This window comes from Lissotriton helveticus, chromosome 1_1, assembly GCF_964261635.1.
Source record: "Lissotriton helveticus chromosome 1_1, aLisHel1.1, whole genome shotgun sequence".
NCBI lineage: Eukaryota > Metazoa > Chordata > Amphibia > Caudata > Salamandridae > Lissotriton > Lissotriton helveticus.
The window spans coordinates 1,354,805,947-1,354,950,125 of NC_136057.1; the positions used below are offsets into that span (position 1 = coordinate 1,354,805,947).

General features: G+C 47.5%; 1 protein-coding gene across 1 annotated transcript; it reads right to left on the reverse strand.

Moving 5' to 3' along the window:
- Window positions 1-48,124: 48,124 nt before the first annotated feature.
- Window positions 48,125-112,421, reverse strand: LOC144772897 (uncharacterized). Its single transcript, XM_078657573.1, has 4 exons — window positions 112,294-112,421; window positions 88,282-88,724; window positions 84,456-85,054; window positions 48,125-50,000 (listed from the first exon to the last, which is right to left on the reverse strand). Exons 2-4 carry the CDS (start codon window positions 88,712-88,714, stop codon window positions 49,137-49,139), a joined length of 1,896 nt encoding a protein of 631 aa, XP_078513699.1. The 5' UTR covers window positions 88,715-88,724; window positions 112,294-112,421; the 3' UTR covers window positions 48,125-49,136.
- Between the last annotated feature and the right edge of the window lie 31,758 nt (window positions 112,422-144,179).

Here is a 144,179-nt window from a genome sequence, read left to right on the forward strand (position 1 = left end):
TTTTACCCATTCGGTGATTTGAGGGTTGTCTTCCTTGTTCGAGATGAGGAGTGTCTCAGTTTTGTCTGGATTCAGTTTCAAGTGATTGTTTGTCAGCCATTGTTGAACATCTTTCAGGACATCATTTAGTCTATGTATGTCAGTGAGAGAGGAAGTTTCCAGATAGATTTGTGTATCGTCCGCGTAGAGGTGAAAGCGGATGTTGGCTTTTCTGAGTAGCTTGGAGAGTGGTTTCATATAGATGTTAAAAAGCTGTGGCGAGAGCACCGAACCTTGGGGACGCCCTTATTGACCTGTTGGATTTCGGAGGTGAAATTCTTGATTTTTATTATTTGTGTTCGGTTGTGTATGAATGAGGAGAACCATTTGAGAACTACTTCGCCGAGGCCAGCTCTTTCTTGAAGAGCCTTGGTGAGGAGTTTGTGATCCACCGTATGGAATGCTGCAGAAAGGTCAAGGAGAATGAGGAGGCAGCATTTGTCTGAATCCAGAGATCCGTGGATATCGTCTATGATGTTCAGCATCGCTGTTTCTGTGCTGCATCCTTGTCTGAAGCCAGACTGGAGGGGGTCTAGGAGATTGATGTTGTCCAGATGATGAGTCAGTTGCAGGAGTACACAGCGTTCCAATGTTTTGGCTAGTAGAGGGAGGTTAGATATTAGTCAGAAGTTGTTCAGGTCTGTTGAGTCAAGACCTGTTTTTTTCAGCAGGGGGGTAACTTGCCCAATTTTTAGGCAGTCAGGGACCACTCCGTTTTTTAGGGAGCTGTTTATGATGTTGCGCCATATAGGTGCAAGAGAGTGTTTCATTTTCATGATTAGTGAGGGAGGGATGGGGTCAGAGATATGAGCTGATGGTTTGGAGGACGAGATCAGCGAAATTATCTCTGCGTCTGGGACGGGGCGGAAGCTAAGCCAGGGGGTGCTCAATGAGCCAGGAGAGAGAGCCTGAGGAGCAGCCGAACTGGTCTTCTTGGGGTGTGAATTGTTGGGGTCAAGTGAAAGTTCAATTTTTGTGATCTTTTCGTTGAAGAAGTGGACGAAACTGTCGCAAAGATCTTTGGACGCTAGCACAGAAGAAGACAGTGGTTTGGACGTTTGTTGCCTGATGATGCTGTAAAGTTCCTTCGGTCTATGTTTGGCTTTGTCCAGTGCCTCGCGGAAGAAGCTGGATTTTTTGTTTTTGATGTGGTTGTTGTATTTCCTTCGGGCTGCTTTCAGTTGATCACGAAGGATGGCCGTTGGGTTGTTTCTCCACTTTCTTTCCTTGGCTCTTAAAGTTCTCCTTTCTGCGTTGAGGTCAGCGTTGAACCACGTTCTGGAAGGGATAACTCTGCTTCTTTTGAGCTTTAGTGGCGCAAGTTTGTCGAGTATGGACACTAGCTCGGAGTTGTAGCAGTCGATGAGCTCATTGGTGGAAAGGTGCGCTTTGTTGGTCGGAAGAAGAGAGCTTAACTGATCATCCAGGATATCCAGGGGTATTTGAGAGAGGTTTCTTGTCAATTTGGGGAGGTCTTGGGGGGGTTTATGTGAGGTAATGGGGTGATTGATATGAAAGAGGATCATGTGGTGGTCTGACCAGTCGACGGGAAGAATGTGGTTGATCGTGATTGATTTCTTTTGTGAGATGATAGCATCCAGTGTGGCTCCTTTGTAATGAGTCTCCTCTGTGCAATGTTGTTGCAGGTTGTTATCATGAAGGAGGCTGGATAGCGATTGGATTAGGGGATTGTGTGTCTCATTCCAGCGAAGATTCAGATCCCCAAGAATTAGGTTATAGGAGTCACTGAGTGCGCCTTGTGCAATCAGGTCGGAAAGTTGTTCTCCAAAAGGGTTGTTTTTACCTGGGGGGGGTGGTAGTGCAGGTGACACCGTAGAGAGTCTTTGTCATTGGTCTTGATGATGGTGGATAGGCATTTGAATGAATCGTAGTCAAAAGAGGTGGTTTCCGAGATGTCCAGGCTGTCCTTGTGGATGATAGCTACCCCTCCTCCCCAATGCTCTATCCTGTCTTTGGTAATGAGGGAGAAGCCAGGTGGTACCAGCAAGTCAAGGCAGGGAGGGGATATCTTATTTAGCCAGGTCTCTGTGAGGAACGCAATGTCAATCTCGTGAGTGAGGATGGCTTCAGCTAGTTCTGTTGCGTGCAGTGAGGCCGATCTACAGTTAATTAGCAAGCAATTGGAGAATTGCTCCTGATTGCTGGCCGATTTATCTTTGATCTCCCTGGGTATGGCGGTGAGGACCGGGTATCTCTGAGGTTTAGTGCTGGGAGGGACTTTCCGTGACCTGTGATTACTTGGATTTTGGATTTGGGAGAATCTAAGGCGGGGGTGTTGTATGTGGCGGCTAGTAGGGCTGCTTCGCTGTCTGACATAGGTGCTGCTGATCTTAAAGGCCTTGAAGTCAAGTGTTTTGTGTCTGATAGGGGGTTTGGAGGAGTGTGGGAAGGAGTATGAGTCTTGGACCTAGGGAAGGGGTCTCCGGTTTTTGCAGTCTGCTGTAGGCAGGATTCCGAGATCTTGAGGAGGGGATAGTGAAGCTGGGTACTAGAGGTTTCTGTGGGCCTAGGAGAGCTGTTAGCGTTGCCGGAGTGAGCCGTCAGCAGGGGGCATTTGGAGGGTCTGCGGGCTATACCTAGGTTAGAAAGGATCTCCAGTAGGCCCTGGGTGATTGTGACAATCTGGTTTTCGAGAGCCGCGAGGCGTTGTGACATAGAGTTGAGGGAGGGGATGGGGGTATCTGGGGTAGCGCCAGGTGTGTTGTGGTTCGGGTTGGGGGGTTGAGGGGTCCGGGGAGAGGACGGGGGAAGGGGAGGGGAAGGTGCAGGGGAGGACTTTGAGTGACTGTGAGCTGGGATGGGACTCGAGGGGAGGGGGGTTCCTGAAGGCGGAGGAAGGGGAGGAAGGGACAGGGGGAGGCTTTGAATGACTGTGAGCTGGGATGAGGCTCATGGGATCAGGTTGAGGGATCAGGGTGCGGTTGATGGGATCAGGTTGAGGGATCAGGGGAGAAGGCGGGGGAAGGGGAGGGAAAAGACAGGGGAGGGCTTTGAGTGACTGTGAGCAGGGATGAGACTCGAGGGGAGGGGGGTTACTGAAGACGGAGGACGGGGAGGGGAAGGGACAGGGGGAGGCTTTGAGTGACTGTGAGTTGGGATGAAGTTCGTGGGGCGTGAGGTTCCTGGAGGCGAGGAAGTATTGTCAGTAGGGGGATGAGGGAGGCGGTAACTGGGGGAGGTGTGGCTGTTGGAAGAGGGGATTGAAGGAGGGGTTGGAGTTTCCTGTTGTGGCTGATTGGTAGTAAATGCCCGTTGTGAGACAACGGGGCGAGGGGGGGCGTAGCAGGCAGGAAAGATATCACGGAGGAGAGGATCATAGTCTTCTCTGTTAGTAGTGAGGGAGGGCGGAGAGGGGGTTGCGGCGTGGTGAGGTAGGGTTGGGGAGGTTGATCTTAATGTGGGGAAAAAGACGTCGAAGGCTTCAAGGTTCTCGTTATTGGCCTGGATAAGGACCGTGCCGTTGGTGTAGATGGTCACCGTAGTGTAGCCTCTACCGACCGATCTAAAAGGGAGTATAGTGGTAAGTTTGCAACTATGGGGAGTGGATGTGGTTTTGGCGATAAATAGTTGCGTTCTGATCACGGAGATCCAGTAATCAGGTCTCTCAGTATGGAATATAAGGTCCATCTTAGTCGGACCATTTGCAGACGAGTGGTAGATGTCTGTGATTACGGTTTCCCTATGTTGACGGATAAGTTTCTCTTTGAAAGAGCTTCTCGATTTAGTAGAGAGGAGGGGGGGGGAAGATGATGGTGAAGGAGTTACGGCTGTGGGGTTTCAGGTGGGTAGATAATACTTGAGGGGAAGGGGAAGGTCGGTCTCGAGCCATCCTGAAGGTAGTGAAGGGCGTGAGAGTACCTAGTTTAGTTACGGTGTTGCGCTAGGTGACGCGACTCACCAAGGTTGTATCTGGTGTCCGCGAGCCGGAGAGTCCTTGAAGACAGCCAAATTGTAGACGATCCAGCATCAACTAGAGGATTGCGGGGAGGGCGATGTTGACGGCTGAAGGTGGCTCCGGTACCTGTAAGTTTCGCTCTGGAGGTGTCCTGGGGTCACGGGAAGGCAGGGGAGCGTCGATCACGTTAACATGTGATCGGGCGGACAGTCCCTGCTTTCCGATAGCGTGAGTCAGGCTGCACTTCCTTGCTTAGAGGTGATAGAAACATTACCTCCACGAACCTAGAATAGTCCTATGCTGTTCAGATGGGTAAAAAAAAATGAAATGATAGTTCCTGCCAGAAATGTGGCAATGATGACATCTTCACAGGCATATGTATTCTTTACATCGACTCTTGCGTACCTGACATGAGCTGAGCACTTCTTCCACCATGTCATCCAGGAAAGTGAACCATATCTTTTGTTAGAGGAGTTGTCTGGTGACAACAATGCCATAGTGACCTTCATGTGCATGTGCAAGGCTGAGGGTTCTGATCCTGAGGGACTTCCGAGTGACCACTTGAGTGCCTCTTAGAATAAATACCTTTCTGTGACAAGCGATTTCTGACAAGAGCTATCTGAATGCCCTCAGCTCCCTGAAGCGTGTGAGGTTTCTGGACTTTCTCCATGACCTTCCAATGCTGAGTAAGGTTCTCGTCGGTCACCACAATCTGATTGAGAGAAGCAGCGTTGATGACCTCTTATTCATGGCTGTGGTATGGGCTTGCTTCAAGTATTGAACATATTTATCAGCAGGGGATGGTTGTGGCTTTGTGGCTAGCAGAGTAATCCTGCAAAAGAAATCAGTCCAGTTTTGTTTTTTTCCCAGGCGTTTACTTTCCATCTAAAGAGGCTTTTTTATATTTGGCTGTCATTTATTCAATAAAAAAGTGTTGGAAATATGCACTCAGCAGTGAGTGTCTCCTTATCAGTCTGTGAGCAGGCTTTCTCATGCTTCATTAGGCTCTCACTGGCATATGCAATGATGCAATATGGTGACTAAGGGTCGGATACATTTTGAGCCAGGATAGCGTTCAGGCCCTAAGCACTTACATCAACAACCACCTCAGAATGCAACTCAGGATCAAAGTGTGCCATACGGTTTGCTGTTGCAATGTGGGATTTCCTTCCATCAAAACTTTCTTGACAATTTTATCCCACCCATAGTCCTTTCTATTCAATGCCCTTGAAAAAGTGAAGAGCTGATACATGCAGGAGTTGGGGGCAAGCGTGACAGCCTCAGTTTTGTGTGGCTCTGGTCACGTGCTTGCCTGCTAGAAGATGTGTCAACTTAAGCACCAGTAGCCAGAAGTCACATTTTGCCGCTGATTCGCCTCTGCGAGTGTGCCGCGCTCATTGACAAGTGTGACATCATGCTCCAGTCTTGTCACTTTAGTTGAGACAATCAGGAACATTTTGAATTATCTTCTCTATTTTCTCCTTAAAGACTTGAACTGCTGACAATACAATAAAACTGAGTTGTTTCTGAAAATGTCCAAGTGTGGCAAATTTGGTTATATACTTAGCCAACTCTTTCAGCTAATTATGATCAAAGTTGGAGAAAACTGTGCATCATTCAGCTGATGTTTGTTGCCCTGGCTAACCGGGCCTAGATGGGTCTCTCTAGATAGGGCTTTCTCATGTCCCCTTGGATACTTAACCTACTGGACGTACACTGGACACAGCCTATCTGGGATACCTAGGGAATGTGTCCTACCACTGGCTCAGTAATGTCTTACTGTGGCTGTTAGACCTGTCAGCCCTACGGTGGTCTTACCCCGCATTTTTTTCCCTTTGCGCCTCATTTTTGCCACCATCTTTTTGTTGGACTTAGGCCTTTGGGCGCCTTACCACTGCCAAACAATGCTGAGGTGCAGGTGCTCTCTCCTAATGATATGGCTGCCACAGGCCCCTGCTACTTCAGAGTGGCCATTGAACATACACACACCAGTAGTTAGGAGCAGGCTGGGACATACTGATACTGTATCTTTGCTGTTACGCCTTTTTATCCCATAGACCAACATGTAGAAGCTCCTGGAACCTTCCACCCCAGGGAGGAGTTATGCTATGCCGCCTTTACAGGAGGGTCACCTGACCTACGGGTACAAGAGGAAAGGAGGGAAACCTGACTAGTCAGTTGGGGCACCACTGGACCTGGGGGAACCTCTGCCAGAGTATAGGCGGTTGGGCCTAGGGGGGAACCTACACTACTGAGACTGACTGAGCTTATGCCCTGCTGTACCCAAGATAACTGAGGGACTCTGCCTGCCTGCTGACCTTGCCCAGTGAGGGGGGAAACCCAGGGGACCAACTCCTGTGTGCTACAGGGAACCATCCTGCCTTTTATGCCTGCCAACTCAACCCCTACCTGTCCCCCAAGATACTGCAATCCAAGAACCTGTAACTAAGTCCTGCCAACAACTAATGCTGGGGACCCTGCGAGAACTGCTGCTGCTGGGTGATCACCAGGTAAAGCGCTATACTGCCAGAACTGTGCCCCCCTGTGCTGTGGAGAAGTAACCTGCCTATGCTGCCCAGCACTCTGCCATTTGAGCGCTATTGGTCCCCCAGATCACCACCGCAGCCCAGGACTTGGCCGAACTGTCGCTGTGCCCCTGCATGCTGTGACACTCAAGCGCTGTGGGAAAACGCGCTGCAGGCCCCCAATCACTGCCGCAGCCCAGGTAACTGCCTTTCAGCGCTGTGTCAGGAAGCACGCAATCTGTAGGAGTCACTGTTGCGGCTCAGGCGCCGCAAAGTCCCAAAGCGCTACATGTGCTTCGAGCGTGTGTGTGTCTTCAGTGGGGCTCTACTGTTAGATACGCCTTGGGGCCCAGAAATCACTGCCCCGGCCCGGCGCCTCGTGGGATGAATCAGCCTGTGCTCACAAATCACCGCCGCGGCCCCCCTGCGCTGCTAGAGAAGAAGGGCTGAGACCGATATTGCCGCAGCAGCCCCTGATGTGAAGAGAGGGCCGCTGCGGAGGCTGTGTCAGGCCTTTGGAGCGGCCGAGAAGCGTTGCGGGGCAACCGGGGTGCCGGCGACGTCATAGGCTGCGCCCCCGGTGAGCCGCCCTGCCGTTGGTCAATGCGGCTGTGCCCCCAGGAAGCCGAACACCCACTGGTTTCCGGGCCGGGGAAGGAGCTTAGAAGCCCGGAGCCCGACAAGGCCTCAGAGCGGGGGCTCCGAGGAGCGCGGGAGCCCCGGGACATTGAACACCCGCAGCACCAAGGTAACACCCCTGGGGGAGGGCGGAAACACCGATGGGGATAGCGGGGCTGCCGAGGAGCCACATCAAATCAGAGTGGCAGCCCTGTGACCGCCCCTACCCTCAGGAGACTGGAACCGGGCCACGAAGGCCCCATTAACCCCTTCTGGTGGGAACTGCTAGGGGCTGGGCCTACATTACACCCCAGAACTGCCTTATCCAGCCTGAGCGTTGGTATTAGCCCTATGCCACACGAGACCGGATGTTGTTGCTATCCCGGTACCTCTCTTACTAACCTGCATAGGAAATGCTGTGCCTGTTACTTCTCATCCAGGAGATACTCATCAATAGTCATAATCTATGAATAATCCCCGCCCTCGTGCGGGATCCCGGAGCATATAGAAAATACATATATATATATACATATATATGCATATGTGAAAACATATACATGCAGCCTAAAATACTTCCAAACTGGCAAAGAAGCTGAAAATTACATGGGTTTGCATAACCACAGCTGTACTCTCCCAACCCCTAAGGAAGAAAGAGAGCAGTAAACATTGGTATACAACAATGCTTTATTGCCATAGGCTGCAGTAGAGTATAAAGAAACAAAAGAAAGACTGACACCTTGCCTTTAAGGCATTAGAGTAGGAGTAACATGCCTTTAAGACCTGAAGGTGAGCCCCTGCTCCCATGATGCACAACAGGTGGCAGTTGGGCCAGTTCTTTTTTCCGGCTCCTTCTGAGAGGATCCTGGAGCTTGAGCTCTTCAGTTTTTGACTGAAACTGTTTGGTTAAGTGATTTTTTCTTTAAAAATTCGACATTTTCTGGTTTATTAAGGCTTCTGCTTTGTTTTTTTGTGGAATTCCACTCAAATTTCCTGTCAGAATGCCTGCTTTATTCCGGAAGTGTCCTTCTTGTGACAAGAAGATGGCTCTGGCAGACCCACACTCGGTGTGTATTGTGTGCCTTCCATCTGCACACAACCCTGACCAGTGCTACCACAATAATCTTGCGCAAGACGAGGGTTTCGAGAGGAGCAGGGAGGCCGTACAGCGCGGATTAGATCTGGAGGAATTACTGACCCCATATCCAATTAAGACGGATGAGTCATTGATCATTGAAGTACACTGCAATCTGTAACGCTGTTGTCAAGAGCATCCACCTAGATGTTGCTTCATTTCTCTTTATCTAAGGAGGAATCATCTTAAACTTCCAAAAGAAAACGGTGGCTCCCTCAACCCTCAGATGTAAGAATAGTTCCATAAACAAAAGAATCCCCTTGACACTGAACTAATGCCAGTGTGAGGATGAATGGCTTAAGAAAAATCACCTCGAATTGATAAAAGAGGACCTCTAGCTATCCTTTTGGAAAATATAAGAACTTTGTCCTGATGAAGGTGTAAAAATAAAACCGAAACGCTGCGTCGACATTTGTGCAACAACTATTGCTGTTTTTAATATTTTTGTTCTTCTTGTTTTATTTTAATCCTGCTAGCACTGAAAGTGTTAATGAATATATGTAATTTTTAATAAATTGTACAACCGTTTTTAATTTAAATCAACATTGTGTTTGTTTGATTCAGCCAATTGACAATATCTGTTATCTACATTGTGGTTTCGTAAAGTCTAGGGTTTGTGTGTTCCTTAAAGAGGGGTACTAGCATAATTCTCCCAAAGTTGTGGAATATAGGGACTCCCGTCTTTTGCAATTTGATTTGCCTGCCACGACGACCGCCACTACGACACCAGCACTCTGCACGCTCTCAACTCCGGACGGAGCCACACCTGCTTCAAGGCCACCCCGAAATGCACACATGGCCCCTTCACCTGCTGGAATTGCAGCTACACCAGCCTCAGAGCCGACGAACCACCCGCCAAAAAAGACCCCATCCACCTCCGATGCATACTACTGAACACACGCTCCGCACACAAGCATGCCGTCGAGCTCAGGGACCTGCTCGACACAACATCCCGGACGTCGCCTTCCTGACAGAGACCTGGTTTAACGAATCCTCCGCACCCGACATCGCCATAGCCATCCCAGATGGCTACAATATCACCCGCAGAGACCGCACCAACGGAGTCGGAGGAGGAATCGCCATCATCCACAAGAACAGCATCAGGGTCTCGACTAGCACCGACGGCACGCTCAGCACCGCCGAACACATGCATTTCCAGATCCACACAGACCCTAACTCCACCCTCAGAGGCACCCTCGTCTACCAACCCCCAGGACCCTGCCCCCAGTTCAGCGACTCCATCGCCGACTTGATCAGCACGCACACCCTGACCTCCACCGACTACATCCTCCTTGGAGACCTGAACTTTCACCTTGAGAACAACGACAACAACTCCACAACCCTGATCGATAACCTCGCTAACCTCGGACTGAAGCAACTCGTCACATCGCCCACCCACTCCGCCGGCCACACGCTTGACCCCGTCTTCTCCTCAAACCTGCACGTCTCTGTCAGCCACACCACCGAACTCCTCTGGACCGACCACCGCTGCATCCACTTCGCCTTCCAGACACCCACCACACACCACCGCACCCAACAGATCCCCACCCCTGCTGGAGCAAAATCACCGAAGACCAACTACACACAAACCTCTCTCTCAGCCCACCCACCGAACCCTCCAACACCGACGACGCTGCCCATAGCCTCAGACACTGGATTGAGGACTGCGCCAACACCCTCGCCCCGCTGATGAAACCCCCCCACAGAGACACCAGCAAGAGGGCCAGCTGGTTCACCCCAGAACTCCTAGCCTCCAAGCAAGCCTGCCGGAAACTAGAGAAGAAATGGCACAGTGAACAAACTCCGGACAACCAAGCAGCACACAAGGACGCCATCCGCAACCACCACCACCTCATCAGGGCGGCCAAGAGGACCTCCTTCAAAGACCGCCTCGACAACAACGCACACAATAGCAAGGAGCTCTTCAACATCATGAAGGAACTCCCAGCTCCAACACCAACGACATCCCACCGTCGAAAGCCCTGTGCGACTCCCTCGCCACCTTCTTCCACCGCAAGATAGCAGACATCCAAGACAGCTTCAACATCCAGACAGCCCCAACAGACAGCAACACAACAGACCCTCTGCACACCATCGACCACGGCCCCCTGCTAGCCTGGGCCAGCGTGAGCATCGACGACACCATCAAGACCATGCGCACAGTCCACTCCGACTCTCTGTCAGACCCATTCCCGTACCACGTCTTCAACAGAGCAAGCAGCTCCATCGCACCCCACCTACGCAACATCATCAATCTCTCCCTCAAGACCGAGACCGTCCTAGAGATCTGGAAACACGCCGAGATCAACACCCTACTCAAAAACCCTAAGGCGGACCCAAGAGACCTCAAAAACTTCCGGCCCATCTCTCTGCTCCCCTTCCCGGCCAAGGTCATTGAGAAAACCGTCAACAGACAGCTAACCCGATACCTCGAAGAAAACAGAATCTTGGACCCTTCCCAGTCAGGGTTCCGCAGCAACCACAGCACCGAAACTGCCCTCATCGCCGCCACCAAAGACATCAGGACCCTGCTGGACAATGGCGAGACCGCAGCACTCGTCCTCCTAGACCTCTCTGTCGCCTTCGACACCGTCTGCCACCGCACATTATGCGCACACCTCCACGCCGCAGGGATCCAAGACAAGGTTCTGGATTGGACCACCTCCTTCCTCTCTGGCAGAACCCAGAGCGTCCGCCTCCCTCTATTCCGTTCCAAAGCCTCCGAGATCATCTGCGGCGTAACCCAGGGATCCTCCCTCAACCCGCCGCTGTTTAACATTTACATGGCCCCGCTCGCACACGTAGCCCGTCAGCACAACCTCAACATAATCTCCTATGCCAACGACACTCAGCTGATCCTCTCCCTCACCAAGGACCCCTTCACCGCCAAAGCCAACCTCCACGAAGGAATAAAGGCCGTTGCCGACTGGATGAAGACCAGCCGTCTGAAGCTGAACTCGGCCAAGACGGAGGTCCTCATCTTCGGCTCCAACCCTTCAGCCTGGGACGACTCCTGGTGGCCGACGGCACTGGGGGCAGCCCCGACACCCACCGACCACCCACGCAACCTGGGAATCATCCACGACTCAACGGTCTCAATGACCAAGCAAGTCAACGCCGTCTCCTCCTCCTGCTTCAACACCCTCCACATGCTCCGCAAGATCTACAGATGGATCCCGACAGATACAAGAAAGACAGTCACCCAGGCCCTCGTCAGCAGCAGACTCGACTACGGAAATGCTCTCTATGCAGGAGCCCCGACCAAGCTCATCAAACGCCTACAACGCATCCAAAACACCTCGGCACGACTGATCCTCGACGTACCACGCCACGGCCACATCCCCCCCACCTGAGAAACCTGCACTGGCTCCCCGTCAACAAGAGGATATCCTTCAAGCTCCTCACCCACGCACACAAGGCACACCACAAGACCAGCCCAGTCTACCTCAACAGATGGCTCTCCTTGTACATCCCCAACCGCCAGCTACGCTCCGCCGACCTCTCACTCGCCACCGTCCCGCGCATCCGAAGAACAACCACCGGTGGGAGATCCTTCTCCCACCTCGCCGCTAAGACATGGAACATCCTCCCATTGAACCTACGACAGACCCAAGACCTGCTGACCTTCAGGAGGATACTCAAGACCTGGCTGTTCGATCAGTAGCGCCGATCCCCCCCCTCCCCCCCAGCGCCTTGAGACCCTCGCAGGTATGTAGTGCGCTTTACAAATGATTGATTGATTGATGGAGTAGATTCTTCCCTGAGAAGCTTCAGGCAGTTTGAAGGATCAGGATTAATATGAGGCATTTCAGTATTTAGTGATCTTCCGTGCTTGCCGCCTCTGCTTTCAAGTGTGCTTTTGACGACTTGAGCCACGCTCTTCGAATCTTGGTGATAGTGTACAGACGGGACATTCTAAGCCACTGATCTAAGATCGACTGCACATTGGTTAAAAAATGTTGTTACTCCCACATCCATTGCATATCTCATCCTGAGCTTAGCAGTCACCTTACTGAGCGGCACACATTTCCAGCTTTTTTTTAGGGGAAGATACGTGCAAGTGGAGAACACAACAGATGGACCTATGAAAGTATTTCAGGCATTTGGAATTATAAGTTGTGGCAGCCTGAAGGTGTGGACTATGGTGTGTCTGCACCATGCTTAGAATGTTTTCAACTTCCTTGTTTTTTTAAAGAAGGATATTTCACATCAAGTGATGACTTGAAACTTCAGCCCCTACTTATATACACTTTAGTTGAAGCTTCAGTGCTTTACTTGTGCTTTCAGACGTGTGACAAAAAAGTGTGTAATTTTCTTTTGTCACGTTGGGTGAAACACACTTCTCACAGTCTGTTTTCAGGGATTAAAAGTAGGTCCTGCAACTGTCTTTCAAGCCTTGTAAAGTGTCAGCTCCTGAATGTCCATATGTGATGTTATATACATCTGGACCATTGCAGTGTATCAAGAGGCCCCTCTTCCGCAACTCATCATTTATGCCCTTGCAACAATGAAAATGTTGAAGTCTTTGATCCAACAGATTTTCTTTGACTCGCCTGTCTCAAACTGAGACGGTTCACCTAGCGCTAACACTTCTGATGAGGCAACATGCACCACTACACTGCCATTGGGCTAGGACAGTGGTTCCCAAACTGTGCTCCTTGGCTCCCTGGGGAGCCGTCAAGGCCAGCCAGGGGAGCCGTTCACCCAGCACTTTAATGCATTTAATGTTGAAGGGTCTGTTGGCTTCAGCTAAATTAATTAGACTTAAAAGCATGATGTTGATGATTTGTTAGTGACATGCCTAAAGCTGTAAGCGTAGTGCTTTTAATTGATGGCATGTCGAGGGAGATGACTTCCATATTTCACTGGATCCCCATGTTCCAACACTCCCAAAGGAAGTGGAAGATGCCTAATTTAACTTGTTACACTCGTTAATAGTTTAGTTTTTTTCCTTATGCATTTTACACCAATACAAGTTATCAAGAAAGTACAGTTGTCCTGTCTTTTACACACTAAGGGGCTGATTAGGATGTAGGGCGGATCCGCCCTACAACACACCCCACCCGCCACCCATTTCCCCCCGCCATATTAATACGACGGGTGGGGACCCCGGCAGATGGAAAGACCGTCCGCCAGTTTTTTCGCCGGTCACACAGGTGACCGGGCAGAAAAGGAGCCTGATATGGTGGCAGTGTCTGATAGACACCGCCATCCATATTAGGAAGGCAGAGGGGAGCAGCCTTTCCGCATGCCACGGAAAGGCATGCATATTGTGCTTACGGGGGCCTGTTGCGGGCTCCCAGGGTACTGGGGTTATAGGGGGTGCAGGTACCCCCCTACATTGTCTAAGGGGCTGATTAGGATGGCGGGCGGACTTTAGTCTACCCATCACCCTAGCGGTGCTGGGACCGGCCCCCAGTGGTGCGGCGGTCCCGCACCTGTATTTAGGATGTCACTGCCACCGTGGCGCTGGCATCCTCCAATTCCAGCATTGTGGCGGGCGGTGCTCACAGCACTGCCCGCCACAATGATGGGAATGCACTGTATGCACTGTATGCATTGTCATGCACAAGGTGACAGGCACAGAGCGGTGCCTGCCACCTTGTCCATGACAATGTAGGGGGGTACCATAGGTACCCCCCATGTGCACCCCATCCCCCCAATACTCTGGGGGCCCACAACGGGCTCCTGTAAGCACAATCCTCATGGCTTTCCATGGCGGCAACGCTGCCACGGAAAGCTGCTCCCTGCTGCCTTCCTAATATGAATGGCGGTGTCTATCAGACACGCCACCATATCAGGTTCCTTTTCCGCCCGGTCACCTGTGTGACCGGCGGAAAACCGGCTGACGGTCTTTCCGTCCGCCGCGGTCCCCCCGCCATACTAATATGGCGGGGGGAAATGGGTGGCGGGCGGGTGTGTTGTAGGGCAGATCGCCACCACCATGCGGGCGGTGGCGATCCGCCCTACATCCTAATCAGTCCCTAAGTATTGACATTTGCACTTGAACCATAGGTACTTCAAATACACATTTCTTTCAAAACACACACATTTCCAGACAGGCCTGCTCTCTCCTTGAGCACAGGGAAGTAAAACACCATATACGGCATGATGCCAACATTTGGAAGCAAGAGAGACGGACGTTGGAAAAAAAAATCTGAGGAGTTTATTTGGCTTGCATTGATTTGGAGGCAATTTTAGGGAGGAGACAGCAAAAATAAAGGTTTATGTGGCAAATATTCTTCAAGGGCAGAAACACTTTGGCAATGAGGCCTACATGCATAGGGGTGCTATCTATCACTGTAAGTATATAAAAATGTTTTGAAAGGGTACTCTAAAAAGGCATGGGCAAAGCAGTGTAACTAGGAATATTTTATTAGAGGCGCTGCTTTAGTAACACAAAACACCCTGCCTATATGATTTTAATACCTTCATCAGCTTCATCAGAGTTATATTCGGGGAGAAAAATGCAAGTACTCCTGAGGCTGGGCTTGCATCCCCCCTCCCTCCCAAAAAAGTAACCGTGGGGAGCCACGGGTAATGGCCAATGGGTCAAGGGAGCCACGGGTTGAAAAAGTTTGGAAACCACTGGGCTAGGAGATCTCAAGCCTTGATCTAGCCACCACAGGATCACTGTCTGGCATGGACACAGTAGCCACAGTCAGAAGTACTAAGACACAAAAGACAGAGTCCACGTGTGAATAAACAACCATCTCATCCACTCTATCCATACTGCGACATTAACATCACTAACAACCATTAACTCTTTTCCTGTGAGATAATGGGAGCTATGTTAGATATTTAGGAGCCAAGTGAAGGTGTCCAGTTGGTGCTGTGGTCTCTGTTTGTATGTGCTTGTGGTCTCGCACAGACTTCCAGTCTCACTTGTATGCATCAAAATCTGTATGACCATTGATACATGAAAAATGCCTTGCACTGTAACAACAGAAAGGAAGCCAACACATTAGAAAAACAGTCAAAACGAATACCTGTGCACTACATTTGTGCCTCCTAACTTTTCACACTTCTCCATCTTTGGGTTTTAGCAATATGTCAAGTAGTTTTATAATTGTAAGAAAAGAAGGCTTTATCTTTGTCTCCAGAGTTGGGCGTCTGTTTGCTGGACTTAAGGCAAGGATCTGCAATGCTGGTCTAGTATCAGATTCCATCTACATTCTCTGCGGTACCCGGCAGGGGTGCTCTCTCCCCAGCTATTTGCATTATACGTAGAACCTTTTATCCAATCTCTTAAAAATGTTTTATAATTTTCATATTCCAAAGAATCACTTTTTTTTTTTTAGTTTTTCAAAAACCTTTATTTGAGAAAAAGAGGGCACAGTACAATTACATAATTCCACCTTTGTGAGAGGTTAGGCACACCAGTACATTATTAGCATAGCGAAAATAATTACACATTCAAAGGACCTTAAAGACAACGCCATAAAGGAGCATCACGACCTCAATGAAGGGGGGCAGGAATAAACGGTCAGGGGGAAGCACCAATCAGAAAGGGGACAGACAGGGAGAGTAGGAAGACCGTGGATAAAGAGGGAACAGCTTAAAGAGCGCCACCTGCAGCTGCCGCGGGTGGGGAGCGCGGGAGGGGTAGCTGACTGTTGCGGGTCACGACTAGAGAGATAACTAACAAGGGGTCCCCATATATCAGGTGAACGGGGCTTGGCTGGAAGGAGATCCGAAAATTCAGACAGGAGGGTTAGGTAGCGGGAAGTGTCCTCCAGCCAGAGAGGCACTTTGTGTGCGGTCCGTCTGCCCCAGCACATGGAGACCTTGCGCTGCACCAGAACCAACAGCATGGCGGTCAGGCAGCGGAAGGCGTCTGGGCTGAATTTGACAAAGTCCAAGAGGCAAATCACGGGGTCCGGTTGGAGTGGTGAAGAGGTGATTTCGGAGATAATTGCACACACCTCCCGCCAAAATACCGAAACACGGGGGCACAACCAAGCGAGATAGGCAAAATCAGCCGCGGGAGAGGAGCAGCTCAGGCATCTGTCACTCGTCACGAGGCCTAGTCTGTGGAGCTGGGCAGGAGTGCGATACAGCCTGTGTATGTATTTAAAATGTATTAAACGCAGGCCGTAGTTAGGGGAAAGGCGTTTAATCGGAGTGCAACAATACAGCCAGTCCGCTTGGGAGATCTCGATACACAGGTCCTCGCCCCACGCAGTGCGCACCCGATCGAAGGAAATGGAAGAAGCCACCAGTGTATAAGCATAAATCTTAGTGACCAATTTCTTTGGAGAGGGAGATGCGTAGAGCATGTCAAGGGAGGCCAGCGAGGGAGGAGGTTCGGGAAAAGTGGTATGAAGCTTTCTACAAACCGCCTGAAGCTGATTGAATAACAGAGTGTCCATAGGGCCAGCGTAAGGGGCGAGTGAGAAGGTGTTCCCAGGGTACAGATCCGAAATAGTGGAGAGGCCGAGGCGAGCAACATTTTTAGCCACCATAGACGACTGGAGTGGGTGGAAAGCGGGGCAATCAACAATGGGCATGGTGTTTGCCGAGAGCAGATCAGAGCCGGAGATCCTACGAATGCCATCCCAGGCCCAGCGCAAGTTCTTGACTGTATCGATTTCAGTGCATAGGAGCTTCGCTGGGGCAAAAAGTGCAGTTGTAAGCGGCCATGGACTGGCGAGATCTTCCTCTACCGCCCCATGGGGTTGAAACGGAGTAGGGTGGAGCCAGAAATAAAGAAACCTGGCCTGAGCGCTATGAGCATAGAACTTAAAATCCGGGACTCCCATCCCACGACGTGACATCGAAGGGTCAGAGTGCTGTAGGCGATCCTGGGCTGCCGACCCACCCAAATTAGTTTTATGTGCAGTGAACGGATCTTGCGAAAGAAATTAGCAATAAGAGGGATAGGGATGTTGACCAAGAGATATAAGAACTTTGGGAGGACCACCATCTTTGCGATCGCTATACGCCCGGACAAGGAGATCGGCAGTCGGTTCCAAAGGGGGATCTTAGACTCAATCCAATCCACAGCGCTGCCGAAATTGGACCTCCAGAGTTCATCAACGTCCCTGCTCAGCCACACGCCCAGATATCTAGTTGACTCCGAGGCCCACACATAGGGGTAATCAGAATCAAAGGGGGTTGTGACATCCGTGAGAGGAAATAAGACGGATTTGTTCCAGTTAACCTGGATACCAGAATAGCCACCAAAGTGTATCACCTCCCAGACAAGAGGGCTGAGATTCTCCTGATGGTGGCGAACATAAAGGGTAATATCGTCCGCATACATAGATATAAAGCCCGCGCCACAAAGCCAATGCCTTTGTGAGTATGGTGCTGCCGTAGGCGAGCTGCAAGAGGCTCCATAGCTATAGCAAAGAGCATGGGGGAGAGCGGGCAACCCTATCGGGTGCTGCGCCCAATTGGAATGGGCTCGAAGATCTGCCCGCTGATGCGGAGTCGAGCGGTGGGAAGAGTGTATAAGAGTAAAACCTTGTGGATGAAGACCTGACTAAAACCCAAGAAGATAAAATAAATAAGGCCACTCCAAGGTATCGCAAGCCTTGGTGGCGTGGAGTAGAGCGGCTACTGCCAGAAGCGCCGGGTTGATCTGATGCAGGACAGAGAATATTGTCCAAAGGTTATGGGAAGTGGCGTGGCCAGGAATAAAACCGGATTGGTCTGGGAGGGCAATATATGACATGAGCAGGAGGCAAGCAGCTTGGCAAAGATTTTGTTGTCTGTGTTTTTTTTTTTTATATATATTTTTTATTTAACAGTAAGACAAAAGGAGGCAGTACAAATATCAGGTGTCTGACAATAAAAGGTGGAGCGGGGACAGGCGGGGGAGTAATACAGACAAAATAGCAATATTAGGAACACATAGCGTATCACGATTACGGATATTGGAGATAGGGGGATAGACAGTCTATCTCACGATCCAAAACCCTCCCACCCGCGAGAGCCCGTCTTCAAGGATACAGGATCATTAAAGCCAGTATGGACACCCGGACAAGAAAGGATCCGTGGAGAATAAACAGCCCACCTCTCGTAGAAAGGAAAAAGAAGAAAGCAAAGGGGCCATAGAAAAAAACAAAGGCAAAATAAAAAAAACCTCCCCGAACCCCCCCACCCTGCACCCCTGCAATGGCTACGGCCTAACCCCACTAGCAGCGTGCCTGTCGCCCAAGAACTACCCTAAAGGAAGGGGAAAAGATAAAGCGGAGGAGGAGAATGCAAACACACTCCCAGTCTCCCGTACCCCCTGCCTATAGCGACCACCCCGAGACGTAGTAAAATCAATATTCAGTAAAATATACAAACCAGTCGGGGGGGTTTAGTTAAAAACCACCCGACTCCCGTCACAGTACAGGCACAACCCCAGCCTTGCATAAAGCTATTATATCAAGCCCAAGCGATCAAGTTCAGCCCTGGCCAGTACGGTCTTTCACAAGAGTCTTTCTCACTCGAGTCGCCATCTTGATGGAAAAGGCAAAGCGTTCACAAAAGTTCATGTCGGTGCTGCAGGATCGAAAAAGGGATAAAAGTTCACAAAGTCCACCAATCGAACGAGGAAAGGTGTCCAAGAACAGCGAGTATCTCCAACAGTCACTGCGGAACTTGTTACCAAACAGAAGACCGTCTATAGATGTATTAGGCGTCTGCAGAATCGGGCAGGAGACGCTGGCGATAAGCACGGGCTGGCTTGTTGTTGATTGGGAACCGCCAAGGCTCATTAAATCCGGGATCTGCACGGGGACCTCGATCTCAGGCGTGCAATGCACCGCTGGTACCATAGCTAGCTGGAAACTGAATGAAGAATCATCCTCCGGTCCCAGGATACCGTCCACTTTCATAATCAGTGTCCGGAATACAGCGATAGTGTGCGAATGGAGCGCCCCAATGGCGGCCATGACGGCCTGCAGCGATGGCGTGCCTTCCGTCCGCCCCATCCCCTCTCAATAGGCGATAGAGCCGGACTTGAACCCCGGAGGCCGGCTACTCCGGGGTAACAGGCCACGTAAATCCAATGACGAGCAGTGGGCGCTCCCCGTCTTGCAGAATACACCTTTGCCGTTGGCGAGGGCCCCAGCCCGTCGACCCCGAGAGGGTAGCAAGGTCTCCGGGCACCAGACCCTGACCACGGCAGCCGGTGTGAAACGCTGGTGTGTCCACGGTGTAGACCGTAACAGGGTCGTCAGCAAAAATCAACAATTCACGGCACACTTCGGGAGACCGGGCTCAGTCCAGGTCTCGTGGCCGATGTTGATCAATTCCGACCCGGGTAGGCTAGAAATCGAGTCCCCGGCTTCCACACGTTGTTAGGCCGAGAATGGAAACACGGCGTATCATCGTCAGCTGATGAGGTAGAAAACTCGGGATTGCACCTTTAGAAGCAGAAAAACTTCACGAACACGGGAGTCTGGCGTGAGTTCAGGATGAAAGGCAGGATATTCGAACTGCTGGCGGAGGTCGGCGGAGCCGGGAGCTTACGCGGCCATCTTGGTTGCTGGCGTAGCTCCTCCCCTTTTGTTGTCTGTGTTGATGAGTGAGAGGGGATGATAAGAGTCCGTCATCTCAGGGGGCTTGTCCGGCTTGAGAAGTAAGGTTAAGAGTGCTTCGCTCAGTGATGGGGGGGGAACTGGCCCATTTCAAAGGATTCATTATACATAGCAGCAAGATGAGGGATCAGAAGAGGGGCAAATGCCTTATAAAAGGAGGCCAGCAGGCCATCGGAGCCCAGGTCCTTGTCGCCCGGCATACTGTATATGGTAGCTAAGATCTCCTCCTTAGAGAAGGGCTCATCCAAACATTCCGAAGCGCATTTTCAAAAAAGATATTGATCAAGTACTTCGCAAGGCGGGACCAACCCTGCTGTATAAAGTTGCGTGTAGAAGGCGGTAAAGCGCCCTCTAATGTCTACGGGGGAGGTGGTGCGGGGCGGCCCGCCATCATGCAGGGCGGTAATATACGATGCTGTGCTCGGTTGACGAAGGAGATTAGCCAGTGTTTTACCGGGACGTTCGCCCTCACCAAATCGACACGCTCTCGCCTCTCATCCGAGAAAAGCCAATTCCCTATCAACCTCGGAGAACTCAGTAAGCATCTTGCGTATCTGAGCAAGTGTGTCAGCGTTGGGGCGCTGAGCTTGGGAGGCGTCCAAAGACTTGGTTTCTCTTTCAATTCTTTCCAGAGTGCCACAAATGGAGCGCAAGACCCCAGATTGCTTAGAAATGCACTCGCTGCGGATAACTACCTTAAAGCCTTCCCAGAGCATGGACGGGGAATCCGACCCCTCATTAAGCGCAAAGTAATTCACAATTGCGGTCTGTATTTCGTCTCAAAACACAGTGTCGCGAAGTGCGTTTGGAGGGAGCCGCCAGGCGATAGCACAGCAAGGAGCATGGGGGAACCTGAGCGATAAGCTGATGGGGCGTAGTCAGAAAGAGTGCATAAACAAACAGATCCTGTTTGAGAGTGGCGCACTTTTCACTCGCCCCGTAGGTGCTATAGTTTAAACAATTGTGTATACCCACTGTAAAAAACATATAACATTCAATAATACTCTATGTTCCAACGAAAAAGTATTTTCCAAAAAGTAATCAAAAAACAGTCTGATCCACGATAAAAACGTGTCGTTATTCTTCTTTTATTCTACTTCTTTATGTGTATGCATCAATATCTGTAAGAGACACGTTAGTGATAGATTCCTTACCTTAGAATATCCCCAGGCGTCAGACTGGATCCGGAAAATTTTTGAGTAGCAATACCCCTGCGCGCCGGCAGGCGTCGTCCGCGGCTCCGCGTCCGTCGTCGGCGTCGTTAGCGCTGGAATGACGTCGTCGGAGTACTTAGACGCCGCCCATGCGCGCTGACGTCAGTTCTTCTTTTTTCCACGCCAGCAAGCGCAGATCCGGAGAAGCTCTACCCCTTAGTCTTTTTTTACTAAACTTTTCGATCTTTTTGATAATTTTTCTACTCGAGTCTTCGACTCCGACAGTGCCGGTAGGGATGCCCGGGTTCAAACCCTGTTCCAAGTGTGACCGACTGATGTCGGTTACCGACCCCCATCGCCGGTGCCTGAAGTGTTTAGGTGTCGACCACGACGACCGTACCTGCTCCGACTGCCGGGCCCTGACGTCGAAAGCTAGGCGGGAGCGGTCCCGCAAGCGGCTCGAGCTTCGGTAGTCGGCCCCGCGCCGCTCCAGGTCCCGGTCCCACGGGAGGTCAAGGGACCGGTCGCGAGGTCGGAGTCCTCGCAGCTCCGGGAGTGGACATCGGTCGTCGGGTTCCAAGTCCTCAGGTAAGAAGCATGAGAGGTCGGAGAGGCGTCATCGTTCCTCCGACCCACCCCGACGCTCGAGCGATGCGGCCAGGGGTTCGGGTGACACCACCCACGCGGCTCCACTTGAGTTGCAGGCGTCGCCACCTGCCCCACACCTTCGGGTCCCTGGGCATGGCGCGACGCCGAAGGAGATCGAGCGGTACCTCATGTCCATGAGGTCCCTCCCTCCTCAGCCGGGTCCCGTGGCGCCTTCGGGCCCAGCGGCCCCGGCTGGAGGGCCTAGCGGGTCGAGTGCTTCGGCCTCGACGCCGTCGGGTGCTTCGGCCCCGGCGCCGCCGGCGACTTCGGTCCCGGTGCCGCAGGACCTCACCGAATCCGCCTCCGGATCCGGGTCGTCGCCGGTCGACCTCACGACCTCACCGGCGCTGGCCTTCACGGGTGTCACCCCTGGCGCCCCTTGTGGATGCCGTCCCCAATGTTCCCTTCGGTCCGACTCTGGCGCCGAAACGGCGCCGTTGGGCGCCGCTTCCGACGGCGTTTGGAGATTTTTATTTCCATGAGGAGGCCCCATCTGTTGAACCTGTTCTACAGGAGATGGGTGACGAGGGAGATTGGGAGGGGTCGGCTGACCCTCTGGCAGAGGAATGCCAGTCGCAAGAGGACTGGACATATGAGCTTGGGGAGGCCAGTGGTATTGACACTTCGCCAGACACTGGATTTGTCTCCCCTCCCACCGTGGCTACGGAGGAGGGGGCTGCTTACAGTGTAGTGTAGACGAGGGCGGTCAAGGCCTTAAACCTTGAGCTCCCCGTCTCGGCCGTGAGGACTAACCTCCTCACTGAGGTCCTTAGACCGCAGGCAAGCTCCAGTGAGCCACTGCTGCCGTTTAATGAGGCCTTGTGTGACCTTCTTGTGGGCACTTGGTCCAAGCCCGCCTCAGGTCCGCCTGTGGATAGGAACGTGGCCAGACGCTACCGCCCGGCTCCGGGCGACCCTTGCTTTTTGTCCACCCATCCCACCCCCGAGACCTTGGTCATCCAGGCCTCTACTTGCCAGACCGCATTCCCGATGGCCCCGCCCGATCGGGAATCCAAGAGGTACGAACAGTTCGGGAAGAAGGTGTTCTCGTCCCTTAGTTTGGGACTGCGGTCTGTCAATACCGCATGCCTCTTGGGCCGCTACACCCACACTCTGTGGGATACGGTCGTGGACGTGCTGCCACAATGCCCGGAGGAGGTCCGGGCTAGACTCGCCCAAGCCCTTGCGGAGGGTCAAGATGCAGCGCGCTATTCCATCTGGTGTGGGCTGGATACCACGGACTCACTGGGCAGGGCGATGGCAACGACGGTGGCGGTTCGACTCTACGCCTGGTTGAGGACCGCCAACTTTTCGGCCGATGTCCAGTCCACTCTTCTGGACATGCCGTTCAATGGCCGTCGCCTCTTTGGCGACAAGGCAGACCATGCGCTTGAGCGTTTTAAGGACTCCAGGGCTACGGCCAAGTCCTTGGGCCTCTCGGCCCCACGCCAGCAATCGGGTGCCTTTCGCTCCTTTCGTGGCCACGGAAGGGGCACCCCCATACGAGCTGCCAGCCACACACCTCAGAACGTTCAGCAGCGCGGTGGTGGCCGTGGGAACTGCCGTAACGGCGGTTGGGGACAGCGACGAGCCCAGTCCACACCTCCCTCCGCAGCACCTGCCTCAAAACCTTCCTAGTCCGTGTTTTCAGGCCCATGTGACGCCAGTGGGTGGCAGGGTTTGCCATCACCTCTTCCACTGGCGCAATGTCACGTCGGACGGGTGGGTGCTGCAAATCGTCCGAAGAGGCTACTCCCTCCCCTTCGAGGCGACCCCTCCAGCCATGCCACCGCAATGCCACCGCGTATCGGGGGATCATTTGCGACTTCTGCAGGAGGAAGTTATGGCCCTCTTGGCCAAGGGGGCCATCGAGCACGTTCCTGGGCCAGAAGTAGGGTGTGGTTGCTACTCCCACTATTTTCTGGTACCCAAGAAGGGCAAAGGGGGCCTGCGCCCTATCTTGGACCTACGGAACATCCACGGCTTCCTCCGGAAGGAGAAGTTCAAAATGCTGACACTAGCTCAGGTCCTAGCTGCCCTGGACCCAGTAGACTGAATGGTAGCGTTGGACTAGCAGGACGCTTATTTCCACATCCCCGTCCTGCCGGCCCACCGGCGGTTGGCCACGAGCACTTTCAATTTACCGTGCTCCCCTTCGGCCTTACCAGCGCCCCACAGGCGTTCACAAAGGTGATGGTGGTGGTCGCACCTCATCTGCGCAGGTTAGGGGTTTCAGTCTTCCCCTACCTCGACGACTTGTTGTTGAAGGCGGGCTCGCCCCAGACAGTCATCAGCCACCTCCAGACGACGGCAGACCTCCTGCATCGGCTGGGGTTCTCCATCAATGTGCCAAAGTCACACCTGTGCCCCTCTCAGAAGCTCATCGGAGCGGTTCTCGACTCGGCGCAGTTTTGGGTTTATCCTCCCGAACAGCGGGTCCGGGATATTCAGGCTATGATTCCACTCTTTCAGCCTTTATCCCGGGTATCGGTCAGGTTGACGCTGCGGCTTCTGAGGCTGATGGCCTCCTGCATCCTTCTGGTGCATCACGCTCGGTGGCGGATGCGGGCTCTGCAGTGGGACCTGAAGTTTCAGTGGGCCCAGCATCAAGGCAACCTTTCCGACCATGTCCTGATCTCGGAGGGCACTGCGAGACAGCTGCAGTGGTGGCTCACGGACCGCGATTGGGTCCGTGGCAGATCCCTCTCCCTTCCCCAGCCGGAGCACGTAGTTGTCGCGGACGCGTCCCTCCAGGGCTGGGGAGGCCATATGGGAGAGGCGGAGATCAGAGGCCTCTGGTCTCCGGCGGAGTCCCGGCTCCATATCAACCTTTTGGAGCTGCGGGCGATTCGTCTAGCACTGAAGGCATTCCTCCCCTCTGTCCAGGGGAGTGTAGTGCAGGTGTTCACGGACAACACCACCGCCATGTGGTACTGCAACAAACAGGGCGGGGTGGGGTCGTGGACCCTTTGCCAGGAGGCTCTGCGCCTCTGGCAGTGGCTGGAACAACAGGGCATGACCCTGGTGGTTCAACACCTGGCAGGTTCTCTGAACGCCAGGGCGGACGAACTCAGCCGTCGGTGCATGATGGATCACGAATGGCGTCTGAACTCTGACGTGGCGCAAGGCCTCTTTCAGCAATGGGGAGAGCCTTGGTTAGATCTATTCGCCCCCGAAGAGAACGCGCAATGTCATCAGTTCTGCGCGTTGGAATTTCCAAGGCGGCACTCGCTCGGCGACGCTTTTCGTCGCGTGTGGAGTTGCGGTCTGTTATACGCCTTTCCGCCTATACCACTTCTGTCCAGAGTGCTGAAGAAGCTCAAGCGCGACCGGGCACAAGTCATCCTTGTGGCTCCGGACTGGGCACGAAGGTACTGGTATCCAGAGCTACTCAGTATGTCAGTCGATCCCCCGGTTCGTCTGCCTCTTCAGGAGGACCTTCTGTCGCAGCAGCAGGGAACGGTCCTCCACCCGAACCTGTCCAGTCTCCACCTCCATGCTTGGAGATTGAGCGGCGACAGTTGAGGCCATTTGACTTGCCTCCTGAAGTCTGTAATGTCATTCTGGCAGCCAGGCGTCCCTCCACAAAGTCGGTATACGCCTGCAGGTGGAACAGATTTGTGGCATGGTATACAGCAAAGGCTGTGGATCCTCTTGCTGCCCCTCTTTCTGAGGTTCTTCTCTTCCTTCTTTCTCTTGCCCATCAGGGCTCTGCTCTGGGCACTATCAAGGGCTACCTTTCTGCCCTTTCGGCCTTTCTAAGGCTGCCTGATCAACCTTCTTTGTTCAAGTCCCCTATTGTAAATCGATTTCTGAAGGACATCACACACACATTTCCTCCTGTTCCGTTTGTGATGCCTCAGTGGGACTTGAACCTTGTTCTTACGTTTCTGATGTGCGCTCCCTTTAAGCCACTTCACAATTGTCCTCTTCGTCTTCTTACCTTGAAGACTGCCTTCCTGGTTGCCATCACCTCTACCAGGAGAGTGAGTGAGCTCCAGGCTCTTTCTTGTACTCCTCCTTTCCTTTCTGTCCATCCGGACAAGGTTGTGTTACGTACTAAGCCATCTTTTCTGCCCAAGGTTGTCACGGCCTTCCATATCGGGCAGTCTATCACCTTGCCCACCTTCTTTCCGCCACCGCATCCCTCTAAAGAGGAAGAGCGGCTCCACCGTCTGGACCCAAAACGTGCGCTTTCATTCTACTTGGATCGCACACGCCAGTTCCGGGTGGATGACCAACTCTTTGTTGGTTACGTGGGCGCTAAGAAGGGGAAAGCGGTGCACAAGCGGACCATCTCGCGGTGGATCATCTTGTGTATCCAGGCATGCTACTCCTTGGCTAAGAAGGAGCCCCCTGTTGGATTGCGGGCTCATTCCACTCGGGCCACGGCGACTACCACTGCCCTGGGCCGAGGAGTGCCCTTGCAGGACATTTGCCAGGCAGCTACGTGGGCCTCGCTGCACACGTTTGCACGACACTACTGCCTGGACAGCCAAGTCCGGAGGGATGGCTTCTTGGGCCGTTCCGTCCTCCAGGACTTTCTGGTGTGATTATTGGTTCGCAGACCCACCACCGGGGTTGGTATTGCTGGGGTATCTATTCTAAGGTAAGGAATCTATCACTAACGTGTCTCTTTCAGATGCACAAGTTACTACTTGTGTAACGATATATCTGTAAGAGACATTAGTTAGTGATAGATTCCTTACCGACTCACCCGTCCTCCCCGATCTGCGAACCGATATCTAGGGTTAAGGTCATCCCCTTTCAGGGCCCTAGTTTCATGGCACCAGTGTTGGTTCTATCATGGCTCTGCGTATCTGGTGCGGAAAAGATGTGTATCAGAACTGACGTCAGCGCGCATGGGCGGCGTCTAAGTACTCCGACGACGTCATTCCGGCGCTAACGACGCCGACGACGGACGTGGAGCCGCGGACGACACCTGCCGGCGCGCAGGGGTATTGCTACGCAAAAAATTTCTGGATCCAGTCTGACGCCTGGGGATATTCTAAGGTAAGGAATCTATCACTAACTAATGTCTCTTACAGATATATCGTTACACAAGTAGTAACTTGTGCTTCTTGAATCAACTTGTGAATGCATTACATCATGTATCCACTTCTTTACAGCATACTTCTTTTGTTTCCCAATGCATTTCGGTATAATATACCTTCTTCAGGGGAATACTAGAATAAACCAGCAGAAACTAATATGTATATGTTATCAAAAATTCAATAGGGATACAATAGACCACCACCTAGATTCTTGATGATTGGTTGTCATGCTTGTTGAAAAATGAATCAAATGGTAAAAGGTGCATACATTCGTGCTACCTTAACCCTGTGCGGAAACAAACTGCTGTCTACCTGTAAATAAACCTAACACAAACATGACCACCTCTATACCGTGTTCTGATAATGTGCCACTGAACTTCTTGCAGTCGAACTAAGTAAATCATACCTGTACATTAACTTTGAACTGTCTTCAGAATCAACATGGGGATAGTTGCTGCCAGCTCGAAAACAACGTGCTCCAGCGCTACAAGAGAAAGAAAGAAACACTATCTGTGTATCTTCCGTCACCCAGCTCTTGTTCCTCAAGAGCTGTTATGTTTATTTACAGGTAGACAGCAAGACACAGGTCAGTTAAAGGCATATGGTTTGTTTTCGCACAGGGTTAAGGTAGCACGAGTTTATGCACTTATTGCTTTGGATTATGGTTGTGGAAGCATGTTATTCAGCACCCTTTTACCATTTGATTCATTTTTCAACAAGCATGACAACCAATCATCAAGAATCTAGGTGGTGGTCTATTGTATCCCTATTGAATTTTTGATAACATATTCATATTAGTTTCTGCTGGTTTATTCTAGTATTCCCCTGAAGAAGGTATATTATACCGAAATGCATTGGGAAACAAAATAAGTATGCTGTAAAGAAGTGGATACATGATGTAATGCATTCACAAGTTGATTCAAGAAATTGATGCATACACATAAAGAAGAAGAATAAAAAGAAGAATAACGACACGTTTTTATCGTGGATCAGACTGTTTTTTGATTACTTTTTGGAAAAGACTTTTTCGTTGGAACATAGAGTATTATTGAATGTTATATGTTTTTACAGTGGGTATACACAATTGTTTAAACTATAGCACCTAAGGGGCGAGTGAAAAGTGCGCCACTCTCAAACAGGATCTGTTTGTTTACGTAGTCTTCGTACTGACAGGAGCCAGTCAGGTAGAGGGGCGGCACCATATATAAGAGTCACTAAGGCAATAAGGATATTCAATTAGATATATTGAGGAGTGCAGGGCATCACACATATATACAGAAAGTGCATGCCATATGGTCTACTGATGTCATACAGACAACTGCATTCAGGGAGGTGATCCAGAAATCCAGCCGGGACCAACAACCCCGAGAACCCGCGACACACGTACCCTCGCGAACCGCAGGGTGGGAATGGCACCACGTGTCGTATAACGAGTTGTCCTGAATGTTAGAATTAAGGAGGGAGGCTGCGCGTGGATGGGAGAGATGGGAGCCGGGCCGGTCCAGGGCGGCAGAAAGAGTCACGTTAAAATCGCCCCCCCTAGAGGAGAACAGCAGGGCCGAGAGACGGTATACGGTGCCAGACTTGTGCAAAAAAATCTGGGTCGTCGCAGTTGGGACTGTAAATTGCCCCAAGTATCAGGGGCTGGGCCAGCAAGGTGCCGCAAAGTATGACAAAGCGCCTGTCAGGGTCAGTGAATGCCTGGGAAGTCTGCCATTGGAGCCCCCTGCGTAATAGAATGGACACTCCCCGGGAATAATTGGAGTAAAAGGAGGAGTGAATTTCGCCCCAATGTCGGGAGAGGAGTCTAGTGGCAGTGGGATGCATAAGATGAGTCTCTTGTAAAAAGCATATGTCCACCTTGTGACGAGTGAGATGGGCATGAACCAGGTGTGCCTTTTGATAGTCATTTAACCCACGGACATTCCAAGTCCAGAACGTAGTGTCAGTCATGGCGCTGAAATCGGGGAAGGGATGTCCGGAAAGAGGGGCCTGATGAACAGAAGCTGTGTGCATAAACAATGAGCGGTGTAACAGAGTATGTGAGAGATGAGCATGTCAACAAACAAGGAGGCATTACCACTGAATATAAACAGATGTGTCTTGCAATCACTGGAATGGACCGAAAATACAAACAGAACTGGCCCTTGGACCAGTGGATGTCCAGCATGAAAAAGAAACCCAATAACAAGGAGTTCATTAGCAATCGACTGTGCAAAGATGAACAACAAGGCTTCAGAAGGAAGCCGTAAATCCCAAATCCCGAAGTTCCAACCCCTGAAGCCCACCCAAAAAACAAAAAACCCCAAGAAAAACACCAACCCCACACCAACCCCCCATCAGGCTGAGATCCCACCCAGTACCACCCCAGGGGCCCCCAACTTGGAGGGGGGAATCCGTGACCATGGTGGGAATTATCCCGTGGGGGCATGGCGGCGCCCGGCATACACCCCTGCCAGAGAGGCAGGGTGGCCAAGCAGCCAGAATCAGCAGACATAGGAATAACCTCTAAAACATAACATAAATGCACATTGGAGACAAACAAGCTAATAAGGGAGCCTGGGAGGGTTGTAGGGACCAAAGACCCGGATCAGAAGTTCAGACCGTGAGAACAAACAGTCTTAAGGATACAACTGCAAAGGATAAGAAGTGAGTCAGTCATTGTCACTGAGGTTGTCAGCAGCAGCCACTTGGGAATTTGCAGGTGAGGAACGATGAGCCCTGTCTAGTTTTTTAGCAAATGCCAGCGCCTCTCTAGGATCCGGGAAGGTGAGAGATTTTGTGCCCTGTTTGACGTGCAGCTTGGCCAGGTACTCCAACGAGAAGGGGATCTCGTGTTTCTGTAGGATCAGTTTGGCCGGTAAAAACTCCTGGCGAGCCGCCTGAACCGTGATGGTGTAGTCCGGGTAAAACGAGAGTTGATTTCCCTGATGGCAAATTTCTCCTTTCTCCCTGGCCACCCGGAGGATGGCGTCTCGGACCTTGAAGTTCAATATTTTGGCAACGATGGTACGTGCTAGTAGGCCAGGGGTCGGACGGGGGCCAAGGGAGCGATGGGCACACTCAGCAATAAAAACTGGCGAGAGGACGTCACCAAAGAGCTCCCGGGCCAGCTGCTCCACGTAGTCCTCCATGCGAAAGATGTTCGTGGACTCGGGCACTCTGGTGATGCGAAGATTACTGCGACAGGAACGCGCCTCCAAATCTTTGTTCTTCTCGCGGATGACGGCCAGTAGCTTGTCCATCTGTAGCATTTTTTGGCGGTCCTGAGTAGCTGCGTCCTCTGCGTCAGACACCCTGGTCTTAACATGGAGGAGTCGGGCATCGTGGGAGTCAACCCAGGCTTTCACCATGTCCAGGTGGGCCGACAGTTGATTCAGCTGCGTCGCGATAGTGGTGACCGTGGATTTAACATCCAGCATGATGTCCTTTAGATCATCCTCGCGGGATTACGCCATTTTGGATGTAGCTAAGGGGTCACTACCGTCCGCACCAGCACCCGTCTGGTGGCGCTGGTCGAAGGCAATCATGGGCTGCTTGGGATCGGTTCTGCCCATGGCTGGTAGACGCAGGAACAAGAAACAGCCCGATGACAAGAGAAGAGGCCACAGATGGGGGGTGCAGACCAGGGAGTTCAAGGTGCAGTCGGCCAGCAGGGATCCAAAATTCAAGTGGATAGTTTGTGAAGATGAAAAGGATCCAATGAGCCAATGGACCAACACCAGGCAAGCGTCAAACTTAGGCCACTAACCAGCCGAAGTGGGTGCACAGTGATCGTGTTCTGACCAGAAAGGGCTGGTCGTGGCAAGTTGCGGCAGGGGCGGCAGGCAAGGCCAGCATCAACCCTCGGACATGTGTGACCAGGTGTATGCCAGCGAACCACGGCACATCAGGGATGAGAGGAGAAAGACAAGATGTGGGGCCAACAGGAAGAGAGGCGGCCCAGCCGGACAGGCACTAGATTGGAGGTTGATCAGGGAGCTCCAACAGTTCAGAAGTCTGAGGTGTGCAGCGGACGGGTAGCAGTGCTCATCCAGCATCAGCTGCAGGGGGGAGCCCGTGCCTCCGGAGTCGTGCGGTGATCTGCGGGGGGGAAGATAGTGGGCCGCAGCGGCCGCACGTGTCAGTAGCAACTCAGGTGACAGATAGCGAGCCGGGCCTCAGCATCCAGCCCAGCCCAGGAGAGCACTGCGCCCGGACCACGAGGATCTTCAAAGAAGGATTCACAGAAGTCTTTGGGGGAGAGGCAAGAGCCGGCAGTTGTGATCACCAGGAAGCCGGAGGTCGTGACAGGTGAAGGGCGCGCCACCCACCTCGCAAGGCCCAGTGGCTGAGGCCCGAACCAGGGACGCCAGAGGGGGAGTGGATACTCCCGGGAGTATGTGGGCCAGGCCAGCAGTACGGCGAGCATGCGCCCAGCACCACCGCCAATCGCCCCACAGCAGCAGACCTACCGGCACCAATGTCTGCACGTACAAGAAACCACTCCAGGCGAAGGTCTGGTCCAAATCTGAAGCCCTCCACCGGCTCCAGGAAGGGCAGGCCAGCCTCGCATGCCACAGGGCCCAGGGTCGGGCCTCGCACAGCGACAGTTCACGACTCGGCAGTGGCCCAGGAGGCTAGAAAAGGTCTCAAAACCTACCGTCCCAGCAGGCGAGACGCGATAGTGCAGGTAAATGGCAACGATTAGCAAAATGTCTGCAGGATCATGAAGGATTTTGAGCTTGGTCGGTAGAGCCCACTCAGATTGCGGCCATTTTGCAGCCGGCTAAGCCACACCTCCCATATTCCAAAGAATCACTTGCCTAGAGACTTAGAAACAGTCATAAACCCAGGGCTCAATCAGAAGAGATGCAACCCTTAAAGCTGCACCTTTATGAGGTTAAAATCCTGGCATATGCAGATGATGTGGCTGTCTTGACACCTGCTCTGATAGGTGGCTGAAGAGCATTAGTCTCAGCTGCACAATCATTTGGGGAGATATCTGGTTATAAGCTAAACTCCGAAAAGACCCAGATTTTATCTACTGTTGCTCCGTTGGGACATGATGTGAGGTGGGTCCAGTCATTGGTTTATCTGAGAGTTATCTTAACTATTAATTCCTCGGAGATCCTCGAGAAAAATTATGGGAAGCTGTTTCAACACTCCTTTGACGTTTTTCAGGCGCTGTAATCTCATTAAGATGATTATCCTCCCTAGGCACCTGTATCTTTTTCGTTGTATTCCACTTTTTCTTCCTGCGGTCTTCTTCACTAAAGTGGAGGTTTATGGCAGAAGTTTATCTGGAGTTATTGAAAACCTCGCTGTAAAATTCAGTTTTTACAATAAGCTAAGGAAGATGGTGGGGTTTCTTAGGTTTTATTATTTGGCGTCATTTTTTCCATGTCTGCAGCGTCTATTGGGTTGGGGGCTGTATCCTTAGGGGCGTATGTTCCCTGAGTTCTTACCTCTGGGCTACTCTATAACCCCAGAAGTGGGCAATGTGGACACCATGGGCCAGATGTAGGTAATTTCCATTTACCGATTCATAAATACCGACTCATACCGAATCGGTATTCCTGAATCGGTAAATGGTATGTAGGTAAAAAAATCGGTAAAAGTTACAGATTCGGTATGACTCGGTAACCAAATTCGGTAATTACCGAATCGGAATAATCCGATTGGGCTTTTTCCGAATCGGTGAAACCCAAGCATCCCTATGGGCCACATGGCCCATAGGAATGAATGGGATTCACCGAATCGGAAAAAGCCGCTTCGGAATTTACCGAATCGGAAATCACCGATTCGGTAATTACCGAATCGGGAGTTTGAAACACGCCATGTGAGCCTGCCAACCAATCAGGGACAGCCTACACACCCCACAACCAAGGCCCTGTGAATCCAACCAATGAGAGTGAAGCACCCCACCCCAGTACCTGGGAGTGGCCACACCCATGCAGGTGGAAACCAACAGAACAAACAATTCTTCAGAGGAGAGAGGAGCCGAGCATCCACAGGCAAGCAGAGTGAAAGAATGGAGGCACAGGAAGGCCAAAAGGATGGTGGGGAGAGGAAAAGGAAAATAAAGTTCAGCCCAGAGGAACTACAGGTGGCTGTGGATGAAATAGTAAGCCACTACAGCCAAATATTTGGGAGACAATCTCTGCATGTTGCAGAGACTGTGAAGAGGAACATTTGGATAGCCATTCAGGCCAAAGTCAATGCCATTGGTGTCACCCACCGGGAGATTGAGGACATCAGAAAGAGGTGGTATGACCTGCGCATCGTGACGAAGAAAAAAATAGCTGCACAGAAAAAGGATGCGGGTTTGACTGGAGGTGGCAGGAGCAAAGCACCAAAACTGACACCAATAGGGGAGCAAGTGGAAACCACCATGGAGCCAGAGTGCATCCATGGGATAGGAGACCTGGATAGCACAGCGAAAGCAGACAAGAAACAAGGTAAGAGGCATGTTCCCACATCCACCCCCAGCAACCTAACCCTGTACCCCACTGTGTACACACATCACACTGCAGAAGAGCTCAGATTTTGTGGCAGCAATGCATCATGGTAGACGTAGTCATGTATCTTTTAAACAAACTTGGGCGTCCCCCTTTTTAAAAACAAGAATCAAAAAAATCTTTTTATGAAATGTATAATAATGTGTCTTTTAAAAATCTTGTATATTGTATTGTGATCATATAATAAATGTATAACAGAGTCTTATTGCAATTCTTGGTGTGGAAAATAATTTTTAATACCTCTTTGAACCACCTTTTACTGTGTTTTCTATGTAATTCATTCTGGTGAAAAAACAATGCTTAGATTTTAACTCAAACTGTTTACGGTCAAAATGTGTTTAAGAAATGCTCCTCTATTTACATAATTCACCAAAAATCTAGCCACTACAGAAATATAGCTGAGCTGAACCATAGACCTTGTCTCCCTGATTGAAGCCTGCCTTTAGAGATTGGTATTTTAAACTTTGTAACTTTACCTTTCCCGCCGAATTAACGGCATGCTATTTTTTTGGGTAGAATACTCAACCTGTGTGGTTTTTGTTTGAGGGGACGCCCAAGTTTGTTTAAAAGATTCTATTTCCCCCCAGTCCCTAATCAACTGTTGCGGGGTCCTCCTTTTATTTCCCAACAAGACGTAGTCATGTATACATAGATGCAAAGTACACCACACATGACTCAGCAAGGCATGCCACACACATCACCAAACAAGCAATGTGGACTGTGCAAAGGTGTGCAGACTATTTTATTAAGAACCACACACAGACAAACAACAACATTGACCCTATGTCAATTTGATTCCACAGGAGAGTCGTCAAGCAGTTCAGCACCGCCGAGGGAGGAGAGGGCAGCACCAACTAAAAGAGGAGAGAAAGAAAAGAGGAAAAGTTGTCACAGCGCAGGAGAAGGAGGGAACGATCCCACCCATGAGCCATCATCTCCAGACCCACCCACTACACCTGTCCCAATGTCCCCTCTGTTGTTTGGAACTCCTGACCTCACAAACACCCCCAGTGCAATGTCCAGAGGGTCCATGCCGGGAGGGGAAAGTAGCCATGCGCAGCCCCCACAGAGGATCCTGCAGACCTCTGAATCAGAGGATGAGGAAGATGTCCCCCAAAAGAGTGCACCAGTGGCTGACAGGCCAAGACCAACTATTGCAGCAGGCGCAGCGCGCACCAGTGTCCTTGGCAGGAGGGCACGTGAGGGTGGGGAGGGCCAGGAAGGGGAGAGCGTCTTCTGTGGCCCGGAGAGCACGATGGTGAAAGTACAACGCCAGCAGGCCAAATCACTGCAAGTCATGCATAGGCAGGTTCGCAGTATGAACACCAAAATGTCTAACGTGGACAAGGGCATAAGCCAAATGGCATCTAGCCTGGAGGTGATTGCACAAGGGATCACAGACATCTCGACATACATGGGAGTTCTCTCCGACAAGTTGGACAGGGATCATCTCCAGCGTGCCAGGGAACGACAGTACATGCGCCAACAGACAAAGGCCGTGAGTAGGTTCGCAACCAATACAGCACTCCTCTGCAGGCGCTCCATTTCAATGCAGGAAGCAATAGAGCACTGCTGCACAGACTTAACACGGGGCATGGGTAGAGTGACCTCTGCGATGGAGCAGATGTTGAACTCCAACACAGGCAATGCTGGTGACACGGGTGTGGAGGAGACTGAGGGGTCAACCAGCAGGAGTGGCTCCAGTACACCTGTACCGGAGGTGCGCCGGAGCGGCAGGCACAGCCATGCGGAGTCAGGCACCAGCAGGGAAACTGAAGGACAGGCACCAAAATCCCGCAATGTAGTGCGAGGACGCAAGCACTGACCTATGCGGGAGACAGACTCAACTGCACACAGTGACTGAAACTGAGATTGTGCAGCCAGTGACATTGACGTACATTTATGGATCCACTTCAGATGTGACTATGGTGAGGTAGTGCTGATTAAACTACTCATGTCATGAAGTATACCTGTGTATGTGTCATACTTTACCTAGAAATATCGTTGTGTTATTTCTGTCCGTCTCAATCTACCATCTAGTGCGGCTGGTCCTGTTGCCTGGGGCCCTGCATGTTCTTGGTCGTCATCTATGTCCTCATGATGTGTCAACTTCACCTCTGTGCCTTCTTTGGTAGCAAGATTGTGCAAAATGGCACAGGTGACTATTATTTTGCAACACAGGATGGGGGTGTACTGTCGCACACCTCCACTTTTGTGGAGGCAACGGAACCTGCTCTTCAGGAGTCCAAAGGTTCTCTCCACTACGTTGCGGGTGGACCTGTGTGCCACATTGTATCGCCTTTCTGCTCTGTTGGTTGGGTTGAGGTACCGTGTCAGCACAAAGGAACGCAGGGCATATGCACTGTCACCTGGGAGAGAAGGAGAGGTACATGAGTTACATTCACATTTCACATTTAGATGAGATCCATTTCAGGGTGTGTACAACATTTTTACCTAGCAGATATCCATCTCCAAAATCTCCATTCAGTAGCCGGGTGTATATTCCGCTGTTCTGGAATATGTAGGAGTCGTGTGTGCTGCTAGGGAATTTGGCAACTATGTCGGTGATGATGTTCCCTGCATTGCATATCACCTGCACGTTGATGGAGTGCGTCGACTTACGGTTTCTGTATATGTGTTCGGTGGCTGCAGGTGGGCATAGGGGAATGTGGGTGCCATCAATGCAGCCTATCACATGCGGGAAGTGTGCCAGTCCATAGAAGTCTGTTTTAGTTTTGGCAAGTTCCGCAGGTGTGTCAGGGAACTGTATGTAATGTCCCATTCTCTGAGTCATGACATCCAGGAATTTCCTGAAAAAACGGGACAGACAGCTCTGGGATACACCTCCTACTGCAGCTATCACACTCTGGTAGCACCCAGAGGCAAGCAGGTGTATGCTACACAGCACCTGGACATGGGGAGGGATGGCGTGGGCCCTGGGTGTTGGATGATCCAGGTATGGGTGGAGGTCCCTCATTAGGTCCATGATGGTAGTGGGGTGCAGCCTGTACCTCTGGAGTATCTCAGGTTCAGTCAATTGGAACAGAGTGATCCTCTGCCTGTACACCTGCTCCTCCCTTTGCCATACCCTCAGACCTGCAGCCTGTAGCCTTCGCCTCCTCGCAATCACAGAGTGCCACCATTTTGCCAACACTGTTGCATTTTGGGCCCTTTTTTATAGCATGCACATGGTTACCACCTGCTTTCAGTCCATGGTAAATACCGACTCTTAAATACCGAATTTCTATGAATTCGGTATTTTTGGCCTTTCCTACATCTCGATGGCCATGTTTTCCGATTTCTTATTTACCGATTCGGTGAATAAGGACTCGGTAATTTTCGTATCGGTAAATTACGATTCGGTAATTATGTTCTCGGTAAATACGGAGTCGGTATTTTTCCGATTCATATTTACCGAATCGGTCTTTTTTTGTCACCTACATCTCGTTCTCGCTATACCGGTCGGTAACGGCCAATTTTACCGATTTCAGGCCGTTACCGACCGGTATTTGGCTACCTACATCTGGCCCCATATACTTTAAGTGAACTCCCTTCAAGAATTTTTCGCGGCATTACCCTGTTTAACCAGATTACATATCTGGGCTATAATCCCAATTTCCCTCATTGTGTTCACGAGGGCTTCAGGGTGGTTTGGGGAACGGTGGGTCAACCTACTGATTTTAGGACAGTTAATCGAAACATACGTCTTCTCTTCATTTTGGACTATACAGCAACAGTTTTCTCATCAATCCACAGTTTTCTTTAGATATCTGCAGATGAGGCCTCTCATCTTTAGTCTGAAGTATGAAGATCTGCGCTGTACTGATAACCCCTGTCTGGACCTTATAAGGAATGTTCCTCTAAAGAGAGACATCGGACTGGTCTATAGGGTAATCTATGTGTCATCACAGGGCAACATGGTTGACTCATTCCAGCTGCTGGCTTATAAGTGGAGTGCTTTGCTCAACACTGAAGCGAAGGCTGTGGACCTTAGGCGCAGTAACATGCGGTTTCACTCAGCCTTGAATGTCTTTCTTATCAAGGTACACCATTTGAAATGTATTAACGATTGGTATTACACCCCTCATTGTCTTTTTGTTATGAAGAGATAACTGGATGACCGCTGTTTCCACTGTGGATCAGCTGGAGCGAATGCGGCTTATGTTTTTAGGTCTTGCCTGAGACAGCGCATGCACTGTCTCTTCGAGCCATTTAGTAAGTGGCTTTTAAAAGTGCCACCAGAGGCTTTTTCAGGCATCCAGCTTGCGTTCACGAGCACATGCACGTGCACAGCTGCCATCTGTGTTTTTATTGCTGTAATCAGGCTCCTCTGCTTGCGCTACCCCCTCCCTTTCCCCCCTCCCTTTCCCCCCTCCCTCCTGGTCAGCTTCATTTGTATCTTCTATGCTGTGAATCATGCTCCTTTGCTCGCACTCCCCCTCCCTTCTCCCTCTCCCTCTTCCTCAGTTTCATTTGTGTCTTCTATCACTGTGAATGCTCCTCTGCTCGCACTCCCCCTTTCCTTCTCCCCCTCCCTCCACTGGCGTAGCTAGGGGGGGGGGGCACTATTTTGAGGGCGGCGGCCTTTGTAGTTTCTTCTCACTGACTGTAAATGGCGGCATTCGAAAGCATGGCTTCTCGCTTCCTTCCCAGCATTTCGCTTTCGGCACAAGCTTGGTGCGAGTTTTCTGAATCAAGTGCTGATTGACTGTTAAGTATGGCAGCGAATAGGTGTACCATCCCCCACGGCTCTCACAGGCTTGCAGTTGAGGCTCCTGGCAGGGTGAAGGCTCACACTACTACAATGTGTCACCTTGAACCCCAGCGGAACGGCCGACCAATCAGGTTGTGTGCTTCAGGCTGGGCCCGGGGGGACGTCACATCCTGCTGCCAGAGCGGGTCCGGGAAGATTGTTAAGAAAAGCTAGGCCGGTTAGTGTTATGCGCGGCTCCGCAAATAAGTATTCAAATATGGCACTAGCAGCGTTGCTGCCTGCTGCACACAGCTCACACCTGCCTGTTGCCTGCAGTGCGCTATCAGCTGATTTGCTTAATACCCCCTCGTCCCCCAATTCAACAATGCAGCCACGGTACATTGCAGAAAGTTAGTGTGTCAAGCAATTCTTGAATTGAGCATCAACGCCAGGCGCCACACTCCTCCGGACTCTGCAGCCACTGCCCCAGTAAGTGCCACCAGCCTCTGTGTAATTTACACAATGAATGGCAGCGCTCCGTTTGGCAGCTGCAGCCTGTGCAGTGAGTCAGTGCCTGGCAGTGTTGTTAGTACTAAGAGCTCGCCACTGCCTCCTTACCTCCTTCATTTATTCCCACATAGTGGCACCTCTCGACCCGGGGGCACAGTAGAAACAAAACTCTTACTGACAATGGCTCTGATGCATTTTCAAGCACATGGTATGTGAGTCTACCTCAAGCGCTCTTTGCATATCTTTTGATCTCACCACACTAACATTGTAATCTCTGTGCTGCCATCACAACACTTCACGGGTCACAAGTTTAAAAAAGTTGCATATCTTTTGGTTCCAGATTTATTACATTGAACTTCACGTGTGTCAACACATTCATGACAGGACCCGGCTTTGCGTCTCTGCTCTGGGTGGGAACCCTCGATGTCTTGCAGTACACCAGGCAGAATGCTTGTAACCACTGCAACACACTTTAGTTCCATCCCAAACTATTGCTGAATGGATGAACTACGCATGAAAACACTTCAGCTGTTGTAAGGGGATATGTGCTAGGAATAACATTTGCTAGACTGGAGTACCCACGAAATTGTCATTGTGTTGGTATAATGTGTGTCTGATATAAAGTGCTCTGACCAACTGCTCTGCTATTTGTGAGAGAGGGACCAAAAGATGTTAGAGTGCTTTACAAATGAAATAGAAGATATAAGGCATCTCAATGGTACTATACAATGGTGTTGGGCCATATATGATAAACAAAGAGCATTACAGTAGAAATTACGGAAGTCACAAATATTGAGTAAAAGAAAAGCCATAGGTCAATTGCAGCTTTTTAAAGATCTTCTTAGAGTTTCTCGTTGCTCAAGTGGGTGCAATTTCCTATATTTATATGTTTCCCTCGTCTTCATTGCTTGATTTTGCTCGTGCGAAAGTGTCACTCATTGTCATTGAAATGTCCCTCATAATTAAACTGAAATTATGAAAATGTCACAAATAAACAATCTGAAACTTTGGTAGCTATTGGTGATACATGTAAGAAATATTTGTGCCCGAGGTTTGACAGTGGGGTGAGATTCGATATTCGATATTCAAGTCGAGACTTGGCCTCGCACGGTCATGGGGCTGCAGATGCCATGGGCGGCAGTCTGTGGAATGGCCCCGGGCGCCACAGGCTCTAGTTACGCCATTGCCTCCCTCTTCGTCAGTTTCATTTGTGTCTTCTATCCTGTGAATGCTCCTGCTTCCACCAGACTCACACCATCAGTCATCAGTGCATGCTTTCACCAGGCACACACACCACCAGCCGTCAGTGCACGCTTCCACCAGGCACACACACCACCAGCCGTCAGTGCAAGCTTCCACCAGGCACACACCACCAGCCGTCAGTGCACACTTCCACCAGGCACACACACCACCAGTGGTCAGTGCACGCTTCCGCCAGGCACACACACCACTAGCCATCAGTGCACGCTTCCACCAGGCACACACACCACCAGCCATCAGTGCACACTTCCACCAGGCACACACCACCAGCAGCCAGTGCACACTTCCACCAGGCACACACACCACCAGCCATTCATGCACGCTTCCACCAGACACACACCACCAGCCGTCAGTGCACGCTTCCACCAGGCACACACACACCAGCCACCAGTGCACGCTTCCGCCAGGCACACACAGCACCAGCCGTCAGTGCACGCTTCCACCAGGCACACACCACCAGCCGTCGGTGCACGCTTCCACCAGGCACACACACACCACCAGCCATCGGTTCACGCTTCCACCAGGCGCACACACCACCAGCCATTGTTGCACGCTTCCACCAGGCACACACACCACCAGTCGTCAGTGCACGCTTCCACCAGGCACAAACACCACCAGTGGTCAGTACACGCTTCTGCCAGGCACACACACCACCAGCCGTCAGTGCACGCTTCCACCAGGCACACACACCACCAGCCATCAGTGCACACTTCCACCAGGCACACGCACCACCAGCTGCCAGTGCACGCTTCCACCAGGCACACACACCACCAGCCGTCAGTGCACCCTTCCACCAGGCACACACACCACCAGCCGTCAGTGCACGCTTCCACCAGGCACACACCACCAGCCATCAGTGCATGCTTCCACCAGGCACACACACCACCAGCCGTCAGTGCACGCTTCCACCAGGCACACACCACCAGCCGTCAGTGCACGCTTCCACCAGGCACACAAACCACCAGCCGCCAGTGCACGCTTCCACAAGGCACACACACCACCAGCCGTCAGTGCACGCTTCCACCAGGCACACACCACCAGCCGTCAGTGCACGCTTCTACCAGGCACACACACACCACCAGCCATCGGTGCACGCTTCCACCAGGCACACACACCACCAGCCATCAGTGCACGCTTCCACCAGGCACACAACCCACCAGCCGTCTGTGCACGCTTCCACCAGGCACACACACCACCAGCCATTGTTGCATGCTTCCACCAGGCCCACACACCACCAGCCATTGTTGCACGCTTCCACCAGGCACACACCACCAGCCGTCAGTGCACGCTTTCACCAGGCACACACACTACCAGCCGTCGGTGCAGACTTCCACCAGGCACACACACCATCAGTTATCAGTGCACACTTCCACCAGGCACACACACTAGGGTACTCCACATGAGGGAGGAAAGCTTAAAAAACAGACATTTTACCTATTGTGGATTTCCAGAGGTCAAGCAACATCACTCATCCCCTCAAAGATTGCTTACACAAATGGATTGTATCACACTAAGTTCCGCTCTCACTCAGACTCCAGAGAATTCAGAACTCTGCCACAAGATTTATTTTAAAGTTAAAAACACAAACACACACACATCTCCTCTTCTGTAAAGTCTCTCCGTTGATTACTGGTTGCAAGAAGTTATTTATTCAAACGAATCTGTATCACTTACAATGAAATAAACCATAAAGGTCCTGAATACCGTTGAATGGAAATCAACAAATACTTCCAACCTGACAAATGACATTGCAGACTACCACTGCAATTAATTATTCCACCTTACAAAAAGATAACAGTCTGTGGCACTACTTTCTCCTTAGTGGCTTCCAAATTATCGAGTTTTGCAGCGTGAATCTTTCTGGATTCACTATGCTGTGCATTATTCCGTGGTCTAGTGGTTGGTTCCGGAATCGTAGTCTTTTCTTTGTTTTTGGTTTTTTTTCGTAGCCCAGGTGGGCTTCGACGTCCCACCTTTTGGTGTCCTTCCTGTGACGTAGGCATGCTAGCTCCCACCCTTGGGCGCCATCTTCAGATTCTTTTTTCCACCGTTGGGTCTGGATCGTTCCTGAAAGGGCTCCAGAGAGTTGGAGAAAAGAGAAGCCAATAACCAAGTTTTTGGGAAGAAAAGACTTAAGAAGACGAAGTGAGACTACAGCATCGAAGGGGACGACGAAAGAAGAAGATCTTCGAGGAACTTCGACGTCCAGAAGAGAATGCGCAATCAGGGGGCCCCCTGAACGCAAGAGATGGACAACACACCATTCAAATTCTGCCGGAACTGCCACCACAAGTACGCGCAGAAAGACCAGCACCCAGTTTGCAACCTTTGCCTGCCGTTCGACCACGAAAGCAGGGACTGCAACGTCTGCTCCGCCTTCACGCCGAAGACCCTTCGAGTGAGAGAGCGGCAAAGAAGAGCTAACTTCGCCATGCAGGGCATGGGCCAACCACCGTCCCATCGAGACCTGGGACTATCGACCAACGAGGAGGATTACGTCGCCAAAGAAGACGACGGCTACATGGTTGTAGAGACCGATAATACGAAGACTCCTGAAAAAGTAGGAGACTCGACGCCCCAGAAAGGCCCAAAAGACTCTCGACAGTCTGCCCAAGACTCACGAAAAAACGAGGGCAAGACCCCGAAAGCGCCGACGCCGAAAGCTCCGGCGTCCGCAGCAACACCTAGGGCCAGCGGTTCCTCACAGAAGGACTCCCAGGCGCCGAAGGGCGGCGACCAACCAAGGTTGTCGAAAAGCGTCCACGAAAAGGAACGCTCGACGCCGAAGACCTCTTCGACGAAGGACGCAAGACCAGTCTCGACGCCGAAACCCATCTCGACGCCGAAACCAGTCTCGACGCCGAAACCCGTCTCGGCGCCATCAAGCCAGACAAAGAGACCGGCACAACCAATCGACGCCGAAGAGGCAGCCGAGACGGAAAGAAAGAAGAGAAGACTTGAGGCAGAGATGGAGAACATCCTGCAGCGAAAGAAAGATTTCGACGAAAGGATGAAAGCATATACAATCCCGTTGAAGCCAAAGCCACCGGTGGTCGAGTTCGTCGAGGAAGAAGAGGAGTTCAAGGTCGAAGGACCGTCGTAAAGCCAGGAAGATCTGGAATATCAAGAAGAAGAGACCCCCTACTACGAGGAGGAGGAAGTTGACGGCCAGAGGACCTTTCAGGGCTCCTCATACGTGGAGGACCTAGAGTGGCAGGACATGGAGGCCGAGAGTCCAGAAGAGGTAGTGGACACATATCCGGCGAGGCCCTCGCCGCCCGACGACATTGGACTTTACAATGAAGTCGTCAAGAATGCAGCAGCAGCGTTCAAAGTAAAACTAGAGGAGGAACAGCCGAAGGCAGATTTCCTCGTGGAAACACTGCTCCCAATACAAACTAGGAGCCAGTACCTGCCAATGCTCGAAAGCATTAAAGGACAAGGGAGAGAGGCCTTCAAAGAGCCTTGTAAACCCGTCACACCCAGCACGGAGAAGAAGTACAAGCACTCCCCCAAGGACCCTCCCTCCATCCAGGGAACGGTCACTGCAGACTCCATCATTGCGGCAACAGGAAGGAAAAGAGCCATTGTCCCGACAACGTCAGGACCACCTTCAGACAAGGAGAGCAGAAGGATGGACCTGACTGGAAGGAAGATCGAGAGAAATGCAGCAACGCACTGGCGCATGGCCAATTCCAACGCTCTGCTGAACAGACACCAACACCAGATCCTGGACGACCTGGGCCAGTTACTCAAACATCTCCCACAAGAATACCACCAAAGAGCTACGCACCTGGTAGAGGAGGGGAAGAACGTGGCAAATTCTTGCCTAAAAACAGCACTGGATGGTGCAGACACAGCCAGCAGACTTATGATGCTGGGCATCACGGAAAGGAGACAAGCCTGGCTCAGAATATCAGGTTTTAACCTGAGGTGCAACACAATATACTGAACACCCCGTTCAACGGCGAAACACTGTTCGGAGCACCAGTGGACGAAAAGCTCACCCAGCTGAAAAAGGACAATGACACCGCAAGATCCATGGGGGCCTTGAAGTTCAGAGGGACAAAGAGAGGAACCCCGTCACGGAGACCAAACGGGAGAGGGGGAAACCAGACGGGAACGTCGCACCAGACCTTCCACCAGTCACACCAGGGCGACACTCAAACGCAACAGGGCCAGCAAAAACAACACTGGCAATACCAGCAGAGGGGCCAGTCCTTTCGCGGGAAGGGGAATGGCCGGGGAAACAACAGAAGAGGTGGCCAACAACCCACCTCCAAGTGACTCTGCCACACTACCAGTGCACACCCTCTCAACAACTCCAGCGGTGGGTCACACATACAAAAAAGAGGTGTGGCTCGGACTACACATGCAAGAGCACGTAACACCGGTGGGAGGAAGATTGAACCGTTTCTTCCAGGAGTGGAAGAAAATAACTACAGACAGATGGATTCTCAACACCATACAGTACGGGTACTGCATAGAGTTGGAAAAGACACCACCAAACAGAAAACCAAAAAGAAGAGCACTAGCAAACAAGGAACTAGAGCTACTTCAAAGGGAAGCACAAGAACTTTTGTTGAAGGAGGCTATCGAGCCTGTACCGCCCGTAGAGAGGAACAAGGGGGTGTACTCCACGTACTTCCTGGTACCAAAGGTGGACGAAACAATGAGACCCATCCTGGACCTAAGGTTCCTCAACAAATACATAAAAACCCCAAAATTCAAAATGACGTCCCTAACAGGAGGTCCTTCCATAGATACAAGGCGGGGACTTTATGGTCACCATAGACCTCAAAGATGCCTACCTGCACATCCCAATGAACAGGCGGCACAAACATCTGCTAAGATTTGTCATCAACACAAATCACTATCAATTCACGGCACTGGCATTCGGACTAAAATCAGCACCAAGGGTATTTACAAAGTGCCTTGCAGCAGTCGCAGCACACTTAAGGAGGGAAGGGATCCACGTATACCCTTAACTGGACGACTGGCTAGTAAAGGCAAGATCATACAAGACATGCAAACGGCACGCGCGGCGAGTGACAGATACACTAATGGCCCTGGGTTTCTCCATCCACTGGGGAAAATCCTCAATGAACCCAGAACTAGTAAAAATGTTCCTGGGTGCGCAGATTAACACCGTACAGGAGAAGGTGTTCCCCAGCGAGAAGAGAAGGCTGACACTGGTGAAGGAGGCGCGTCTCTACCAGAAGGGGCGTCCTCTGACAGTGAGGGCGGCGAGCAAGATGATGGGCATGATGGCTTCATGCATACACATAGTGCCGAATGTACGACTCCACATGAGACCACTCCAGGAGTGGCTACAGGACCAATGGTCACAAGCTACAGGTTGTTGGGAAGATCTAGTGGTTGTAACGCACGCAGTGCACGAGGAGATATCATGGTGGAACAAAGGAAACATAACAAAAGGGAAACCTCTAACACCACCAACACCAACTGTGACCATCACCACAGATGCATCCCAGAAGGGATGGGGAGCACACATGAAAAAGCTCAGAGTGAGGGGTCTGTGGACATCAGCGGATGCGGTCAATCACATCAATTACCTGGAACTAAAGACTGTGTTCCACGCACTAAAGGCATTCCAGACGAAGCTGTACAACCAAACAGTGTTGATCCAGACAGACAACACAACAGCGATGTTCTACATAAACAAGCAGGGAGGAACACAATCAGCCCCGCTGTCAGAACTAGCGCAGGAAATATGGAAATGGGCCATCCCACTAAAAAAAGATCTACTGGCGATTCACCTACCAGGGAAGGACAACGTGGAAGCGGACTGGCTCAGCAGACAGACATCGGCTTCAAATGAATGGGAGCTCAATGCCCAAGAGACAAGGAGACTGTTCGACAGGTGGGGAACACCATCAATAGACCTGTTTGCAACACGCCAGAATGCAAAATGCCAGCACTTCGCATCCAGGCAACCAGGGGAAGGGTCACTGGGGAATGCCGATCCCCCTGATACACAAGGTACTCAGCAAGTGCAGAACAAGCAACATGACCCTGATACTGGTGGCACCACAGTGGGCCAGACAGACCTGGTACTCGCAGATTATGGAGATGACACAGAGTGCACCACACAGATTTGGGAGGAGGAAAGACCTATTCTCCATACAAAACGGAGAGGTGTTGCATCCAGAACCAGAAAGCCTCAGCCTGGCAGCCTGGCTCCTGAGGACATAGAATTCGCACACCTTAAATTACCTGAGAGCACCCTGAAGGTACTTCGAGAAGCGAGAAGACCTAGCACGCGGAAGTGCTACGTGGCCAAATGGAAGAGGTTCACATTATGGTGCAGAAAGGAAAAACTGCAGAACAAAATGACAAGAGACTCAACAGTGCTTAAATACCTCACGCACCTGCTAGAGGCTAATCTGAGCTCATCCTCGCTAAGGGTACACCTGGCAGCCATAGTCGCGTACACTAGAGGAGAGACAGGGAAGAGCTTCTTTACTTCACAAATTGTAAAAAGATTCTTGGAAGGGGCAAAGAGGATCGCACCGCCAAAGAGGTTACCAGCACCCGCGTAGAACCTCAACCTAGTACTAACGGAACTCATGAAAGCGCCTTTTGAACCGATCCATAAGGCCTCCCTACAAATGTTAACCTTGAAGACAGCTTTCCTGGTGGCAATCACCTCGCTTCGCAGCGTGAGCGAGTTACAGGCGTTAACGCTACAAGAACCCTACATACAAATTCACAACGATAGGGTGGTGAAGAGAACGAACCCACACTTTATGCCAAAGGTGGTGTCTAAGTTCCACATCAACCAAACTATTCAAATACCTAGTTTCCTCCAAAAAACAACGACAAACGCAGAAAGGGCACTGCACACTCTGGACGCCAGACGAGCTGTCATGCACTACATAGAGAGAACTAAGGATCACAGAAAAAAAAACAATTTTTTGTGTCATTCGCAGACAGTTTCATGGCAAAAGCAGGTACTAAGGGGACAATTGCATGATGGATCGCGCAAGCAATACAATTCTGCCACAAACAAGCTGGGCAAGAACTGGCAGAGGGGCCACGGGCCCATTCAACCAGGAAAAAGGGAGCAACAATAGCCTTCCTGGCTAACACTCCCATTCAGGACATATGCCTGGCGGCCACATGGGCTTCAGTGCACACGTTCACAAAACACTACTGTGTGGACATACAAATGAACAAAGAAGCACAAGTGGGACAGAAGGTGCTTCAACACATGTTCAAAAATCAAAGCTCATCTTCCACCCAGCCGCCACAATGATAACAAACCGCTACAAAGTCGATGTACAGCATAGTGAATCCAGAAAGATTCACGCTGCAAAACGAATAGTTTCTTACCTGTCGGTGTAGTTTTGCAGCTTGAAGATCTTTCTGGATTCACTAGCAAACCCACCCACCTCCGCCAGAAAGATGAGACTGGATTAAGAGGTGGTAAAAACGGGGCAAAGACTTGAACATACTTGAAGGAAAAAGCGGTGAAACAAATATTCAAACATTGCCATACTATTCGGAAACAAAACACAAACGGGAAAAAAGAATCCGAAGATGGCGCCAAAGGGTGGGAGCTTCCGCAGGAAGCATGCCGACGTCACAGGAAGGACACCAAAAGGTGGGACGTCGACGCCCACCTGGGCTACGAAAAAACAAACAAAAAAACAAAGAAAAGACTACGATTCCGGACCCAAACACTAGACTGCGGAATAATGCACAGCATAGTGAATCCAGAAAGATCTTCAAGGTGCAAAACTACACCGACAGGTAAGAAACTATTCGTTCTCACCCAACAAGAGCCACTGAATGTTACAATGCTGCCTATGGGCTAATAATGCCTTCTTTTTCTACTTGCAGGACTACTTTTCTACTGTTCATTAAAAACAGTTCAAGTACCTGTTGGTCTTCCTGTTTTGTTTGCATATGTGCAAAGACTGCATTTCACAGCATTGTTTAGCCTGTTGGTGTATGTAAGACTGCATTGTTTGTGTTTTCTAGAAACTTTTTTATATGTATATATATCGAGCTGTATATATATGTTTACATATATACTTTTTATATATTTTCCGGGGTCCGCGCACATGGGCGGAAATATTCAGTGCTTATGACTATTGATGAGGATCCCCTGGAAGAGAAGATGGAATTACTACCTTGAGCTGACTCTATATAAAAAAAATAGTAACAATAGGTCGGTAAACAGCTTCGCTGCCAAGCTAGGCCTAAAGGGGATCACTGTTCCCTCTTCAGTAATCTCCAGTCCTGGCTGTACTCCTTTAAACCAAAGTGCACATTGCTCTATCCACCCACAACTTCTATATATTTTCCGGGATCCCCGTGCATGGGCGGAAATATTCAGTGCTTATGACTTTGATGAGGATACCCCTGGTAGAGAACTAGGATTACAGGTACGTAACTTATCCTTATTCCATGCTATTTGCTGTTTGGTGTAGGATTCTCCCTTTTGGGAAGTGTTTCCATTGTTATGCATGAAGGACTATTTTACATTTGAAAAGTACACTCTGCCATTAAACTGTTTATCGCATTCAATTTATTTTGTTCCACATGCAGTCTATACAGAAAGCAATGCTGTTTTCATATTTTTCTGCCCAACACTGGCAGAATTGAAAGGTTTTGCTTTAATGTGCTAAGTAGCATTTGTGCATGTGGTGTTTGCAAATAGCAATTGTAATTGCCAGTGATTGCATGCGTTAGCACATTGAAGCCAGACCTCCTTGCTTTGGCAATGCTTGTTACTTAGTGCAGCAAGTAACAATAAAAAAATCTTGCAAGACATCAGAGGTCATCACAAAAGAAGAACAGTTTTGTAGTGCTCTAAGGTAAGAGCCTTTCCTGTACATGGGCCCTCAAGGCCTGGATTTTGCTTGGTGCCGGTTATGTGCAGTAGGTCAACTTGGCAGGGAGAAAATACATTTTGGGTGTTGAATTTATGCTAATTTACAGCACTCTGTGAAATGTTAACTGTAGGATACTGAACAAGCAGCTGCTGGATGGTACTATTACTACACCAGGGAAAGAAACGTAGAAAAGATGCTTTCACAATTACATGAAGACTGCAATATACCAAATACTGTGGCACTGCAATATGGATATTGTAATATGGATATTACTACTCTTTTAATAACATAGCTGAGTTGGTCTGCATTTCCCTTGATCCAAACAGCAGGGTGGAGTAACTGGTCTGTTTTATCATTTTCATATTCCAAAGAATCACTTGCCTAGAGACTCGGAGACAGTCACAAACCCAGGGCTTCCTCTCTTTGGTTGTTGGATGAAAGCTAGGCAGTGGGCTTCATGGAGGATAGCGGTAAACAACACACTAGAGATGTAATTTTAGGTGGTTGCCTGCACCTCCTTATGGTCAAACATGTCCAAATAGAAGTCTAGCTTATGAAAAATTCAGTATACGGGAGCCAGAGTAGTATGTGGGTTTTAGAAGGCATGCAAGAGGCAAGTGTGGGTGGAGGGTTGTCCTTGGCTTCTTGCTCAAGTACTGCTTGGAACCTAGGGTTGAAGCTTGAGATCAAAAAGTGACATATCTTGGAGTGGCCATGATGGAGGTCGGAGTGGCCAGGCTGCAGTCAAGCTTCTCATCAGCTTCTGTTAGCCACTGGCTGGCGGCAGTGACGTAGATGTTCCTGTCCTCCTCGATGCTCTCATAGATCCCGTCTACCTTGTAAGGATCTGGGTTGTAGCGCTCGCCACCAGGGTCATCATCGTCAAAGTGCCGTTGAAACCCAGCCTGCCGCGACCAGTGTTTGTAGGCACCTGCTAGCCCCAGGGCCACTAGGACAAGAATCACAAGAGACACTCCCACTCCAGTGCCCAGGGCAGAGTGCAATGGGGCGGGTGTCGCGTGCACTGGTTGAACATCTACAATCGTTTCAATGGTGTGCCCAACTGAGCACTGCCTGGCACTGGGGGCAATGCATTTTGCCACATCTGTGCTCAGAGGGATGACACAGACCTTGTAGTCTCTGCCCGCCTGCAGCTGGTGAATATCCACTTCCGCCAGGGCCCCAGTCACCCAAAGCGCTTGCATGGCTTCTCCTGCACTGTACCGCACTTCAAAACGGTCCTGGTCGCCAGTTGCTGACCAGGTGACGGCCAATGTGGTCTCTCCATTCGGCTTCACATCCACACTGCGCATCCTGTTGGCAAAGCATGGGTCCCATGGTTCAGGAAGAGCTTTGCTTGTCGGCATTGGGTGCTGCAAGGGTGACAACGGGGTTGTTCTGGTGGTAGCCACGACTGTGGTTGCCTTTTTGCTTCTGTTCTCCACGTCCAGCGGAATAGTCGGGTTTGTTGATTGCACAAAACCCCCTCCGCTCCTGTAGGTGGCAGTGGTGACTTTGGTACCGAAAGCGGGGCATGTCAGCTGCTGTATCTAGAGAGAGGTGTGAGATGAAACTTAGATGTGAATGTATTCAATTTTGTGCACTATTATCAACTAGCAGTCTTGCCACATCATGTAACATGAAAATGACTGAATATATAGCTCACCACTCATTTCTGTAAAGCGCACACAATAAGCAGATGTCCCTCTAGAGACCGCAAGTTAAAGTCCTTCATATTATTAAAAATGTCTCACTCTTTGCCCATGTCCCTGAATGTCCCCACACGTACGTCATCACATTCACATTTTCTCCCCATGCCCCCTAAGTTCCTGACATTTTTTGAGCCCCAATGTCCTGTCACTGTCTGTACAGGTGCCTCGCTTTGGGGTCCCTCACACTGCCACCACTTGGGCCTCGAAATCCTAACGCTGCTTGCCCGTGGGTATATTGTCAAACTCCTCAAACTGTATTTCTCTGCACTCCAATTTCCTCCACTGCCTTGACATGAGCCACAAGTTCCCCACACCATCAACAAAAAAACTACTTACTTGCTAACATTTTACACCAATCTTTTTTCCATGGGTAAGTGTTTGTATATGTCACCAGGGCTCGAGTCGGGGTACCACGCGGGTGGACGGCGTTCCCCCACTTATTTTACGGGGTGGATGCCGTCCCCCCTGCCAAACAGCTGGACTTCACTCTTTGGCCTCTCTGAGACAAGGAGCTCAGAGCTCAAAGCACGCTGCTCACGCGCTGACTTCTCAGATGCAATCGCATCTAAGGGGTGATCGAGGGGAGGCAATGAGCCCGATGGTGCAAGCCATCTTTCGTGACGTCACTTCCGGTGACAGTGTCCCCCCTCTTCTTTTTTTAGGACTTGTGCCCTGTATGTCACATAATTGCGCTGTGGACGGGAAAGAGTTTAATTATGGCCAGGGTTGAAAAAAGTGTGATATTACACTTATAGAGTGCATAATGCAAAAAAAGTACAGTCAGGGGCGTAACGCAGGCCCACATGGGGCTGTGGGGGGGCAAATGTTGAGGAGCCCTCTAGCTCTTCATGGGGCTCCATTCAGCCCAACTTTAATGAGTACCTGGGAGATACTCGAAGCTCAAGGGACTCTCTTCGCATTCTTTATGGGGCCCCATCATTTTGCGTTGCGTCACTGACCGGATGAAGCGTTAGCTCCTTCCGGGTCATACCCACCTGGATTGAAAGCTAGCTACCTCATTTACAAGCAGCAAGAAGGTGGGACCTGGACGGAGTATCTTACCAGTGTTTTCGTATCCTTACAATGTGACTGACCCCTCGTGTAATAGTCCATGCGCCAGCCAAAATGCTGTGTTTGGGCCAGTCGAGCATTTATTTTATTTATTTTGTTTGCAGAGGAAGACTTGCTTGGGTAATGACCTAAGAGTTTCACATGAAAACTGCAATTCCAGAAAACGTTCCTAACTTGTGGTGAAAGCTAGGGTAGGACATGTCAGCAATAGAGCCTGCATTTATGTCCAAAAAGATATTGTGGAAGGATGATGCAAAAGTCAGACCTATCTTTCAGGGCAACAAAATGGCCTTATTTTTAGCGTTGTCAGACTTCAACCAAAGGACACACTCAGATCTTGTTTGTTCTCCAGGGGTAGTAAGAGGGCTCCATGGTGATAGGCTCAGCGTATATGGTGATGTGTATGTCAGAGCTATTGAGTGGGGGCGCCCAAAGCTTAGCCCAGCAGCCCATGGTCCGTGCAACTAAATATCAGAGCATCGAATCCCAAGGCAGTGTAGTCTTGAATCCATTTCAGGTCTCTTTAATCCTCTACCAGACGCTTCCTGCCCTTTTATCTCACTCTTGCAGATTCCTGCTTTCTCCCTTTATGATGGTTTCTCAGTCTTTCTCTTCCTTTGTCTTTCTGCTTTAATTGATGTTCTCTGTCTTGCTGTCATGTAAATGTCTAAGGTAGAAAAATGAGTGGCGGTCCCCAAACATGATTGCCGGTGCCCCCTCCTGCTCAAATTAAGCATTGCATCCAGTACTCCTTAACCAACCTATTCAATAAGGGTACATGGTGCAAATTGCTCCTTAGATGTCTCAATCAAGTTTTCATTTTTCAGGCCATCATCCCAGAAATGTACAAGGAGGTATTTCTACCTCACACTGCTCTGAATCCAGACCGCCAACTCTGGAATAATTTCCATGTTTGATCCTATGGAGGAAGACTTTGGTCTTTGGATAATCCAGGGACTTGGATTGAGAGGGGCGTGGCTTAGGAGCAGTAGCTCTGCGCGATGAGTGACAGAGCCAGATATACGTGCCACCCCCTGCGCATTGACATTAGTTCCTTTCTTCCTGCATCCCTTGAAGGGGGTTCTGGAGCTCAGCTCCCAGGTTTTTCGGTCTTCCGACAACTTCTAAATGTTCTTCTACCGTGTGCTAGGGAAGATATCTTCCCTGAAGAATACAGGCTTAAAGCAGGAGTGGCCCGTGTAGGTAATAGCAGCGGAGTGGGGACTCGACAGGCGACGAGGGAAAATGAATTAATAATTTTAAAAATGTCCTTCGTCGTCGTCTTTCAAGTCCCCACCCCACCCTGCCTCACCGCTCTTACCTGCAGGGGCCGCTCCTGGCTTAAAGCCATGCCAAATCTGCAGGAAACAGATCACAGTCACGGACTGTAGGAAGCTTGCTCTCTAAATAGTGCACCAAAACGAGGCACACACTGTGCGGAGAGTCCAGGTAGCCCTTACTGGTTTACAGAGGAAAAAAATGATAACACTAAGGGCCAGATTTACCACTTACTCACGCAGCAGCTGCAAATGCTGCACTGCACGATAAGGAGAGAGTTATATTTACTGAATAATTGCACTCTCCTTCCTTTTCCCTAGCGTTGGCACTGAAATCAGCTGCTGTGCGCCCCGGAGACACCTTTACACTATAGTGCAAGGGTGTATCTGTGAGTCTAGTCTAGATTTTGTACTGGAAGGATAGCCTTCCAGTACAAAGTAGTATGCATAGATTGACTTTAACCCTTTTCCCTCTTTGTATGTGTGCTGTACAGTGCAGCAAAAGTAAAAAGTCGGAAGAGGAAGACGAAAGGAAAGCCTTTCTCCTTGTTTACACCTACTATAAAAGGGCACAGTTTTCTGAAGCTAAACCTTGTCTACTTTATTTAGTAAATAGGGTTTAGCGTCACAAGCCTTGGGTGGTCGCCCATGCTCCACCCATGGTATGCCTTCTTTGCGCTAAGTATTGCAACTCCGCGCTATGCGCTGCTTTGTGTTACTTTCAAGTTATTTCCAGCGCTAAACAAGATCCGCTGACGACTGGTGGCCAGGGCATTCAAGTTACTTCACCACCGCCAGTGGTTATTCCGCCGCCTGTTGCGCAGGAGGAGAGATCAATCAATCAATCAAAACATTTGTATAGCGCGCTACTCACCCGGAGGGTCTCAAGGCGCTTGGGGAAGGGGGGTCCGCTACTGTTCGAACAGCCAGGTCTTGAGTTGCTTCCTGAAGGCGAGGTGGTCTTGGGTCAGGCGGAGGTGGGTGGGGAGGGAGTTCCACGTCTTGGCGGCCAGGTAGAAGAAGGATCTTCCTCCCGTTGTGGCTCTTCGGATGCGGGGGACGGCTGCAAGGGCGTGGGTGGTCGATCGTAGCTGGCGGGTGGGAGTGTAGAAGTTCAGTCGGTCGTTGAGGTATCTTGGGCCTTGGTTGTGGAGAGCTTTGTGTGCGTGGGCGAGGAGTCGGAACGTGATTCTCTTGCTGACGGGGAGCCAGTGCAGGTTTCTCAGGTGTGCGGAGATGTGGCTGTGTAGGGGGATGTCCAGGATGAGTCGTGTTGAGGCGTTCTGAATGCGCTGGAGTCTTTTCTGTAGTTTTGCAGTGGTTCCGGCGTAGAGGGATTTGCCGTAGTCCAGTCGGCTGGTGATGAGGGCCTGGGTGACCGTCTTCCTGGTATCGGTGGGGATCCAACGGAAGATCTTACGTAGCATGCGTAGGATGTTGAAGCATGACGAGGAGACGGCGTTGACTTGTCTGGTCATCGAGAGGGAGGAGTCCAGGATGAAGCCCAGGTTGCGTGCGTGGTCTGTAGGTTTGGGTGCGCTGCCCAGGGCAGGGGGCCACCAGGAGTCGTTCCAGGCGAAGGGTGACGATCCCAGGATGAGGACTTCCGTCTTATCTGAGTTCAGTTTCAGGTGGCTGTCCATCATCCACTTGGCTACGTCTTTCATCCCTTCGTGTAGGTTGGTTCTGGCGGTGTCTTTGGTGAGGGAGAGGATCAGCTGGGTGTCGTCGGCGTAGGAGATGATGTTGAGGTTGTGTTGGCGTGCGATGGCCGCGAGGGGGCTCATGTAGATGTTGAACAGTGTGGGGCTGAGTGATGATCCTTGTGGTACGCCGCAGATGACTTTGGTGGCTTCTGATCTGAACGGGGGGAGGCGGACTCTCTGTGTCCTTCCGGTGAGGAAGGAGATGATCCATTCAGTGCCTTCTCCTGGATTCCGATGTTGTTGAGGCGCTGCACTAGGGTGCGGTGGCAGACTGTGTCGAACGCCGCGGAGAGGTCCAGGAGGATGAGGGCCGCTGTTTCCCCGTTGTCGAGCAGGATTCGGATGTCGGCGGTGGCTGCGATGAGGGCGGTCTCGGTACTGTGGTTGGCCTGGAAGCCGGACTGCGAGTGGTCGAGGGATCCATTCGTTTCAAGGAAGGCGGCCAGCTGTCTGTTGACGGTCTTCTCGATGACTTTGGCAGGAAACGGGAGGAGCGAGATGGGGCGGTACATCGAAAGTGAGACTGATGATCAACCTAAAGTAGGTGAGATCAGTCAGGGTCCAGACTTAGTTGGCCAGGAATGGGATGACTTTGTTGCTCCGTCTTTGCTATCACCTTCTTCTCCCCCAGTGAGTGAGTTCTCCCCCAGGGATTATCTGGGGTTTCCACAAATTACTGGAAAGGGTTTTTAGAAGATTCAATTTGCCTTCGCCTATGGTGCAGATGGAATGCCTCCTTTATGATTTTAAGGACCCAGGTAAGAAATCGGTTCGATCCATACCTATCGTGGATTATATATGGAATGAAGGTCTGAAGATTATAAGGAATCCGGCATCAGTTCCAGCTGTGTTGCCGAGGATGGAAAAAAAGTACAAAGCACCTGATTCTGCTCTGCGTGTTTAGTTGGTCATCCTCGGCCGGATTCGGTTATAATGCAAGCTGCACAGAGGCGCTCCAGGAATCCGCAATTTCCCTGTTCGGTGCCGCCGGACAGAGAAGACAAGCGGATTGACAGCATTGGCAGGCGCTCTGCTACTATGGCCGCCTCTTCCATCAAGGCCTCGAACGCCTTAGCGATATTAGGATGATACGACAGTCAGTTATGGTCAGATCTCGCACCTCTTCTTGAACATCTACCCGAAGAGAAAAAGAAGGAAGCGAAAGACCTCCTACAAGAAGGCGCTAGAGCTTCTTTGGAAGTAATTGATGCAGCAAAGGATTAGTCTTTGATTGCGTTCAGACAGATGACAGGTGCTGCTGTCCTCCATTGACAGGGCTGGCTTAGAGCAACATCCTTCCACCCTGTAGTCCAGTCAAAGGTTTTAGACATGCCCTTTGACGGAGAGAAAATGTTTGGGAAACACGTGAACGTGGAGCTACATGGGATCAAAAAGGATACTGAGACGGCGCGCTCTTTAGGCACGCTGCAACAGAGGTGTTTTGAGTCATTTCATGGAAGTAGAGGAAGAGGACAGTTTCAACAGAAATCTTCCTATCAGTCATACAGGTTTCAGCCGTATTCCCAGCAAAGTTATAGACCGCAATATGGAGGACAACAACAATAGCACTTTTGTGCTTCCAATGTGTCAGCAATCAGCGAGATGCAAGCCTTCAACGCGACGAAAATCATAAGATTCCTCTGGACAGCAGTGACATTTTTTATCCACTAGCCACCTCACCTCGACTTCAATCTCTGCAGTCTCATAATCTTTCTTCTTTTCTGGGCCAATGACAGGCCATTACGAAGGACAAATGGGTTCTTAACATCATCCATCCGGGCCACACTCCTCCTCAAAATCGCCCCTCAAGAAGGATACATCATCATCTTCTTTTGTTAAAGTAAGAAATCTCGACCTTGTTAAGAAAAGAGGCAATAGCAGGTGTTCCTTTCAGTCAATGAGGGAAGGGCTTCTAATCCAGTGTCTTTCTCATAAAGAAAAAATGTGAGAAATGAAGACAGGTCATGGACTTCAGGCAGCTAAAGAAATACATCAAGAAACAATCATTCAGAAGGTTATCCCTGCAAGAGATTCTCTTATTGGTGAACAAAGGGGATTTCTTAGCGTCCCTTGATCTCTTGGATGCATACTTCCACATTCCCATTCACGCAAAGCATCGCCAATTCCTGAGGTTCGAGGTGGCTGGGGAGCACTACCTGTTCAAAAAGTTGCCCTTCGGCCTTCGCTCGCCCCCCCAGAGTTTTCACGAAATGCATGGCTTCGGTAGCGGCCTTTCTAAGAAGGCAGGGCCACCAGGTTAATCCCTACCTGGACGATTGGTTGGTGAAAGGGCCTTCTTTCCGCTCTGCAAGAGAATCTACACAGGGTTGTTAACAGCTGTTTAAGTCTTTAGGCTTGCAGCTCAACGTAGAGAAGTCAAGTCCGGTTCCAAGTCAGAAACGTATTTTTCTCTGAGCGATTCTGGACACCAGGCTGATTAAGGCATTTCCCATATCAGAACAAAAACACAAAATAATACACTTAGCAACCCTTCTGCGTGCAAGAGAGTCCAATTCTGTGATAGTGTTCAAATCTTTACTGGGGATGCTGTCATCCCATTTATTCCAAATTGCTGGCTGCACATGAGGACTCTCCAGGAGAAGTTAGACATTCAGTGGATTCAGGCGCAGGGCTCCTTCGAAGACACCATCCTTATCTCTCAAGCAATGAAACAGGCTCTGTCATGGTGGGAGAAAGATAGCAATAACTCTCCATGTCCCTTGTTTCAGACAATACAACCCAGTTATGTTGTGGACGGTTGGAGGGCGCATCTTCAGGAGTTGCAAATCCATGGAAAATGGTCTGTGCAAGAAATGCAACTGCACATCAATCTCTTGGATTTAAAAGCAGTTTTCCTGGCACTGCAAGCGTTCCTTCGTAGGATCAAAGGCTCCTCTGTTCTGGTAAGAACAGATAACACCACAACGATGTTCTATCTCTCCAAACAAGGGGGCACCAGGTCTCTCACGGTATCGGACCAGGCCCAGGAAATTAGGAAATGGCTTATTCAGCACAAGATAACGTTGCAGATAGAGCATGTTCCAGGCGTGGACAATAACTGGGCGGATGCTTTAAGCAGAACCAATTCCCAGTGTCACTAATGGGAGATAGATTGGAAGAAGCTGTTGTGAGTGTTCAAACTGTGGGGTACTCCGAAGTTGGATCTCTTTGCGACAGCAAGCAACAGGAAGTGCAAAAGGTTTGCCAGCAAGTTTCCTCATGCCAACTCTTGGGGAAACGTCTGCAGATTCAGTGGGCGGGGATGTCTGCCTACGCTTTCCCGACGTTTCCCCTCATCTCAAGGGTGCTGAGCAAAATAAAAAAAAGGAACAATGTCGTCTCATAGTCATAGCTACGGCACGACCGAGGCACTTTTGGTTCCCAGAGCTGCTCCTATGCTCAATATCGCCGCACATTCTCTTTCAACCATTGCCAAACTTGTTGTCCATGGACAACAGCCAAATTGTTTATCCTCAGATTAAATCTCTGAGTTTATCTGTTTGGAACCTTACTGTAGGAGAGTAGGGTCTGCTTCCTATGGTCACCCCCACTTTTTGCTTTTGCTTTACTGGTTTTCGACTTAGATGTGGTTGTGGGCCTGCTAATCAGACCCACAGCCCAGATGCACTCTCTCTAAATTCACACCATGTACTCTAGGTACATCCACAATTGTGAATTGGTTCACCTTATCAGCCCCTGTAGAAGTGTACCCTAGGTACTCAGGGCATAGGTGTACCAAGGCCTACCAGGGGCTGCAGCATGTATTATGCCACCCCTGGCTGGCCACTCAAACTGACACAACTGGCTGATCACTCAGCTGGGGCAAGGTCGTGTAATCACCCCTTGCTTAGGTATAGTATTCCTATATCTACCCTTATATATAGACACACAGTAACCTATAAGTCACTCCTATGGCAGGCCGCAACAATCCTGGAGGCAGAGTGCTTGGTTATGTGTGAGATGGTGCTCTAGCATGAGCTGAGCCTGTCTGCAGCTTGCGGAACCATGTCCTTATAGCTGTTCTATGATATCACCATACCATATACGCTTAAGTGCATTATAATCCTCGCGGTTGAATACTAACTTTGGTTTGGCTTTATCTAAACATGTCGTGTAAGGTGTCATACGCTTTGGAATTCTACCCCCTCGCCAATATTGGCGACGGGGGTAGCATTCCACCCTTCTAGAGGGAGAAGACATGTTAGTTCTGACTATCCCGGTTAAAGTCAACCAGAGCCACAGCGTCACAAAATGGACGCTGCTGCCACAGACACAAGTCTGACCTCCTGCTGCTGACAGGACTTTGTGTATTGGGACAGGGAGGGCTGAATAGAATGAGACACTGCCTGAAGCACACTAGGTGCTTCATGCATACCCCAGTTCAAACCGGTTGCTGGGGCACTCCAGCCCCAGCTCTGGTACGAAACTGGACAAAGGAAAGGGGATGTAACCACCCCCCTTCCTGGTCCCACCCATAGGAGGGACCTAGGAACGAATCCAGCCCCTTTTAGCTGTATAAAGGTAGGAGCTGTGTCCCTAGACTTTAGATTTGATCCTGAACTGAAACTTGAACGAAACTCTGGACCTTCGACATTCTGCTGAAGCTGAAGACCGAAGAATCTCCCTTGTGGCCAAGGAGTGACCACCCTGGGCAACCAGGCACCATCCAGCAAATCAACGGCTTGCTTTGTCAGCGTTCCCGCCGGGACCCGAGCACAGAGCCTGACAAGACCCAGACTTCCAGACCTCTCTGACCCTCTCTTCACGTCTGCAGCATAGCTGAGATCCGTGGAGGCGACGAGACACGTGAGACCGGCCATCTTGAAAAGTCCACGACTTGCTAACTGTGCAGCTCCTGAGGTATCCTCGAAGCTGTGCACTGGGGATTGAGAAGCCCCGAATCCGAGCTCCACCTGCACCGAAGATCAGCCCTCCACACTCCACGACTTCTGCGTGGGGCCCTTCTGCTTGTGTTCTGCTCGACGCGTTGTCCGGTTGCTGGCCCGTTGGCTAGTAGCCTCTGTGATGACAATCCTTTGAAACCAACTCACTGGTCTGGTTGCTCAAGACTGGCCCCTGCCTCCCTGCAAAGGTGAGGCACCTCAGACCTTGCTGGTCTGCATCAGAAGCCTTCTTTGTATCCTGCGTGGGTTGCCTTTGCCAAGGCTTGTTGACTCCAATCCGGCGGTCGACCCCTCCATCTGCGAGAACCTTAGTGTGACAGCTCCTCTCCAGCATCTGGTTGTCCTCGACGCCTCCTGGTCCGCGTGGCTGAAAAGACAAGCTTCACGACAGCACCTGATTGCTCCTCGACGTTGTCTGGTTCCTTCCTGGTTCCACCCGGTCACTGGCTAGTGACCCAGACTCTGTCCCCTCTGCTCTCAGGTCCTCTTCATCCTCGATCCGCCCTTGGATCCACCCGGACATCTTCCTTCTGGTCGCCTGCAGCATCTTTCTTCACAGGCTCCATAGACTTCAACGGCGAAACCCGACACATCTTCACACCTATGCACCCGCTTCCTGTGGGTGAGGTAACGCGAGTACTTCGGTGCTCCCAAGGGTATTGATTATCCAAGTGTCTAGGTATTTAGTTGTTTCCTTCTAGCTAGACCGGAAGTGTCCTAAATCCTTCTTTTCCTAACTTCTAAGTTCCCATTGACTCAACATTGACTCTCGCGTGTGTGTAAAGACACTGCACGCGCCGCCTGTGGGCCTCCTACTCCTAACCTAAGGGTCAGATAGGGTAGCCCCAGCGATTCTCTAGGCCCTAGGCCTTTCCTTTTCTCTAGTCGTGGTTCTTATACCACTTACTTAGTATATGGTTTTACGCGCCCCTAGGGCCTGACTGTAAATTGTGCTATTTAAAGTATTTCTAAGAGTAACTTATTATGTGCTTGTGCCTCTGATCTCATAAAGAGTTCAGAGGAGTGTGTTAGTGAATAAATACATATATTTTTTATATATATCCTGTGTGGTGTCCTTTCATTTGATATTCAAGGGGTTACATATGGTAAAACAGCTGGCTTTACACGCCCTCAAGAGTCTTTTAGCCTAAGACTGCTCTGTCCACGCTACCACTAGGATAGCTGGTCTATAAGGTTGACTTACAACCATCACCATAAGGGTTGTTTGGACTGGTGCAAGGTGTTCACTAGAATAGTGAACATCATATACCAGGCCAACTTCTCACACTTACGACTATGAATTCACAGATTTAGACATCGCTCCAGATTGCAAGTCCATCCTTCAGCAGGCTAGAGCTTTGTCCACTAATTGGGCATATGCTGCAAAATGGAAAAGATTTTGTCACTGGTGTGTAGAAAAAGGCATACATCCTTTACTCTCAAACTCTCTGAGTTTGAGAGAGAAAACCTTCTGCAGCTACTTGATTCCGAGTCAAATCTCTTGACGGCCCCAGAAAAAAGAAATACGGCGCGCAAAGATAACACTGAATTATTGATGTATTCATTTGCCCTCTTTTTAATAGTCTTCTGCTATGTTCTTACTAGTCGGAGGTCTGGCATCTGTTCGTTGGGGAGTCGCCTGTAAAATGTACTATGTTACAATACTTTTTTTTGTAAAACAGTTCTAAAGTTGTAAAGTTGCAATCAACATTTATGGATGGAAAAGGACTCCAGCATTTTGAAACAAAGCGTCCTGATTTCTGAATAACGTACAAAATCGATTTATTCCATCATGAACCTCAAACGATACATTACGGGAGATATTTCAGATTATGCTCCATATTTTTGTCCAGAGATTTTTGTAAACAAGGACCAGTTTGCATTAACTATACACTATTATTTATCATCAAACCAGAATGGAGAGTACTCCTTGGACTATCCACCAAGCCGGGTTGGATAGTCCGAAGAGTACTCTCCATAATACAGGTGAACACAAACCAACATGGTAACTAGTGGATACTGATGAGGAGAGAATTGGAGTTTTGAGATACGACTTTTAGAGAATTATACATGGCGATACTCGGAAATGAGCCCTGATAGTCAGTGATGCCAATACATCAATCTGACGAATCACGTGTTGGCTATGGCTATTGAAGACTATTGATGGTTGGCGATTGAAGACTGTTGATGGTTGTGGAGTAGAGAAATAAATCGACCTGAAAGCAAGAAGACTTGGGCACACTTTTATTCATATATTTGTTGGTTGCTCAGGACAATCTTTTCACTATTATTTATCAAAAGCTGTAAGAATATTCATATTATATCAGAGGCTGAATTGTTAACACTAGTAGGCAAATCTAACTTGTAAGTCAATCTCATTAGAATGTCGGAACTTGGAGCCCTTTGATGACAAAAAAATAAAACTACATGTCCCACAATGCAAAGTAATGTTGCCAGCAAAGGCCTTGACTAACTTTTGTAACACATGATATGGCATCACTTGGAGCTAGCTTTCTCACCAGGACGGAGAAAGTTCATTGATTTTGTACTCGTTTTAAAAGCCTGTTCAAGTTATAAATTTTGGTTCCTTGGCGAGCAAAATTAAGTAACCAACATCACTTTCTTCCCTATACTGGTCCGACTTTGGCATGGGATAATTGGGCCCAGGCTCAGAGTATCAATCTTCAGGAGGAAGCATGGAGCTGTCTGCATTAAGGTTGTGCAAGAGAATGCAAACGTAAAAGCTGCATTTTCTTCAAACAAAGCCATACACCTGGTCTGTTTTCGGCGTCTAATGACTAGACTGTTATACACTGAAGTTGAAGACCACATTCATGTAGTCTTTCATTAGTGTCTATAGTGGCTGGGCTTTTAAGCATGGTAGACTGACTCCACGTACACCTCGTTCTTCTCCAGTGCAGTTTGCTGACGTAGCAAAATGTCGTAGTAGGACGCAAAGTGATCTTTTTTCCTATATGTTTACTGGAAACTGAAGAAGGACTTTAACGCTATCCTTATCCTTTTGCAGATAGACATGGCAGCCTGGCCTCCTTGTATTCTTCTTTGTTGTGTTTGTTCATCGCTCCGGCTGGTTAGAGGCAGGTAGGCCCATGTTTTAACGGCACTTCTGTGCACAACATATATTGCGGCAGCATTTGTTGTTTCATTAAAAAAAATATTAAACGTGTAATATCCCCGGATATATTAAAATTCGATACTTTTTTTGTTCTTTTTTTATTGCGAAGCATGAATGTTGTACCAATAAAAAATATTTCTTCCCCTGGCAGTCGTAGCATGAGTTACACCCAGGTCAAAGATGATTATGTAATGTTGGTGGGTGTAGCCAATAAAAAATATTTCTACCCCTGGCAGTCGAGTTACACCCTGGTCAAAGATGATTATGTAATGTTGGTGGGTGTGGCCAATAACCACACAAGGCTGGTTGAGGAGTTTAAGAGGGTATTTATTAATTATATCAGGCTTAGAGAGTGCCGGGCGTGTATCTGCTCCGGTCGCTGAACTCGTGCTGAATCGCGCATGCGCAGTGTACACAAAATGGCGATCACGCGTGCTACGTGGTGACGTAGCGCGCTTCAGCTAGACCGCAACACTACATACATCCTCTTTTTACAATAAAGGAAAACTTACAGTCTTGGTCTGTAGGGAGTCATCCTGTGCCCCCCAGTTCATAGTCTCTGTACCGGGAGGGTCTCACCACAACTCTGCCCGCCCGGGTGCGCCTCACTGGGGTGGATGGTTCTCCCCGCCAGCTGTTCTCCGCAGGGCTCCCCACTCTATCCTCCAGGGCGCCAGTTCTTTCTATTCCTGGGCTCACGCTCTCCTCTCCCGGCAGTTCCTCCCTTACCGGGTCCTCATCGCCTTCACTCCTTTCAAAGTTCTCTTTAGATCTTGAGATCTCTGCCTCCTCTGGAGGTGATTCTTCTGCTTCCCTTGCCTCCTTCTCTTGTCGTGTTTCTTTGGTTTCTTCATTGGTCCATCGTAGTATTTTATTGCATTTGGACATGCGATCCTGGGACCACACATTCCCATCGCTGAGCAATGCGGCTCTGTCATATACTTCTTTTACTTGCAGGGGTGAGGAATATTTATTTATTTATTTATTTATTTAAAGAGTTTTATATAGCGCGAACAGGACCCGTGGGTATCAGAGCGCTTTACATATTATGAGGTAGTAAGGAGATACAACTTATACAGATTAAATGTAACAGTATCTATGACAATACAAGACAATTAATTACAATATCTACATTATTCTTTCCGTGGCCTGAGGTACTCTGATTTTGGACAATTAAGTTCAATTATTCCTGTATCTGGGCTTGTAATTTCCATCTTCTTCGCCCTTGTAGTATAGCTCTGCTTTTAAGTTATAGAGTAGCCAGCTAGAGTTAAGGCAGCAATTTGCTCATTAGAAATATTTTCGTTTCCTTCTTGAATGTTGCTGTGTTTGTTATCTTTCTGATGTTTGGTGGAAGAGAGTTCCATATTCTAGGGGCAGCTCCGGAGAATGCTCTATCATAAGTTTTTTTCTTTTTGAATATGGGTGGTCTCAGTACCAACTCCTTAGCACTCCTAGCAGGTCTGTCTCCTCCCGATAGAACTATCTTGTGGGCAAGATATCTTGCAGTGTTGTAGTGAAGAGCTTTGTGGGTGATACATGCTATTTTTAACTGAATTCTGGCTTCATAGGGTAGCCAATTTAAAGCTTTGAGGTGTGGAGAGATATGGTCGAACTTCCTTGAGCCGGTTATAAGTCTTGCTGCTGCGTTGAGGCATGCTTTTAGCGGAGCAGTGGAGATTTGTGGTAAGCCTGCTAGTGTAGAGCATCCATATTCAATCCTAGAGATGACCAGTGATTGTACAGCTAGCTTGAGATCTGCTTCTGAAATGAAGGGTTTCACCTTTCTTAAGTAGTTCAGGTGGAAGCGGGCGCTTCTTGCCATGGCATTGATATGTACTTTCATATCCAGATTCTCATCTAATGATATTCCTAGGGATTTAGCTGAGTCGACCAATGTAGGGGTACAGTTTAGCGCAGTGATCATTTTGGCCCAGTCCTTAACTTCTGTGTGTTTCTTAGATGGAGAAATTAGAAGGAATTCTGTTTTTTGAGCATTTAGTTTTAGGTGATTGATTGTTAGCCATTTTAACGTCACTTCTAAAACCTCATTCATTAACCTGATGTCTTCCAATGACGAGATCTTGAGGTATATCTGCGTGTCGTCTGCGTACATGTGATAGGAGATTTTGGAGTTACGCAAAATTACTGTGAGCGGTTCGATGTATAAGTTGAACAGTGCAGGAGATCGAGTGGATCCTTGTGGTACTCCAATCGTGTTAGGACGGGATGTTGAAAGTGATTGATTGACTAAGAATCTTTGTGTTCTGTCCTGAAGGAAAGATTCAAACCATTTCAACACCGTACCGGATATTCCCATCCTATCCTGTAGCCTGTTTAGTAGCTTCACGTGGTTCACCGTGTCGAATGCCGCTGATAGGTCTAGAAGGATGAGTAGACATGATCTATTTTGGTCTAGGGCTTGTAACGCATCATCAACTATCTGTAAGATCGCTGTTTCAGTGCTATGTCCTGCCCTGAAATCCGACTGGCATTCATCCAAAAGAGAAAAATTGTCTATGTGTTGGTTGAGTTGACTCTGCACACATTTCTCTATTAGCTTGGCAGGTACCGGAATGTTAGTTACCGGGCGGGAGTTGTTCGGATCGTCTGGGTCCGCAGTCGATTTTTTGATAATGGGGACTACTTGACCTGTTTTTAGGCATCCAGGAAGAATCCCTTGAGATAAAGAGGCGTTGACAATTTTTGTCCATATGGGAATCACGGCCTGGTCGATTTCTTTTAAGAATTTCGATGGGAGTGGATCGCTGTAGTGGTTATTGGGTTTAATTTCCCGTAGAGTTTTGGCAATGTAGTTTTGGTCCAATAGCTTGAAAGAGTCCCATTGGGCTTTGTTTTTAGCTTCATTAACCTTGATTAATGTATTGGAAATGTTTGTTTGAGTTTGGTTTTCTAGGTAATCCGCTGCACTTTTGAGCTCCTTTTCCAAAGTGTTGGATTTGTCTGTGAAGAAGGTAGAGAAGCTTTCACAGTTTAGTTGTGTTTTTGTGAATTCTTGGTTCGTTTTGGCTGCCTTGTTGGACTGTTGTTTCAATATTTCGAATAATTTATGCGGTCTATTTTTGGCGGTGTCTAATTCCGATCTGATATATTCTTTTTTGGAGTTGAGGATCTTTTTGTTATACTCTTTTCTGGTTTTTCTTAGAGATTTCAGAACAGAAGAGGAGGGGTGTAGTCTCCATTTTCTTTCCGCCATTCTCAGTTTACGTCTTTCCTCATTAAGTGTTCCATTGAACCATGGGTTTTTAATCTTCTCTGTGATTCTTTGCATGTTAAGAGGTATTGAGGAGTTGACTATATCCGTTATAGACGTATAGTAGTAGTCGGTTAGATCATTTACGTTTTGTATGTTCTTTGGCGGTTGTAGGTCTTTTTCACAGCCTTCTAGTAAAAGCTCGATGTTCGAGTCTTTCGTGTCCCTCACCCACTTTTTAGGTCTGTTCGGTTGAGTGTGATTGTTCTTTTTCCATGTAGGAATCGTGAATGTTATGACATGATGGTCTGACCAGTCACAAGGCTCTATTGGTACACCTGATATGTTCTTGTTTTTTTAAATTATCCAGTCCAACGTAGCTCCTTTCGATTGAGTTGGCTGTGTACATAATTGTGAAAGATTGAGTTCAGCTAGGAAATCTTTAAAGGTGTTTATTTGTTTGTCATTGTTGTTGTTCCAGTGTAGATTAAGGTCTCCTAAGAATATATTGTTTCCATCGGAGGTATGATTTGCTGTGATTATCTCCATTAATTGATCTATGAACGGCATATTATTACCAGGTGGGTGATATAGTGCATGCAGGGTGCATGATTGGTGGCTGTCCGACCTTATCTTTAGCCCTAGGTATTCACATTCTTTGAGCGGTTCTGATTGTATTTGGCCTATTTCTATACCCGAGCGATGTATGCAGGCTATGCCACCCCCTTTCTTAAGTTGTCTATCCAGTCTCACGATGTTGTAGTGGGGGGGCACTAGGAGGTCCAGAACTGGCGATGATGATTCAGATAGCCATGTTTCAGTGAGGATTGTCACATCTATTTCTTGGCTAATGATGAGGTCGGCTATGTCTGAAGCATGTTTAGCTGCGGATCTGCAGTTGATCAAGAGGCATTTCAGTGATTTATCTATGTCGTTTACGGACGGCATTTGTGGTTCAGGGAAAACCTGAACTTGTTGTAAGTTATTGAGGTTGGGTTTCCGGTCATTCGGTCTAGGCTTTCTGTTGACGTTGATCTGGACTGTTTTGATTACCTCTTCTCTATTGTGCTCCGGCATCTCATAATCTGTTAGTAAGGATAATGTTTCTTTTTCCGTTAGGTCCTTTGGTGTTCTGTCTGGTCTATTATGTCTATTTGATAGAGGCATCGCCATCTTCTTACTTTTTCTTTGGGAGTAAAGAATTAGTTCTATGATGTGCTCTATTTTTTTGTGGGTGTTTTCAGTATTTTCATATAGTTTTCCTATCTTAAGCAGAGAGATTTGAATGTCTTGCGACATGATGTTTATTTTTATTCTAAGATCTTTGAGCTCTCTCTTGGTTTGAGGAGCTGTGTTCGTAACTATTCTCTTTTTGTTGCGTGATTTGCCGATTGATTTCCCTTTTTTCTTTTGATCCGGTCTTTTTAACAGAATTCCTGCTTTTTTTTATATTATTAGTTTTGTACGTGTAAGATAGCTTAGTACACGGTGTTCTTTCTGAGGTTCTTTGCACTTCGTTAGGATTGGGTGTCACTGTGTTGGGATTTTCTGTATCTCTGCCTTCACGATCTTCATGGAGTGGCCTAGATGAAGAAATTCGATTTTCTTCTGACCTTCTTTGTTGTTCTCTGTGTGTTGCGAGGCAGTTTCTGTTCTCTCTGTTTCGTTTCTAGGTGTTGTGCTTTTTATAAGTCTTGAGTCGGTTACTAGCGTAGATTCATCTTTCTTCTGATCTTCTTTGTTGTTCCCCGTGTATTGCGAGGCATTATCTGTTCTCTCTGCTTCAATTCCCGGTGTTATGCCCTTTATACGTCTTGGCTCTGTTACTTGCGTAGACTGTTGTATATTTTGTGATTCTCTGATTATCATAAGATCAGTAGACGTAGTATTCCTGGTGTCCGGTGTGTCTTCTAGACGCGTTATGTACTGGTTCGTTCTTGTGTTCTCCGTGTAACCTTTTAATGTATGGAATATCTCATCAAATTTTTCTAACTCGCGATTAGAGGCTTGTATTAGTATTATACCGTTCTTGTATATAGTTATGTTAAGGTCAGCTCTGCATCTAAGGGCTGGTTTAGTCTTGATTTTTGTGCCATGAGGAATATTGGTGAGGGACACTACGTTTAGTACGTTTGAAATGACATCTCGCCATTTCGCAGTTTTCCTTGTAAAGAATATCAGGTCATTTACTTTAGTGCCTCCGACTCTATTATGCGAGGGGTCGGAGATCAGCGTGTCTGGGTTTCTCCTCAGTAGGTTATGTTTGAATTTTTTTGCTGCCTTATTAGAGATTTTATGAGGATATCTTATGCTGTGTGAGTTAATGCTTATTCGTTCAAGGCAATTGTCCGCCATGGTATTTGATTTGGTCGTGCACGTTATGAATATAGTGATGTTTTGTAATAAACTGATCGAGATGAGAGATTAATATCCTTTGGGATATGTTAGACTTTCCTTTTCTTTCAGCATACCTTTTGTTTTGTCTGTGTCGCCCGAACAGAGAGTGGAACTCTTAATTTATCAGTGATTCATTGTAGTATAGAGGCATGTTACAAGATGGCCGCCGATTCTCACTTGTAGTCCTCTTTCCCTTGTTGACATCCGGTGTTGTATAATGGTCCTTTCTCCATCTTGATTGTGTACTAGTCCTCTTTCCCTTCTTACTACACCCTGAGTTATTAGCTGGTTCTTTGAGGATCCTCGGAAGTCCTTCCTCTGTCTTTATTGTGTGCAAGTCCTCTTATCAATGTTGATGGGCTAGTGATTAGGTGTCCTCGGTGGCCGCCATTTTAAGGTCAGGCACTCGGAGTCTCTGGTTCCTTTGTTCTTTACTTTCCCATGATAATTTATTTCTAGATGCCTTCGACTGGTTTGAATGCTTTTTAGGGATTTATTAACACTGGCGCTCACCTCCAGTTGCGTGGGGTTCTGCTGTAGATCATGCTGTGTGCGCCCTCTTGCTTCTTTGTGCCCCTGGATCGATCGGTGATTTGCGGTGTCTTCACTGCGCTCCGTGTGCTGGCCAGTAAAGTAAGTCTGCTATTCGTGCCGGAATGCGAGGCTCCGGAGCCTGATTGAGGCAGTGCGTCCCGCGTGGACCGGGCGATGTGCGCTAACTTTTTTCTGCTGCTCGCACCTCCTGCACAGCTCTGCTCCTCCTTAAAGAAGGCTTCGAGATGTGTGGTGAATTCCCTGGCAGCATAGGCTCCCTCCTGCCGCGTATGGGTTGAGGCAGATTAGCGGGTGGTAGACGAACGAGAGAAAGTCAGCGGCAGGGCAAATAAGGACGTGTCGGGTGGCGATCGCCTAACGGTCTCCCCGTGCGAGGATATTTGCTGTCTCCTTTCCTTTTCAGTACTGCCAATTTAACTCTCACCCACTCCCCTTTCTCCAATGCGGTTTCTTTAGTGTTTCTCCTGCGATTATACTGTTCAGTATAAATTCTTTGGGCATTCTCCAGGTTGTGTTGTACTACTGCCCGGGACCACTTACTGGTTATAGTCTTCTCCTTCCATACTATGTTGTCTTTGGTGAAAGGTTATCTTCCTCTTAGGATCATAAAAGGGCTGTACCCGGTACTTGTAGGGGTGATTCGATAGGCCCATAACATGCTTTGGATTTCTTTTTCCCAATCCTTTCCCATAGCAATGGCGGCTTGGATGGTACCCATTATTACCCTGTTGAATCTTTCTACTTGGCCGTTGCAGGCAGGGTGATAGATGGAAGTATGCTTGGTCTTGATGCCGTTCCTCTCAGCAAACTTGACCCACTTGTCTGAGGTGAATTGAGGGCCATTGTCACTGAGAATGGATCTGGGAATACCTTCCCGTAAGAAGGTGGATGTGAGGAATTTAAGCACTGTATCGGTGTCCATTTCTTCTTGGATATGTACCTCCGGCCATTTCGAGTATCTGTCCACTAAAACACATAAGTATTTGGGAACGCCTTGATGGTCCAACACTGGTCCTAGGATATCCACAGACACCTCTTCCCACGGGTTGCTGGGATGATCGAACTTCCCCAGCGCCGGCCTCCGGGGTTTCAGGGTTTTGTCTACTTTTTGGCATTGGTCACATTCTCTCACATGCCTTTCCACTTGGAGGTCCACTCCTGGCCACCAATACATCTGTTTCGTCCTCAGTTTAGTCTTCACAATCCCCAGATGTCCTTCATGCAGCAACACCAGCAGATGTGGTATCAGTTCCTTCGGTGGGACTACTCGGTCTCCTCTGTACACAAATACACCCTCGTCTCCCAACGACAATTCTTCTTGAACCTCATAAAAGTTCTTGAGTTCTGTCTTCAGCTGTCTCTTTTCGGGCCACCCTTGCACTATGTTCATCTTGACTTCTGCCATGTCTTGGTCAGCTTCATAGGCGTCCTTCCACTCTTGTCGGCTTATTACTCGCTCTGGGTCTTCTGTTAGGGCTACCATCTCTTCTCTCTCTTCACTTTCTCTCAGCGCTTCCTCCATAGCCGACGCCCTGCTGAGATAATCGGCTATCCTGTTCTTGTTCCCTGGTATGTGTTCCACATCATAACGGTAGTCTAGTAACTTCAAAGTCATTTTTGCTATCCTTGGCGTGGCAATCGCATGGCCGCTGGACGTCAATACTTTCACCAAAGGTTTATGGTCTGTTCTGAGTCTGGATCTTGTACCCCATAGGAATTGACGGAATTTGCTCATGGCCCACACCGCGGCCAACATCTCTTTCTCAATTACACTGAACTTTTGCTCAGTGGCAGATAATGAGCGGGATGCGAAGCTGAGGGTTTCCAGTGTCCCATCTCCTTTTTCTTGCATAAGGACTGCTCCCAGTCCCTTCTCGCTGGCGTCGGTCGTCAACACTGAGAGTCTCTGGGGGTCGTACCCTTGCAGGGGGACCACTTGGCTGATGTCCTTCTTCAAGATGTCAAATTCTTTTTGTCCATGCGAAGGTCGTTTTGTCCCTTATGAGCTGCCTCAGGTGGTATGTCTTGGTGGCAAAGTGCTGCAAAAACTTACTGTAATACTCCGCCATTCCTGGAAAAGATCTTATTTCTTCTTTATTGGAGGGAGCGAGAGCATCATAGATGGCTTTCACATTCGCGCGTTCTGGGGTTATACCATGTTCTCCTATCTCGTGCCCCAAGTAGGTGACTCAGGTCATCCCAAACCTACATTTTTCCCACTCTGCCGTCAGCCCGTTTTCCTCCAAGATCCGCAGAACTGCACTCAGCTTCTTGTTGTGATCTTCCAGCTCCTTTCCCATCACAAGGATGTCATCTTGGAAGTATTGTATTCCGTCTGTGTCTTGGAACAGGCGATGCATCCGTTTCTGGAAAACAGCTGCTGCAGAGGCGAGGCCAAACAGCATGCGACGGAACTGGTAACATCCGAAGGGTGTTATGAATGACGTCAGATTCCGGCTCACTGGATGTAGCACTACCTGATGGTATGCCGAAGATAGATCAATGGTGGAAAACCATCTTACTCCCTTTGTTCTTGCCAGCATTTCCTCTATGCGTGGTAGCGGGAATTTCTCCACGATGATGCATTTATTTAATTCTCGGAGGTCCACGCACAAGCGCACTTTGCCGTTCGGTTTCATTACAACCACCAGTGGCGCAAGCCATTCCGAGCTGTCAATTGGTTCGATAATTCCATTTTTCTCCAGTCTCAGAAATTCTTGCTGTACCTTCTCTCTCATCGCCAGGGGTATGTTCCTCACTTTATGCGATACCGGGACGGCGTTCTCTTTAAGCGCTATTTTGTGAGTGAATTTTTCCAGTTTCCCGACTTTCCCTCCAAAAACCTTCAGGTACTCCTTCTTCATCTTCTCAGTGTCTGGCCCTTTTTCCGGGGCGGTCATTAGCACCTGTATGTCCCTGCCTGGGTCTAATTGTATCCCTAGATCTCCTTGGTCCATCCAGCCTAGGACCGATGGTCCTTTCTCCGCCACATATAGTTCGCACTGGGCACTGCGTCCTTTGAATTTGATTGTTGGGGCGCGGAACCCTACCATCGGGATGGGTTCTCCGGTGTATGTGACCGGTCTGATGTCGGGTGGTTCCAACCGCAGGCCTAGACGGGGGCTGAATTTCTCTTTCCACACTGACCTTTGGACTATGGTGTAGGGTGATCCGGAGTCCACTACGATGGTGATTTCCACTCCTCCTATCCTCATTTCACACTGGGGTTTTCGGAAACGTTTGCAGTCGATACCCAGCACCTGGCCTTCTACGCACAACACGTTGTCCTCTTCATCTTGGTCTTCTTCCTCCAGTTGGTCCTGCGCGACGTACTTCACTGTGGTCTTCTTTATGCAGGGCACCTTTTGTCGTGTGCCACGTGGGTCTGGCTTCCGCACCGGTAGCACGCGGGTGTGCTTTCTTTGTTCGGTCGTTTAATCTGTCCTGGTTTCCCTGTCCATTTGTTTGGACCTCTGTTCTCCCACTGGGTTGTTTTGCTTCTTCCTGGCTGTTCAGCGTCGTCTACCTTGTTTATCATGGGTCTCGGCGTAGGTTCCCTTTTGGCCGCTTCCGCACATCGCTTCGACATCTCAGCTTTCTTTACCATGGCTATCACCTCTTTAAGCGTGGCTGTGCCGTTCACCCACAGTTTGTCTTGCACCGCTTTGTTGGTAGTATGCATCACGATCTGGTCTTTTATGAACTCGTCATGCAGCACTCCAAACTTGCATGTAATTGCCAACTTCCTCAAAGCCGCGACATATTCGTCTACTGATTCTCCCACCTCTTGCTTTCTCTTCTGAAAGTTATATCAGTCTATCGACGTGCACACTGCAGGGCGGAAGTGATTGTTCAGATCTTCTATGGCGTGCCTGAATACGTCATCATCTGCGTTCGGTCGAGGTGTAGGCACCAAGTTCTTAAACACTCTTATCCCTTCCGGGCCTAAGTTGTGTAAGAGCAGTCTTCTTTTCCTGGCGCTGGGGAACGCTTCGCCATTCTCGTCCTCTAAGGCTTCCAGAAAATTCATGAAGTACTCTCTCCAGTCCTCCCACTTCATTTGCGGCTCTCCTGGTCTGGGCAGGAATGGGATCGGCGTTGTGAGGGAGGACGCTGGCGCACTCATCTCTGCGCGCCTTTCTGGCTCTTCACCTTGGTTTCTTGGATTACCCGGTGCTGTTGCTCCTTCCTCTCGGTCCTGGTTCCTTTGGGGTCCTTCTGCGCCCCCTTCACCGCTTCTCACTGGCTCCGCCAGGGCCTTCGTGGGCGTGGGCACGTGGTGGGCCCTTGCTCCCTTTAGGAGTGGTCTTCTCGCTCTTCGGGCAGCTGATCCCAGCCAACCCTACTTCTGCTTCCCTGCTGGTCACTCCCTTCTCGGGTGCAGAGGTTCCCGTGCCCCCACGCCAAGGCTCTTCTCTCCTGTGCTCTACCGCGCTCTCCAGCCCTCTTCCACACGTCCAGCGTTCGTGTGAGTCCCTCTGTGGCGTCTGCTCGGCCTTACGTTCTCCTTACTGCACTTTCTCCAGCCTGTTGGGTCTTCCTTCCTTCCTGCGTGAGGGTTGTGCACCTCTGTAGGGCCATCCCACCCTCGTCGCCACTGTAATGTTGGTGGGTGTGCCCAATAACCACACTAGGCTGGTTGAGGAGTTTAAGAGGGTATTTATTAATTATATCAGGCTTAGAGAGTGCCGGACGTGTATCTGCTCCGGTCGCTGAACTCGCGGTGAATCGTGCTAAATCGCGCATGCGCAGTGTACACAAAATGGCGGTCACGCGCGCTACGTGGTGACGTAGCTCGCATCAGCTAGACCGCAACACTACAGATTACATGTATATATCCTAATTGGACTCGATTTAGGCGGGCGTCTCAGATTTCTGGAGCCAAAAAATGCTTTATTTCCCCTGTCTCTTGTCTGCAATTGGCTCTGCCTCGATAGAAGTCAATTGACAAAGTACATTTCCCTTAATTTTTCTTCAGAGTGTCCCACTTCCCTGTTTTAAAATGTTGACAGGTATGATTGCATATCATCGGAACACACCTTGTTTCCAGTGCAAGGGTTTAATTTCACATATCAGTGCATCTTGGGTGTTTTCCTGGAAATCACCTGCCAGCGTTGTCCTGGAGGAGGATTGGGGGGAGGGTTTCTTTATAGGTGTGCATTAGCCATGGAAGCGTGGACATTTATGCTGGTACTTGGGCCTTATCTGTGGAGCTCGGAGTGCCTAGTGACCCATCTGTCCTCTGAAAGCTGGGTGTCTAGGTGGTTCCATGTCACCAGAAAACTGTTTCTGGTCTTTCACTGTAATGTACTGTCAATGCTTTTTTTAGGTCGAGCATGGCCTGCGCATGTGCTGCTCTGTGAAGCATGCTGTATTCGAGTATGGACTTGAAGCTCCGCCTATATTTGTCATTGGCTTGTGTCATTGTCCTTCATAAATGCTGGCTTCTGATTCCTTAAAAGGCTTGTTAGTCCCTTCTTAGTACCGCCTTGTCTTCATTTGTAACCTCCCATGAGGACTGGCCCTTTTACTTCTGTTTTTGCACGATATGTCTTATTTAGTCTGTAAGCACTATTTCCTTTAATGAGTTTCTACTACTTAAGGCACGACATGCTTTCCTGCAACATTCAGCGCCCCGTGCGCACTTTCACTTTCCAAGCAGCCCGAGACAATGGTGGCCACTTAGTATTTGAAATTAAATAGATCTCGCATTTACATGAGTTTGAGCCATTAGCATTGTAAATGACAATGCCTTTCACTTATGTGTTAATTATCAAAACAGATAAATAAAAGGCATTGTCATTTACAATGCCAATAGCTTAAACACTCGCAAATGCAAGACCTATTGTATTACAAATACTTGTTCTTTAGATTTTGGGATTCATAGTCCTGTTTTTCTAATGGGATAGAGAGGACTGCAAATCCCAGAAAGCAAAGAAACAGCATGGACTAACTGAGCTACTCACGCATGAACCTGGGCCACTTAATAATTTTTAATCCTATTTGTGGGCTGTAATGTATGTCCACTTCACTTGAATCCATTGACCCACTGCAGAGCAGATATCAGTAACAGGAAAGTCCAGGACTGGATAAACGATGCCCCAGAGACCTCTGGCCAGTCTATCTGTAATATCCTGCCCAGTAAGTGGAAACTGGGTCACTCCTGTTCTATCCCTGCCTTGGTGACGCACCTTCGTATTGCCCTGTGTTCTGTGATATAGTAATGCAGAATATTTTTATACGAAATGGGCTCAACACAGAGGGGAGGTACACTTCTCCACGTGGGGACATTGGGAGGGGCCAGAGAAGGAGAGTCAGTGTGTTAACCAGATGGCTGTGTCACCTATCTAAAACAAGTGCACAAAAGGTATTGTCCAATCCCTTTTCAGCATAGTGTGAAGGGGATAGACTCTGGCAAACACGTTCTGGGAGGTGGCTTTCGAGATCTCATAGGAGTTATTTGAGGGGAGCCGGAACATGGCCAGCGGCCGCGAGGTGCTTCCTGTGGACCTGGTCATTGGTTGAGGCCGAAGAGGGCTTCATCCATTGGTGTACCCACAGTAGTGATCTCTTGTAGGTCACCCCCCAGGAGGAAAGGATGTGGGGGGCTCCCAAAGGCACCAGAGGGACCGAGTCCCACTAATTTTTAAAAAAGTAGACTGTTCCCCAGTAATGAGGGGCATCACATATCAGAGGTGACTTAGGGGGAAATGCCCACAGGAAGGAGACAACCATTAATGGAAAAGAGAAGGGCGGCCTAGGCCCTGTGCACAGTTGGCCCGGGTCCCAAGGAGACAGCTACATGAGACAGTAGGAGAAGCCAGGGTTAGCAGGCTCCAAAGAAGATTGTGGAGGAGAGAACCTCCAGTCAAGGATAGTAGAGGTGAGCAAGGCCAGAGACAGGCCAAGGAGGTGGTGTAGCCGGGTAGTAGAGAGGAAGGAGCCAGTATGAAGGTGAGAAGGGGACGTTTGGCAGAGTGTACCCAAAGAAGGACCAGGATATAGATTTGAAAAGGCAGAACCTCGGGGGCACTCGTTAATAGACGGTTGGGTGAAGGTGGATGATATGGTACGGTAACCCTTGCAGGTATATATATGAAGGAAGGGAGAACCGTGCCCCCTCCCGAGGAGAGACCAAGAGGAGGTCCTAAGTGGGGACAGTGACCAGGAGACTGGAGCCCAAAAGTGGTGGGCATAGGCAGTGGTAGTACAGAAGGAGGGTAAGGGTAATGACAGACATACATGGCCTGACAGGGTGACCACTCAGGGGCCTTGAGCCCATAGGAAACATAGGGGCAGCAGAATACCAGGCGAGGGGCAAAGGCAGAGGATGGCATTGGTATTGGTGATACTGATAGAGGGACGGGAAAGAAGGATGGATGGTCCAGTAAGGGCAGGTGGGAGGACTGCAAGCCACATCCCATGTAGAACGGACAACAGCCACAAAGTGGAGAAGAGGAAGCTGTCCTCGGATGAGGGCCTGAGAGGCTGGACATAGGCAACAAGAGGTCGTGCTAGATAGGATCTACACATGCACAGGTCAAGGATGTAGACCATGAGTATAAAGGGAGGGTGGGATATGAAGAAGAGTGAAGGCATGCATGAGAGTGTGGTGCAAGGGGGGCAGACAGGATGTGGGGGTCACAGAAGCACAATGAGTGAGGAAAGCGCGTTTGAGAGGGATGAGACTCATGGAACAATATTTTAGAAAGCAGGACAGAGGTAATGATGGAAAGAGTGAGTAAACAAGAATGTGCTACTCAGACAACGGAGACAGATACAATGGGACAAGATGAACAGTATTCATGAGCGAGACGAGGGAGTACATGATGCAGGTGAAGGGACATAAAGTTGTTTGCAGAGGTGAGGAGGGCAGCAAGAGGTGACACTGGAAGTGGCTGGGAAGGAATCCATGGACAATGCAAAACAGGACAAGGCGGGGACAGTGTAATAACCCTGAGTGGTATAGCAGCCCCTTGTGGGAGCCATTTAGTGGCAAGCACCAAAGAACAAGTATGAGCCATTGAATACAAAAACATTTTTAAGCTCCTACACCGATTGACCCGAAGTAAGGGGGACTCCAAAGAGGAGGAAAGGGAATTTGCTAAGAAGCGGAGACTTGCCTCTAATATTAACGTCAGCATGTACAATTTAGTCAAGCCTTTTTGTGAAAAATATCCAGAGAGCAGCTCAGGACTCTTTAAATATATAGACCTCTTTAGAAAGGCGAGTGTAAGTTTGAGGTGTAGCATGGATACAATATGATGAGAAGGTCACAGCAAGGAGACGTTTAGATGCTGCAAAGTCATGGGGAGAGATTGACCAAGACCTGTGGATATACAATATTACACCGACCAGGCCGATACTAGTTGTGCCCTCAGACTCGGCCTGCCCTGGGAGGAGTGGGGCCCCAAATTAAAAATTGACCGGGCGGAGTGTGCTGCAACATCAACTAGGTAAGCTATTTCAGTGTACAGTGTAAGTTTGGAGAAAAGTACTCCAGTGCTGAGGTAAGACACAATTGAAGGACAGGAATTTTACACTGACGGTGTGGGGGAGGGTGGTTGAGGGGAGCAAAAGAAAACTTGGGGAAAAGCCAAACACTGGTTAGCTAGAAGGAGCTGGAACCATTGCTGCACCGGTACAGAGATACAGAAGCAGTTGATTGGTTGAAGAACAATTTTGAAAAATGTTTTAGGATTTCACACACTAGGTCTGTTATTGAGGCACTGGGTTCACAATTTGAAATTGGTGGAAAGACTGGAACAAGTGGTAAGATATGTTGGCAAAAGTGGTGGCAGCAGGCAGGATAGTAGGACCTTTTCAAGAGTTTCCCTTCCGAATTTGATAATCCCACTAGGAGACATCAGTTTGGACCTTCATAGCGGAAGAAGAAAGCTCCACAAAATATGCGGGCATCTATGAGGCTATAGCTGTAGCAAAGAGCTGTGGGTTGGTGACTGAGATTGTAAAAATTAACATACAGACAGCATTCATGCTTTTGCCAGTGCACTGGGGAGATTTCACTCTGCGGGATATAGTTTGAGGGGCACTGTTTTGTAGCTAAGGCCATGTCCATGGGCTGCTTTATTGTATGTTTGGTCTTCGAGACCATCTGCAGTTTCCTGGAATGGGTGGTGAGAGAGGTGCTGTGTTCAGAGCAAATGCTGCACTACCTGGATGATGGTCTGTTTAAAGGTAGAAACAAACAATACACCAGATAAAAGAGGGTCTCAGGAAACATTTAGAGACCTCCCCAGATGGTTCGAATGACCGACTGAGGTACCGATAAGCAGAGCGGTGCTTCCTCTCCCTGAGCCGCAGCCGGGTGAGGTTTGATCCCCATGCATTACGGTGGCCATTTGCATCATGCCATTTGCAGAGGATTTGGTCTACACCTAGGATTTCAGGTGATATGGTTGTATTGATTCCAACCTATACATTCCACTTTGTTGTATTTTCATTTTTTCACTTTGCAGTAGCAATATTGTTGAGGTCCTGAAGAAGGCAGAGCACGAGTTGTTTTCTTCAATTGCTGAAACATGTCGACCCAGTTAATCATCATGACAGTTGAGGGAGAGGTGTGGCGCCGCGGCCAGGGCGACTGACGTTGGAATCTGGGGACCACGGTTCGATCCCCGGCTCCGGCGGCAGGTTAGCCCAGCACCATGTGACTCTGGGCAATAGCTCGCTTAATCTTCCCGACGGCCCCCAGCGCCTAGAGACCCTTACGGGTGATTGTGCGCTTTACAAATGTGGACTTTTATTTGTTGAAAGCTGTCTTTTTGCACTATTTTTAGATGTGAGTACTGAGAGACACCAATACAAAGTTGTTTCTCTCAACACCCAATTTTAACTCACCTTTTTTGAAATATTTTATTGCACTGCATTTTTTCCTATCATACTTAGCAGTTCACATCTGTAGGTCAATCATTTACTCGTGTCATTTTTAGGATACATCATTAACAGTTCTTAATTTTAACATCCGTGAATCCCCTTTTACAGAGAGGGATGCAGCCTTTAGAGTCACTACAGTGACACTAGGAGGAGACCCAGATGATGATGAATCATGGCACCACTGGTGACTGATGGGAATCCGTCCATGTGATTAGGACTTCCAATTGCTTTATGATAATAATAAGCTTCCATTTGATAGTGATGGAGATAGTGCTCTTTCAGATTCTCTCTTGTTTATTGTTGTGTTTGTTTAGACCCGTGGATAGGTATGTGTAGTATCTGTTTAAAGGTAGACCAGGAGAACCAGAGTGCCAACTGATGAAAATGATGAAGGCAGTGGGACAGGCGATTACTCTTAACCCCAGGAAAGACAGAAGGGCTGGTAACAACACTGATTTACCTTGGCATCAATTAAGCTTTGTAGCTATAATGTCACTACTACCTGCATTCAAACTGACAGCGCTGAGAAGGCTTCTTTAGGAGGAGGGGAGGAGGTGGTCTGCAAAAAAAATGCAAACTAAGAAAGATGCAACAAATATTGTAACACTTGAACATTGCTTGTAAAGTGGTTTCACCAGGAACAGCATTTTGCAGTCGCATGGTTTTGGTCATGAGAGGGGCAACAAGGCCCCATTACAGGCCAAGGATTTATGAGAACATGAACCTGGATATGTTCATCAGGCTGAGCTTTGGTTGAGTATTACAATATAGTGACAATGTGGGTGGGCACGTACCCATTTAGTTTGGCCATCAAAATCTCCCTGGATGCATCTTGAATTGTGGGGCGGTCCCCTACTGGAAGGAATGATGGTGCGCCAAGAAGTGGCTAGGAGCCTGGGAGAGACAAAGCCAAAGTATTGCTTCCCAGAACTTTTTCTCTGGTAATATTAACAATTGCATTAAAGGGCGGTGAGGTTAGAAACAAAAACGTGACATCTGATTGACGAGGCACTGGTGAGAGTGATAGAGAAGTTATAGGTGACAATCACTGGCAATGAGTTAGCAGATGCTTTAGTTTGATTTTGGTGGTCAATATGCTGTTGAGTAGCACTTAAGGCAGATCGTTATAGAGTCAGAGTCTCTGAAGGAATGTAGTATTTAGGGTGTTGAGTGTGCTGGCTTTGAAGAATTTGTAGGCTGTGACAACCAGGACAGAATTCAGGCAAGCACTTGTTTGGTATTAAACTTCTCAGCACATTAAACCCACACTGATGCCAGCGTGGGATTTAATTAAAAATGCACACAGAGAGCATCTTAGAGATGCCCCATAAAAATTAACCTACCACTAGTGTCCAGGCTGAGTGGCTGCTTTCAGCTACCACCACCAGACATGTTTCTGGACCCCTGGGTCGAGAGCCTGCTGCTCTCTGGGGCCTGAAACAATGCACATCCCGGGACGAGGTGCCAAGCTCATCCCCCAGGGTGGGCAGGGTTCACGAAGGGGAAGCTTCAAAGGCTTGCCGCCTTTATGAGCTTCCCCAGGCCACTTGCTGCTTTCAGCAACTGGTCCCAACTGGTTCTGACCCCCACTTTGGGTGAGAGAACCAGCAGTTAAAACAAGTGAGAAAGAGAGGTGTGCCCACCTCTGCCAACTCCACCGCTCAGGTGGTGGGGGCGAGGTGAAGCACAACTCTCAGTCACTGCCATCTTGCAGATGGGGGGACTCAACCAACCAGGGAGAGGCTCCTGCCCCCTCCCACTGGAGGGTGGCATAATAGGGGGTGTACCCACCCCAGGGAAGGGACCCATCGGTCCTTGCCTTTCACCTACCTGTAACGCCCCTAAATCTAGTGTTTAGGGGTATCCCTGAACCTTGTTTCCTCAGACAAGACGAAACTACAAGAAGAAGGCCCGGACAGCCGTGCTGCAGCTAACAAGAAGATGCCCACTGACTTGGCCCCAGCCCTACCGGCCTGTCTCCCCCTCGAACCTGCTCCTGCAAAATCCCGCTGTGTCCTGCAGCCAGCTACCTCGAAAACCGCTGTAGGACCTGCGTGCCTTCTAGAACTTTGCCTCCTGTGAACACCGGATTTGTTTTTCTGCAAACTCTGGCTCCGGCCGGACATCGTGAATCCGCCCCACTCTGCACTTGCCGTCCATGGCCCGAGCTTGAGTGGGCAAACACCATGAGGAGGTCACCACGGTGATCCTGACCCGAGATCTGGCGACCCCTGACCTGCCTCAAGCCTCCAGCCGACGCCTTAAGCTTAAATCCGGAAGGTCCGCCCAACCACGACCAGGAGCTGGTAAGAAGATCCAACCCCATAAGGCACCCCTGCACCCGACGCCCCACGGTCTTGGGTGCCCAAAACGACGGTGCCTAACCAACCCCTAACTTCCAAACTTACCTCTCGAAGTGGTGGTTGCACCCAGAAGACCTTCGTCCCCAAGCCTGCAGTGCCTTTGCAAACCGGAGGTTCCCTATTGAAACCAACAGGGCCCGACGTTGAAACAGTACCCTGCACCCGGCCGCCCTAGTGCCGCTGAGGGTGCAGCTTTGGGGCTACTTTGTTTCCCCATTTGCCCTTGGCTAAAATCCAGGAGCATTGCTCCCACAACCCAGTGGCCTGCTTGCCAGCAGCCACCAACCGAAGGCCCCCTATCCCCCATTGGATAACATTGGACCTCAGCACTCTGCACCCGGCCGCCCTAGTGCTGCTGAGGGTGTAACTATAGTGCATCCTTGACCATGTGAAACCCCAGAGTCTACCCCCAGAACCTGAACTGCCACTACCAAATAGTAACCTCAAAACTGATAACACTATTTTTCTCCATAGGATAACATTGACTGTTTTTCTGTGAAAAGTTTCTAAGTGTGGAGTATGTTAACCTAAAGAAATTCTTTAAAATTGTACTGTTTAACAAAAACGATTTTACTTACCTGTTTACAGGAAATGTCCCAGAGCAGTATCCAGGTATACTACTCTGAGTAAGAAAAGTAATCCAAAAGTAACACCTGTAATTTTACTGAAAATCCCATTCAAAGTATATGTCCTGTATTCTGAAAAGCATTGGATTATCAGTAACAGTACTGTAATCAAATAAAAGTACATTTACAATTGCAATCCAAATTGTGTTACAATCTGTATATTTACTGCAAAGTACTTATCACTTGCCTGTGCCAGGCGTGCTTGGTTTTAGTAAATCAAATTACTCAAAGAATATTTTTGATACAAAAACAATTGGTCTGAAGTTCAGTCTTTGAGTGTGTGAATTCATTTGCTGACTGTGTACAACAAATGCTCAACACTGTCCTCTGATACTGCCTTACTGCTCGACCACACTACCATAATTAGAGAGTGAGGTGCTATCTAACTTTACCTCTGAATCCTTTGGGGTTCCACTAGATTCTGTGCACACTATACCTCACTTTGGTATAGTATATGCAGAGCCAGCTTCCTACAACATGGAGCTACTGGCAAATTAGACCATATTGGACACAAATCCTGCAACTAATTAATTGAGTAACAGATAGGACCCTCAGCGTCTCTTTGGAGCCATGTCTCTTGAGCTTTTTCACACACCCTAAAGAGATTTTTCAAAAGCAGTCAACTCCATCCTTCTAGAATTTGAAAGCATTGAAACTGAGAATGTGGGGTAACACTAAAAGTGGATACCCTTCAGGGACTAGAGAGTCAATGACCTGACATAACCTCCTTGAGCACCATGATCACTGTCTTAACACATGATCATAGCTAAAACAGGATGCCCCGCCGCCTCCCACCACCCCTTATTTCACAGTATTTCCTTTTTGGATATGTACCCTATATGTACCCTCTAAAAAGCGATGACACTTTTGAACATTGTTAGAAGTTATTTCTATCATTGCTGCATTTTTGTTATGAAAATTTAACTTATATATTGTTGTAATGAGGATCTGTTGCTGAGATGATTAGTAGTACTTTCCATGGACAATGAACGGAATAAGTCTCTTTCCTCTAGTAAATGAGGACTTAACCATCCCACCTAGGTGACGTGATATGAAGATTGTTTCTCATGACATTTTGTAGATATCTCTCTGATTACCCGTGTATATGTTTGTTGCATACTACAATAGAAGGATGAATATAAAGCAAATTGTACAGGGATACAAACTAAAACAATAATAATATGTTTAGAAAAAGCATGGGGGGAATTTATTTGAAGTAGAGCAAAAAAAGAGGAAGGGGCAGGGAGAGAATGATGCTGGAGTGAAGATGTAATACATTTTCTTTTGTCACTTTTGGAGAAGGGTCCATCACCAATGATGATTGTGGGAACGATGACTGAGATAACCTTCTACGGTAAATACTTCTTGGGAAATGAGCTGAATGGGAGTGAATTTGTAAGGAGGGTGGTGGAAGGATGAGCTAGAGTGAAAGGTACAGTGGAGAACAAGTAACAAAGACAGTTTTGGGGAGGTTATGGCCCAAGCAAGAGCTGTGTTCACATCTGCTTGGGGGACAGCAAATGTTCAGAGACATATTTTTATTCATGTTCTTTGGAACATTGAGCGGTTGAGATATAGCGGTGGCAAAGAATTATGAGGGCCTGAGGGTAGATGGGTGGATAATGTAAAGTGGGAGGAGAATAGGATAGCAGTGCTGAATGTGCAAAGAAGACGGAACAGAAACAAAGGGGATTCTGGTTGACGTTGAGCAGGTCAAAAACGTTAGTACTGGCCATGTAAAAGCCTACTGATAATACTTAACACTGAGGGGAGAAGAGAAAGGCAGGTTGTTCAGACACTAGGGAGGAGGTAGAGTGATTAACAGGCAGGTGTTAAGGCTGTTGAAGTATTTACAAAAGGGGGGATGGCAAACAAAGGTGTATGTGATGCATTCATCCCAACTGAGAGCAGTAACAAATGTTGGGGTAGGGTGAGGATAAGTTTAAGAGATTGAAGTCTGTGAAGATGTGAGGGGACATGATGCAGGAGGTGAGGTTGTACTAGTAATTGTTGAGTAATAGCCCCCCTCAGATAGACAGCAAGCTTGAGGAAGAAAGAATAGTGGTGGATGGTGGCAATATCATGCTCCAGTGACTCCCAGGCTGTACATTGGTACCCCTTAAGGGCATCCTACCTGCCTCTGCACAACATCACCCCCATCATGATCGAACTCCATTGGCTTGCCTTTCCAGCCCACCCCATCTTCAACACTAACTGCTTCATTTACAAAGCCATTATGACCAGCATCCCTGCGTATCTTGAGGTGAACGTCACCATCTTTGGTGGCTTTTAGCACACCCGCCATCACCAGACTGGAGACTAAGAAGTGTAAAAAATAGAAAAACAAGGCAGCTGCCTTTTCCATCTATACACCAGGATCTAGAACAACGTCCTTGTATCCAGAAGGACTGGCCAAATGCTGCTCTACTTTAGGAGAGTTGAAGACCCATCTCCTTAAAGAACACAGTCAAAATGCAGTTACAGTTCAATAACCAGCTACCTCTTCTACCACACATTGACTTTACGCTTGCCATTGACCCTGTTCACCCTATGCAATCTTTTTGGCTAGATTTGCTCTTTAAAAATACCACATACATACCTACAAAGCAAGAAGAATGAACTAGGGAACATGCGAAAACACAGTGTTATGAACATCAACTGGGACTACAGAATGACAAAGTGGCAATGCGAAGGCATAGTTTAGAAGAAATGAGATGGAGCCAATTGCTTCCAATGTTATGGGACCGGAGTGAGAGCATCCAATGCTGGTTATGTTTTAATTAATTTGGGAGAAAATTATCTGGTGCAGCTTAAAGGTCTTAACTGTGGAAGATGATGGAAATGGGATCTGGAATAGTGCTGGAAAGATGGGATAGGACAGAGGTCATACAGGTACAATTACTACCCAGGGGGGTACGGAGGGGAAGAGAAAGATGTCTGCTATTAACAAGGCACTGCAAGAGGTAAACAGGGAGGTGAACGGTAGCCCTTTTCTACTAGTGAACTCAAACGAATGGTATGAATGAGAACAAGGTTCAGTTGAATCCACATATTGGCTAACTTCCTACCCCGGTGAATAAATGTCCTTCATGACCATCTCCCTCCTCCAACACCCCTCCCAAACCCCGCTCGATTAGAACATCTTACCTCCACACTGAGCAGGCGCTGCCCCCTTAGAGCCATGGGGGTACTGCAAAGAACCTCTTCCTGGCTTCCCTTGGCCATAGTCATCTGCAGGTAGACACGGAGCCAGAGCAGTTGACAATCGCAGCAGAATGGGTTGCCCCCCAACCGTAGCTCAGTCTGCCCCTTGATCCGAGGAAGAGATATGGACTCCAGACGGTTGCCTTTCAGACTGAGAATTCGCAGTCTCCGCATTCCCACGAGGAATGACGCACTCACCTCCTGCAGCCCCACCTCATCCAGGTACAGCTCAGTCAGGGAGCGTAGCCTGCGGCCAAAGGGTTTGAGCTTCTGGATGGTGTTTCTGCTGAGTTGCAAGAACTGTAGTGATTTAGCCTGGCGTAAGGTCCTGGGTATACTGGTCAAGTTATTTGCTTCCAAGCTCAACTTATGTAACTGTTTGAGACCTGAAAAGGCATTGGCGGAGATGTTGAACAGAAGGTTGTTGTCCAGGAAGAGCCAGCGGAGCTGCGGTAGGCCATCCAGGCTCCGGTCTGAGAGCTCGGTCAGCTGGTTGTGGCTGAGGTAAAGGGCACTCAACTTGTTCATGAACTGGAAAGCATCTGCAAGAGAAAGGGAAACGCCCAAAAGAGCCGGGTCAGAGCATGATGATGGTAAAGGGCAGTGTAGACCAATGAGGAGTGGAGTAGGGTCTGAGGCTAAAAGATGGGCAGGACAGTAAGAGGTCCTGGGTTATAGGCTGGAGGAGGAGGGTGGTCACGGCAAGAGGATGATGTGTTCTTGGGTTCTAACTTCGAGGATGATAAAGTTGTGGGTTGGATCTTGAAGGGAAGTGGCTGGGTTTTGGAGCCTGCCCTTCTCCCTTTTTTTCAGTCCCAGAACTCTGTTTATGCCCTTTTCTCTGGATCCTGAGGCCCTACTCTGTTTGCGCTCTTCTTTCCTGACCTGGGCATTGACTTCTCTCTCAACCCCCTCCAAATCTGAGAATAGTATTCTCTCTCAGTCCTTTGCCATTCCCACCAGGGCGTGGGGCTCTACTGGTATCGTCTTCCCTGAGTTTGCTTTCTATTACCTTAATGTACAGTCCTATAATGTCTGTGTGTCATCAAATGATAACTGAATTTTTAAAAATTCTTAAATCCGTAAGCGGGATCCCAGAACACTTGCAAAGTAAGTAGACCTCTGGTTTTCTGGTTTACAAATCTTACTAATGGGCTAAAAGGTTAATTGCCAATGAAGGCTGGCAGTCTGGCAGTTAGGGACATGTTCTTAGTCAGATGCAGTAAAATGAGTTGTGGAAGGCTTGGATGCTGCCAATCTGTAGAGATAGGACCATAATACACAAACAATTATTTTGACTTCTTAACTTATTTGTGTCTTCGTAAAACCAAAGCTGACTGTAGAACATAATTGACATGAGACATTCCTGCTGCAGAGGAAGGATTTCCCAAAAATGTTTTAGAGGAAAGAATGATGGCCTCACATACCTTATTTCTATAGCATATTGTGAAATCTACATCTGTACAAAAAGTTTATATCTCTGTGTTGAAGTGCTGGCCAACGCTGTTTTCTATAAAAAGTGGTGTAAGGCTGTTTTGGGTCTTTGCTCAGAGTAGACGGCCTGCTGCTTGAGAGAGTGACCTTTGTAAGACTCTCTGGAAATTCCTAGAGGCCTATATTTCTGATTAGATTGGATTACCATCTTTGTATTATCTGGAGTGAGGAACATACCCATAGTTCTACCCCATTAAGCCTGGAGCCAAAATCCAAATGTGTCTTACGTTTAGGTATTAAAAGTTGTTTCAGGATCTTAATACCTGATGTGTCTTGGTCAGATTCATCAAGAATGGTAGGCTGAACTTTGTGACAAGTAAAGGTGTCATCCACTGAGGAAAGCCTGGAATGCAGTATTGTTGGAGAAGCCAAGGAATATGTACCTCATGATGACCCAGAGGTGGGTCCAAAGAGTAGTTATGATCCATAATTGATATGCAGGTTGACGTCAGTTGTCTTATGTCCCAGCTGATCTCTATTTGAGGAAATCCCCTTTCTGTGAGATTTTTCCAGAGACCCAGAGGTGGGTCTAAAGAGCAGGTGTGACCCATAATTAATTTGCATGTTGACTTCTGTTGTCTTATGTCCCAGCTGAGCTCTGTTTGAGGCAATCCCCTTTTTGTAAAATTTTTGCTAGTGGTCTTTTCTGGAGCTGCTTTTTTAATTCTTAGGAGTCCTTTAAGGGGTATACCTGTTATTATCCACTTGGGCCAGAGGTATTTTAGTTGGAGCAAGTTGAAAATGCACCTATTTAAAGGACTATCCAAAGAAGATGAGATGTGCTTGGCATTGATGTCCTCGATGAGGTATACACTAATGCACAGTGCTTGAGCACTATTCTCCTGCTTGTCTTAGAGCTCCTTGACAGTGAGCAAAGCATAAACGTTGAGCAAAACGGTGTGCTCCAACTGTGTCTTCGACTCTGACCTTGATTTATCTTTCTGCATGATAGCCTGTTGTTGATTTCGAATTTCTGGAATGATGATGACAACAACAAGGTGCTGGATGGAATACTTGAATTAGTCTCAGCCAAGTCGCATCTATGTCTATCATTTTCCGCTTACCATGCACCCCAGTGTGGACCCAGCCAAATGCAAATCAGTCTTGACCCTGCTCCAATGGGAACAGTCTAGCCCGATTTGCCAGGTCACGTCCTCCCTGAACACAAGCAATCCAGGACCAGTTTAGGTCTGATTTGGGCTCATCAGCCGGGCCTACCTTGGTTCCAGTGGCACAGTGAGCACAGGAATCACGGCTGGCATACCCATTGCACTTACATTGTCAATTGCAACAACGACAAGGTGATAGATGGAATGCTTGAATTACTTTCAGCCACTGGGAATTGCTTGAACCTACCAAGGTGGGTCGAATCAAAGAAAGTCTGAGAATGGGGAGAAGCAGCTGATCCTCTGAGTCTTACTCGAGGCTGTGAAAGAAGAAAGAGCCTGGCCCAGGTCAGATACAATCGGGCACTACTCTCGGCGCTTTCCTTAACTGGGCGGTTAATGTGGTCTCAAAGGAGATTGAGCTGGTTGAGAGACAGCTGTCATTGGATTTGGGGGAGAATTTGAGCACATGCAGATGAGTCACTTCAAGGGTGTACATCGCATTTGAGTCTGAGTATCTCTGACTAATGGTATAAAGGGTACATAGCTACTTCTCAGAGTTCCTCTTTGCTGCAAACAAAAAGGCCCATCACAAACAGTGAATATGTGCCGATCCTGTCCGAAAACTGAAGAGAAAGAGGTAAATCACCACAGAAACGGATAAAGATAACACCCCAAAGGAGGGTTGGGTGGTATAAGTAAAAATGGACAAAATGACAGTAGTATGTACAAAAGTAAAAAAAAAAAAAGAACAGCCTAGTATTCTGGCATTTTACTGTGTAAAGTACAAAAATGACATGTCTCAACTTCCACTGCTTTGCACTCTGGGCTACATGATCAGCCTGTCTAGCCTAAATTGCAGTCTAGCCTAAAGTGCATGATCAGCCTGTCTAGCCTAAAGTGCATGATCAGCCTGTCTAGCCTAAAGTGCAGTCTAGCCTAAAGTGCATGATCAGCCTGTCTAGCCTAAAGTGCAGTCTAGCCTAAAGTGCATGATCAGCCTGTCTAGCCTAATGTGATGCGTTCTGGTTGATACAGTGTTCTGACAGCCACTCAAAGGTGAAGACATTCAATGTTTAGGTATATTTAGGAAATGTCAGTAAAGATCCCATATTGATAAAATAGTGCTGACTGCTGCGCTTCCAGAAGGTTCCCTCCTCTAGACTCACCTTGGCCCAGGAAGGAAATGCGGTTGTTCTCGAGGTGAAGATACAGTAGGCTGCTTAGGTTCCCCAACACCCCCTCCTCGAGGCTCTCAAGCTTGTTCCCTTCCAGGTGGAGGTGCTCCAGGTGGTTGAGGCCTTCGAAGGCCCCCGGCGTGAGGTGGCGCAGTCCGCAGGAGCTCAGGTGCAGAGCGTTAAGCTGGACCAGGCCAAGGAAGGCCCCGGCCTCCAGTCGCGTCAGATTGTTGTTCTCCAGGTGGAGCTCCAGAGTGTCCTCAGGCAGGCCAGAGGGTACAGAGGTCAGGCTGGCATTTTGGCACAGGACGTGGCACTGGGGAGCAAGACAGGTGCAGGCGGACGGGCAGGCGGAAGCCGTCTCGGCCTGCAGTGTGAGACTGTTGATCACCAGACCCAGCAGCAGGGACCAGAACCAGCTCATGGTGCAAGATCTGTGGAGAAACAAGAAGGCAGGGGTTAGAGAGGCCTGCATATAATACATTCCATGGAAAGTGTGTTGAACAGACATCTTGCTTTCCTCATCTATCTTACTGCACTGCGAGCCATGTTGCATTTGAGTATGGAATAGAAGCCCGCCCACTCTCGCCCATATTTGTCATTGGCTTGTGTCATTATCCTTCGTAAATGCTGGCTTCTGATTTGTTAATAGGCTTGTTAGTCCCTCCTTAGTACCGCCTTGTCTTCATTCAAAACCTCCCATGAGGACTGGCCCTTATATTTCGGTTGTTACACGGTACGTCTTATTTAGTCTGTAAGCACTATTTTCTTTATGTTCACACTTTCTAAGCAGCCCGGGACAATGGCAGCCACTTCTTTGCATAGGTCTTGTATTTACAAGAGTTTGAGCTATTGGCATTGTACATGACAATGCCTCTTATTTATGTGTTAATTATCAAAACATATAATTAAAAGACATTGTCATTTACAATGCCACTAGCTTAAACTCTCGCAAATGCGAGACCTATTGCATTGCAAGGGCTTGTTTTTTAGCGATCTTGAGAAACAAACACTTTGCTGTCTCGATCTATCTCTGAGCGCATTTATTTGGTGAGAGGACAGAATGCATCTTAGGAACTAACTCTGAAGGCTAGGTGTGGTCGTGAACAGCTGTGCAGTCTTTGACCTTAAACAGCAGTGTAGCCGTGTCCAGCTGTGCTATCTTTGACCTTGAACATCTGCTTCCTGCCAGGCTGTGCTCGACCACGTGTTTCATTGATTGCCCTCAAGGTTACTCCTTTGGAGCCGCCGCAGGCTGGAAAAAGAGCCCGCAAGCCACACAGGATGATTTCTTTAAAGGTGCTCAGTCTGGGAAAAAACTCAATGAGGCGTCAAGAGGAATAAAATACTGCTTCTCTTCTACACGCAGTATCTTCTGTGTTAACTGAATTGCTTTTTGCGAGTGGCTGATAATGTGTTCTCAGGGCCATTTGGTGTATGCGGTTCTGCGCCCCCTGCGTTTTCTGCATAGTTGTAGATTTGCAGCATTTGCCACATAATCCATCATGTGCTGGATAATTTGCATATTTAACCCAAAAAGGTGTTTTGGTCATCTTTCAATTGCCTATTGCTGTATTGAGTGTAAAACTGTTACTAACGAGGTGGAACCTTTGCCCAGACAATGTTACCTTGTGTATTTATATAAAACTAGACAAAACAATCTAGTAATACAGGCAAAAATGTGGCTCAATATGCCGCATATTTTTACTTTTCTTGGCACATTATTTAGTCAACTCTGCTTCATAATTTGGTCCGCCCCTGTCGCATAACTCCAGTGGCCCTGCTTATTCTGCACTGGACACATGAAAGTTGCATACCTCCGTTTTCATTCAAAAGTTTCTGAAAAGTGGGGCATGTGCCAAATTTGACTGAAATTAGCTGAGACAGATGGCTAAAATCCAAAACTTTCCTGGTAAATCAGGATCGCCTGGCCACCCTGCACAGAAGGTCCTATGTTGGACCAGGGATTTGAGTTGCACGTTGCTGTGCATGGCGTAAAGGGGCTTGAGAAGAGTTGGATGCGAGAAAACCAGTTAGGAAGGCACAGGAGGAGTCTAATGTTATGCTTGCCATATCATTTCCCTCTTATTGTATCCATTTTTCCATTTCATTAATCTTTATTTCGGCAATTTGCCATAAAAGATAAGCATAAAATTACTACAAAGCAAAAATCAGACATCAGTATTACATCAATAGCGGGATAGCACACGAATAGAAAGAGGGAATGCCCCAATACACATCAGCCTATACTATAAAAACGATCAAATAGACCAGTACTGATTAATTAAAACAATCTAAGATATTACAAATTAAAAATGGAAACGATTTGACAATATAGCTAAAATGTTACATAAAATGACCTGATACAAAGAGATTATACACTAACTAATACGTAATCTGAATCAGGGATGAGGTACCCTAGGAATTAGAAGCAATCTCTTGTGCCATGCTGCTTCGAGAAATTTGGCCATTGCAAAAACAGTTACTTTTGAGAGGTCAGTTTTAAGAATTCTAAAGGCCTCAGAGCATTTAGCAAACCCTAGATTTTTACATAGTGGAATTATCCAGAACCTTCTAGCCGCAATGTAGGCAGGGCAAAAGAAGACTAAATGCAATTCATCTTCAAGCCTACAATTGCAGCCAGGGCAGTTTTCCAGGGAGTGCTGCTTCCATTTACTGGTAAATGCTCATAGCGGGAGAGTCCCATACCGCCATTGCAGATATAATTTCCTGGCCAGATTCGGAAAAATGTCATCAAGAACTGACTCAAACTTGTAAGAATCTTTCAGCCCAAGAAAAGTGTTAGCCAAGGAATCTGGGCGTGTACCCTGTGTGTGAGATGCAAGGTTACATGCATGAAAAGTTGCCACCAGATGTTTGCGGGACAATCCATGACAGGCCACTTCAGGATCACTCCACAGGGTCGGAAGGCCCAGCCGGGCAAACTCAGTTTTTAGATATTTAAACCACTGGATGTTCTCTATAGTAGGAAGAGCAAGAATTTCCTGCAATTCCTGCCTATAATTGGCTAACTCAGGAGTGGACCATAATCTTCTCCAAAAGGTTAGGGGCTTTACACCCACTACTTCGTCCAAGGGTTTCAGACCCAGATCCAACCTAAGGGGCAGAAGGGGGGTGCTAGCCGGTAACTTTAAGAGTTGTCTAAGGAACTTGTTTTCTACAATGACCAACTCTTTTTTGCAGACATGTCCCCAAAGTTCACTGCCATAGAGAATCGCACCTCTGGCCTGGAGTCTATAGATCTCCAAGGGGGGGGCTAGCAGTCTAATAGATGATTTATTAGAGTTAACTAGCCTAATTATTCCCCCTGCTAGTTGAGCCAATCTGAGCTGGGACTTAACTTGATGATCACCCCATTCCAATTTATCATTCATGGTCACACCCAGATACTCAAACGTAAAGACTCTTTCTAGCCTGTTCAGGCCTATAGAGGGGTTGGGGCGTGTTTTTTGGGGGGGATTAAAAATCATGTACTTGGTCTTCAGGGCATTTATTTCGAGACCATGCTCTCCACAGAATGCCTCGAAACTCTCCAGAATACGCTGAATCCCCATTGGGGATTTCAACAGCAGCAGGGTGTCGTCCGCAAACATAATTGCGGGCACCCTGCTGCCGCCGAGCCTAGGTGCATCTGCGTTAGGGACATTATTTAGGTAATCGATTACCCCGTTGACAAAGAGGCAAAACAGGGTCGGTGCAAGAACACAACCCTGCCTTACCCCTCTGCCAACGGGAAATCTTTTTGAGAGGCTACCCATCCTCCCGCACCTAACCTGTGCATAATTATGTGTGTGTAGACGAACAATGATGTCTAAAAGAACGGCGGGGATGACGAGTTTGGCGAGTACCGTCCAAAGTTTACTCAGTGGAACCAAGTCAAAGGCTGCGCGGAGGTCAACAAAGACGGTAAACAACGTACCCCCCTCCACCCGCACCGTCTTCCAAAAGAGGAGGGCCAGACGAAAAATTTGGTCCGTAGTTGACACCTTGCTCCTAAACCCAGCCTGGAACGTGCTTAAGATTGAATGGTCCGTCATCCATTCCTGCAGGCGATCAAGTAGGTTTTTTGTGAAACATCAATGAGGCTGATTGGCCTGTAATTGGCTGGGAGCAGAGGAGAGCCCTTCTTGAAGATAGGTACAATCTCTGCTCCCAGCCAAGTACTAGGGACCGCCATTCCCCCAAGAATTGCATTGAAAACTTCCCGCAGGTAAGGGGCCCATACCCTAGGTTGGTGCTTAAATAGATCTCCCGGGATTTTATCTAGCTCGGGGGCTTTACCCGATGGCAGTTTAGATATTACATTGAAAACCTCCCCCAGTGAAAATTGCATTGGCTCAGCGCCCTCCAAAGTTTTAGATTGCGCGGCTGACCCGCCGGGGAGTAGAAGGTGTTCAGACGATAGCCCATCTTTGAGCTTGGGCGAGCCAGGGCTGACTTCTTCATAGAGGCTGCGGAAGTGGTCCTCCCACACCGTAGCCGCTATATTGGCCTCCACAGCTTGAGTCGGCTCGGCAGACCCTGTTCTCACTATCTGCCAAAATTTAGAAGCATCTCTAGTCTGGAGAGAGGCCAACATATTTTCCCAATTGGAATAATCCCATTCCACCTTTGCCTGGTGGATAGCTTGCTTCAGTTCCGCCCTCCTAGTCTTTATTATCTCTATGTCCCTAGGGTGCTTCAATACAGCGAGGAGGTCGGCCTTTGCCTTCCTACAAGCTGAGTTGAACCAGGAGGGTCTTTGCCCCCTGCGGGGCCCTTTCCGCACAATTGGGTTTAAAAGTTCCGCAAGGGTGTCCACCAGTTCCGTATGGAAGGTGCCCAGCTTGGGAGACAATTTTTCTGGAGAGGATTGAATAATAAGGGCCCGACGCGTTCAAATATAGGGAGGATCCGTGCATACAGCTCGGAAATATGGGCAGGATTATCCAGGAGCTTGGCCCACCTCACTCTGCGCCTATCATTATTAGTTAAAATTAATTTAGGATCTAGAGATGTCTCTGCCGGCAGATCACCCGTGGGACCACTGGGCGAGACCAGCGAAAGAATCAGCGCATTATGATCGCTGTCAGTTCTTTGGACTACCGCAAAGTCAGAGACCTTGTTCCAGTCCGATGTCTGAACAAGGATGTAGTCCAAATGAGACTCCTGCCCAAGTTTATTAAAGGTGAGTTTTGAAGGGATATCACTCTTAATTCGACCATTACAAGCCCTCAGAGAATTACTGAGAGTGAGTGCCAGAATTTGTGTCGCTAAGGGAGACCATGGCTTAGCTGGGGGGCCAACTAATTGCGGAATTCCCCACTGGTCATCCTCCTCCAGAAGTGCTCCCTCCATAGTCAGGGTTAACGGCTCATACTGACAGTTAAACTCTCCCCCCAACAGGATCCTAGCACCCTGAGGAATTGTGGGCAAAAATAGAGAGAGCTCATCAAAGGTGGGTGAGGGCTTCGTTATACCCGTCGGTCTGGAATATACATTTATCAGCGCGAGTTGAGTATGGTTCGACCATCCCAACAGCACGCACTGAACATCCAAGGAATTAGTTTTGAGGGCCCTAGCCTTGCAACCCAGATGGGATGCCACCCATATGCAGAGGCCCCCCGAGGGCCGTCCTTTCCCCTCCCATTTAGCTGGAATTGAAAAGGTTGCATAGCCTGATCGCCATTTGTCCTCCCGTACCCATGTCTCCTAAAACAGTTATACATCCTGTGTGTCGATAAAAGACCCCCACTCAGGGGAGTCTAGTTTACCCTGGAGTCCGGCCAGATTCCAGGAGAGAATGGACAAACAAGATATATGCTCGCCGGGAGGTGTAGCAGGAAGATCAAGTATAGTAGCCACAGTGGTATCCGCCAACTCGGCGAGAGGTTCGGTAGATTGGAGTTCCGCACCGATCACACCCTCGCCAATGGCGTTTGTATGACCACCCATGCCCTGGTCAGACTGTAATCTTCAATCACAATCGTCCATACCTGAGAACACATCAAACCTATTTACTGACTCCAGGGGTGTAAAAGGTCTCAGGTGGTCCATTCTCCTATTGGTATTTCTATTAAGCCTAGGAGGTACCATACCATGTTCCACCCGAAGGGGTCAGCAGCGGGTAAAGGGTGTGGAACTTGTGACGGGTATCTAGTATTGTAAGGTACTGAAGAGTTAATCTGATGGGGTGCCTGGCCACCAATATAGGTGGGGGGAAACACTAGGGATCTGGGGTAAAAATAAGTCAAGGGACAAGGGACGATGGAATTGCTGCCACTACCTAGGGGCCAATTTAATATATAATTGACCGCTCGCGGGTCTCTAAAATTTACAACAACTAGGTCTCCCTTGTTGTCCTTGACCCTGCTACCCAGCCAAGAGAGACGCCGGACGTGCACAATGTCACCATTGATGTTTTGTGTGAGTGGTCTAAATTGGCTGAGCCAGTGCATAATTTTGTTATTCAACTGGTGAAACCCTTCCCTCTTATTATCTGGCAATCTAGGGACCCCTGTCAGAACAACCACGTAGGGGACAGCTTCAGGGGGTAATTCTACTTGGGGGCCTTTACGGGAAGGTGACCTGGTATATCTGGTGGTACCCCGTGTGGTCTCCCGTGTGTTTCCTGCAGATACTTTTCCAGGTCCCCTCGGAACTACACTAACTGAATTTGGAACTAGATTGTTACCCTGCTTAGGGGGTAGAGCCCTCTGTTGCTTGGGGTTTGTTAGTTTGATAGATTGGACAATACCTTTAGAAGCACTGAGAGTGCACGACGTCACCAGGGCTGGGGGTGGGACAACCCCACTCACCAGTACCTTGGATAATCCCTCATGATTACTAATTGCAGACTCAATGTCCTCAAGCCTTTTCTCAACCCTCTTCAGCCTCTCTATAATGGGTAGGATGAAAGACCTTATTATGTGTTCCATGTTATCCAGTGAAACGGCAGTAGGTACGTCCGTTAGGGAGGGATCATCAGGGATGTCAATTTGAACAGTAGTGTTCACAGCCTGTACAACTGGTACCAGTGATGAAGGAGGTGCCGAGTTTGACGTGTTAAAGGGCGGCCGTTGGGGCCGAGGCAGTTCTGGTACTAGACTTTGAGGATTTACCAAAGTCGGTATGACTGATCTTAGGCTTTTGCGGGTCCCACCCTTCCGTCTTCTTTTGGCAGGTGGTGGGCCATGGACCTTGACAGGCACTGATTTTTTCCGATTGTTTTGAGCAGGGTTAACCTGGACCGGAGTCCGGGTAGTCGGGTCAGCATCTCTCAAAATCGGACTGGAGAGAGGAGTATCGCTTATGGGCTGGTCTATAAGGACCAGAGGTGTTGGGGAGCAATCTCGTAACAAAAGTGGGAAACTCTTCAAGGATAGGAGGTCTTCATTGCTGCCAGTACATCCTACAGTAGGGAAAAGGGCGTTGAGCGGGGGATCTGTGGAAGCCCTGTTCTTCATACATTCGACAGAGCGACGGCGCACTGCCCGGCGCTCTGCCAATGACTTTTCCCTATCTGAGTCAGTTAGAGCCCTTGTAAAATAATTGTCAAGTGTGCCAATATTGTTATCCCCAGTCTTCTCAGGGAGTGCTTTATCAGGACTTTGGGCCATTGTGGACAGGTGCATCAACAGTTAATATCAATAAGTGCAATAAAAGAAAGTAGGCCCTGCCCGGCCTCACTCGGTCTCTGAGGGCCTCAGAGGGCCCGCCCTTTGCCCGGGCTTCGCCCCAAGCTTCGTCCCGCGCGCGTCCCGCGAACGCGGGGATTAGTGCAATTAAATAGGAAGAGGCGGGGCGTGGAAGAGGCTCTAGCTGCGGCGATAGCCTGGCCGCTTGGAATGCTGGGCCTCGCAGTCCCGGCCCCGTCCTCGATGTCCAGCAGTAATGCACTTGGCGCTCCTCCGCCTCCCACTAGCGCCTCGGATAGCGCTGCTGCCGATGCTCCTTTTCAGGGTACAAACAGATTCCAGGGATTAAGGAGATAAAGGCACTGTTCCTCACGGCTTGCGAGTGGCACTTCGAGGGTGATCTAGCTCAGAGTGTGCGGCATAACAAGATAGTGAATAGTGACATTGTGGCACTCTGCCTAGGTGCTAAACAGTTACCAACATACCAACATAGCATCATCATACCCTTTCCTTGTTTCTGTTGTCATTCAGTTCTTTGAAACGGCCTTAGGCATCAACTGACCTTGTATAACATAAGGTTCCTTCCATCTGTCTCTTCTCCTTCCCCCCGTCTCTTCTCCTTCCCCCCATAAGTGCTTTGATGCTTTCTTAGAGGTCTAAAAGCACTATACATGCAAACAAAATCACACATGTTCCCTCATTCACATGGCAGAGCCTAATGACAAGGAGTGCTTTGAAACAACAAAGAGCACTTTGTAGGCAACCACCACAACAGAAGGTACACCTACACTATGCCCAGCACCAGGAAAGTCAGTGGCCCTTGGAGGAACCTCTGGGGTTCATTGTCCCTACTTTGTGCCTCCCTTTTCTGTCGCCATTGTATAGACCCCTGTGTCTATGACCAGGTCTTGCGACCTGTTGCAGGGGCCATCAGCTTCATCTAACCTGTTGGGGCGCAAAGATTTTCCCTTTGTCTCATGTGAGTTAAAATTGTAACTTTTGAGACAATTTATCTTGCATATATCTAATTGGTGTTTTTTGCTTACTCAGTATACCGCTGAGCATTAGAAAAGCTCTGCAAATGAAAACTTGCAGACAACAACTCTGCAAAATTTGTGTTTGCATGGAAAAGCTTCTAAAGGGTATTACTTGTGCAGGATATAGTCAAGTGCATGCATTGTTTAGCGTGGCTGGGTTATGTTAGAGAGTCCAGCTGAGCTACCAATTATTTTGCAGTTTGATTAAAATGATCTCCCTGAACTGAGAAAAGCTTTGCATGGGAACCTGTGAATTTTTGTGAGGCTCAAAAATAGCAAAAATCTAGAACTTTGCGAAACATTGCCAGTGGAAACAAATTGCAGACCCCCTAACTATATGGTAAATGGGTTATCATTGTACTTTGTCTTCCTTGCACCTTTTACCCATAGGGGTGATCCACTCTGCATGTGCTTTAATGTGATCGAAGATGGCGGCAGTTGGTGCCAAATCGACTTTGGCCAAGTTTCAGTATGTGACTACAGCACTAGTTATAACAAGCATTGGCATAGCCAATAGGTCTCGCTTTTGGGACCTTATAAGTATTTAGTTATGCAGCACAATATCCTTGGTGCATCAATATCAACTGCTGTTGCATGGCTAAACACTTATAAGGCCCCAAAGGCAAGACCTCTTGGCTATGCCAATGCTTGTTTTTCCTGGCGGCAAACCAAAGCCTAAGGAGGGGGAAACTAGACAGATGTAAGTATCAACCCGCAACTACAATGGAACCTTTCTAGTACTGGCCCAACCTCAAAAGGAGAGAAGGGGGAGGGGTAAAGAATCTGCAGAAGATAGATTATACACCATAAAAAGAGTTATTGGACACAGGGGATACTTCTTCCCCAGACATCTAATCTTAAGAAATTGTCTCAAAGAATACCCAACAGGCAGCACTAAGAAGTGCCAATCAGACAAGTAAATCATGCAAAACTGGCCAGGTAAATGAGTTACTGCTCCTCTCCTGAGAAGCCAGACAGTTGTCCTTGGCAGACACAAACCCCGTAGTTCCTGAGTCAGCCTTGACATGTTTAGCTGTTTGAATCGTCTTTGTACCTAGCAAGCAGAACATCAAGACCGGTCAAGGGGCATTGCAAGGAGAACTTTGAGACTGTCTGTGGCAAGTTTGTAAGGAATAAGGGTCGGTGTCCCGGATGATTAGCTTCATTTGGGGACAAGTTGCCTATACTGTTTACAGCAGGCTGTCATAAACGGATGAGAAAAGCATATGGAATCTGTATTGCACCCACACGGCTCTGAAGCAAAATGGAGCTAACAATTACACACATCGATTAAAAAGCACGTGTTGAAAATACATGCTTTGATCAGAAACATTAACATTTAATTTCCATTAAGAGAAAAAACTTTTCAATATTAGAAATTAAAATGTTTTCTAGGGATATAGATTTAAATAAAACTTTTTATTGCTCTTAAAGGAAAAAATATTTCTAATCTGACATTCTGGATGTAAATGTTACGATATTCTTAACACCTTCAGCGCGGCGCGAATTTTCGCGCTGTGCTGAAGGTTCTAAAAAACGGGTGTGGTCATGACGGAACGGTTCCGTCATCAGCACAGCTCAACCGACGCTGATGACGGAACCGTTCCGTCATAAGCATCGAAGGGGTTAACACCTTCAATAAATATATCCTATTTTTCTTGCTTCGTTCAAACAGTACTTGATAGGAAAGAAAAGGCAAGAGTTTCGGGGTGGGCGAAGTAAACAGATAAACTGAGAAAGACGAGTGTGTGCTTTAGACAGACAATGCCACAAAGACCAAAAAAGAGACACGGGGAGAGGATACAGAGATGGAGAGAGAAAGTGCGAGATAAAGAAAGGATGAGAACATGAGAAATTGGAGAGGACTAGAGCGAGGGAGAGAGGCAGTGAAGGAAGGGGAGAGAGAGAGAGAGAGAGAGAGAGGAAAATGAGAGAGACGGAATGTGCCCAAGAGAGCGTAATCCCAGGGTGATGAAGAGTTAAACTTCTGGAGTTTACAATTCCTCACCCGACAGAGTAGATATACCTTTTCTTGCTGCACTGTTTCAAGTCCATGATTGTACCAAGTGGTCGAAGTGGGGGAAACAAAGTAGGGGATCTGTGGGTGAATACTCCGAGGGCGGAGATAACCCAAGGATTGGATCAGTGGGGAGAGTCAGAGGTGTGACCAGAATGTGCCAATCATCCCAATTTTTAGTATTTGTTTGGCATTTCACAGACCAGTTACAGCTTACTGTGTTATTTAATTCAACCAATGGATACACTTGATTATTTAAGGTTTAATAGGAGTTATTGGCATTTAAATACATTCACAAAGTAGAATATATTTCCAATTACACAATGTCCCAAATACGCTTAAAAGTGGAATCACAAGCCACTTGTCTCCAAGCCATGCAGTTTCTCTCATTAGTACTTCTCCTCCCTTCTTCCACAAAAGCAGTTCACACATGAATGGCAAAATATCATAGTTTGCAAATGTTTTCTATATAATTATGGCTCTGCCATATTTGTCACATAATACATCATCCACTGCATAATCTTGCAGTTTTAACTAATCATTTTTGTAGCTCAAACAGATAAACAGTTACTAAAAAACGTGACTTGAGTTGCTGCAAAGTGGACGGCCCTTTGCAAAGGTTGACTGTTCACCTTTCTCACTGCTGCATTTGTATATTATACTGATACTAATGAGGCAGATTATTTGCAGACTTAACATATGTAAAAATGTCTAAAGATTAAGAAAATATATTGCATTACGCAGCAGCCTTTTTTTGTTGCATAATTTAGTCAACACTGCGGCATCATTTTGTCCCCCGTTGCTGCATAATTCCAGTGGCTCAAGAGCAGGTAGCACATGTTAAAAGTGCTTCGGCATGGAGCAGAGAGTGTGAAGTTTGCAAAGTTAGTTTGGTGTGTGTGCAAATCCTGTATTGCCGATCCTTGGTGAGTTGCAGCTACTACTGCTGAAACAAGGCCAATGGAGGTACCAATGGGTGCTGCAAGTAACAAAAGGATCTCGCTGACACAAGCAGTAACCTACAAACCTAGTTAACATTATGTGCACTTTGTGATCTGCATGGTACATGTTCTTTGCAGCATGCACATTAACCCTCTGTGCCACCATTCCAGGAGTCAACCTTTCCACTAGACAACACTCTGATCTATCTCTAGGAAGAACATTAATCACCGAAGTTATCATGATATTTTTATTGTTGCTGAAAGTTGCTGGAGCCCAGGAAGGAGGCAGCAAGTTTTTTAAAAACCACAATATACTTGCAAACACTACGCACCCACCCAAAATAGGTACCTAGTGCGGTCACCATGTTCGCAACGCCCTAACCTGCTCAAGGTTCGTGTGACCTCAGTGACAGAGTCACAGTGACTGGATCACTGTTGCTCTAGAGTGTGCTGGTTCGTAGGCCTGCCCGCAAGGCGGAGGTGAACTTCAGTATGGATTGTGGTGGACAGGCCTTCAAGGTTAACCCACACTTGCCACTGCAAAGCACTGTATTCGGGGACCCGCCTTGGCCTGGCTCACCTCTTTTCTAGGGAACCGCACACAGGCTGTTCAGCTGGCAGGCTTTTCTGCTCCTACACGCTCTGTTCTTTGCGGAGTCCCCCGGGGCTCCTCTCTTTCTCCTCTTCTTTTCAACCTTTACATTCTTCCGCTTATATCTGCTCTGCAAGAAATGGAGGTCACAGTATTTAATTATGCCGATGACCTCCAGCTGATCTTTAATCACTCTTCTCTCCCAGCCTCTACCCTTAATTTTCAAACTATCATGACTTTTATTAGCGATTGGATGAATGGCAACCATCTTAAGTTAAACCCCAATAAGACCGAGTTGGTACTTATGGACGGCACTCCCAGTCCCTGGACTTCTACCTTTTGGCCTCCCTCCCTTGGTTCTCCCCCTTTACCCTTTGCTTCTGTAAAAACCCTGGGGATCAAAATCAGCAATGACCTCACAATGCGCTCTCAGATCAGTACTGTGGTATCATCATGTTTTCTGACACTTCGCACTATACGCAAGATCTCTCGCTTTTTTTCTTTTGCAGCTCTCAAACTTATTCTCCTTGCTATGATCATGTCCCGCCTTGACTATGGCAATGTTCTGTACGTGGGTGTTCCTGCATGTGAACTTCGGTGCCTACAGCTGATTCAAAACCAGGCTGCCCGACTGATTCACAAACTTCCTAAATTTCATCACGTTACCCCGCTGTTAAAAACTCTGCATTGGCTGCCTATCCATGAGCGTTCCTTATTTAAGGTGGGTTGCACGATTTTTCAGGCTCTTGCAGGCACTGCGCTAGCTTTCATTAACTCCAAAATCAAAGCCTATGTCCCCAATAGAGATTTGCGCTCCTTTCCCAGCTTCTCATATGTGTCCCCAGCTTCAGGAGGAAAAAGTTTGGAGGCATGAGGTTTTCCACCTTGGCCCCCCCCTTCTGGAACGCCCTTCCATTTTCTATCAGGTCTATTCCAACTTACCTTGATTTTCGTAAAGCTCTTAAGATGTTCCTATTTTCTCGTGCCTTTTCGCCTTAAGCGGCCTCCCTTGTCTCCCCTGGGTCTTTCTGTCTCCAGCGCCAAGAAACCGCATGGTGATCGAGTGCTTTATAAAACTTTTAACTTCAACTTCAACTTCAAAGGTCCACCTGCTGGTGCTAAGACACCTGGGATTCTAAGGTCTAGTGGGGCTTTCTAAAGTCTAGCATGGGAATGTGCTCCCTCAGGAGAGTGGTCTGGGGGACTGGTCTTGAAGGCTGACCCCGGCTTCCCGGTTCCAAGTTCGACAGCTCTGGCCATAGTGCCACATGCTCTCCCCCACTGAACACCATTCTTCCCCACTGAGAGAAACTCGCACTGCCTTCAGCTACAACCCAATTGTGCCCCGCTATAAACACCAGGGTGCGACTTAATTTAAATTATGCATTTGATAAGAGTAATATGCTGCCTGAAAAAAATAAGTAAAAGCAAACACTCATTGGGAGTGCAAGATTAAGTAAAGCATGTGAAATGTAGGCAGAAACAACATGGTTTTATTAACGATCTCTCACTCACTATTCAGAAATCAGCGAGTGGTTTTAGCTGAAAAGTTAAGGACATGACTACAGGGCCTTGAAGGGAACTGTTTCAATGTCCATTGCTTATATCCTTAGTAAAAGTAAACAGTATGGTTTAACCCCTCTACTGCGCCCACGATTTTGCGAAGTGCGGCACTTCCGCAAAACAGGCGGGCCGCGTCGGCCATTGGCCGACTGCAGCACCAGCGAGGTAGCGTTGCCGTCGGCCATTATAGAAGGGGTTAAAAATACCACATCCATAAACACAGAGGTACACATTTTGTTTTCCAATCCACCCATCAACCAGGTATTGCAGTACCTCCAGGAATGGTACACTTCCCCACCTGGGGACAACAATGCTGTTCAATGAAAGATGAGAAAACAACAAAAGTAGCGCTTCACTGCAAAGTCTGTAAAGTGAGGCTGATGTGTTTGGATGTGAATAAAACCAATCTGGCCACTTTGCAACCACTCTGTCTTGCTTTATTTAGTTATGTATTTATTTTTCATATTTAAAACCTTTTATTTCTCTCCATCCAGAGGCTGCACTTTGGAATAGGAAAATGCCAGAAAAAGGGTATTTCTTGCAAGAGTATTTTTTTCTCTTTTGGATCCATTTCACAGGGAAGCAACTAAATGAAAGAAGGAAAGAGAGGTTGTGAACTGTTTCTTCAAGTCACGGTTTTCAGTAAGTGAGGAGCAAGACAGAAAGAGAGGGAATAATAGGAAGAAGGGGGGGGGGGTCAGCTGCCAGCACAGAAATTGTCCGTGTCTTCTCTGGGCAGTAAGGAAGAGACAGAGTCCTTTTCCTTCTCTGCCCGTCCCCAATCTTCCACAAAAGCAACCACGCTCACACATGTTGCCCCCTGGCCCCCTCAGAAGTATTCTCAAGCCTCATTTCGTTACAGCCTTAAGAAAAGAGGAAGACGGAGAGGCATAGTGAGCATTGGAGAGGCAGAGCGAGGTGCGCGTAATAGCAAGCTCTAGGCCGCCACAAAAGTGTGTGGTAGCATTTTCTGGAGCCACACACTAAATGTCTCGCAGAGCAGCGCATGCGCATGCGCTGGCTCAGCGACACCTAAAAATTGTGAAAATGATTGCCCCCACAGCACTTAACAGTACTCATGAACGCTACTGAACTGATTGATCCTGTTTCCTTCACGAGGCACCTCTAGCAACCTGGAGAAAGGAGCTGTAAAATCAAGCTTAACCCTTTCAGAGTAAAGGCATCCTGACTTTTCCACTTCAAGTTACTTAGGACTCTGGGATTAGTTATACTGACGTCAAAGAACCTGATGAGTAGTGGGTTACTAGCAAAGGGCGGAGGGAGGCTAGCCAAAAATCCATCCTTTAATTGCTGCTCGAAGAGCAACTTTACCACTCTTTAATCTTTATTGATCACTGCTACTGAAACACATGCAAATAAACAATTCCTCCTATGTCCCTTATCTTCATCTAATCTATATGCCTCTCTGTTCTGGTCTCCCCCTCTAAGCTACCCAAAAATCCTTTGATAAGCGCTGGAGAACCAGAGAAAACTACTGCCCAATCTTTAGCCTCCCTTGTCCTTCCAAGCTAAGTTTCTAATCCCTTCTAGATTGTCCTCAATTCGCATTCTAAATGTACCTACATTTCAGTGTATCCTTCCATGTTGGCTGTGTATCCTGTTGCTATGTACAGATTTCTGTTGGGCTTTGCTGCTTGGTTTGGGCTTTATACCACCCCAAAAATGTAGACTGAAGTCTCTGCACATGTACTGTCCTCGTTGGAGGCCCAGGTTTGGTAGATGGCGACCAAGCTGGATCTTTCTATCCAGTGCATTAAATTGGGCTCAATCTCTTTGCTATTTGATCTTGGATTGCTCTCAAGCATTGAGTACATGGGGCATTCTCCCTGCCCAGCCTTCACCACACCTACCATGCTTGCCTTTTTGCTGCTGAAGTCCTGCTCTATCAGGGGCACCCCCTTCCCCTCTGATTGAACCCATTGCGGTGAGCAACCATCACAACACGGGCATTACCACGCGCTGCCATTACAACGCTGCTTTTACAACGCAAGTCGTTTCAACGACTTGCGCTGGAGGGCGCTGTTGGAAAAGGAATAGTTTAATTTTCTATTCCAACACCTTCCCTACTGTAACGTGGGCTGGAGTTGGAATAGAAAATTTAACTATTCCACTATCCAGCGCTTACAGCGCAAGTCGTTGTAACGACTTGCGTTCTAAAAACAGCGTCGTAATGGCACGTGGGGTAAAAGCCCGTGTTGTAATGTCATACAACCCCCATTGCTGACCTTACCTACCTACCCACCTATGCTTTCAGCCCACTCTGGCCTATCAGCTTCCCCTTAGACCCCTCTCTGCCCTTACATATACTTAAGTACTGTACGGGCGAGCGTCCTTCCATGTCTGGGAAGGCAGTGCCCATGTGCAGCTTTTAGACTTTTTCTGGCCCGCCATGAGATTTTCCCTGGAATTGACATCTGTGCCTTCACTGAGTTACACTATTTTTTTTACAATTACCAGAATAACACAAGGCTCTACTTCTAGGGGGATGCACGCTAAGTGTCCCCTCACCCCTAGTCGCAGAGGCCTTGAACTATCAATCACACCATATGTGCGAGTGCAGGGTCTGCCAAATGTGGTAGCTTGAGAGTAGGAGAAGTGTGTCCCCGAGCAGGCCATGATTAGATGATGGCAGCTGACCAACTACTGGAGTGGAGATTATTGGTAAATTAAAAAAACAAGCATTTGCAATGCAATAGGTCTCGCATTTATGAGTGTTTGAGCTATTGGCAAGGCAATAGCTTAAACTCTTGCAAATGCGAGACCTATTGCACAGCAAATATTTGTTTGTTTACTAGCGTCCATGCGTCCGACATTAAAGTGAAACCTCTGCATGGGGCGTTTTGACAAAAAAAGCATCTGCTTGTCAAGTTTTGTTTTGTAAAAGCACCAATGCTGCGCTTTCACTTTATTGGCGCCTGCGCACGTACCTTTAGATGCGGCTTATCTAAAGAAAGGGGCATGGCCTCCATGAATGTGAAAGCGCCGCATGGGCGCTAGTAAAGAAACAAAAGAATAATAATAAGTAAGTGCGACGGCTATACTTAAAGGGGAGTGCGCTGTCAAAATAAAGAAAGAAAGAAACGCAACCACTATATTTAAAGCGGACTGCCATTAGTAAATAAAATAAAAGCGGGTGACGTGCTGCGACGTAGTGGGTGGAATAGGGGCAAATCATGAAACAAAATAGTGCTCACAGCCAAGCTAAAGCAGACCTTGTAACAAGACAAGTAAAAGGTCCAGTCATTATGTGAGGGAACGAAAGCAGACATGGCGGTACCAAAGAGGGATTAACAAGTCTAATAACAACTCAGATGCCAGGGTTTACAAAGGACAATGACATAAAGCCAATTAAAAATATGGGCAGAGAGTGGGCGGGGCTTCAAATCCATATTCCATAGTGCATGCCTTGGAGCAGCGCATGCGCTGCCCAAGCTCGACCTAAAAAAACTACTTTGATTGATGCTTTGGTGCAAGCATATCTATTTGTACTTGGGGATGTGCTTGGTGTGATATACCTCTCCATTCTGTCAATGACCCACACTGGCAGTCACATAACCATCTAATGGCCTCCTTGACATATGGGGCCACGTCTGAGATGTAGAGCACAACTTGGCATTATAGTAGCAAATCTTGCAATATTGTAAGCATCACTGGCATGATAGTCCCCAATCCTGATATAGTTCTGGTCCTGGTATAATGATGCCCATTTGTAAGTCGACTCCTACCAGGCAGCGCAGTGTATGGTTTGCTAATGATTTCTTGGGGACATTCTGAAAGCTTACTTAAGAATGCATTCTGTCCATTGCTCACTATTGACTTTGTGTTTGTAACTCAGTTGCTTACTTTCTATTAGCTGGCTTTATTTGTTATAGGCTGTCCATCTTGAGTTAGTCCCTCCTGAGGAGCATAGCCTGTTTACTGTATTGTTTCATGAGTGCTCACTTTCTGTAAACAGACCTTTAAATGTTGTTTTTATCTTGTCACATTGGCTGGGCATTCTAAGGCTTGTTCAAATATCAGACTCTGTGTTCCTATGGAGCTTTTTTTATTTGTATTTCTCTGAGGATGTATCTGCCAATGGGGGTGTGGGATAGGAAAGGCCTTTATCTAGCACTCAACATGATGTAAATGTCTGTAAACGACTCTGCAAATATTTCAGAATATATCACAATTAGGAAAGCACAAATGCAGCACATTTTTGTAATTCTGATGTGTGCTGAAAACAAAGTTTAATACTATCAAAACAAAGCAATACACTAGGTGATGCCATTTCCACACTTTATCGTTTGTGCGCTGTATAGGTTTAGCAACAAAAAATTATGTCTTTGGAAATATGTCATTTCAATTGAAAATTGGTTACCTGTAATAGCAGTGCACTACTAAACCATGCATACTCCACTCTACCCCCATCCACTCTAAGCCACTCCACTCTATTGCACTCCACTCTATGCTGCTCTACACCACTCCGCTCTATGCCACTCCGCTCTATGCCACTCCATGCCAGTCCGCTCTACGCCTCTACATATTCTACAGCACTGCACATTTTATGACAATACACATTCTACGACATTTTACATTCTCCAACACTTTACATTCTATGACAATTCAGACTCTACGCCCGACACTCCATGCTCCTCCACTCCACTCTCTGACACTCCAATCTACTCGACGACACTCAACTGTAACCCACTCCACTATACTTCACTTTATGAAAATCTTCTACGCTCCACTCTAAGCCAATCCACACCCCTGTATTCTATGACACTCGATGCCTCACTCTCTGACACTGCATGCCACTTTACTACTCTCCATGACATTCTACTTTACTACTCTCCATACCACTTCACTCTACGACACTCTGCCACTTCATGACACTTCACTCCACTCCACTCTACCCCACTCTGTGGCACTCCACTCTACGCCTCTCAACTCTATTCCATTCTACTACGTTTTACTCCATTCTATGCTACAGCACTCTGTGACACTCCACACTCTGACACTCCACACTCTGACACGCCACATTCTACGACACTCCACAATCTACGACACTCCACAATCTACGACACTCCACATTCTGCGACAATACACGATCTATGAAACTTCACACTCTATGCCCTGACCCTCCATGCTCTGCCACTCTACGCAGCTCCACTCTGATCTACGACTCTCCACTCTACTTTACAACACTCCACTCTATCCCACTCCACTATACTACATTCTATGACAATCTTCTAAACTCCACTCTAAGCCAATCCACACAACTCCGTTCTACAACATTCTCTGATACTCCACGCCACTCTACTACACTCCATGACACTCCACTTTACTACACACCATGCCACTTCACTCAACGACATTCCAGTCTACCACACTCCACTCTGCCACTCTGACTCTCCACTCTCTCCTTGCCATGCCATTTTACTCCACTCCACTCTGACACTCCACACTGTGCTACTCCACTCTTGACACTTTACTCCTCTCTGTGCTATGCCACTTCATGACACTCCACTCCACTGTAAGCCACTCCACTCCACCCCACCCTGAGGCACTACACTTTACGCCACTCAACTCTACTCATCTCTACTACATGTTACTCCATTCTATGCTACGGCACTCTCTGACACGCCACTCTCTTACACGCCACTCTACCACACTCCACTCTACACCACTCCGCTCTAGGCCGATCTACGACACTTCACTCTATCACACTCCAATCTCTCACTCTCCACTCTACTCCACGCCACTCTACAACACTCTGCGCCCCAATTCACTCTATGCCACTTTAAGACAGTCTATTCCACTTTACTCCACTCTATGCCATGCTACAACACTCCACTCTATGCCACTCCATTCTATGCCACTCTGCGACACTCCACTCTATGCCACTCTACGACACTCCACTCCACGACATAACATTCTATGACACACCTCTGTGCAGCACACTATGCCACTCTACGACACTCTGCCACTCTACTCCATTCCACTTTACTCCACTTTAAGACACTGCACGCTGCACCACTTCAGCATGAAACTTTACTCCGCTCTACTCTATGCCACTTTACTCCACTCTACTGTATGCCACCACACTCTAATCCACTCTGTGGCATTCCACTCTACAACACTTTACTCCACTCTACAACACTTTACTCCACTCTCTGTGACTCTATGCCACTCCACGGTACACCACTCCACTCCACTCCCCTCAACTCTACTTCACCTTAGTCTAGTTTACCACTCTACTCCACTCTGTGTTACTCTACCCCCCTCAACTCAGTGCCACTCCACCACCCTTGACTCTACACTACTCCACTCTGCTTCACTCTTACACTACTCCACACTACTCTGACAGTGACACTCTTTGACACCCCACTCTACTCTCTGATACTTCACTCTACTCTCCAACACTCCATTCTACAACACTCAATGTACTCTACGACACTGCATTCTATGACACTGCACTCCAGAACCCTGCACTTCACGATGCTCTGTGCCACTCCACTGACCCAACTAAATTATAGCCATGCTGAACAGCAGCCACGCTGCTATACAACATGGCTAAAACACATTGGCAATGCCAATAGCTCTTGCCTAGGTGAGACCTATTGGCGTTGCCAGTGCTTGCTGCTATATTGTGGACACCACAAGTATGATGTGGCCCATCCCTAGCATATTGCTGCCAAAACATTTGTATTAGAGAAGAAAGTGTGTATTTTAAGAAACTGGCACCCTACAGGAAACAAAATAATTGCATTCCCAAAATGTAACTAAAAGCTCATATTTGGGTCTTAATTCAAGTTGGGTTCGGGAAATGTATTACTTTTGCTTGTTCCTTGCTGCCTGTGGGCACTTTCTGTTATGACTGTCAATTCATGTCTCTTCCGTAGGCATTTAATTACTTATACTGCTAAAGTTTTGCGAGAGAGTATCATTACTGTTCCCGAAGTACGCGAGTAAGATTTGTGTAATCCGTCTGATACTATAAGCTCTCTGTAACTTAATTGGTAGCGATTCTATATGAGTATGTAGAGTTTGTTTATCTGTTTTGTCTTTGACTTCGCATTGTGAGACTTGTGTATTTTTTTTTTATTTTCATGTTGTCTTTTTTATCTGTCCGTTCCAAATAGATTTTCAGTCAAAACATATTAAAAAATGCTTGGATGGGACGGGATAGAAAATGATGTGAAGAACAATGTTATACACAATATAAACAATCATTGGCAAAGCCAGTAGGTCTGAATTGGCTGCAAAGCTCTTGGCTTTACCAAAGCTTGTTTTCATTTTGAAATCTTTTTGTTAAGCCTTATTGCAAAAACTATTCAAAAATGCCTTCTCGTGCCTGCACACACACTGGCAGCTGTCTTAAGAGCAATTTTGAAAGAAAGTGTTTAAAAAATTGACAGAGGGCTGCCTACGCGCGCCCACCTTGGCATGGGTGGGCGGCCATGGTTGAATATTTTTACAAAATATAAAAATATTGAAAGATGGCCCCCAGATGCATGTTTCTGCATGTGCCCACGTAGATGGTCATCTTGGAATGGTTTGAAAGCCCATTCAAAGATGGCCAAGGCAGCTAGTGTCTGCACCTCATGCATTGGACTGTAAGTAAGCAGCAGCGAGGTTTGGCAGCAGTGTCTGCGGAACTGTTGGTCCCTCGAAAAAATAAAAATAAAAAAGGTTCAGTGGTCCACAAGTCCCTGGAACTGAAGGGGACTATTTTATTTGTGGGTGTCTTTTACAGAATCAGCTGTGCTGGCATCTGTGGCCCCGTCTGTGATAGCACACTCCCAGTGCGGTTCTTGCCCCCCCAGGCCACTTTTGATAGTATAGGCCTGGTCCCTTTCTTGGAAGTTTGTGTCAAAAAATGATGTTCTGATGAACATTGTGTCAACGTTTTCTTGAAGAGGACGGTCCCCATCGCTCCAGATGACGTTCAGGGTAGCTTTACATACCATGAAAGGACTGGAATACTTAACAAGTCTACCCTCTGAATCCACAGCTGGATAAAATACACTATTGCTGCCATGTTCTTCAAACATTTTCTCCAAGGCCACCCTCCCTCCTAATCCCCCAGACTGCTATTCCTCCATCTTTCTGTCCCTTCATCCTACCACCAGTTGCTCCTCGCCACACCTACCACCTCCACCCCCTTGCCTCAAAGAATCCTTCCTCCTCCTCCACTTTCCACCACGCGCTCCCATTGACACTGCCTACCTCCTATCCACCCCACTAGTACCCACCTACCGCCGCCACACCCTGCCCTCCAAGACTGCACTCCACTCCATACCCCCTCCTCATCTTCCTCTTTTTCACCCTCCCCTCGTCATGACACTGCTCTCCCTTCCACCGACCACCACCCCAGGTCAGCCTTCACCACCGCTCAGAGGGGGCAGGAAACATCGGTTTCCTGACCTGGAGGAACCTCTCCTGTCCAGGGCCCCTCTTTTAAAACAACAGAGGCTGCTGCCTGTCTGGGCTCAGATGGATGCTTTCCTCCCTGCCAGGAATTTTAGCTGTTTGGCGGTGCTTAATTTGTGAAACAATAAGTGCTGGGGCCCTTGTCAGGATGACACTGTATCTTGCACCTCCCATCCCCCTGCCAGTGCCAACAAAACTACTCCAAGAGTGACAGTCACTTCCAGGCCCCCACAGCTGTAAGAATGGGTTCGGAGGCAGGTATTGGTCATTTGTAAGGTATTTCGAATTAACAAACAACTCTTGTGCTCCTCTCTAAATCATACAAACAGCGCCACCATGTAGCAGACTAACATAAGAGCCAGTGTTGACAATTGAGTGGGATGCTGAGCACCGGAAACCACCGGCTCAAATTAAGCACTTCTGGTTGGGAATTTCTGAGAATGGACAGGAGAAATTGTTATCAGATGGTAGTGTACAAACATCTGCAGCAGCTTAGGTAGCTTGTGTAAACTGCCAGAGAACGCTGTGGGCCAATAACGCGGTGTATCTGTGCCTTCACTTGGGGCGATTTAATGCCTATAGTACTCAATCTCCCCATGTTTATCCCTGTTACCTTCCAGATAACTGGCCTTGCATGTGCCTGGGCTTGCCCCGCCCCTAAGGCCAGTCAAAAGTACAGGCCTGACTTTTGACTGACCTTGTCTCCACCTTACCAGATAATCTGGCCGTCATCCATTCCTATGTACTACTAGGGGTTCAGTCCTGACATGTGACTGATATGGCCCCAGACCTATGGACAGCCAGAAGCACCGGCCTGACTCTCCACTGACCTTGCCTCCGCCTTACCAGATAATCTGGCCTTACCTGACTGACCTCCACCCATTCCTATGGGCCACCAGGGGTTCAGTCCTGACATGTGAATGGCTTTTCCTCTGTCCCAGCCATAGGCGTACCCAAGGCACTACTGACACGTGACTAATCTCAAAACTCTTTATTTGGACAGTTCCTGGCATAAAAGTTTGCATAAAACATTGATACATTTCTGTACATATAAACACTAAAATATCAAATCCAATGCGCAAAGCAGCCATTTAAAAACAAATATTGTAATAGAGAGGAAGGGGTTTACGCAGGGGAGCAAGGAAAAACCTCCCATCAATGAACTGAAGTGATGTCCATTTGTAATCTCATAGATATACACACAAGGCATAAGTGAAGGGAAAACAAATACATAAATAACGAACTAGCAGTGGGTAATGAGCAAAACAAAAATTGTGGCACAATCATGTAACGCAAGAAGAGTTTGCATTACTTGCAAGTGGAAACGTATACACATGCCTGTCACGTGACTAGCTTGAACACACAAGATGGTCAGGCTGGAGTAGCTGAAGACTAAGTGCGCATGTCTAGTATCTAGCTCATTAGGACACCAAGGATGCACCTGGCCCGCCGCCCTGTCACGTTGGGTAGGTCGTTATGGGCCTGTTTCTCTTCATAGCGCCAAGTCTGCAGCCTGGCCCCTGTCTGCCACTGACACAGCGCATCTTGAGAGCCAGTGGCCCTTCCTTGTGACTGACTCTGACCCAGCGCTACTGGCCTTTCCAGAGCGAATAGTCTGCCCTTTCCCTGATTACTGCCCAGCTTGTGACTGACTCCATTCAAGCCCAGCCTGCTCCTCGGAGGCTCCAACCTGCCGAGGAAACACCGCCCGACATGACCGAGCCGCTCACTCACCCCCGGGGTGCCCCGGTGCCAGTGGGGCACCCTGTGCCCGCCTCACCTGGAGAGAGGACTCGTTCCGTGGCTCCTGGGGGGTCCCGACCGTCCAGGGGGTGCTTCGGCGACAGGGGCCGCGCCGGGACTGCAGCAGGGACAGGGGGCAGCCCGGGACACTTACCGGGGCAGGAAGAGGTGCCAAAGGGGAGGAGCTTCCTGCCTTTGTTTGTCCTAGGAAATGGAGGGGTCGTTCCTGCCCTGGAAGTGCTGAGCCAGGGCTTCAGGGACCAACGTCTGACTGTGCCTGCCCTGGTGCGGAAGGGGGGTAAAGGGATGTATCGCGCGGACATTCTAGGTTATTGGGCATTAGTGTAGCGCCGCGATCGCCAAGCGCCTGGCCTCTTGGCGCTTTGGGAAGATATCAACGGCTGGGATGTATCCAGAGGATGTTATCCCCTAGAGCAGTGTTTCCCAAACTGTGGTCCGCGGACCCCCAGGGGTCCCTGTCACTTTCCCAGGGGGTCCACAGGCAGCAGTTTTAAAAGCACTAAAAAGTATCTTGTTTAATTAGCAGTTTTCAAAGAACAATAAAAGTGTCAAGATAACGCCTGTGATTAATGTCCCTGCTGGAGAGAGATGAGAGTTTTGTCCAGAAGCAGCTTTGACTTATCTAATGTAGCACAGAGGGTAATATGCCTACTGCAATGAACTTGCACCATGCATTTTACAAAACAGTATTTTATATGCATAGGTCAGTGGGTTACTGCTTTTGTCAGAGAGATCCTTTTGTTAAAGTGCAGTTCATAAATGACAATCGTAATCTAGCACAGTGACCTACAAACTGTCCTCAAACAGCTGCTTGCAAACTGCAAGGTACAAGTTTGTGACATATTTTTTCCCAGTTTCATTATACTGATGCAGCTAAAAAGTTTTATTTTGGTGTTAAAGTCAATGGTAACCATTTTGTTATGTTCTGAATCCTGATTTTGTGCTTCTCCAGACCAAGCACACTTTAAAAAGCCTACCAGGATGAATGATATGTGATTTCTACACCTTGTAGTCCCCTGTGCCTTATGTAACATTTTCTATACACTGATTTACACTGATTTACACGTAGGATTCGCTGTCTTTATATGTGTGTGATGTAAATCGCTCTGACATCCTACACTGGTATGAGAGGTGCTATAAAAACGAAATAAACGTGACAGAGGGGCTTTGGAGAGATGAGAAGCACTGCTGGAGGGTGATACTGGGAGAATCATTGAAGAACCCCCAGAAAGATTTTCGTATTCTGGTTCATAGGTCTTTATTTACTATTCTTTAAAAGTGAATACAATTCAATATATAATGATAAATGTGGTGTAGACTGCACCATTGTTTCCTACATTTCTTAGGGGGAGAGCCTCCCAAATCCCCCTTTATAGAGATCAGACTCACTCACTGCACTTGGTATGCACCCTATGGGGACTGGTCTGAAATCATTTGCCAGGGCTGCTTTGGGTTTCCACTCTGGCCCTGGCAGGAGCAGGAGCCTCGTACTGCGAAATAAAACCAACCATTGAAAAGTTAGTCACGGAGATGCAGCACCAACCTTCCCACTAACCTTTTTCGTTTTCTTGCAAATTCTTTCAATATAAAATACAACAGAAGTGGCAGAATGTTGTTAGCCTCCTTGGCTTAACAACACCCTCCGCCACTTCACAAACGCAGGGCTGCACCATATGTACAAGAATATGGTGCAGCCCTGCGTTTCCCCTGTGCTTGCGCTACACTTAACAGGGGCAGATTGTTTATGTATAGGAAGGTCCCCCTTCCTGCACATAAACCATCTTGAAATGTCGTTTTGTCACTTCTACGTGTGCTGCTTAATGCAGCACACATGGAAGTTACAAAATGTCATTTTTTTTAAGATTGTTGATGTGCAGGAAGGGTCACCTTCCTGAACATAAATAATCCAAGGCGTTTTGCAAAAACGAGGAGAAATGAAGCATTTCACCTTGTTTTGACAAGTTAAGACCAGGATTTCCCTGGCCTTAATTTTGGCGCTGCCTCCCATTTACGCTGCTCTTGTAAATAGGTGGCAGCATCAAAATCAATGGGTGTTGCAGGGGAAATGCCCACCGCAACACCCACTGTCCACCCTTTTCACGCTAAGCATTTGGTGACAGGGCGTCTTATTTGTTAAGGAACCGTTAAGTGGCTTAACGTTGCCTTGTAAATAAGGCGAACCCCCCTATCGCCACCGGAACGTCTCAAAAAGTGATGTTCCCATGGTGATAGGAAAATATTTCAAAAAGGGGGTGGTGATGGACAGAGTATCTGAGTTAATCAGAACACTCCTACCCAGTCAACAGATCAGGGCTTGATCCATCACCGTTTTTTAGCTCACTGCACCATCCCAGTTCAGAACCTGGCTTTATGCAAATTAGTCTGTCCCTGGCCCAGTGCATCATGGGAACAGGGCAGACCAAACTACCAAGCCAATTCTTCACTGGAAAGGAAACAAGCTTCCGGGGACCGGTTTCTGGCATTACAGCCGTCTTCGGCCCGGCTTGCTTGAATCCTGATGGTGCAGTGAGCAAGGGACTCATGTCTGAGCATACCCTTCCACACTTGTGGTGGCCAAAATATTTCAAAAAGGGGGTGGTGATGGACAGAGTATCTGAGTAATTCAGAACACTCCTACCCAGTCAACAGATCAGGGCTTGATCCATCACCGTTTTTTAGCTCACTGCACCATCCCAGTTCAGAACCTGGCTTTATGCAAATTAGTCTGTCCCTGGCCCAGTGCATCATGGGAACAGGGCAGACCAAACTACCAAGCTAATTCTTCACTGGAAAGGAAACAAGCTTCCGGGGACCGGTTTCTGGCAGTGGCAGCCGAGACATATTCCCTGAGAGCAAGAAGAGTGGTGTCCCATGCTCTATAGTAATATACACACTGCAAGAGACATTTGTTTCACTTGTTGCCACAGAAACACGTACACTGCCGACTAGAGAGGGACCTCTCTCTGTCTCTGGTTGTAGAGACATGTACACCGAGAGACAGAGCAAGACAAAGAGGCCTCTCACGCCCTGTAGAAACGTAGGCCTCATTCAGAGTTTGGTAGAAAGCGAGCACTGACGTCATCGGAGGGCTGTCATAACCTTCTCATTCCCTCCTTTACATCCACTAGTGAGGGAAAAACTTAAGATGCATTATAAATGGAAGTAAATGTATGGTTTACAATATACATTTTAATTTATAAAGCACATGCAGGAATATAAGAGGTTTATGTTCCTGTTATGTTTTAATTTGGAAAACACACAAGATGATGGACGGAATGTTGCACAATGGCAAAACATTCACCCCCAGTCACAGATCTGGGTTTAATCCATCGTTATTTTGCTCACCAAGCCACCCTAGTTCAGACATGGCCATATGTAAATCAGTCTTGACCCTGTGCCTCATGGGAACAGTTCAGCCCGAACTGCCAAGCCATGTCTTCCCTGGCCCGGAATCAAGCATCCTAGGACCGGTTTCTGGCTGTCAGCCGTCTTCAGCCAGGATAGCTTGAATCCAGTGGCTTAGTGAGTACGGGACCCACGTCTGGGCATACCCTTCCCACATAGGGTGAACAGCAAAACACACAAGATGATGGACAGAATGTTGCACAATGGCAAAACATTCACCCCCAGTCACAGATCTGGGTTTAATCCATCGTTATTTTGCTCACCAAGCCACCCCAGTTCAGACATGGCCATATGCAAATCAGTCTTGACCCTGTTCCTCATGGGAACAGTCAAGCCCGAACTGCGAAGCCAGGTCTTCCCTGGACCGGAAACAGGGATCCTAGAAATGGGCCAGTGCTCTCCATGCTTCTCGAGTCAAGCTACCCTGGCTGATTAGGGGTTATGTCCTGAAACCAGTCCCAGGATGCTGGTTTCTGGTCCAGGAAAGACCTGGCCTGGCAGTTCGGGCTGTATGGGGAACAGTGCCAAGACTAATTTGCATACGGCTGAGTTCAAACTGGAATGGTATGGGGAGCAAAAAAACGAGGGATTTAGGACCAGATCTCTGTACTGGGGTGAATGTTTGACATTGTTCTGCATTCTGTCCATCAATTGTTCTTTTTGCATTTGTCACCCTCAGTGAGACGGGTATTCCCAGGCGTGGGACCCAGACTCTCCATGCCACTGGAGTTAAGCTAGCTTGGCTGATGAGGGGTGATTCTCTGAAACCGGTCCCAGGAGACTTGTTAGTCCAGGAGGACCTGGCCTGTCAGTTCAGGCTGGACTGTTCCTATCGGGTGCAGGGTCAAGAGTGATTTGCATATGGCTGGGTTTGAACTGGAATGACATGGGGAGCAAAAAAACTATGGATTTAGGCCCAGATCTCTGTACTGGGGGGAATGTTTAATATTGATCAGCATTCTGTCCATCAACTGTTCTTTATGCATTGATCACTCTCTACCACCTTGCCTTTTTGAAAAAAGTACTGGGCAATCCATTAACCTGGAACATGTATAGCCAGAAAGCAGTGGGAAAGATCCTGCCCAACCCTTGGACACTATTCATAAAGTATTGTTGGTCTCAATTCCCACCACACGCACTTATCTCCTGGACCTATAGTCGCCTCCATTGTACCCTTGACTCACTGCTGCTGCTTTCAAAGCAGGATTACCTGCCACAAATCAAACATATTCTCCGGACCCTGGCGACGGTGGCCTGCTGCCCTGTATGGATGGATTGAACATTTTTGCCGGGGCTGATTTTGGTTGCTTGACTTACCAAGATTAGCAAGGGTGGGCAGTGAAGGCTGACTCCAAGGAGTAACCTCCGTTTACTACATTTTCGATTAGAATTTTTTTTAATGTTGTGGCTAGACAATCGGATCAGTTAATAAAAACACAAAAAGCACCACCTTGGACTCAGTTATGACACTAACCATGCACTAGAAATTCAATTGTAAATAACATAGAGCCCCATGTCCAATGTTATCTTATGGCAAAGGTTCAAATGTCCTACTTGTCCTGTCATAACAGGACACCTCACCAAGGTTTGAGTGAAAATGAAGTGTTTTGAGTCCCTCAGTGACAGGAAAGGGAAGCATATCTGCTCCCCTGAGGTGAAGGATGGTCCAAAAGGGGTCAAGGATGTTGTTGGGTAATCACTCCCGCATTACTGGAATGCTGTCTGAATGTCCTCCACCCTCTGGTCGTGTGGTGTCTTCTTGGGTTGGTTCTAATCATCTGGGCTCCTGGATGGTCCACTTCTAAAAGGCATCCACTGCCTGCCTGGCCTAACTATTTGCCTTCTTGGTTAGGGCCAGCTGCTCTTCACACACCCTTTTTAGGTCTCGCTGGTAAACTGCATCCGAAGGATGCGGGTCCAGCTGGAGACATATAGTTGCCTGTCTCGGGGGAAGGAAGGACAAGAGGGTGCCACGCGCTTCTCTTGTCCTGGATTTCACTGCGTGCACGCGCACCCACACTCACGCATGCGCACATCACAGCCACACGCATACACAGCCAGACGCACACCCCCCCGTCGCCGCACCTACACACACACCAGCGCACCTACACACACGCACGCACACATACAAAAAACCCCCTCCCCCGCCGCCGCCACCCCACTCACCGGCTACGCAGGATTTCTCTTCTCTGGGGCGGTGGTAGCGGGGCTCTCCCGATCCCTGGGAGCCCCGCCCGACAGCGCCTCTGTTCACCCGGTCCCCCATCTCGGGACCGGGACTCAAGGTGGGGCGGCCCCGGGGCTCTCCCTAGCTCACGGGAGCCCCGGGCCGCGGGAGGACTCGGCTTCTTTGCTCCATCCCGGCGGGCAGCCAATCATAGCCCAGCAGCAGGCGGGACTTCCTTCTCTCTTCTGGCCCGGGCCACGTCTTCTCTCCCGTTGCCTGGCTTCCTGCCTCAGGGGTCCGCCAATGGCAGCGCGGCCCCGAGCAGGGAGGCGGGCACAGCGTTTCCTCTGGAATCCCGGGCCCGTCGGCGGTGATAATTTAATTGGGGCAGTAGCCCCCCCCCCCCCCCCCCGCCCCCCTCCCGCGCTGAGCAGATGAGAGTTGCTTGGTGGAGGGGGTGTCTTTTGGAGGGTGGGGCTGCCAGTAGTATGTTTTGGAGACAGCTACTAACCTATTCCTTGCAGACTGGCCTCACCCTACTGCTTTCAGCGTCACCGCATTTCAGAACCACAGGGGCCAGTTTGGAACAAGGGCGTATTGCAGCCCCTGTGGCGCGAAGCGAGACAAACTCTTCAGGTGCTCCACAAGTCGGGGGGGAGGGGGGGGACACCTCTAAGCATGCTGAGATAGCTCGGTGGGTTAACGCACACGCTGCACTGAGTTGAGTACAAGGTATAAATACAATCGTAATTCGTTTGTCGTTCTATCGACTGATGCCAACAGAAATCAGTACTGTTCAGATTCTTGTAGCATTTGTTAAGCAGCTCCGAGAGCACTGCAACGTCATGAAAAGCAATTATTAACTGAGTAGCAGATACAGAATTTCCCTATATTAACAATGAAAGCAATCCAAGTTCCTCAACTGATTTTGTCCCGGGTACCTAAAATCGTGATAAATAAGGCATCCTATTCCAGGCCTCTCTTTAAAAGTCTATTGTGCTAAAATAGCGTCCTGGCTCTGCCGCCATCTGAAATGTATGAATATATAGGTTTGTCAATGAAAGAAACTTGTCAGTTGCTTACTGCACCGGATTTATGATGCGATGCGATGTTATGTCTTTTTTGCTCCTATTTGTATAGCACATATATTGGTATGGCCTCGCAGCGCTGTGCGCTGACTGGAATGTGCGTCTTGTATGTGAAGAGCTGTCAAAGCGCCATGTTCATCTTTCTGTAAGTCGTGGTAACATTTTGCTGAAGTAGCTCACGGTGTCCATTAATGCGCCTCTAAGCGCTCTACTCCCAATCAGTGCGAAACAATATACACATTGCTCTCCAGTGTAATCGTGCGGGCAGGGTGGCGTGCTGGCGCCGCTTTTAAAAGTGCGTCACAGTGCCTCACGCCCACGTGACTGGACTGGGGGTGCCGACACCCTCTGACAGGAGGAATCCCAATTCTAGGGTTTCTCAGACTATGCGGCATGGGAGGACAGTGTGCAGCTACCGCATGGGCGCCCTGCCTTGTTTACATAGTTACTCAAATGTTGTTGACAGATAAGAGCCGGAAGCCATTGCCGGTCTGCCAAATTTCATGCTTGTTGCAACACGGCAGTCCATATAAAGCCTTCAGCGCTGTCTTTGCCCTCACACCATGATTACATTATATACATTGAGCAAACCTTACCTACTCGAGGAAGGGGATGCTCAAATGCTATAGTGCAAATCATTTCTTCTCTAGGTCTATCTATGTGTCTCATATTTCGTGGCTCTGTGTGTTGTATGCAGGCACTGGTGTTTGTGTGCGCGTGGTACAATGTTTATGTGGCATTTTCTAACAAAGTTAGGCCTTTTAATAGCGTTGCATGCAATAAGGCACTACGAAGCGCTAGGGACCACAGAAAAGCGATCTCAAGCGCTAGGGGCAAGATAAAGCGCTCCCAAGCGCTAGGGCGACCACCACCGGGTCCACGCTCCTGCAGCCATTCAGCAACGCCGTGCAGCTGCCCATAGACCAGGTAAAGACCCCCTTATTGTGGGGCTACAAGGCTCAGCCTAAGTCGATTGTTCTGCAGGTCTCTCAGATAGGGGGCGGGCTAGGGGCAGACAGCGAAGGGCGACCGACCTAAGCGAAGGAGGGAGTTGGCTCTGTAGAATGTCATCAGGGAATGTGACTGGGACATGAGTGTACATACATCAGGCGGTATGCATACCTCGAAGCTTCTCTTCTCGAACATTATTAGTATGCAGGGGCATATGTGGGCCGAGCCATTCAAATCTCTGCAGATCTGTTGTCAGTCACTAATAATCTATACTCTGATTCGTGCTGTGGGATGAGTGTGTTACAAATCACATGCGAACATAACAATAACGGGTGCATTCCAAAACAAACAAGGACATCAGCACACACCCTTTTGCATTATTCAGCTGCATGCGCTTTGTAGTCTGAGTGTGTTACTGCTGCCTATAAGGGCATCCGAGTTGCTTCTAAGCTTATGCATTGTTCGGCCATTGCATAGTCTCTTTTACCAGTCAAGTAAATAGTTTGACTACCTATAGCATTTGTGTTCACAGGGCAAGGATTGAATACCTTTCCGAACTAATGCTTCTTGTAAAAGGAGTGTAAATGTTTAAAAACAAAAACATAAATAAAAGGCATTGCCATTTACAATGCCAATAGCTCTAACTTTAATAATGCGAGACCTATTGCATTGCAAATGCTTGTCTTTTAGGGCTGCACGCAGCAGCGAGGATTCTCTGCAGGTCTATGCCTGGCATTGGTGAACAGCCACCCTCAAGGCCCTACTTCTGGCAGATGTTTCTCTGGGTTACTTCGGAGTTTTCTTTCGAAGTTAGTTTGACCACCTGTCTGCTAATTACATGGGCCTTCCATAAATTCAGCCTAATGTCCATCGTCCATTTTCATCTAACTTTGTCCGTAATTTGCGGACTTTCCCACTTCCACCTGTGTGCATTTCTCCAGGCATGAAGGATTTGCAAATAAGTGCAATAACTATATATAAACTGACAAAACTCACTCTAACATTTCGGTTTCCATAGTCCTGCTTCCAGCTGAGCTGTCCCATTACATTTGCGAAAGTTTCCAATCCCTTTGGCTAGGTTTCACACTGTGTTATTGCACAATTGCTTAACTAGCAATTTTTGGAAAAATGATTTTCCTCATTCCGGGACAAAGCACGAAGATATTTTTGGAACGTACAACTGATTAACAAGTACATGGTGTCCTGCCTTCCCTTGAGTACGTTCATTTTTTTGGGAAGGCATCTAGAGTTAGACTGATTGAACATGGGATTGATTTATTAATTTAGCACAGTGGCAGTTTAGCTAGGGATTGATTTTCAGTGCACTGTCTTTTGGTGTTAAGTGAGCTGGAGAAGAAGATATCGCATTTGAACAATGTGTAACCCGATACCCGCTTCCAAGCTTGCTCATAACTGTGATGTTAATCAAACCAGTTTACTTCACTCTCATTTACCTTGTGTGTTACATTAGAGGGCACTTTGAAATAATTTATTTCAGGAGGTGTCCTATAAAAAAACGTAATTGTATGTGGTTTAATAGACTATCCTTGGCAAAAACCACTCCCACTGGGACACATCTTGGTGGCCCTCTGAACCTGGGACCCCTCCCACCCCTGCAGACCATGCTAAGAACCTCAGGATTATCCTGGACCCCAACCTCTCCATGAGTAGACAATCAATGCCGTCTCCTCATCATGCTTCCACACCCTGCAAATGCTACGCAAGATTTTCAAGTGGCTCCCCGTGGATAAGAGATGATGGGTCACCCAGGCTCTTATCACAAGTAGACTTGCCTTGGTCCTCTTCCAACTTCAAACCGCCCAGAATGCGGCTGCTAGACTCCTCCACCCTGTGAAATAATCACATCTCTTCACACCTCAACCATCTCCACTGGCTCCCAGTCCGGAAAAGATGTAAGTTCAAGCTACACACCCAAGCCTACATAGCACACCACAATACTCGTCTAGCTTGCCTCAACCACCGCCTCAACTTCTACCGACCCACCAGACACCTTTTGATCTGCGTCCCAGGCAAGAGCACACCTCCCTCGCATCAAGAAGACTATAAGTGGAAGACGTTCCTTCTCATATTTCGCATCCAAGACCTGGAACGACCTCCCAAAACACCTCAGAACCTCTCCCTCCCTCATGGAATTCTGAAGGAACCTCAAGACATGTCTCTCCCAGACGAAACAGGCATGATCTCCTTCTCGCCCCTCAGGCCTGCCTGCCTAATTTAGCCCCTAGATACCCTCATGAGTAATTAGCTGCGCTCTACAAATTCACATAGCATAACATATGGGCATATTTGAACTGCACAAGCTACCAGGCGGGTGGGAGGAAATTAAAGTTGTCTTGTTAGTGGTTAGCTGAATGGACAATAGATACCAATCCTCAGTCTTCAAAATGCATAAGAGGGTGCATTAAAACCTGTTTTTACCATGTATCTGAAATATTTGTAGCCCATTCACTGTCGATATGGTTATGTTTGAGTTCAACTGGTTTGAATTCATTTCTGCCACGGGCGATGTAAAGTGTTGAATGGTAAGAAATGCAAAAACCTAATAAAGCTTGTTTAAAAACAAATGTGCTTTAATAGACTATAATGTTGTTCTAGTCATAACAATATTGGGTATATATAAGTGGCTTGTGACAACTTGGTTCAATTATTACATCGTTGCTGGAGGGGCCGAGCGTGGAGGGAATGCTTCTAAGTTAATGTTTAGAAACTTTAACTTTTAATAAATATTAAAGTAGTGATGTAATCTAACATAAAAAAACACTTCCTGGCAAAGAAACACACTATCTTGATTTTAAAGTGCTTATTATTTTTTACACAACATTATTTAATTGTGTAATTTACTTCCCAGTTATTTTGATGCTTGAATTGTGCTTTTGTTTCAAAAGGCCAAGTGATATCCCTGGTTTGAGACTGCCTCCGCTGTGCCTTTTAATTTGTTGGCTTGTCCTCTTCTACTCTTTGTCTGCTTGAGGACAGGCTGCAAGTTAATGTGTAAAGTGAGGCAGTCGAGGACGTTGGTTAAAGTGCATCTCAATAAAATGAGGATGTACGACTAATTGGCAGTGTGTGTGGGTCTGTGATGAGGTACTATCAGCAACGATCAGTTGGAAAGTTCACCCACTACATATCAAACATGAGAATATAAACGTCTATCACTTCTGCTTCCGTGTGGTGTAGATGTACTTATTTTTGTGTAATTACTTCACATTCTCAGTTGTGACTGTAAAGTTGACATTTTGTCTAGAATTTTTGACTATAAATTTGACCCTTTGTCCAGAATATTTACAGTCGCTGTCAAAAATGTGACTCTTTGGCAGGTGGTGACCCTATTTGAAGTCCATACAAGGTACCACTGCTGGAGAGATGTTACCAGTATTTATATTTCTTGGTAAACAACCGTTACAACGCAACTATTACAACGGACTACTTTTACAACGCAACTATTACAACGCAGGATCCTTTACAACGAATGCCTTTACAACGCATGACATTACATCGCAGATGCTATTACAACGCATGCCATTACAACATAAGTATAGGTAAGTATATCATTTAATTAAAAAATGTATTTAATTAAAAATATATTTTTAAAATTAATTAACTATTAAAAAAATATATATTAAAAATAAAAATAATTATTAATAAAAAGTACTTTAAATAAATTACATTAATTAATTTTAGTAATTTTAATATTAATTTAAAAAAGTAAAAAATAAAAATAAAAAATATAAGTAATTTTTACCCCTACACTATCCAGCACTTACCCTACTATTACACCCCCCTGGAGTTAGAATAGTAATTTTTACCCCTACACTATCCAACACTTACCCTACTATTACACCCCCATGGAGTTAGAATAGTAATTTTTACCCCTACACTATCCAGCACTTACCCTACTATTACACCCCCCTGGAGTTAGAATAGTAATTTTTACCCCTACACTATCCAGCACTTACCCTATTATTACACCCCCCTGGAGTTAGAATAGTATTTTTTACCCCTACATTATCCAGCACTTACCCTACTATTACACCCCCTGGAGTTAGAATAGTAATTTTTACCCCTACATTATCCAGCACTTACCCTACTATTACACCCCCCTGGAGTTAGAATAGTAATTTTTACCCCTACATTATCCAGCACTTACCCTACTATTACTCCCCCCTGGAGTTAGAATATTATTTTTAAACACCTACACTATATATATATATATATATATATATATATATATATATATATATATATATATATATATATATATATATATATATATATATATATATATATATATATATATATATATATATATATATTTAAATAAAAATAAAAATTATTAGAATTAATTAAATTAAATTAATTAAATTAGAATTAATTACATTTATAAATAATACTTACGTTGTAATGGCATGCGTTGTAATAGCATCTGCGATGTAATGTCATGCTTTGTAAAGGATCCTGCGTTGTAAAAATTGCGTTGTAAAGGTAGGCGTTGTAAAAGTATGCGTCGTAACGTCATACATCCATATTTCTTTGTGGGCACAGGGAAAAGCCAGGGACAACCAAACGAGAGCTACAATAAAAATGCCTGTCAGGCTACAGTGCTTCTTTCTGGATTTTTGGGGAGCAGTGGATGAAAATGCTAGGTTGTGCACAGTGATCACTGAAAACATGCCAATTCTTGCACCCCAAAAATGTACCTTAACAGAACTCCCATGGATTGATGAATCGTGGACGGTGTTAAACCTCTATTTCATGAGGTGATTTGTCCCCGAGGTAAGGCTCTTCCCAACACATCAAAATATCAGAAATATAGCCAATTAAGCAAAAGGGCAGACTCTGTAACTGAGTTATAGATCAGCCAGTGCTTAATTTGAGCAGGTGCTTTCAGGTGCTCAGCACTGGCACTTCTTTCACAGGGCCTGGGCTACAATTTCTGACCCTGCAGGTGGTGGTCTCAGTATTAATTGTTCAAATTCAAAATAAAAAAATAACATACATTGCATGGTGACTAGCTGGTAAATGTTCATAGACAGGCCAGCATATGCCTGTCCAGGCAGGCATGATTGTGTATCACCACGTTAGTGATGATGTCATCACGCCGATCACAAATCCAAGAAGGCATTCTATTACCCGAGTCTGCTGCATCCTGCCACTGCCTGAGCCTAAGCCTCCCATTGGGTAATTGTAGCTGGGGGCTGGCTCATGACCGAGTTGAGGCAAGGAAGCTCCGAGAGCGCATTTGGAACTTGGAAGTGAGGGCTCTTGAGGAAGAATAAACAAAAGTAAGTGTGGACCTCCCACTTGCTGCGAAGCCAGAGTAGCATATCCTGCAGCCCTGCATTGCTGCTATTCTCGATATGCTCGATGCGGCTGTGGACTAACACAACTTTTGTGCGCCATGGCGTCACCTGTAGAATCTGTGCGCTGCACCCCAGCATAGTAATTGCTGAGCGTGCGTGAGTCCAGTAGGCACCACAGCCATACTTACCGGCATTGGCAGCATTACGGCTGGGGACAATGCCTGTGCTTTAGCAGGCAGGGTCACAGCAAGCTGAGCAGTGGATGCTGATGACGTCACCATCCCTGGATCTACTAATTACAGGCAGCACTAGCAGTGACATCACCTGCTGTGCTCGAGCAGCCGTCTGTTCCGCAATAAACCCAGTCATACCGCACTGATTAATATATGCAAAAAAAACTTTTTCATTTGCTGTACATTTTGTTTTGCACTCGGTGTAGGTAAGAAAGTAAAACACGCCATCTTCCACTTCTTTAGGAATCACAACAGGAAAAAGCAGAGTTAAAAAAAAGCAGGGACATGTACAGGCTGACGACAGGGGTCACAGGCAGCAGCAGTGTTATAGATGAGAGAGCGCAGGAATAAAGTGGAGAAAGAGACAACAGGAAAGGAGAGAGATAAGACAGAGCTAAGTAGAAGAAAAGGAGAGAAAATCAGATACAAAGAGAAAGCAGCCATGATGTGAAGAAGAGAGCATTAAGAAGAGTGAAGATAGAATGAAAGGATGTAGAGGACAGGACAGAGGAAAAAAAGCAAACAAATGATAAAACAGAGACACAGCTAATCACTGCTAGAAGAGTGATAGTAAAGAGCCAAGATCGAGGGGAGAGAGAACAGAGCATCGATAAAAGTGAAGAGGAAAAACGGCTGGGAAGGAATGAATACATGGCAAATCAGAAACACAGGGAATACGGTAAAAGACGATAGAAAACAATTAGAGAGGTGCTCTTAGAGCAAAGAATTAGGGGACAGACAACAGATCAAGGGTAGAAGATAGAGAATGAGGCAGTGAAAGTGTTGAAAGTGGGGCTCGCCAGAGGAAGAAGTGAGCTGTGGCCTCATTGGCAAAATTTTCAGCACCTGCAATTCTTTTTTTTTATTTTTTTTCATTTTTATTTTTTTTATTTTTACAAATTAAGCACTGAGATCAGCGGAATAAAGTCAAGGGTTTTATTACAAAATTCAAAAGATGTGGTACGTTATAATCTCCATAAAGGCTCTCCGCTAAATAGAGGATTGCATAGGGATGCAAAATCAAAAATATTTTAAGTCCCAAGTGGGAAGCAAAATCAAAAAAAGAAACGGACAGCATCCCTAGTAGAATTGGAAAGTCTTCTGGCCCACCCCCAAAATCAGGGGTTTATATACAGTATTTTCACATATTAAAAACTAAAACTGCAGTATCTCCGTGGTGTGAGCAAATGTATTGTTTCATTAGCAAATCAGAACAGAGTTTTATTAACCGTTAAATTGCCTTACCATCTAAGCACTATCCCACAACATGAGCATTGATTCTCTCCCCTCTATGCTAATGCAGTTTGGAGATGGTGAAATAAAGTAGATAAATGAACAGCAGCGAACTATTATGAAGGAATAGTACGGTGAGCTGACGGAAGGACCTTGATTGTAGTTACAGTTTTGTGGACAAGTGAGGGAGAGTTCGAGAATAACAAGAACAGTGCCAGGTGAAAAACACAAACATGTCTACTTGAATATGTGCTGCAGAATTAAATTAAGTGAAATGTGCAGGGGGAGCACAGGGGAGACATACAGTTTGAAAAGGATGGCTGCTAGGCCTAAATTAAGGTTTGGTTAACACACTTCTGCATGTCATAGGAAATTAGTTGTAAAGCAAACAAACAGTATCAGCCTGTACATGTATAATCGTGAGTGAAACTACATTCTGCACAGTATGGATTATGTACAAAAAAGAAATGCGCAATAATCTACTACAATTGCAACTCTGTAATGGTCCTCTCAGGCCCGTCAGCTGCTCTCGACTGATAGTCTGGAATCTTGTCACTGGGAAACATACACCAGGACAAAAGTAAACATACTAGACTGGCTTAAAGTCACAACATATCTTACTCCCGTGGCAAATTACGAAACCAGACAGTTAATTAACAACATGAGTAGAGAAAACATGAAAGGCAATGAAGGCAATTGCAAATAGGTGACAAGATTAAAACAGAGCAATAAATTAATGTTAATGTTAGATTATATTTATAGAGCACCAATCACCAAAGGTCTCTAGGCGCTTGCAGCGTGGACCATGAGCCAGGAATCCCTTAGTCCTGAGGATACTCAGCGCACAAAAGGTGGATTTATCCAAATGCCTCAGTAAACAGGATGGTTTTAAGTTTCCTCCTAAACAGAAGTAGCGTGGTTTCCCTGCGCATATTGTCCGGGAGCTTGTTCCAATTCTGGGGAATCACAACTGGGAAAGCCCGCCCCTCCAATGTAGCTCTGTTAAAGCATGGGCAGGCCAGCAGGCTAGCCTCAGATGACCGGTGGTAGCGTCCAGGCACATAGAGCTTCAGGTGGTTTTTGATATATTTAGGCACAACTCGATACTGTGCTTTATGTGCAATGCACAGACCCTTAAACCTGACCCTCTGCTTGATAGGGAGCCAGTGTAGCTGTTTTAGCAGGGGGGTGGTCCACCCCACACTTAATCTTCCAACCAAAAAATGGGATGTCTCATCATTGTGCAGCCTCCAAAGCCATGCTATTCACTTGAGTTTCTAAATGCCATCTGCCCTCCTGTGCCAGGGTGAGCAAAGCAACACGTGCCAACTTCTCAGGAAAAGCTTTGTGCAAATTCCTCTCATTATCTGACACGAACACCTATCTACGGCATTCACAATCACACATTTCTGCTTCTTGGCACAGACCACCTTGCTGTTAGAGTGCCACACGTCTCCTTTTCCACCTTTGGTCATTTTCCAGTTGAACCCAAGTTTCAAACACATTTTTTAACCTTGAAGTCTGCCTGGTTTTGACTTCACCCAGTTCCCTATCGCAAGCCATTTATCAAAAGCGAGATTTAAAAGGGAGATGCCATGGGTCCATCATCCCTGCAGTGACATAGATAAAAAAGCCTGTGCTACTGAACTCAGTTCAGTTCTCACATCACTCCAATGGCCCCATAGCCTGGTAGGAGGATTCAGTAGCACCCACTGCTATAAATTGAGGTGGACTTCAGAGAACGCTCCCCAGCAAAACATCGACCATCTCTAGTGGACTTACATATTGTTGAGTACATTGTGGAAACAACGTAGAGCAGCGAAAACCCGTTTGGCATAGGGTGTCACATATCCAATAGCCATGTGAAGACTTTTGTCCATACAGCACAGCCATCCCAGAATAGATGTATCCATCATGTCTGCTAAGAGGCCTTGTGTCATCTGATTGAAAAACACTTGTGAGAAAACTCTTCAGGATTCCTCTGTGGCCTCCCTGTCTTGTGCTCTATGGTAAAGTCCAACGCTTGATGGGAAAGAGCCCAGTTCAGAAGTTTGAAGTTCTCAGTTTTGTAGACTTTGTCTAGATTTAAATTGGTGCCAAAACAAGTGAGGACGTAAGATCTTTAAGAGCCATGCAATGGTAAAGCACCCCTGCTGAATCACAGCCCACTTCTAATTTTGGAGCAACAGTCTGTGCCTGATGAAAGCCACAGGATTCTCATTCCAGAGAATTGATCAAGACAGGCCAACTGTTTAGTCAGAGGCGCCTTAATGATCTTTTTTTATTAGAAATGTTTGTGTTACACACAAGATGGAAGCCATCATCGGGACGCAGGAAGACCCCTCAGCTCAAATAACACAGTACTAATTTGTTCATTTATAGTTAACTAGCAGCCCGTCCCGACGTTGTCCGGGTATGACGTGTGTATTTGGCAAGGGAAATTTATTTGAAAATCTTGCGGTAGACAACATTTTTTGTTTCATTTGAATCGGGACGGAGAAGGCCCAGCTGCAGCCCTGGTTGATGTTAGCAGGCGCGTGTAATTGGTGTAGTGATCCACCGCCTGAGCCCGGCTACAGCCCTGGTTGATGTTAGCAGGCGCGTGTAATGTCGTTGAATGAGAGAGTTATCAGCCGCTGGTAAATCCGTTTAATGAGAGAGTTGAGTGACAGCGAGTAGGAGAGGCTGCAGTAATTGTCCCTGCAGACACGCTCATTTGCGTGTTCCCCCGCTTGAGGCCCAGATGCAGGCCTGTTTGATGTTAGCAGGCGCGTGCTCCCCCACTGAGGCCCAGCTGCAGCCCTGGTTGATGTTATCAGGCGCGTGTAATTAGTGTACTGATCTGCCGCCTGAGCCCGGCTAGAGCCCTGGTTGATGGTAGCAGGTGGTGTAATTTCGTTGAATGAGAGAGTTCAGTAACAGCGCGCAGGAGAGGCTGCAGTAACGTTACTTACCACGCCTCCAGCTGAACGCGTTTGTCACGCCCCCAGCAGACGATCTTCTGATTAATGTACGACCCACATGGCATGAAGGGCGGAACGTAGCACACGCCCCCAGCATTTCTCACGCCCCCAGCGTGCCGTTTGATGCGGCGCAATTGCGTTAACATGGCATGAAGGCCAGACACACGCCCCCAGCGTTTCTCACGCCCCCAGCGTGCCCCTTGATGCTGCTCAGCAACGTAATTGGCGCTTGTATGTATGACTCACATGGCATGAAGGGCGGACACACGCCCCCAGCGTTTGTCACGCCCCCAGCATTTGTCACGCCCCCAGCACACGCCCACAGCACAACGCAGACACGCCCATAAGGGACTACTTTGCTGGCACGGTTCTTTTACCTTTTAAATGTATATGGTGGCCGTCTGCATAGCCTATGTCCTTCTGCTGCAACTGCCCTTTCCAACGCTGCATTGGGTGTTGTGATTGGTGCTGTGGTTACTGAGATTACCCGCCTCAAAGGTTTGGGCTCTCTCTTTATAATATTAGTATGGATGACAATAACCTAACCCCAATGCCTAACTTGTACCTCCAACCTGCTATATATTTATTTGCATATTTTTGTGTTTATTTCCATGAGCAGGAGGTCATTTCTAGCGGATATGCCTTTCAACAGGGCTGTAGCTGTACACAGCTTGATAGATAAATAGGGTGCTTTGGAAAAAATGCGAAATAAAGATTATTGATTGATTGATAAATAGGGTGAATAACGCAAACCAGTGTGGGTGGCTGAATTATCAAACATGGTTGCTGATTTGTGATGAACAAATAGCAAAAGATCAAACAATTAGATAATTATATATGATCAGACAATGGACCTAGTTAAAAATAATTGATGTGAATCACCAGTTGTTTTTGACTTCTAATAGCAGGAATGGGTTCTTCAGTGTAGGAACACATTCAATTTGATAAAGATAGTGATATCCATTGATGGAGACCTAGCAAGCTGAGACTCTAGATGAAGCGGCAGAGTAGTGGAGGTGTTCAGCACAAGAAACACGAAAGCCTACATGCCCAATAAGCGCAGGGCAGTCAGATATGTGAGAGTGGAGGTAGTGCAGCAACTTGTGAAAGATTGAAGCTTCATGTATCACAGTGAGAGGGAGGAGATGAGGCAGGAGAAACAAAATACAGTAATCTACCTTTAAGTAAAGGGACCGAGATCAGTTAGAACCATCGTCCAAATTCATTTGTACGACTCAAGTGGGTTGTGTGACTTAATCCTCTGCCTCATCTCTGCAACGTAGACCAGGAAGACATTTTACACAACTTGACTCCTGAGTCTACTAGATTCTAGGTCTACTTCATGCATTTTACAAACTCCTTGTTTGCTTTCTATCTTCCTGAAAGTACTTGTCTTCTCTTGACAGATGCACTTTAGCATGGTGAAAGATTGCATGGATCTATGTTAATGACCTGCAGATCTTTGTGCAGCTCAAGGCAAGGTGTTATCTATTTTGGGTTTCCTGACAACAATCAGGGAAAATGAGGACTTGTTGGTCCCTTAGGGATGGCATCGTGTTGGCATTCAAACCAGCAACACATCCACAGAGTTTTGACCACCAATGGTATAATTTTTGGCAAGCAAAATGCATTTATAATTGTAAAGTGTGGAGGCTGTGAACTACCCAAAAATACCTCCTTTCTAGTTTACTTCAGGATGCTAAGTAACAGGTAACTAAATGTAGGTTGGAATTGCCAGGGCACCCATTTTGGATGTCCAGGTTCTGTTTTCTAGCATTTTACTGTGAACAGCTTCCAAAAGACATAAATTCCAGCTTCTTTCTGCTCCATTTTGCATGGTGCCGAATTCCTCAGGGGTATACTGAGAGTCCATCTATCTTTAATCAATTGCTAAAGAAATCATTAGAGAGTTTAAGCATGCCTGGAGAATCAGTTCTTGTTCTGTACATTGATGACCTGTTAGTGGCATCCAAAACAAAAGATGCATGTGTTTCAGACACAGTTGCAATATTAAATCATTTGGCTGAAGAAGGACATAAGGTGTCCCCCTCAAAATTACAGTACAATATCTAGGTCATAAGATTGCTAAAGGAATTAGACAAGTCACCATAGAAAGAATTAAAATGATACAAGGAATGCAACTTCCAAAAACTCAGAGACAAGTGAAAATGTTTCGAGGAATGGTAGGTTACTGTCGACAATGGATTAGTGGGTTTTCACTAATAGCAACGCCTTTACAGAGGTTGACAAAAGCTGATGTAAAAGTTACCATAGTACTGAATAAAGCAGAAATTGAAGCTTTTGAACAACTAAAAACTAGTCTATGTGAAGCACCCGCATTAGGAATGCCTGACTATGAAAAAGAATTTGAACTGTATTGCAGTGAAAGAGAAGGATGTGCATTATCAGTTCTGATTCAAAGACATGGAAAACTGAGAAAGCCAATTGCATATTTTTCTGCTGTTTTGGATCCAGTTGCAAGAGCATTGCCTGGGTGTTTAAAAGCAGTAGCTGCCACAAGTGTAAGTTTGGAACAAAGTGAAGGTATAGTGATGGGATTTCCTTTGAGAGTATATGTACCTCATTCAGTGGAGATTCTCCTCACTAGGACAAAATGCAGTACCTCACTAATAACAGAATGTCAAAATATGAGAAAGCCATTCTAGGTGCAGACAATGTAACAAGTTCACGATGTGTGAATGTGAATCCATCTACACTGTTACCTGATGTTATGGATGTGGAAGTAAGAAATGAAGTTGATCACAAATGTTTGGATGTTCTTGAATACTGTACCAAGCCAAGGCCTGACATCAAGGATGAACCATTGCCTGAATCTGATTAAGTGATGTTTGTTGATGTCTCATTTTTAAGAACAGATGAAGGTGCTCTGAGTGCTGCATATGCTGTATGTACAGTAGTGGACGTACTAGAAGCATCTTGTCTGAAAGGAATTAGTTCTGCTCAAATAGCAGAGTTGATTGCTTTAATTCGAGCATGTGAACTGGGAAAAGAGATAAGGGTCACCATAGTGACTGACAGTCAGTATGAATTTGGGGTTGTCCATGATTATGGTCAACTGTGGTCCCAAAGAGGTTATATGACTTCTGCGGGATCCCCCATTAGAAATGCTGAATTTGTGAGAATGTTGATTGATGCAATTCAATTACCTGATAAAATTGCTGTCGTGAAATGTGCAGCTCACAAGAAAGCAGATGACTATGTCACCAGAGGTAATAGGTATGTCGATTGGATTGCAAAATACTGTTCCAAAAACCTAGCATCTATAAATCGGGATAGACAAACTGAACATGTTTCAAGTCCTTTAATGCTAACCACAGTAGTTGAGACATGGCAGGAAGTGAGGCAAATGCAGGAAGAAGCCAGTGAAGAAGAGAAGGACAATTGGTTAAAAGCAGGATGTAGACAGAGAGAAGAAGATTACATTTGGGTTTACAAAGATGAAAGACCAGTAATGCCTGATAACATGATTTCAAATATGGCCCGAATGTACCATGGTCAAGCTCACATTGGGAGGAATCCCATGATAAGAATGTTCAGACAGACATGGTATAATCCTACGGTTAGGATGATTGCTGAAAGCCTGTGTCAGAGATGTCTTGTTTGTCAGCAATTTAATCCAAGAAGAAAAACAGTTGTGAGTTTGGGAACCATAGGACGGGAGGGAGATCCATTTACCAGAATGCAATTGGATTTTATAGAACTTCCACCTTGTAACAGACTTTATATGTACTTGTGATCGTTTGTCTATTTTCACGGTGTGTGGAGGCTTTTCCAACCAGGAGAAACGATGGAGTAACTGTTGCAAAACTATTGTTGCGTGAGATAATACCACGCTACGGTTTCCCAGTAACTATTGAGACAGATCGTGGAACACATTTTCACATTGACTTAATGCAAATGATATGTGAAGCACTGGATATTCGTCAGAAATTACACTGTGCTTACAGACCAGAGGCTTCTGGGGTAGTTGAACAAGTAAATGGAACAAGAAAAAACAGAATTGCAAGAATGTGTTTGGCCACTGGACTAAAATGGCCAGATGCTCTGCCACTTGTTCTAATGACCTTGAGGAGCATTCCTGATAAAAGGACAGGATTAAGTCTGCATGAGATTTTGATGGGAAGAGTGATGAGACAAGCATTTGTGCCAGTTGATAAACTGTTGACTATTAATGATGATATTATACTGGATTACTGCAAAAATCTGTCTGACGTGGTAAATTCTGTGTTCCATCAGGTAGGAACTGAGGCAAACACGAAAGAGAAACATCCAGCTCATGATCTAGTCCCTGGAGATTGGGTTCGGATAAAAGTACACAGGAGAAGAAACTGTCTAGTGCCTCGCTGGCAAGAGCCCAGACAAGTTATTCTGGTTAGCACGACTGCAGTTAAATGTGCTGGAGTAAAGAGATGGGTGCATGCCAGCCACACCATCCGTGTGCCTGAGCCTGAAAATCCACAGGAAGGGGGTAAAAGTACAACTTAGTCAGACTCTGAAGGTGAACCAGAAAAAGATCCAGATACTGAAGCTCGACCTGTTCGTCGACATCTGGAGATATCAGATACTAGCTCTGCATCTGATGGAGAAAGTGAAATTGTTGAAATACCAGATTTCGAAGATCGACCTGTAAGCCGAGATTTGGTAGAAACTTATACCAGTAAGGACACTGAGCAAAATGAAAATAAAACTGGTAGTCAAGAGAATACTGAAGGACAGTCTGAAAGCTCTGAAAGCAGGAACCGCAATCTTGAAACTTGTGAAAAGGAAATAACTCACGATGAGGATGAGCTTCCAAGTACCAGTTATGGGGAAGTTCCTAACAGAGTGAAAGAACTGACCAAAGAAAAAATAAGTTCAGAGAATGAATCAGACATTAGAAAGTTCACCATAAATAAAACTAAAGAGAGATCTGAAACTGAGACTGATTACAGTGATGATGAAACTAAATTAAGGAGAAGTTCAAGAAAAAGAGCTTGGAGAGTGGAATGAAACACTATTGAACCTGAAATAACGAGAGTTCGAAGAGGAGATAATTGGTCAAAAGGAACTGATGGACTGAAATTTAAACTGGTTAATAAAGCAAAAATACCAGAAAATCAAGTAAATGAAATAACCAGTCAAAAAGAGTTATTGGGAAAGAAAATAGAAATTGTGCAAAGGCCAAAAAGAGTGAGGAGACCAAATCAAGAATACTAGTCACCTGAGTGGACCTATATGTTATTGCCTCCAATAAGTGAAGTAAATAGCAGCCAAGAAAACTTGAGTTGCCAAGGTGAAGAAAAAGAATGTGAGTAAACTGTGACTCAAAGAAAGAAAGGAGATATTTGAAAAAAATGTGGGAAACTGGAAAAGAAAAAATATGAAGACAAGTTTTGAAATCTTGATGGAAAAGAGCATTGTAAGTGTAAAACAAAGGTAAAAGAGAGACAATTTAAAGGTGAAAAGATTGTGAGAATCCCTGTGTACATTAAAAAAAAAAATGGCTACTAATAAGGTAATCCAATCAAAGTGTTCTATTTTTAGAAAATGGTGTAGAATGTGGTTGTTATGTACTGGGTTGTTAATGTTAGTATGGTTGATGCTTGCTATTATTATTCCTTTTAGACCAGACTTCGAAAAATAGAAAGCAAATGAGAGTATGAAAGAAAAGAATAATGATTTGAAAAGTGAAAAATTGCATGTTTATAGGCCTGAAATTCATCAAGATAACTCTATCAGTGATTTCTCACGAAACAAGTTTTCAAGATTGCTATCTGAGTATGCGAGGACAATGGATGCCAGCGACTGTTATGTCTGTGTGAAGTTGCCAGCATCTGTGTCTGAGGGTGTCACATATCACCACCTTCCAGTAACATATGGAGTTACGTGTAGTGTATTAACAAGTTTATTTTATAGAACAGGGAAATTAGAGTATTATTATTCAGATTCTGATGATGTATGTGCTAAATTGAAGATTGTAGCTGAAATTAAGCCTGCTAAAGTTTTTGGAGAATATTTTTGGGAAACACAAGAATTGATACATGATCATGCATTCAAACATAATTTGACTTATAAAATGAGAAATGAAGAAAAAGTATTTTTAAATATGGTTGAGGAAAGAAGGCTACAATACAAAAGGAAAGAAAAAGTGAAACAAACTAAAGCTACGATGTGGACGTTTGCAGATGATAATATTGAGGGACATAATGTAAATGTAGCTATAAGTATAGATACACCATTATTAGGGAAATTATGTATTCGAAGAGATAACATTGTGTCTGACAATTATTTTGTGGGAGCAAGTCAATGTGAAGATACTTATATCATAAAAGGGGGTTGGGGATTTAAAGTTGGTAATGCCCAGTTTTCCCTGGTATTTATTTTCTGTGTGGGAACAAAGCTTGTTAAAAATTACCAAACCATTGGTACGGGTACTGTTACATAAGCTTGGTCTTTCCTAAACATTTTCATGTAGATAGAGGTACTAACGGAATTCATGAAATAGGGAAACCTTTAAGTCGTAGAAGAAGAGAAAGTGTGATAGAAATAATAGGTCATGTTTTTGGAGCACTGATACCAGCGGTGGGTATATCCTTTAATGCAAATAGAATTCGAAAATTGTCAACAATAGTAGATCGTTTATCAACAGACACTGCTGGAGGATTTTTAATGGTAAACACTGAAATGGTTGCTATGAGAAGTATGGTGATGCAAAATCGACTTTCTTAGACATAATTTTGGCAAAAGAAGGAGGAGTTTGTGGAATTTTAAAGGTGCAACACTGTTGTACCTACATTCCAGATAAAAGTTAAAACATTGAGAGATATATTACAAATCTTACAGAGTTGCATAGGGAAGTTGAACCACTGGAGGTTGATGGTGTTCTTGAGAAACTTGGTAGAAGTTTTTCAGCAGTTAAAAATTGGTTTTATGAAATAGGTAGATCGATTATAGGTATAGTACTAATTCCAGTAACAATAATAATAATAGTGATTTTAGTTCTGAGATTAAGTTGTCAATTTAGAAAGAGAAGAAATGTCAAAAGATCTTTAGAGAAAGTAATTGAAGAAAAACAAAACAGAGAACGAGAAAAAGGTGATATTGAGATGGAAGAGTTCAAAGAAAAACTTTATCAAGATAGAAAGAAAATAGAAGAAACTAGAGTGTAACTCATACTAATTAGAAAGAATTTGAAACATGTTGAGATGAAAATGTACAACATTTTGGGAGTTATTTGGTGATAAATCACCAAAGGAGGGAGTTGATGGAGCAAGGTTGGAAACAAAAACTTTTGTATACCCCTTGTGAAATCATTTTTCCATAACAGTAACATGAATTAATCGTGTGGTTTTGAAATTAACCAATAAAGAATAGTATGCACATACACAAACACACTTGGGATAATAAATTGCATGTAATTGCAAACCATAATCTACTAAGTATGTGATGTGTCATGTTTAAATTGTACGCATTTGTCATAATCTAATTTAAAATGGCATGAATGTGCTTTTTGTCTGTTTTATCGTGGCATAAATGATGGAGATTGGTGAGTAAACCATGGCTATATGTTGCTTAAAAGCTAGGTAATGACTAATTGGGATACCTTAGTATGGGGGGAGGTAAAGAGGAGGGCTTTATTTTTTTAATGTACATTATTTGTGTTTGTTTCTATAATAGTTCCTGTATGTGGTCTATGTGGCCTAAAAAAGATGGATGCTGACCGTGACTCTGATTTTGCGATGATGTACGCATGTGTAGCAAAATGAGAGGAGAAGCGCGAGCAGCCTGTGCCTGTGCAGAATGGGTCAAGGACAGTGTGACCTGCATATTGGAATAGAGGCCAACTTTTTTGAATGTCAGCATCGTGAACGTGGGAATAGGGCATCAAATAACAAATTAAAGGACACAAGCGGAAGAGGAATGATACGAACAATAGAGACTTTATTTTCTAAATTATAAAGATGACTGCGGAAGTTGAACAATAAGGTGATGAGGTGATGCTCATCCACCCCTCAAATTGACCAATCACGGACAGTGTAATACCCCAAAGTTACAACTTTTAGATAGATAAGTTAGTGAAAACTGTATGAAAGAGGACATTTGGGAGGATGAAGGAAGCTTGCTTTTCCGATTTTAACTTTGCACCCCGACATGCTGTTGGACTGTGCAACTTTTCCTATGGCGCAGGGACTTTGAAATTTTTCTGAACTTTAACTTTTGAATGGGTGCGGAGTCCTATGAGAAGGGAACATTGAGAGAGATAGAGAGTTGTTCATTGGGAACTATTCTGTCCTTATGCTAGGTTATTGATGTTTAAATGACTTCAATTAGAATTAATAAAATAAGGTCATGCTAGGAGATTTAGTCTCTAAATAAAAATTTTATAAAAGGAGAATTAAGCTGGTCTTGTTGTCCTTTAGTTAACTTTTACTAGCTGATCCATTGACAAATAATGGTGGTGTGTTTAAAATATTTTTCTTAAATCAAACCATGGTATCAGAAATAAACTACAGATGTAAATAATGTATAAAGTTTTAATTTTAGACACTCCGCTATAATCCAGCAGCTCTCCTTTGGTCTTCACCAAATCCTCGGAGCAGGGCAAATATGTGTATGAGTGACTCGCAGTGTTATGGGTCCCACTGATGAGTAATGTGTGAATAGCTCCCTGGGATAAGGTGAAGGTTTACAGAGAATTTCTGGAGCAGCGTTGCATCAATACTTTCCCCATATTTGCTTTAGTAAAATAGCTTGGTTTTGTTTCAAGTAAGCAGATGCCATGCATTTGAGTCTTCAAGACTCCATTTTAGTATCTTCTGCTCAAGCGCCTGAATTTCCCTCCAAGCATTAAATCGTCATACTATGTAGATGCAGTTGACGCATGCGTGCAACAGTTCCCCATTTAAAGCGGTATTAGTCCGTCTTCATTGTTATCCGCATTAGTACACACATGCGCAAGCTTCACTAACCCGCGTGTTCATGTGGTGCGTATTAGTTATTTACGAGACATGATTAATAACTTTGTTAGTAAGTTAAATGAGTGGATTGCATCCAAGCAAGTTTCTTTTCTACAAAACCTTGCTCCATCATTAGGGTGTGGTTAATGTTGAGTATGAGATGATGTGCAGTGTGTGAGTGTATGCTGAAGAATAAAGAAGTCTTTGACTACAATTCCCGAGTGGCGTGATTCATCTGCAGGCTCCAGGGCTGGGAAATCGGGGAGATCGGGTGATCCAGAGAGAGAGCAAGCATATAAATTCAGGCCCACACAAGGAGGTCCAGGGACTGACCCATTGTTTTCCAGCGCTCGATCCACAATACATTTCCACAAATCTAGGGAAAATAGAGGTAAGTGAATCACTGTCTCCTTCCGCCCCGGATGCACTTCACCTTGCCAAGTACGAGGAAAGGGGACAACTGCGCCAATGCCCTTTTCACCAGTTTATGGGGGGAGGAAGTCTGTTTATAACAGCAGCATCGTCCCATGCAGCTCACTCAAGTGCCAAACACACCTCAGTTGCAGTCCTGCCAAGAGTTACCCATCGAGGGTTAGACTGACTTATTCTGCGCATCTCTTCGCATTACCTCAAATTCCTAGAATGCTCACGCAAATCAGCTGATCGAGCTCACAGCGAGTTTCTAACTCTTTGTTTGCAGGTTGTTGCCTTTTTAGGTCGAGCCTGGGCAGCGCATGCGCTGCACTGTGAGCCATGCTGTATTGGAGTATGTACATGAAGCCCGGCCCACTCACTGCCCATATTTGTCATTAGCTTGTGTCATGGTAAATGCTGGCTTCTGAGTCGTTATTAGGCTTGCTAGTCCCTCCTTAGTATCGCTTTGTCTTCATTTGTGACCTCCCATGAGGACTGAACCTTATACTTTGATTGTTACACGGTTGTCTTCTTTAGTCTGTAAGCACTATTTTCTTTAACTAAAATAATAACAATCCATAGGTGGGAACAAAGCCATACGTTAATTTGGCTAACTCAATAGTTTATTTGGAAATATTCTCATTTGCCAAATTGTGCACTTTGGTTTCGAAGCTTTGATAACAAACAGGCCAATGAAGTGATAGTTGATTTTGGAAGTCGCCAATGAATACTATTTAATATAGAATGCACACATCCCTGTGAGAACCAGCTGCACGTGAAATGCAAGGTATATTCATTTGTGAGCAGGATTCAAAGTATATATCGGAGTGGTAATAGGTCACTTGTTGAGTTTCTGGACTGCTTAGAAAATAAGCATTGGCAAAGTGAATAGATCTGGGTTTATTGTGCTAATGATTACAGCACAGCAGTGCAAGACACATGGGCGGGAAACCGGTCCCAGGATCCTTGTTTCTGCTCCACAGAAGATGCAGCTTGGCAGTTTGGGCTGGACTGTTCCACGAGGAGCAGGGTCAAGACTGATTGGCATATGGCTGGGTACAAACTGGGGTGGCGCAGTGAGCTAAACAACAATGGATTTAACCCAGATCTCTTGACTGGGGGTGAATGTTTGATTCATTCAGCATTCCGTCCATCATTTGTTGCCACAGCACATGGGCGGGAGCAGGACAGAGAGGTCTATTCTTGTAAAGTTGTCCCTTCTACAGATCAATGCAGGCACTTGTGTGGTGGCAGAAGCAAACAACCAAAAAGCCAAAACCTTTAGGTGAGAGATAACAGAAGAATGGTGAAAGCGATGCAATGGGGAGAAGGTGGTAGGGAGGAGAAGGGTCACCCAAGATGAGCAAGAACACACATGCACTTTCCTGGAGTGCTTAATGAAAAACAAAAAAGTAGTTCTTTAAACAAAAGCAGTGTAACGACTCAAGTCAGCCAATAAAAAAAGATGCTCTGCATATCGGGTACTGTGAATGGTATATCCTTTAACCTAGTGTCCTTATACTCCCCTCCTGCGTGGCTGGCCGCGACCCTTGGCGCAGCGGTCGGATTTCTGGCCTCCTTGCCCCCGGGCTCCACCTTTCTGGGGGGTGACTTCAACACGGTCCCTTCCCCGGACCTAGACTTGTCCGGGACTCCTTCCCATGGTAGACTGGCACAGGCGAAACAGTTAACGAGCTGGGCTGAATCCCTAGGCCTTTGTGATGCATGGCGTACATGGCACCGGCGAACTAAACAATTCACCCACACTTCGGCCACACACCATACACACGCGCGCATAGACAGTATTTACATCCCCTCAACCGATTGCCTTCGGCTCCAGGATGTTGCGATCCTCCCAAGAGGTATATCAGACCACTCCCCGGTTATGCTCGCCGTATGTCCCCCCCTGTCACTATGCGTCAAACCAGGAGGTTGAACAAGTGGTTCCTTCAGGACAGGGATTTCCGGAAAGTGGTGAGACAGGAGCTCCAACATTACTTCCAACTCAACGAGGGGTCGGTGTTGTCGCCGGGTACTTTGTGGGATGCGGGCAAGGCTACGATCCACAGAGTGCCCAAAGGGCAACTCAATGCCCAGCGGCGTGCGAGGTTGGCAAGCTTACTTCATGCGAGGCGCAGGCCTTACGTCTTGAGCGGTCCGTTGCCCAACACCCTGACACCTCTGATATGAGGCTCCTCCCCCACACGCGCGAGGAGATTCGACAATTGTCGATGGACGCGGCCAAACTCCTCTGGCGATCTTCCATCGCTAGGGTGTACGGATGGGGTGATAAGAACGGCTCCCTCCTCCACAGATTGGCCAGGTACCCTAGAGCGAACCGTATAATCCCTGAGATCATAGACCATGACGGCTCTGTATGCAACTCCTACGCCGGTATGGCCCAGGCCTTCACTCGATATTACCGCCAGCTTTACACGTCTCGGACTACCTCCCTGTCTCTTTCAGACATGCTGCGAGCGGTGTACAGTCGGCTCCCCCATTTGGACTTGACAGTGCAGGCGGACCTGGACTGTCCTATCTCCCATGACGAGATTGGGGAAGCGACTGCCCTCGTCTCTTCCGGCAAAACGCCAGGTCCGGATGTCTCCCTCAGGAGTACTATGCCCTGTTCCGTGAAACGTTGACTCTACACCTTGTCCAGTTTTTCCATGAAGCAGTGGAAAAGGGTTCCTTCCCGCCGAAGACTGACATGGCCACCATTGTGGTCCTGCCTAAATCCCAGCCACCTTCGCCTCAGTGCCCGGATTACAGTCCCATCTCGCTGATTAACACGGAGCTAAAACTGTATGCCACAATACTTGCCCAGCGCCTCAAACCCCATTTGCACACGCTGGTCCACCCTGACCAATGTGGGTTCATGCCCTCTCGGGGTACCCGTCATTGTTTGCGGAGGCTCCACTCGGCTCTGGCTTACCGCAGTCTGCTCACCCCTTACCTCATGCTCCTTCTGGTAGACTTTGAGAAGGCCTTTGATTCGGTGGATTGGGGGTTTCTGGACGAAGTCCTGGTGGAGATGGGCTTCGGGCCCCGCTTTCGTGGGCTCGTCCGCGTCTTGTATGCTCGCCCGAGGGCACGCGTTCTGGTAAACGGGGTCCTATCTGAACCCTTCCGGATCTGCAGGGGAACAAGGCAAGGTTGCACCCTCTCTCCCCAGCTCTTTGCGCTGGTGATGGAGCCCCTAACAGCCCTGATACGCTCCTGCGGACATGTGCGGGTTGGGAATGGCCCAATACAGAAGCGGACAAAATCGCCCTTTATGCGGACGACGTATTGATTTACCTGGCGGACCCCGCGAGTTCGGGCCCCCACTGCCTCCGGATCCTTCCATCGTTTGAGCAAGCCTCGGGCCTCCGGCTCAATCCCGGTAAGTCGGTCTTGGTCCCCCTCCACATCTCTAGGGAGTGCTTTGAATGGCAGTCCACCATACCGCTCCGCCGGCAGTCGTTTAAGTATTTGGGGATCTGGGTGTCCTTACTCCTCGAGCTCACCTGGGCTCTTAATGTCACCCCTCTGGTGAAGCGGGTCAGATCTGACTTGTCAAAATGGCAGTCACTGCCTCTGAATCTCATGGGAAGAGTTGCGTTATTTAAAATGATAATCCTTCCCAGGTTCCTGTACATGCTTCAAAACACTCCCCTTAATTTCTCGCGTGCATGGTTCTGCGAGCTTGACGCCATGGCTTTCATATTCCAGGGGGGGTGGGGGGAGGGGGCAGGTCCTGACTGGCGCTGCGGGTCTGTCATATACCGTACTTTGATGGGGGTCTAGGGATGACCCACTTATACTTGTATTACCTGGCGACGCGCTTGCTCGTGCTGCATGATTGGTTTAACAGGGTTGGTCTGATCCGGCTTACAGGCTGTAACTTAGTGAGTTGGGCTTGTCCAACCTCCAATCGAAGATGTACGGGGCGCCCGTCCCGTCTCACCTGCCCGACGTGACTCGTTCGGGGTTTTTGGCATGGCGGGCCGTGCTCCGCCATACCAAGTGGACGCGCACTCTGACCCAATGCACGCGCTTGTGGCAAGGGAACTGGCTCGGGAGGTCAATGGGCTGCAGGGCTTTAGATCTTGGGACCTGATAGGTATCTCGCAGCTGGGCGACGTCTGGGTGGGTGACCATATGCGCTCCTTTCGGGACCTCCAGGGAAGATACTCTTTACATCACTCACAATTTTACAGATATTTGCAGCTGCGTCATGCCCTTCAGGTGCACCTTACGACTGGCACTCGTCTCCTGGACCATAGCCCACCAGAAGCACAAATCATGTTGGGGGACCTGGGGAAGGGGGGTGTCTCCTGCATCTATCGAACACTCATTAACAATACCCCCACTTCACTTGAGCGGCTGTGGATCCAATGGGAGGAATGGGTGGGCCCCCTGGAAGAAGACTGGTGTGACGCCCTTATGGCGCCCAGTTCAGTCACGGCCTCCGCCAGACTGTGCATAGTACAGCTTTACTTTTTGCATGCGGCCTACCTGACTCCGGCTCGTCTGCACCGTGCGGGGTTACAGCTGTCCCCTGCTTGTGCACGGTGTGGCCACGAGCCGGACAACTTTTTCCATGTGGTGTGGTCATGTCCGCGTTTGGCGAACTTTGGGGGAGACATAGAGAAGGAGCTCACTGAGGTGCTGGGGTGGGAGATTCCTCACGACCCGAAGCTTGCGATCCTGGGCATCACGGATGGGCTGGACGGGTCCAGACACGAAAAGTTGTTTTATTCAACAGCAATGGTGGTGGCGAAGAGGGACATAGCCTCTATTTGGAAGAATCCTGACCCTCCCACTGTGGGGAAGTGGCGGGCGGGGGTCGACTGGTGCGCCGCACAAGAAAAAAACATTGTATGCAGCACGTGGCTGCCCCAAGAAATATCGTAGGGTTTGGGGGAAGTGGTTGGGGGGCTTCCCTTAGTTTAATAGCAGTTTTTCCGAAGGCGGTCCTTCTTTTGACTTGTACGCAATTGTCCCTTGGATTGACCAGATTATTATTTGCATTTTTTCACTGTCATGGAACTCTGATGATTGGATGGTTTTTCTTTGTAAATCAATAAAAATGTGATTATCAAAAAAAGAGAACAGGAGAAGCAAGCCTTGAAATAAAAAGCTATCAGGTGATTACATTATTTACATGCAGCACTTAGGACTTACC

Excerpts from the sequence above, each read along its gene's own strand:
- LOC144772897 (XM_078657573.1), bottom strand. The coding sequence starts at position 88,714 with ATGAGCTGGTTCTGGTCCCTGCTGCTGGGTCTGGTGATCAACAGTCTC. Across the intron at positions 85,055-88,281 it reads CATTTCCTTCCTGGGCCAAG|ATGCTTTCCAGTTCATGAAC; the intron begins GTGAGTCTAGAG and ends TTTCTCTTGCAG. Across the intron at positions 50,001-84,455 it reads AGCGCCTGCTCAGTGTGGAG|ATACAGCAGCTGACATGCCC; the intron begins GTAAGATGTTCT and ends ACCTCTCTCTAG.